This window comes from Perca fluviatilis, chromosome 7 (genome assembly GCF_010015445.1).
Source record: "Perca fluviatilis chromosome 7, GENO_Pfluv_1.0, whole genome shotgun sequence".
In the NCBI taxonomy this organism is placed as follows: Eukaryota; Metazoa; Chordata; class Actinopteri; order Perciformes; family Percidae; genus Perca; species Perca fluviatilis.
In genome coordinates, this window is record NC_053118.1 from 16,611,683 (window position 1) to 16,731,527 (window position 119,845).

The 119,845-nt window shown below is 39.7% G+C and overlaps 6 protein-coding genes across 17 annotated transcripts in view; 3 read left to right on the forward strand and 3 right to left on the reverse strand.

Annotated features, from left to right (window-relative positions):
• LOC120562316 (protein MTSS 1-like) overlaps nt 1-710 on the reverse strand; it is a 55,266-nt gene extending 54,556 nt beyond the window's left edge. For all 9 annotated transcript variants that reach the window (XM_039805989.1, XM_039805994.1, XM_039805992.1 and 6 more), the window contains exon 1: nt 194-710. In XM_039805989.1, coding sequence (XP_039661923.1) covers nt 194-265 — 72 coding nt within the window. In that variant the 5' untranslated portion in view covers nt 266-710. The remainder of the gene's footprint in view (nt 1-193) is intronic.
• Nucleotides 711-2,184: 1,474 nt separating this feature from the next.
• Nucleotides 2,185-8,435, reverse strand: mal2 (mal, T cell differentiation protein 2). The gene is made up of 4 exons (XM_039807320.1): nt 8,130-8,435; nt 6,791-6,961; nt 4,278-4,445; nt 2,185-3,290 (listed from the first exon to the last, which is right to left on the reverse strand). Exons 1-4 carry the CDS (start codon nt 8,244-8,246, stop codon nt 3,219-3,221), a joined length of 528 nt encoding a protein of 175 aa, XP_039663254.1. The 5' UTR covers nt 8,247-8,435; the 3' UTR covers nt 2,185-3,218.
• A 10,332-nt stretch (nt 8,436-18,767) lies between these two features.
• On the reverse strand, nt 18,768-35,743 carry colec10 (collectin sub-family member 10 (C-type lectin)). 2 transcript variants are annotated; one of them, XM_039806541.1, is made up of 7 exons: nt 35,504-35,743; nt 33,219-33,227; nt 26,085-26,156; nt 24,258-24,311; nt 23,109-23,204; nt 20,013-20,224; nt 18,768-19,757 (listed from the first exon to the last, which is right to left on the reverse strand). In XM_039806541.1, exons 1-7 carry the CDS (start codon nt 35,601-35,603, stop codon nt 19,527-19,529), a joined length of 774 nt encoding a protein of 257 aa, XP_039662475.1. In that variant the 5' UTR covers nt 35,604-35,743; the 3' UTR covers nt 18,768-19,526. The 2 variants fall into 2 exon arrangements, with proteins under 2 accessions (XP_039662475.1, XP_039662474.1); XM_039806540.1 differs by having other exon boundaries at nt 18,771-19,757; nt 33,156-33,227; nt 35,504-35,741.
• On the forward strand, nt 21,194-106,842 carry LOC120562688 (tumor necrosis factor receptor superfamily member 11B-like). 3 transcript variants are annotated; one of them, XM_039806538.1, is made up of 8 exons: nt 21,197-21,309; nt 25,271-25,364; nt 26,100-26,234; nt 95,664-95,891; nt 96,580-96,724; nt 103,202-103,417; nt 105,175-105,399; nt 105,506-106,842. In XM_039806538.1, the coding sequence occupies exons 3-8, from the start codon at nt 26,208-26,210 to the stop codon at nt 105,898-105,900; spliced, it is 1,236 nt and encodes a 411-aa protein (XP_039662472.1). In that variant the 5' UTR covers nt 21,197-21,309; nt 25,271-25,364; nt 26,100-26,207; the 3' UTR covers nt 105,901-106,842. The 3 variants fall into 3 exon arrangements, with proteins under 3 accessions (XP_039662471.1, XP_039662472.1, XP_039662470.1); XM_039806537.1 differs by lacking the exon at nt 25,271-25,364 and having other exon boundaries at nt 21,194-21,309; XM_039806536.1 differs by lacking the exons at nt 21,197-21,309; nt 25,271-25,364; nt 26,100-26,234 and adding an exon at nt 86,697-86,829.
• A 3,111-nt stretch (nt 106,843-109,953) lies between these two features.
• On the forward strand, nt 109,954-112,874 carry LOC120562690 (tumor necrosis factor receptor superfamily member 6B-like). The gene is made up of 5 exons (XM_039806539.1): nt 109,954-109,971; nt 111,027-111,417; nt 111,724-111,903; nt 112,059-112,140; nt 112,246-112,874. The coding sequence occupies exons 1-5, from the start codon at nt 109,954-109,956 to the stop codon at nt 112,469-112,471; spliced, it is 897 nt and encodes a 298-aa protein (XP_039662473.1). The 3' UTR covers nt 112,472-112,874.
• A 1,791-nt stretch (nt 112,875-114,665) lies between these two features.
• LOC120562939 (dentin sialophosphoprotein-like) lies at nt 114,666-117,666 on the forward strand. The gene is made up of 2 exons (XM_039806894.1): nt 114,666-114,871; nt 116,088-117,666. Exons 1-2 carry the CDS (start codon nt 114,805-114,807, stop codon nt 117,518-117,520), a joined length of 1,500 nt encoding a protein of 499 aa, XP_039662828.1. The 5' UTR covers nt 114,666-114,804; the 3' UTR covers nt 117,521-117,666.
• Nucleotides 117,667-119,845: the final 2,179 nt, after the last annotated feature.

A 119,845-nucleotide genomic window follows, 5' to 3' on the forward strand; every position in this document is an offset into this window, starting at 1 on the left:
ATACAATAAGAAGGTCTGGTCAGAAGTCTAACGCTAAGTTTGTCTGGCTAACATCAAATTACCTGTATAGTTGACCTAGCTAATATTGATAACGTTAGACTGATGTTTGGGAAGTTAACTGGCTGGGGAAGGGGAAGACGTTTTTGGACGTCGCTTAACGAAGATGTGTTGCAAGTTCATTTGGCTTAGCTACCTTCATGTCTCCGATAACAGTTTGAAAGAGTCCTCCGAGCGCGCTGCATTCCTTCTCGATAACACCCTCCATTTTCAGGACCAACTCCAGTGGTCAGTCCCGACTCGGTGAGCCGCTTTCAGCTCGCCACCTCCGCTCTCCAGGAAAACCAAAATACTCCAAAAGTATGAACAAAAACGAACAAACCCGTGTGTTAAGATTCTACTGTTCCGTAATCGATGAACAACTTCTATCTCAGTCAAATGTAAAGAAACACAGGTCGGTTCTGCTCTGGTGCACGGTTTACTTCAAATCAAAAGAAGTTGTTGGGACGAAAGAGAAATTTAAATCCCCCCTCTCCCCTCCACGCCGCCCCGTTTATACTCATGGCTGGACCTTGAAGATAATATATTGCAGTTTTCTAGTCGAAACTAGAAATAATCCCAATGTTAGGCTGCTAATGTTACTCCGTATCTTGACAGGTAACGTTAAATGCCGACACTCACTCGTTACTCCTAGCTACTGCTTTCTCAACACTGACTGAGAGAGAGAGAGAGAGAAAAAACGAGACTAGAAATAAGCATCAAAATGCATTTCCGGTGACTTAGTTTACACCAAAATAAAATATCTGATTAATGGTTTTTAAGTCGCCCTGGAGAGAGAAGTAGAATGAAAATGGAATGGAATGGACATTTAAAATTAGCGTTCGGCAAATTAGTAACACAGGTACTCATAGCAAGATGCCTTGAAAGGGCTATACTATTCATAATCACACACTGTGTTTAAGTGTAGCCTACATCATATAAATGCAACATAAATAAAACATTTAAACCTCGAGGTAAAACTTAACATTTTTAACATCGGACGTGTTATTTTTATTTTGAAGGAATACCCGTGATACTTCCGGTATTGTTCTGTTTGACTTGATTCCATAATGATGGGAGATGCAGCAGAGGAGGTCTATGGGTGCAGTCTCTATCACTCTGGGTGCAGTCATAGACTAGTGAGTGAACGCGCGCAGGGGAGGTAAGCGCGTTCATGGTGTTTGTCCATTTGGCAGCACTCAGAGCCATGTCTTTCTCTATCACTCTGGCAGCACTGTACAGCACAAAGCAGCGCCATAACAACGGCTGAATGCGTGGACTACTCTAAATTAGCTGACATTACTTTTGTAAGCATAGAACAAAGTATTTTGACTTGTTTGACTTTATAAGTGTTGATACAAGCACAATATTATAAAGAGCCACCAATTATGTTGACGCCAACGTTTTTGCTATTTATGCATAAACATTGGATACATGTTGAAAGGTTGAGCAGTTGTAGACAACGGGAGACATCTAGTGGCTGAAGTGCAAATTACAACATACAACTATTGCAAGGAGTTTAAATCGATGTGACGTGGTATGAGCGTTAATTACATCCAATTACAGGAGCAAATTAATTAATCAATTAAGTCAACCGTTTCTATAAAGACTGTATCTATAGCGCATAAGGGCATTTAGAAATTATTATTTCATTGTTTCTAGCACTAACCTTACTTTCAAAGGTATAGTCATATGAGCCATACTGATTTTTCAACAGTAAATATATGTGCTGAAACTATATTACAATACACCATGAAATATTTCGTTGTGATAGTGTGTGAAATTAAATGTATTCACAGAATGACCGAGTCATAAAAATATCAGACCATGGTTACTCTCACAGAAAATCAAAGGGACATTGTTCACTTGGTCAAGTCTTTGAATTATGCAACCTGAGGAACTCTGTGGGAAACAATAGGCCTACTGCCAAATATTCTTTATTTAAAAGTATTTTTAAATTAATAACATTTAGTAGCCTAATGCAAAGAAAAGTATACAGCTTATACAACTAATAAATCATGTAGCAACATAGTTATTGATTTGGGTAATTTTATGTTGCATCATCACAGTTAAAATAATCAAACACTAAAAACATACTACTGTATATACTTAAATGATCCATTATTAGATACAAATCAATGTTTGAAATATAGTAGCTGACAAAAGCAGTTTTTTTATTGAAGGTCAGATTAAATGTTAGTTTGTAGTAGCCTAGAACTCACGAGAATGACAATGAAATTGGTCAATAAGTCACAGTGGAGCCACATACGATAACACTCAGAAAGTTTAAACAGTAACAGATATTATCACATGAATAGTTACCAATTTGTGAAAAACAGTTATTTAAATTGACAAAAAGTGCTCACAAGATATTACAAATTTGAAATTTAAATATCAGATAAACTCACATTTTAAATAGTAGCCACATCAAAATGTATTAACAGTCACCTAGAGTGAGTTTACAGCTCAGTGAAAACAATCATGTTGCCTTTTAGGCTTTTTCAAACTAATTGAAATATCACATTATTGTTCTATTGTGCATAACCTATTAGCAGCTTACATAGGCATGTTTTTGTGTTATTATAAATGGGAAATAGTCCCTTCAATATGGATGTGACTCAGGAAATTGGGCAATATGACTAATTCAAACTAATTGCATTATAACACGAATGTTCTGGTGTGCATTAACTATTATCAGCATACATAGACACCATTATGTGATACTATATTGGTATTAAAAACTCAGGAAATGGGGCAATATTGGTATGATTAAAAAAGCGGGCGAAAAAATGAAACCATAACTGTCACAAGCATCACTTACATCTTGCATAATCACCCTGTATAGCCTGGTATCATATTCAACTACTTAAACTGCTATTCTTTAACTGTGTCCTCAAAATACTTTTAACAGCCCAGAACCTACCTGAGCCCAATTCTTTCAATATCTCAGAAGAAGAATTATTGTAGGAATATTATTGTCGAGAAATCTTAACAGATGTTTTGACTGAGGCAGAAATTTTTGTATATTTGTATATTTTTTTCTCCTTTGATGACCGGAGTGTTCCATCAGAAAATAACAAAGTTTGCACTGAACTGAATAGCAGTGCTCTCCATGGATGTTTTAATAATACATGCTAAAGTTATGAAGCAGTTATAAAACTAGTTTGCACTGGTTTTCCCAGTTACATCCTCCACCTCTTGAAGCCCATCACCATACTGCAGCCGTAGCATAGTGTCACCAAAAATGCAAATACCTGGGACAAAAAGACAAAAGGAGAAAAAGCAACAAAACTGGTCAGAAAAACCCAGCCAACTTTACTCACATGTGCTAACTGCAACTTGATTCATTACTTAGCTATAATTATATTATTTTAAATCCATTAAGTTCCAACAAGCTTATCTTAAGACATCTTTCTTATTCTAATCAGCAAAAAACAACATCTATGAAACAAAAGAAAGCAGCTGAATGAAGCATTTCTATAACACTAACTAGAAAAGGTGAAATTTATGCATAAGTGGCTAATATAACTATTCATCAAAAGTATAAACTCAAATATTCTGTTTTAAAATGACCTTTTCTTTGGTATACAATATATACAGAATATGAAAACTCAGCACAGAAATGTAGCCTCTTATATGAGTTTGTCAAGTTATACATTTTGCACATTTTTTTTAATATAAGGCCTCACATCACATAACCAAACATAACCTATAATATTTCTGTCAAAGAGGAGGGCCAGCACTTGCTCTTTTAATCATACTGTTTATGACCTGATATATCTAGCTGATAGCAGGACACCACAGGCATGCATTGAATATTCTGTTTATTTATGGCAACATGGACAGTCTTTCACTTTATCAGAAGGTGCATGCACATTTAAAAAAAAAAAAAACAAGACCAAAACTGACGTTTAGTGAGCAGGGAGGTTACTATGTAAATGCAAATGTGTCAACTGAGGCGTTTCTCGGACAGAACTTATTGAGAGCCTGAACGAGTAATAGGGCTGTTATTACCTTTATGATTATATGAATTAACCTTTCGTAAAACCAACTGTTTTAAAAAAAAATCTTTGTAACGCAATTTCAGCTGCTCCCACACATCAGTAAAAGTCAACCAAGGAGTTTGACATTGGGCTATATTCAATCAGATAGTACTGTGAGTGCATTATGATATGAATTAAAATGTACAAATTATGCATGCACTGTATTACAGACTTTATTTGAAAAGAGATGGCACTCACCGTGGCAGCCACATTAATACTGTATTGCTCATCATCCAGGACTCTGACTGTGACACTATCAGTGCTGTTAGGCAGTGGAATGATTAAGGCTTTAGCTGCTGTAGCTGCTGCCTCCAGCACGAAGGCAGAAAAGTAAAAAAGCAAAGCTATAAAATGGTAAATCACATCCTGGGGGGAAAGAAGAGAGAATGCATTACACATAAACATAAAAAAGTTCAAGTAGTAGCAGTAGATGGGAACAAAGAGTGACCAACATGTGAGTTGTATCCCTACTGGGTAATTATGAGACAATAGCTGCACTGGTCACTACAGCTCCCTGGACTTTGGCATTCACATAACAGACCAGGCTATCTATCGGTCAAAGAATCAAGTTTTTACATAACATAATAGATAAAACAAACATGGCAAATAAAAGAATGAGTGAATAAAAATACAAAAGAGTGAAAAGACTTAAGTTATTTGGAAACCATCAGATTAATAAATAAAGTAGAAAGACAGACACAGAGAGAGAACATGTCAGAGAGTAAAGAAGGTTAATGAGAGTTTGTGTTGTCGACTTTGCGAGCCAGACGGGACTACAGGCGGGCCTTTGTTGCGTTTTGGTGTGAGCTCATCATCCTTGTCACTCATTGTTCGGCCGAAAAAAACAACTTCACACACCTGGGCCCTGTTTCAGGAAGGAGGTTTAACAAACTCTGAGTCTAACCCTGATCTCTGAGTTGATTTACCCTGAGATGGGAAACTCTGAGTTTTCGGTTCCAGAACAGCTGATTTGAGTTGGTTCAATAAACTCAGAGTAGGTTCACTCAGGGTTAAGCGCGTGCACCACCACTATAAAAAGGCAGCATGAATGGAGCACTGATACTACGATTCACCATGGTAACAATCTCAAACAAACTGGTCGGCGGAAATACTCATGCGCACATACAGCGAGTTTGAACATATATTTCGTTAAAAAAGCAAAATGCTGCTGCAAAAGATATATAGTGTATTCATTTCATATTTAATCATAAGTATAATATTACTGGTGAAATGGTATTGAACCTATAATCTATTTCATTTAGGTGCAATCCTGGGGGCGAAAAAGTCCTAGGGCTACTAATCCCATTCTGAGGCTGCAGCACCATCATTAACAGAATTATAACTCATAATCTTTTATTTCAAAGGGCTTACATTATTCACCTGCAATACTGTGGAACTCCTTTTTAATGGCTCTTACTGGTTCATGTCCAGGGAACACTACAAAAACCTTTAAAAACACGTTTCAGAGCGAGTCACATTCTTCTGACGGCTTTGCTAATATGCATCACCATGTAAAGAAAACTGCCGTTTGCTAAAAAAAACGTAATGTGACACAGAATCTGCTGGGATGTAAGAGCATGTCCACGATGGGTGACGTTAGTGATAGGAGGATGGATAAGGTTATGTAGGCTACATAACTGATAGACTGGGAAGAAAAACGATACCGCTCAAAATAGGTAGGCTAGTATCTGGAAATGAAAATGCATCTATAGTCGGGGCCTCAATATCATCTCCCGATGTATTTTTAACTCCCTGCGAAGTAATACAGCCCTTTGCAGTTAAGGCGGCCGCCTAAACAACATGCGCCTGCCCTTAACTACGTTATCGAAACCACACAGCTGACAACCTGCAGGTGGAGGCGGTGGAGACAGGCTCAGACATAAACGTCGCTGTGGATTTGTGTCAGTCTCGCAAGCGGTTTCAGGAAAGTGGCTGCATGTGTCCGACAATGTACAGAACATTAACAAAAGCATAAACTGAGACTCCGTTACCTGCTTGTCGGTCAACGGTTAATGATCGGTTATTTAATTTCATTGTGCTTTCTTTTGGAAGGCTGGCTGCAGCAAATCGCCACTTACTAGCTAATTAATTAGCCTGAGGTAAACAATAGCTATCAGTAAACAGAAGTGACGGGGTGGCTGGCGTCTGGTGTGTGCGCCAGTGTTTGTGTGTGTGCGTGTGTCGGCCCGCCCCGCGGAGCTCCGAGCTGCAGACAGCAGAGTAGTAACCTACCTTCACCAAAATGAAGACTGAAAAACAGAACTATTTTGGTACAAACATTAACTCGCCATGTAGCAGATAGCCACATAGATATAGATAGATATCATTTATTATTTATATATTATTTAAATTTAATAAATAATTGTTAAATGTAGTACAGAGTCTGTAGTCTATCAAACGACGAACGCCGTGCTTGAGCTATATTACTGGTTACACGGCGTTCGGCGTTCGACTGGTCGAGACTGTTTTCCCAAGATGGCGCCTGCCTGTATATGCGAACGGTTTTCTTGTTGTCAAAGCATTCACAGGCTCTTGCACAACAAAAAAGATAAGCAAAATGAAAGGCTTCCAGGCATAAGTGGTGGGGAAGAAACGTGGTGCCCTTTCAGTGTCTCACCAATCTGAGGTATAGGGTTTAATATAAACATTTTAGTGGATGGAAGGACAGAGAGTGACTAACTGACTGATCAGATCATTTATCTACCACTCACCAAGAAATTCCAATCAGTGTTGATGCGGTCAGCCAGGCCGGTGACGAGCAGCGCGAGGTAGGCGGAGGAGATTAAGAAGGTGGTGAGGGAGACAAACATCACCCAGCCCTGCAGCAGAGGCACGGGCACATTGGAGGACGCCACCAGGATCCATACCAGACCACTAAATAACTGGAGATAGACACAAACACTCCTATTGGTCATTATGTTACAGCGGACACATTTGTATAGTTACAGGCTTGCCAACTATTTATGATGCACTAAGAAGACATAAAGTATAATAACTGTACATATGTATGCTAGTAAGGTTTATTGTACTTATGACATCCAACTATGAATCTGTATACCTCACTGAGTGAAAATCATTGGAATACGCTTAATGGAAGTTGTACAGGAATAGCTGTGGTACACCAGTCTGCTGTGACTGAATGAATGTAACTGATAGAAAAATGCTGAATTTTATAATACAATTGAAACTGTATTAAATGTGGATCAGGCACATGTGATTGTTGCATCAATAATTGTGAGATTTTGCATTATCTGCTCATAATATGCTGCTTTTCACAGTTTGGTGAAAGAATCCAAGGCAAAGTAAAATAGGCTATGTTTATGGTAAACTTTGGACAAAGGGGCAAACATGAAGTTAACACAGTTTATTAAAACACTAAAGAAGATTGTGTTATGGAACTTCCCAAGTATTTCTAGGCTACAGTATCTATTGTAGTTAATGACAGGTGTAATATCTTGGCAAAGGCTTTCACATTGTGCATGCTGATAACAGACACAAATTGGCAATTGAATGATAGTTTCCATCTGGAGGCTTATCTGTAGAGGCCTTCACCTGCAAACAGGCCTATAGGTAGGTAGTCAAATAATCATAAGCTTTGAGGTAGCAGATAAAGTTTTATTATTGTGAAAGGAGATGATGGTGATAACCAATTTGGTATTTTGCAGGCCTGCACTGCTCTATAAGAAGCAGGTGTTTTGACCCTCGCGGCCAGTCTTGGCGAAATTTGCCCTTGCTTTGACTGTCGTTAAGCAAAAAAAGAAAAGAAAAAAGAAAACAGCCTCAGGCAATCACAGTGACGACCAGTGTGCTGGCAACATCCAAACACTGAGCAGTCCGCACATTACAGAGGAAAGACCGTGTTAGTAGCCTACAACTTAAAGTCTAACTGGACTTGAACAACGTGCTGTACAAGGCCATCAATTATTAATAAAGAATTAGTGACTATACTATAGGTTCTGCAGACTAGAGTATTGCTACAATAAAACTGAAGTCACTGATACATTGTGAGAATATAACATCCAGTTGAACATCACAGATAAACACACTTACTATTTCTACACAGACAAGGGCTCCAGAGTAAGTTCTCAATACTTCCAGTCCCAAAGGAAGAGAAATGGTTGGCGCTGGGAACGAGGTGGCAGCGGGATTAGCGGCTGGTTCCGTCATCTCTATGTCTCCCTCTCTCTTCTCTCTATCTCCCCCTTGCCTCTGGCTCGCACTCTCTGTCGCCCACGAAAAAGTGTCCGTTGAACAAAGGACTGGAGCAGCGGGGGAAATTCCTCCGGAATCATGTGTCCCCAAAGCAGGTCGGACAGGTGCAGGTGCCACTCCCTGGAAACCAGCGGTGCATTCAAGGACCTCACGGAAGCTCCTACATCCAGATATCCATTTATTATTAAATCTCCTAGCCAAATGTCCGTTTGACAAATTTGACAACCAGAACAGTTTTTGTTGTTTTGTGATGATAACTACAGATGGAGTGGGTTAAATTGAACCCACATAGACCTATTTAAAACACATATGCCTAGATTTTCTAAAATCCGTTGGCGAACAACATATTATTATTATTTAATAATAATAATAATAATAATAATAATACAATTGCAGTGATTTAGCGTTTATGCAGTGGTGGAATCAATACTTAAGTACAAATTCGAGGTATTTGTACTTTATTTGAGTAGGTTACTTCCATTTTATGCAACTTAATACAACTTGCCACTAATTCTCAGAGGCAAAACTGTACTTCTTTATCCACTGCTTTAGTTAGTAGTTACTTTTCAGATGACAATTTTCTTCCTATCCAGTGAAAACCCTCTATCTCTAAATTTGGTGATTTTGATAAAAAAAACAACAACATCCAACTTCATTTATAGGTTTAGAAAACTGTCCTACTTCTTAAGCTAAATAAACTATTTAAAAATTATTTATATTTATATATTTATATAGCTGGAAAATGCATCACCAAAAGCTGAAAACAGGCCTGTCTTTCTGAGCTGAAAATGAAAAGTTTACTTTTTAGAGATACGTGGTTCTCACAGGACAGCGCGCTACAAACATATGAGGATCTTATAGAACATGATGCTGTATATTAAAATACCCAAAATGATATAAAGGAGTTAAAATTAGCACAACCTTAAACATCTAAAATGCAACATGCACAATGCAGCAGTAATATCAATCCAGAAACATCATTTATAATAGTAAAACACTGACAAGAACCATGTTACTGCTAAATAAGTACTACTTTTGATACTTTAAGTAAGTTTTGCTAATAATTCTTACATATAGCCTACTTAACTTAAGTAAGGTTTTGAATGCAGAAGTTTTACTTGTAGTGGAGCATTTTCACAGTGTGGTATTAGAACTTTTACTAAAGGATCTGAATACTTTTCCCACCACTGCTTGTATGTGCAACACTGGCAAGAGAAAGCCAATAAAATGTTGACAAGTCATGAGCTTATAATTTATTTATTAGGTCAAAGTTGATTATAGTACAATAGAGAGGGAGGCTAGAACAAAAACAATACCCAATACCCATAATGAATGACAAATATATTTTCTTCATGTCAATAATGGTTATAACATGCCAATAAATTTAGTTTTGGCAGAATGAATCTGCTGTTTGCCAGATGTTGGTAAGGTAGTATATCATGTATGTTATAAAAGGCTTCAAGGTTTACAATGATTAACAGACTGATCCTCTGATCCTTCTTAATACTATAACTCTGCAATCAGTAGGCTACATTGTAAATACATGTGCTCATCTTGTACTACTGGTAATTCCAGCTGAACTAAAGGCATCAGGTGCTGATGAAGGTCTGAGACCGAAACATTGTATTTTTCTTCTAAATAAATTATTGCTTGCGTAATGGTCAGTGTGCGGGATTTTAACACGGTTAGAAAATAAATAAGGGCTAAGAAACAATGGTGTGTGACACACCGTGTGACACACACCATTGTTTCTTTGCTCCTGTACTGGGAAGGTGAATCAGTAGACTCTACTGGTTAACCTTCCCAGTACAGGAGTAAAGAAGTTTGAAAAGTAAATATTAGCTTAAAGGTTAGAGTATCCGCTGAAGAGAGAGGAGAACTGATTTCCAAACTGACTTAGCCACGTTAACCATCTTTGCATTAAAACATGGGACAAAAACATTCAGTGTTGGAGGGTCATTTTTGGTGATCACGTTTTTTTTTTAAACAAATGGTGATGTTGTTACATTGGTTGGTAAGAGCAGTTTCTTAGCCACAGTTAATGTTTAGCTATGACTTGGGTCATGTGAACCAATGTTGATATAACCTTTTAAAGGGCACTGAGCTTAGTTCACAGTTAGAATCATTACCATCTGTATAAGACCCCTATATCCTATCATGTGAAATAAGTCAATTGTTTATAAGACCAGCATTGTCAGATTGGAAATCTCTTTTAAGGGTGATTTTTGTTTTTAACATCAAGGAAATCACAAGTTTTAAAGGTGCCCTGCCATACACAACCGCTTTTACTTGCATTTTTTGAAATATGTTAGGTCCATATGTGTTTGTGTTATGCTGTGAATGTGAAAATGAACTGCTACCTCCTCTGTCAGCTCTAGCCACTGAAAAGAAATAAGCAGAGAAATCAGGTCAATTACAAAAGCTGGTCAGTCTGACATTATGTTGCCTGAGCTCATTACTATTCATTAGCTTGCCTAGTTGGGTTGGGTAAAGGATTCTGACAGCCAGGCTCTCATTGGCTAGTTGTTAGCCAATCAGATTCAAACAGCTTAGCTTGTTGAATATTAATGAGAACTGGCAAAAATCTTCCTGTAGGCTTTCTATACCACGCTAGAATGGCTTGAAACAAGGTAAACAAGGCATTTTTTCCACAAAAAATGTTCCAGAGTCCATGGTAGAACTTCAGACATTACCACAAAGTAATGAAATATGTGTGGCAGGGCACCTTTAGGAAGCACATAGTTGCCCCCTTTCTCCGTACATAGAAAGACTTTAGCCCGGTGCGTCCATGGAGGCCTCACTCCATAGATATAAAACATATATAATTTTATATCAATGCCTCACTCACTGTGTCATCTATGGAACAGCAGAAAGCCTGATATTAATCTTCTCTTAGACTAAACTGCTGATTCTTAAAGTGGCCATATTATGCTCATTTTAAGGTTCATAATTGTATTTTGAAGTTGTACCAGAATAGGTTTACATGGTTTAATTTTCAAAAAACACCATATTTTTGTTGTACTGCACATTGCTGAAGATCCTCTTTTCACCCTGTGTGTTCAGGTCTCTGTTTTAGCTACAGAGTGAGGCATCGCACTTCTATCCCATCTTTGTTGGGAGGTGAACATGCGCAGTAGCTAGGCAAGGATCACATCAGGTAGCTGTTTGTTTCTACAACATCAGTCAGTACAAGGCAGGATTAGCCGGGAGACTTCTTCTAAACGAGGGCGCACTTCCAACTTTGCGTGGAACGCCTGCAGAACAGGGACATGTAAGTACTGTAGTTATTTTGTAGATTATGGTGAACTAGTGTGTGTTGTAGCAGTGTTTTTTGATTAGATTGTTTCATAACATGGGCACTTTAAGCTACAATGTAGCAAACTACTGACTCTGCAAGATTAAAATAAGGACATTATGAAATATAAAACTAGTCAATCCATTACTCTTTTGTCCATGTTTTTATTGTTTATATTTTAGAAGCAGTGGGAGAAAACAAAACAAAATACAACGCTATGTGTTACCTTTCACTTTGAATGACTAAAAAACAGGAACAAAATATGAATAAGCAATATTGTGAAGATTAAAGAAAACTCATTAAGTGTATTTTTTAATGGATACATTCCCTTAACATTTGTTTTAGTGCTTTTTATTTAATGAAAGAAATCAGAAAAAAAAAACTCGGAAGTAAGAGTTTATTTGGAGGGCTTGTTCGTTTTAAACATAAAAAGTACAATAGAGACAGGACAATGGAACAGTTGTTATCAGGCTGTCAATTATCGAATAGGCTATATTTACGGGAGGAGCAATGATAATCGGATCAAAATGTATTATTTATTTGTCTTTTTGGGGGGTCAGTGGGATACTGTACAATGGGATGGGAGGGCCTGAATGGCATCAACTGACAAACGAATGGCTGCCCACAGGACCTCAATACTCACACGTCCATGGCAATTCAATGCTACAAGAAACGTCATTAAATGCTCTCACTATCCTTGTCAGACAGACCAATCCATGTTTGGACAGATTTGCTGACATAATCCAGCTCTTCTTTTGTTGTTACAATCGCCAGGTCTGCTCCTCTCCTTTTACAGTCTTATCTGCTGTTTTCCCAGGTTTTAGTCAACCCATGAGCCGATAAATAGTAGCTCTTGTCTCCAAATGTTTTCCATCCTTGGAGGCAAGGTTGACCTACAATGGAGACAGATGAGTGTATTTCAGTGAGGTCTATTGGGACCAAAAACTGGTTTTGGAAAGGTTTAAAAAAGGGACCACCTTTCTAAACTTTAACTGCACAGTATTGCTTTTTCCACTGTTTAGAGTCCATTGCAGTTTGGGGCCATGTACAGTAACAATGATGAAAAGTGAAGCCAATACGTACATGCCTTAAAACTGCATTATATCTAATTTCCAGCAAAGGTGGTTGCAAAAAGAAGTCAGCTTGTATAGAAGTCTATGGGGAAATTACCCAACTTGCCATTTGATTTATTACCTCAGTAAACATTTTCCATTTCCAGCTTATGGTCTGGCAAGTCTTCTTTAATACAGCATGATGTTCATTTAGTAAATTATGGTAACATTTATTTTAAAATTGATAATAGAGCAGCGCATGCTTTAGGGCGTGGCTAACACACCAACCTGTCAATCACGATGATGCTTAGCAATGCATATATCCATGGCAATGTGTACATTAAAATAGCCGTGAACTTGTTTTGGGGTGTTGTCCGTTTTTTTCGACTCTCACTGTGTGTTTTCACTTCATCACTGTTAATTGGAACATTTTGGAATGTTTTGCACAAAACACCCGGGTTCAAGAGCAAGAGTAAAAACTCCTTTGTTCCCTGTGCAAAAACTTGCCTTAATTTCCACATGTACAGTAATGTAGATTTTTTTAGAGATTGCTCAATAGTATTGTGTCAAATTGTGTTCGTTATATGAAACATTTTAGTATTTTTTGTCTTTGTATTGTTGTCTTTTGTTCATTTCTATGTTGTTTGTTATATGTGTTTTTTATGTTGCACTCCTGACTGCAGATGAATTTTCCGTTCTGCACTGTGGCTCAACTCTGTTGCTTTTAAATGGATGGGATCTGGGATAATAAAGTGACTGAACTGAACTTGGTTGCCTGAAAATGTCTAGCATCAAGTTTCCCAGTAAGCATGCACAATACCAGGACCTCTCCTAAGTGGAATGCAGCCATCATTAATGCTTTTGAATACACCTTGTGCTTTTCCTATTATGACATGTCTGCCGTGAAAAAGGTCTATTATTTTTACAGTCGTAACTACTATAATATTAATGCTTTGTGTGACAACACAAAGATCAAGTGTCAGTGTGTAGTAAAGACTAATAGCTCAAGTCTCAAACAGTGAGCCTGCACTTGGTTAAAGGATTCCGACACAACTGTGCAGATGAATGTAGTTGTAGTTAGAATTTAACAGTTATACAGATTTGTTTTTCACTTTTGGTGCAAAAAGCCCACTGTTTACAAAACTTTGACTCTGAGTTGCAATTTTGGATACAACATTTTTCGTGTTGTCTGTTTAAAGTTATACAGAGGTATTCAGTACTTCTGTTGAACAAATAAACAGAGAGTACAGCGGGCCCCTGGTTAGCTCACCTGGTAGAGCGGGCGCCCATATATAGAGCAGGTTCGACTCCGACCTGCGGCCCTTTGCTGCAAGTCATTCCCCGTCTCTCTCCCCTTTCAAATCTAAGCTGTCCTATCCAAATAAAGGCCTAAAATGCCCAAAACATAATCTTAAAAAACAAACAAACAGAGAGTACAGGATTATTTAGACCAGTTAGATTCATCAATAGCTAAGAACTTGTATCGCTGACAAGAAAGACCTGCAGAAAATGGAATGGGTCGGCTGATATTATGCTGTATTAGTAGTTAGAATTCTAATCTTTTTATCCCATCCCTTTTATTTAATGTGCACTGGCAAGGACAGGTGTCAAGATCTCCCTCTCATATACGATCACCTTTGGTCACATGATGAATGAGCTGTTATATGGATTTTAATTGGCATGAAAAAGAGTCAGACACTGTCCTGTACACTGTCCTGTGACTCCATGACTGTCCTGGGACAGTCAGACACTGTCTTGTACACTGTTCTGTGACCCAGAGACACTGTCCTGTGACTCCATGACTGTCCCGGGACAATCAGACACTGTCCTGTGACTCCATGACTTTCCTGAGATAGTCAGACACTGTCCTGTACACTGTCGTGTGACTCAGAGACACTGTCCTGTGACTCCATGACTGTCCCAGGACAGTCAGACACTGTCCTGTACACTGTCCTGTGACTCCGAGACACTGTCCTGTGACTCCATGACTGTCCCGGGACAGTCAGACACTGTCCTGTGACTCCGAGACACTGTCCTGTGACTCCATGACTTTCCTGGGACAGTCAGACACCGTCCTGTACACTGTCCTGTGACTCCGAGACACTGTCCTGTGACTCCATGACTGTCCCGGGACAGTCAGACTCTGTCCTGTACACTGTCCTGTGACTCCAAGACACTGTCCTGTGAATTCATGACTGTCCTAGGACAGTCAGACACCTTCCTGTACACTGTCCTGTGACTCCATGACTGTCCCGGGACAGTCAGACACTGTCCTGTACACTGTCCTGTGACTCCGAGACACTGTCCTGTGACTCCATGACTGTCCCGGGACAGTCAGACACTGTCCTGTGCACTGTCCTGTGACTCCGAGACATTGTCCTGTGACTCCATGACTGTCCCGGGACAGTCAGACACTGTCCTGTACACTGTCCTGTACCAGCAGTGTGTATTTTCTTTGCCTCCCCTTTCAAATGCAACATTCAAATTACTAGACAAAAAATTATCTCCTGGGAAAAGGGGATTTTGAGGGGTATAGCTCCATAGAGTCCCATTCATTCTGCACTGGCCTGTGAGCGCCCCCTATATGGAACTCTGGTGGAACTGCAACCAGTTCAGAAGCTGGAAGTAACGAGGGAGTGGAACTTCTTCCTATATTAGAAATTATTTGGTTTGCGGTATATTCTTGGGTTTCTTCTGGACCAGTCCAATCAGCGAACAGATGGAGCGGCTGAGAACGATGACATTGTATGCTAGTTTGAGTTGTAGTTCCGTAATGACGGCGGAGAAAGATGTGAGCGAAGCCATTTGGTCCGTCGTGGCAACGCTGCTGAATATCCAGAAGTTAAAGCCCGAGCAAGAGCAATCTTTGCTGAGTTTTGTTGGTGGCCATGATGCTGTGGTCCTCCTCCTTCACAGGGTTCGGGTAAAGTTAGATTTTCCAGCTTGCTCCGTTAGTGGTGAAGGAGTTGGCAAATGCTAGCAATGCTAACGGTAGGGTTCCACACAGCGAAACACCTCGTGAAATTTCGGCCAGCGAAAGTTTGCCTCGGGGGCGTGGTCGCAAAAACAACACGCAAGACGCAACATTTTTTTAAATGTTCCTGGCTGTCAGAAGACAGGGCGGTAAAAATGCACAGCAGCAAACCATCGGTAAAATGCTCATAAATGCTCTGGTAACCTGGCTATGTAGCCTAGCTGCCTTGCTATGCTTACAATGAAATGCAATGTCCGAACATGCTAGCGGGTGACCTGTTGGCTAGCTGAATCATTTTGAGTGTTTAAACTATCTACAGCGGTCTATTTGGTGGTGTGTTTGCCCTGTTTAAGTTTGTGTGACATATAAACAACAATCCGTGTTGCTACAAGCGTCAATGTTCGCCAACAAAACATGTAATCAAACAAATGCACAAGTAGCCTAGCTAGCTAGCTGCCTGGCTAGGCTACAATGAAATCCAATGTCCGAACATGCTAGCGATTAGCCTGTCGGCTAGCTGAAAAGTTTGAGTGTTTAAACTAACATATACAGTGATCTATTTAGTGGTGTATGTGTCCTAATTAAGTTTGTGTGTCATATAAAACACAATTTGTGTTGATAGAAGTACCAATGTTCGTGTAGAAACATTTTAATCACATCTAAATTTTCATGATACGGCGCTGATAACCTCCACCATAGTCGAACCTCGGGTTGAAGAGGAACAATGCGGATTCCGTCCTAGTCGTGGAACAATGGACCAGCTCTTCACTCTCGCAAGGATCCTGGAGGGAGCCTGGGAGTATGCCCAACCGGTCTACATGTGTTTTGTGGATCTGGAAAAGGCATATGACCGGGTCCCCCGGGAGATACTGTGGGAGGTGCTGCGGGAGTATGGGGTGAGGGGGTCTCTTCTCAGGGCCATCCAATCTCTGTACGACCAAAGTGAGAGCTGTGTCCGGGTTCTCGGCAGTAAGTCGGACTTGTTTCAGGTGAGGGTTGGCCGCCGCCAGGGCTGCGCTCTGTCACCAATCCTGTTTGTAATATTTATGGACAGGATATCAAGGCGTAGTTGAGGTGGGGAGGGGTTGCAGTTCGGTGGGCTGGGGATCTCATCGCTGCTCTTTGCTGATGATGTGGTCCTGATGGCATCATCGACCTTCAGCACTCACTGGATCGGTTCGCAGCCGAGTGTGAAGCGGCTGGGATGAGGATCAGCACCTCTAAATCTGAGGCCATGGTTCTCAGCAGGAAACCGATGGAGTGCCTACTCCAGGTAGGGAATGAGTCCTTACCCCAAGTGAAGGAGTTCAAGTACCTTGGGGTTTTGTTCGCGAGTGATGGGACAATGGAGCGGGAGATTGGTCGGAGAATCGGTGCAGCCGGTGCGGTATTACATTCAATTTATTGCACCGTTGTGACAAAAAGAGAGCTGAGCCAGAAGGCAAAGCTCTCGATATACCGGTCAGTTTTCGTTCCTACCCTCACCTATGGTCATGAAGGCTGGGTCATGACCGAAAGAACGAGATCCAGGGTACAAGCGGCCGAAATGGGTTTCCTCAGGAGGGTGGCTGGCGTCTCCCTTAGAGATAGGGTGAGAAGCTCAGTCATCCGTGAGGAGCTCGGAGTAGAGCTGCTGCTCCTTCGCGTCGAAAGGAGCCAGTTGAGGTGGTTCGGGCATCTGGTAAGGATGCCCCCTGGGCGCTTCCCTAGGGAGGTGTTCCAGGCACGTCCAGCTGGGAGGAGGCCTCGGGGAAGACCCAGGACTAGGTGGAGGGATTATATCTCCAACCTGGCATGGGAACGCCTCGTGATCCCCCAGTCGGAGCTGGTTAATGTGGCTCGGGAAAGGGAAGTTTGGGGTCCCCTGCTGGAGCTGCTCCCCCCGCGACCCGACACCGGATAAGTGGACGAAGATGGATGGATAACCTCCGCCATCCTGGTCAGACTTTTTTGTAACTCCCGCCTCCAAACACAAACACACGGACCTGATTGGTTCTCCAGTTGTCCTCATTTGAACAAAGTTAAACTTTCGTCAACTTTATTTCGCTCCCCTCGGCGATTCGCTCTCATCTCGCTCAATCAGGGTTAATTTCGTTTCCATTCAACCTCAATGAGAGCAAAGCGAAATTTCGCTGTGTGGAAACCTACCGTGACGGCACAGATCCATTTGTCCGACATGACTGAAGTGTGGTGTCGCAATGTCATACAGCCATGGTTGATGCTCCACGCCCCTGACCAGCAGCCGATTGGACGAATGCGTGACGTGGGTGTGGCTACTTGAGAATTTCAACAGAGTGTCATGGCGGCTTGTTGAGAATACGATCTCGTATTTTACAAAAATAGATCACTGAAACGTGTTTCTGAAAACATTTTAAGTGAGAAATAGGCCATGCAGTTGCTGAATCTGTCTTCATTTCAGATCGACAAAGGCTAGCTTGAAAGATTTTTGTCTATTTCTACTGGATAGTCGCATCGCGTTCAACGGATTCATTTGCATAAAGCTGGGCATCGGCCAGCTTCTTGACGCGCAGCATTTTTTCCAATGTAGCGCTGCCTTCCCAGAATGCTTTGCAGGAGCGTTGAAGTCGCTTGACGTCACCCATAGGAATAGAGTGGAGCGCGGCGCGACAGAAGCGTCACACGGCCAGGTGGATCTGCACCGTAAAGCCGATAGTTGTTGTCGGTCTCCCCTGTTGTTGCACATGCACATGACATATGTCACGACCAAACGTTAGCATTAACGTTAGATTTGATTAGATTAGATAAGACCAGGCTAAGAACTGTCTCTTTTACTGGAACAAAATGTGACAATTCACAATATCCCTTGATATCAAACACCACAAATCAGAGCTAATGTTATGTCATTTGAACTAGACATTATCCACACTTCCCCGCTTCCATCACCCATCCATCCTCTCTCCCTCCTCTTCCACGGCAACAAGGTAGCTAAGTGATTAGCGCTGCAGCCTCACACGCCACACTCCAAAGACTTGCAGGTTAAAATTAAAAAAATAGTGTGAGTTTTCTCCAGCTGATCTGGTTTCCTGCCACATTTCAAAGACTTGCAGGTTAAATTTTTTGTGTGGATTTATTAAAAATACATATTCACCCTGAAAACCTGACAGCAAAGGTTTTACATATTTACCTTTTTGGATTGAACTGAAGATGATCTTTTATTTTCACCATAACACAATATTAAGTGATTCTGGACTCTGAAGGCACAGCCTTTCATCTAGCAGGGACATTCTGCCCTCCAAGTTTAGACCTTGGAGTAGTTCAGCTTGTCACAGTGGATATGCATTTCAAGAATGTATTTCACTGAAATCTTTTGCCCAGATACATTTTAATCAATTTTAACTTTGATTCCATGGTAAAATTATTAACATTATTTCCCTGAATAAAACACCAACACTAAAAAACATTCAGGGCACATACAGTATTATTAAGGCTGCAAATTACTTAATTACTTAATAATAGAGAAAGTAGATATCACTTTTAATGCATATTATCAATGGATTTGTGGTGGGGAAAAAAGCTTTGCCTTTTTAAACCAAGACATTGTAGGTTAAGGAAAAGTATAAAGCTGTATATTTTTACACTCCATTTGATAGATTTAGTTTTATTTTTGACTTACTATAAATCAAGGACTCTCTGTCTGTCTGTCTGTTTATTCTTCACAATTGTTGAGAATCTTTCTATCTGCTTCACGCTTGGCTGGTGTGTTGCTGAGGACCCAATGGCAAATTTAGAGCAAATTGGCCAGTTGGTGGCACTATAACAACAAACTTTACCTTTTAGCCTGCAACTTTTGAACCATAGGTCTCAGACCTTTTTTTTGTATTTTTACGTTTTTCCTCCAGGATTCTGTAGGTCCAAACAGATCTAATCGTGTAAGCCACGCCAAATCTAGATTTTCAATTTCCCTCTCCTCCTGCTCCTCCTCTTCTCCTGCTCTTTGGGAACTCGCAGATAAAAAACAAAGTGGCTTCACACTCGACATGACTCCATGTCCCAGTGCTGAGCAGCTCCACACAGCTTGAGTTTGTGGTGGGAGATACTCTGGAATTGACCTCCTCCTCTTGGCTCCAAGCTGCAAAACCCTGCAGAGGACTGGAGTCTGCATAAACATAACCACTTGCTCCAACCTGACAAAAAACAGAGAGAAATATATAATTAGAAAGTTATTTGCACTGGAAAACTAGCTCGTCATTATTAAACCAGGTTTCAGGAGAGCTAGATACTCATCCTCTCTTAAAAAACAGTGGCAAAAGAGGGTGGACTAAAAACTGTGTGTGTGTGTGTGTGTGTGTGTGTGTGTGTGTGTGTGTGTGTGTGTGTGTGTGTGTGTGTGTGTGCGTGCATTATGAACATCTGATGAACATCAGATGGGGACCACTTACTGCGTCCTTGCTTTGAGCCTGCAGTCCCACATAAACTCTTGTCAGTCCTGCCTGACTGACATAGTCTGCCATGAGACGGTTGGTGTTGCTGGTTTTTGGCATGGCCAGGGTGCCTCCTCTCAGCTTGCAGTTTATTAAAGCCTCTCTGAACCTCTTGGGCTCCTTCACCAGCAGGTAGTAACTCTCTTCTGTTTCCTTCAGCCCCAAGATGACTGCACAGGACAGGGTTAAAGTTCTTTAGGGGTTAGGGTATTTACTTGTTTTCCATTATAATCTACTAAAGTTTTCTTTGCAAAGCAATGAGTAAAACAAACTATACAAAATATGTATTAAGTAGCTTAAAAAAGAAAAAAAGAAAGATATTAAAGAAAAGAAATGAAACAAAACAAATCAGAAGCCAGTGGGCCAATGCTATGTGCCATTTTCTGTAGTGGGCCAAACATTGTTAAGGGTGTTCCCAAAGCCTGACACATTAGCGAAATGATCCCCTGCTTATGGCCCTGTAGCTTTAAGAGGGCCCCCCAAGCCACTTGAAATGTCCCTCAAGAAAGCAGGGGAGAAGCCAGATATTGTAAATATTTAGAGCTCAGCCCAAACCAGCCCATAGGGGGGGCATGCTCCATTTATGGCAGCTATATACACTAACATTATTTTCACTACTTTAAGCCATTTGATATAAGTAATGCCTAAAAATCTGTTCATCATTTGGGAGAAACATGAAAGTTGCCAAGGAAAAGAATCATCATGGAGAGCATAAATCCTGTTTTGTATCTAATTGTCCATTAACTGTCTTCATTATTCTGAAACCAGAACACAACAAAGTTTGAGGATTTCCACTCCTGCCACCTAAAGAGAGGCAAACATTGTCTATCTTTAAGTTACATAACATAGGTCGGGTAGGAATCTGGTGTAAGCCAAACAGCATTACTAATATTTTTAGTAGAGTTCACAGAATGTATGGCGATATTTCCCCAGTAATAAAACTTTTGCATCATTGATTTGACCATCAAGTCAGAGAGAAATGCAACAAAGTTGAAGTTATTTTAAAACCCTAAAAGATTTGTGGCTTTTGAGAAAACATTCAGGGTTGGAGCCCCAGAAGCCACCCCCTCGCTCCGCCTCTGCAAGGGTTGCCCCGTTCTCCATGCGTACGCTCACTACGCAAGTTGCGGAAGCCCCCACAAATGACGCAAGGGCCCCGCCTCCCCCTCGTGTGTCATGTTTACAACTTCGATGAGGAAGATGAAGCGGAACTATTCTTCTAGTCACGCAAATAGAAAAAAAACACAGCAATCAGGTAAACTTGTGTTCTCTCTTCTCCAAGTTTGATTTCAGCAAATAACGTACAAGTACCGTTAACGTTAAGGTCAATACGCTAGCTCGCAGTGCGATCTGTCTGTCTGTTGGTCATGCTTGCTTGCAGCCACTTTCAGGGCTGTTCTGTGACTGCCTGACTAAAGCGAGAGTGAAAGAGGCTACAACTATTTACGTTTGATAAACCCCAATCTGCAACGGTGTTATTAAACTTCAGCTCGGAAAACATAGTCGAGACGCGCGTGAACATGCGTTCATATCCGTTCATATATGGGCGTTAATTTGCGTGTGCACGAAATGAACTTGTGCCTCCAGCAGCCACAGCCACCTCTGTGTAGTGGGGACCAGTTGCATTTGAGTGGGATGGCACTGTTCTCATTTGAAAACAAGACTGTCTCATTCAAGGGTTAGTTGTAACTGTGGACTAATGCAAGATGGAAAGCCATGGGTTGATTGGCTATTGATTAAACATTGAATTTAAAATGTTGATTAACATTTTAAATTCAATATAGCTAATAGCTGGACATACTGGTCAATAGGCTATAGATGCACATCTCACTCATAGTAAATAATAACCTTAGTACTCAGCCTTGCCTTAGTATAATTAATATTTTATATTTAAAAAATGTATAAGGAAATCTGGGGAAGGTAGTTTAAATGGGCCTGATGCAGCTAATTAAATGAATAATATTATCTATAATTTACAGGTGTATACGTTTGTCAGGACATGCTAAATTATCAGACAGTACAAGCACAGACTTTGCACAATAGTGTTAGTCATTTGTAATAAATGTATGTGTTCGTTACCACATGATTGCCTTGTGCATCATATCTTTGCTGTGTCATATCCTTTCTACATTCGGACATGTAACACATTAATGCAGGTGAGATTCAGCCCTTTCCAATGAGAACATGCCAGTAAAATATGCATCAAACTCTAACCAGATCAAGCAAAAGGCTGAGAAGGACCATTCACTGGGTTAGGGGGCAATTTACTGTAGTCTATAGATAGTGTAGCTGCAAATATGTCTCACTTTAGTCTTCACAGGCTTATTTGTACAGTATGTGTGCTTAAACTAATATTTACAATACACAAGCAACACATTACAATGATGGGGCCCCAAACCAAGTCCTGCCTAGGGCAACCAAAGGTCTAGGGCCGGTCCTGGTTGTACAGTACCTATGTTCTGTAAGCTTTTGCATCAAGTTCAGACATATTTTTCAGGGCATTAACATGGCTTTATGACTATAAATACTGACAGATATTTACTGTATCTATATGGCAGCTCCACTATGCTTGTCAGCCCAGAAATCACAGAAAAAGAGACAGAACAATGGAAAGAGAAAAGCTGTGTCTCGTTGTCAAAGTTGATCAAATTATATGCCAGGAGTAAGCGCAGGCATGGGAAAACTAAATACTGTAAGCATTTTTTTCAAATGAATGTAATGCAAATAAGGAATTGGTGTTTATACAGTTTTCCAGCCGACGTTAGTTTCAACCTAAGACCAACCAAGACACTGAAACAGATAAACTCATGTTTAGAAATGCATAGCAACAATGTAAGGGAAGGTAATATAAATACTAGGGAATAAGGAACACAACAGAAAAGACTAAATATTAAGTAATACAACATTATTTCTTCTTAGATGCATTTCATAAATTCAATGTTAACTCAATATAGCTTTTCCAATTTCATCTTTAGAGCTGCATGTTATGTTTTCCCCACTTTTTAGAATATTCAGCTGGCGCACCATAGATATATCACACCACTTAGCACTTACCATTCTTCACAAACTTGACAGCCTTCCTCAGCTTGCCTACATTGACATCCAGCTGTCCAACCACCTTCCTGTACCTGCCACAGTCACATGTTGTGCCTGATGGATTTAACAAAAGGGCAGCACATGATTTGAATGTTTACAGGATTTAGCACAGCACAGAATCACCTTCTTGCGTTATTACTATGATAAAAATTTACCACAGTATGTTAGTGTAAGGTTCTCCAGTACAGCACCACTCTTGTTTCTTTGTTGTACGAATTGATGGCCATTTAAGACCCTACAAGTCCTCAGTCACTCTATGCAGACAAGTCCTGCTGCATGGCCAAAGCCTCCTCCACTCTAGCCGTGGGTTAATTGAATTAAGTTAATACCATTGAAGTATTATTAGCAATGCTAGCTAAGTTTTCATAATATGAACACAGGGTAATCAGAACATAGAAGAACAGTGGCATTTTTCTTAAGTCTGTGATCAACTAACATCAGCCAACATTTGGTATCATCCTTGGTGATGCCCTGCCAGGTCTGTACTGCAGCCATCTTCTTTTCATGTTTGCTTTCAGCAAGTGAAACACATAATCAGGTGGACTGAGGTCAGACTATTCCAGTTTTAGACCTTATATAATATAATGTCTAAGATCATTGTCATGCTGCATGGTCATAAAATTGGTGAACTACTGTATCTATAAATCGTGCTACAACACACATTTTAAAGCTGATAGTCAGCACATTAACCTTATTGTCATCATTTGAGTTCAACTCCAGCGTGCTGGAGTAGACAGCCCTTACAATGAAAAACATCACTGTCCTGATAGTCTCTGACAGCTGAGTTGTATTTAATGCTGCTCTACTGTATTTCTGCAGTAGCGAGGATGCCCACATGCCTCCAGAGTCCTTTTATAGGAAGCTTTTTATCTTTTTTATTGCAGTAAGTGACACAAGTATAGTTTGCTCAACTCTATATTTATCAGTTCAAACCCACTTACAAGAATGATTGAAATGTCAGAGAAATACTGACACATTATCTGGTTAGGCTGTTTATTTGTAAATGTAAAATGTCCTCATCATGTTGGTCTGAGAGGAGTACAATGGTAGGTATTGTCACATAGAGGACTTGAAAAAGCAATGTCTACATGCTGTAGACTTACTCACCAGGTTTCCCCTTTAAACCAGAAGGCCCCTCCAAACCTGTGTCACCTTTGTTACCTACAGAGCAATAGAAATCACATGTGAGACAATTCTGACATCTGTGATCCTGGCAATTAACGTTTTCATGTTTAATCGCTTAAAAAATAACTAAACAACACAGTACTATGACTATCTACTAATTCACACTGACAGCCTCTAGTGTTATTATGTGACATTGTGATGTAGTTTCAAAAGATGACCACCAGATGGCTGTATCATACATTCAAACAATTTAAATATGGCTGTACACAGGTATCGATATACTCAGGTCAATATTAACAGTCTATGGGTCAAACTTTGACCAATTGTAACCCAGATTAAATTGTTCCAAATAGACCTACACATGACAACACACATATGTTATTATTTTTTTTAAATATGTTTGTAAATTGTAATGTTGGTTTGTACATGTAATCCAGAACATATTTACTTAAACTTGAGCTTTACTGTGGAAAATGAACTGAGTGTTTGACATATTGGGGAAGTGGGCTGCAGTATAAACATCACAATAGGCTGGTTTTATATGAGGACATATTCTACTTGTACAATCTGATCAGGCTGAGCTGCTTTGTGATGGAATAAACAGTTACAGTTTGAGCACCCTGACAAAAATGTGAACAGTCAACATTTATAACTTCAGACTTATTATCTCGTTGCAAGTTATTAAGATAAAATGCTGCCAGATATGCAGTGCACTGTCATCTCTGGGGACAGTCCTGCTGCAGTTAGATGGTTGGTTTCCCACATGAATTCACTAATTACACATAGTTTTATAGATTTAGGTAGTTGCTGTATCCAAGCCCAAGCAAAAATGTAAGCCATGTAAACACTCTGATAATCTCTTACACCAATTTTGCTAACATGGAAATTAAAACTATTTCTGTGAGTGGGCTGGTAACATGAAATTCAGCAAAATATTAGCTAAATCTTAGTTTGTGATTCTGCCGACATTGCCCTAAAAATGTGTTTTTGTCTAGGTGTTTTATGAGCTACAGGCGCTCATGATCAAGGGAAATCCAAACCTGTGACCTCACTCTTTTGCCTGAGATGCTGATGCATAGCTACTTTCCTGTAAGTGTATTAAACATAATGAATACTGAGAAAAGTGAATGCCTAGAAAGGCAGGGGAACATGACTGCTCATAAAAACAAATATAAAGATAGAAATTGTTTCAGCCACCCTGGGCAAAGCAACTGGATGACATCATGCGGTAGGATTATGCTGTCTTCTATCTTTGGACGCGATCATTTAAAACAAAACCAAAAAATGGGGGAAAATTCCTACTTGTGTGTATTAGCCTTGGGACTAATTAAGTTTGCTGCTTTGTGTAGAAATGTCCGTTCTACTTATTTTAATGTTTTGAGTCTGATTATGGAGCTGCAGGCCAAGCTGAGGAGGAGTTCGGAAAACTATATTTCTTCTTTTAGGCAATTATAAAGTCATTAAAATCCTGCGTAGACCTCACAGCTACATTTTTGCCATTTTTGTAGCCTGTTGTTGACAACTACAGGGAGGTTAAAGAAGTGTCATGGCACTGGAACAAGGACAAATGTATACACTTGACGGTTAAAGAGTCTATCAATCTTTCTCTCATTTTGTAAATATGTTTTTTTCACAGGACACTAAGGATAGGAGGTTTTCCACTCCTGTTTGATTTATTGTGTACAATCTATTTTAGTCAATGCTAATGAATCCATAGTAATGGGTTAACTTTAGAGAAAGATAAAATGATCAAGGTGGAGAGACAGCGTTTACATTAAAAGTGCTTAGAAATAACTTTTTTTGTTATACCTTTGTCTCCAATAGGCCCCATCTTTCCTGTGTGGCCCACATCGCCTTCAAGCCCCATCTCTCCTGACACTCCTGGGGAAGAAGAGAAAGAAACACAGAGGATGAGAGGAGGGGAGAGCGAGGATGAAGAATATATGGAGAAGATTTGAGGTATTTGAGACCAGTAAAGATCATCATCTCAGTTTGAGATTATGACTTTCCAATTGATATACTGTACAGAAAAGGGAAGTATACACAATACGCAATATTTTCCCAAAAAACTCAAAACCTTTTTCTAAAGTAAATATGGTAGATATCACTGCAAAATCACTTTATCATATCTTATAAAGATCCTTTATTCTATCACGCAGACTTTTTTATTCATACAATAAATGGTATGCTTTCATCATTTCTCTTTTGTTTTTGGATTATTTTGTTGTTTTCAAGCCTAATCAATATAATTGCATGCTCCCTGAGATTGTGAGCCCAGAGGGTTTTTACCAACAATCGCTGCATAGTTTGGTTCCTAAATTGATGCTGTTATTGCTATTCTTATTTTGCCAGTAAATAAATTAGAGGGAAAAATGCAGATTTATTTTGGGCACTGACTAAAGTATTTTGTGTTTAGAGGCTGTTTGTGGAGTGAGGATAGTCTGTGAGAAAGTGCACATTGTTGCAGGTTTAGCTGGTTTAGCAAAAGTGGAAGTCCACTTTAAAAATGTGGTAAACAGAGTGCAGTAAATGCATGTGTAGTGTGTAGTTGACAATGATCTACTACACAGAACATGATTTGAGTTTATTGAGTTCTTTTAATTTGTTATTTAAGCATATTGTGATTATCTATTATCTTTGATCTGATTGCTGTCACCACAATGACTAACCGATCACACTCCTTTTCTGTAATCTGAGGCTGCTTTAGTTTGGTGTTAGGAGAGATACTGAGAAAGTGCATGATTTTGAATGTTACAGTGAAAGTGTAGGAGGACAGAGAATATCAGAGTGTGTGTGTGTGTGTGTGTGTGTGTGAGAAAGAGAAACTACAGAGCAGACGGAGGCTTTCTGCCAGCACTTGAATGAGTATTTCCTCAGGAAACTATTCAACTGGAAATTGATGGCGTTTGAAATACTAAGTGACACATTAGAAAGGCCTTCTGCTATAAGAGGGATTGCACACACACACACACACACACAACACACACACACACACACACACACACACACACACACACACACACACACACACACACACACACACACACACACTGCTGTTTCCCACTTTCTCATGTGAGAAGTGTTGGCGGAAGGTGTGAGGTCTTATGAATTGTGTGAGGTCTGGTAGACTCTGTTAAGCTATGGGAAATTTAATTATTTCACTATAATCTGTGGGCAATCTTTGCATACTTTTCAGTGTGCGTGCTTGAGAGAATACTTTTTTTTGTTATATGAAGAAATTTAATCCATTAGTCTTCTTATTGCTTCTGTCTATAAAAGTGGATTAATGTTGTTTTGACAGTGCTTATGCTTGCCAGTTAAACTGTCTTTCTTAACGTCCAGATAACAGTCCTCCCTATCACTGCAGTCGCTCTTTATAATGGCCAACCCCTCCAACTGGTTTAACGTCTGGATTCTCCAGCTGCTGGAGGATAAAGGAGGTGCCACATTTTGCATTCAAATAAAGAGCCTAAGACAACCTTAAGCTAGTTAAAAAACGCTCAACGGACTAGGTGTTTTCAAGGCTTAATATAACAAAAATATGAGCGATCAATCATTCATTATACATTGTTTGACAAACAGTGAGCAAACATGAATACTGTTTTTTTGCTTTTCAGAGCTTAATGGACTGAGGAAAGAGAGCTAGGTCAGATTTAATAAAGGCCTTACCTACAATTCATTGGCAGCTTTCTTAACAGGTTCAAGAATTAAGAACCTTAATTCTACTGTCTGTTCCACTCAAATTCTTGTCTAAACATTACCAGCAGTTTAACAGTAATTTAAGCAGAATTATCAAATGTATCTTCTAGTCACAAGTCGAACAGAGCTGAATGATCTGCTAAGAAGGAGAGCTGAGTTCATAATGCACAGAGTGAGGCAAAATTACTATTTTAACTGCTGTAAACCAAGCAAATTGCTTGCTCTGAAACTAAAACAAAGCGAATCCAGAGCTACTATCAACAGCATCCGCACAGACTGAGGTATCTCAACTAAACTTAAGGATATCAGCGCCACTTTTCAATCCTTCTACTCAAAGTTGTATGAGGCCTCCTGCGTCTCAGATCCGACACAGTGCCGGGAGTTCCTAAAAGAGCTAAACCTGCCTCTTCTTGACCCAGAGGAGGCAGAAGAAGCTAGTCCACCCCGACCGATCAGGTTTTATACCCAAGTGTCATGCTGCAGACAATGTACGCATATTATTTCATTTAATAGAAGAAGCCAAAAAACTTCCAACAACGGCAGCAGTTTTATCAGTGGACGCGGAAAAGGCTTTCGACCACCTAGAGTGGAACTATTTGTGGCAAGTAATGGAGAGGCTTGGTTTGGGGGCCAAATTCATTGAAATGGTATGTACTTTATATGTGAATCCCACGGCCATAGTCTCAAGCAATGGATTGCACTCGCAGCCATTTCCCATCGAGTGGGGCTCACAACAGGGGTGCCCGCTCTCCCCCATGCTGTTTGCAATCTCTCTTGAACCGTTAGCCCAGGCCATAAGGCAAAAATAAAATATCTTATGTTTCTAATATTCCAAAAATTCTTAAGATCTTTAATGAATTTGGCTCAATCTCCAGCTATAAAATTAACTGGAATAAATCTAATCTTCTTTTATTGAATAACAGGCATGTGGCTTCAGCCATTAGTGTTACAATACCAACCCAAAGCAAAATTACATATTTGGGCATCACCCTACACGCATCCCTACAGCGAGTTGTCCAGGACAACTATGAAACTATATTAAGTAGTATTCAAAGGGATCTGACTAATTTGTCTGCGCTGCCGGCATTACTACGGTTCAGGATTGCTGTTGTTAAAATGAACATAGTTCCTCGTGTGAATTTCTTAAGTACAATGATCCCATTACCCCCACCAATACATTTCTGGAAGAAGCTTGATACCTTAATTTGGCAGTATATTTGGAATAATAAACAACCTAGGTTAAAATACTCTACCCTGCAACGTACCACAAACACGGGAGGCCTGGCCCTCCCCAACCTTAAAGTATATCACAGAGCCTTTCAGCTACGGGCCCTCAGAGTGTGGATGGACCCCTCATCTACAGTTCCATGGAGAGAAATAGAGCAAAACCTTACTGGAAGTCTAAGACTGCAAGACTTTGCTTTTGCAGGTGTGTCCAAAAAAGTGTATGCTAGCCGATGGCCCTATTATCACCAACACATTGACCAACTTTAAACAAAGCAATTTTCGCTACACCAATTAGTGGCATTTGAACACCCCAATTTGGCACAACATACACTTAATGTCTGGTAGAAGACCCTTTGTTTGTAACCAGTGGAGCGACAGAGATATTTATACTTTAGACCAGCTATTCAATGATGAAGGTATGTTAAGTTTTGAAGACCTCAGAGCTAGCTTTGAGGTCCCTAGGACATCCTTCTTCCTTTATCTTGGCTTAAGATCAGCCCTAAAATGTTATGGAGTGCCATGGGGGAACAGTCTTGAGACGCACCCAATCGTTAAATGGCTTCTTGATTCTCCTGTGAGAGGATTAGTGTCCGGGATTTATGCTAAACTGATGCAAGTATCTGTAGGAGAACTCCCAATAGTAAAGAAATGGGAGCGAGAGTTGAGCTCGGAGGGTAACGTAATTAATTGGGAGACAATTTGGGACAACATTTCCCACTGTTCCAAGAACTCAAATCACCAGCAGATCCACTTCAGCATATGCCATAGGACATATTGGACTCCTCAGAGGAGATACGTCTCTAAAGTCATTCCTACTCCCTATTGCATGTTCTGTCAACCTGAACAAACTGGAACTTTCCTGCACATGGTCTGGGAGTGTGAACAGGTGCATGAGGTTTGGAATAAAATCAATAATATCTGATGTGATAGGATGTCGAATTCCTACTGACCTGATTGTTTTGTTATTTAATGATGACTCTAAATTACACCTACTTGGGAGACGGAAGAAAATTTGGCTAGCTGGATCAACCGCGACCAAGAAAATGATAGCTCAGCGCTGGCTCCCCCCCCCCCTACTCGCTTTGTATAAAACAGTGGTTGGCGTACTTCCTGGACATAGTTATGCTCGAGCTCTCTACAGCAAGGATTAACAAAGCCAAGTCATCGACTATAGACCTATGGAGAAACACAGCAGCACAAGTATCAGTCCTAATGACCTCAACATCACAAGAATTAGAGGAGAGAGACTAGGCAAGGTGTGATTTCTGTTTTATTTTTTTGTTTATTTTTTTTGTTTTTCTTTCCTCGAGACCGTGGGGGGAGGGTTGTTGTTCTTGTTCAATTGTGTTTGTCTGTTCTGTATGTTTTAAAATATAAAAACAATAAAAATAATTATCAAATGTAGATATCAAGCACCGCGATTGGTTGACAATAATAAACTTAAACACATAGTTTGTGTTGCTCCAAGCTTCACAGTCATGTATTCCCTTTTAACATTCCAAAATTAAGCAACTGCTTCCTGTAAAACGGCCTAATTTAGGATAGGGAATAGATGCGTCATCTGTTGAGCTGTTGACATACTGCAGTTACAAAGTCATAGGAACCTGCGTTCATTCCTACAGTAAGCATACACACAGAAAACCCATAATGATTGGGTTTGCTATACTGTTGCAAAATATCTACAAAGTTGAAAAGGGTTCACATATAATATATATATATATATATATATATATATATATATATATATATATATATATATATATATATATATATATATATATATATATATATATATATATATACTTTCTTTCACTTTACACTTTTTTTTGGAAAAGACTCAAGCAGCCCTGGCATGTGTCTCTCACAGTCTGATGACACAAGTGTGTGTCTGTTGTTGTTGAGTGTGTGCATGTATGTGTGTGTGTGAGGTTAGTAAATAAAACAAACATCTGCGGAGAGCGAGAGGGTAGCCAGGAACCAGTGCTTTTATACGGTGTGCGTGCATGTGTATATACAACTATGTGTTTGTATATGTACATCCTTGTGTCGTTATGCTTGCGTGTCTTGTGTGTGTATATAGTGCGTTGTATGTATGCCTGTGTGTGTGTGTGTGTGTGTGTGTAGACATCTGTGTATATCATATGGTTGGTTGGTTGGCCAGCTAGTCGACCAGCCCAGTTGGAACACATATGGCGAAGCGGGACGCCACTGCTTTCCTCAGCAGCAATTAACACGTCTGCTTCCTCCACAGACACACAGCAGTGCAGGTCTGTCTGTTTGTCTGTCAGTCACAGAGCAAAACAGGCCTCTGTATCTACTGCACAGCAAAGGAAAGCAAGCTGTCTAGAGCAGGAAAAAGCAAAAGCTGCTGCCAGGGCAAAGTCACGCAGGCTTTCTGGAAGCCCACAGTACAGACACTAAGTTGTGATTGTTTGTCCAGGTTACGGCAGCAATGTAAATGACATTTTTGAAGTCGGTGAAGTCAGACTTTATGCTTTTGTGCAAACATAAGAGAGAAGTGAGGCCTTCTCGACCATTACTTTTGCTGTTTTTATTTCCACTTACGATTGTCTTTAGCCCTCGTTACACATGTTGCATGCTAATGAAGACAGAAGTGTAGGAGCGTTTCAGTAATACATCTCTCAAGGGCTCTCAAGTGGTTAGACCAGGGCTATTTTTGTTCTCTGTGGCAAAGTAGACAATAAAGTCTACTTTGCCTTCAGTAAGGCCTTTTCCACAGAGGACAAATTTCACATGTCACACTAGGAAAAGCACATATAAAAAAAATTAACGACGACCGAATACCATTTAGCTACTACATCACACTGTCATCGTGGCTTTATGGGAGTTATTAATCTCATGCATAACACCCGTGCTTTCCCTACTATGAAATGTCAAAATGTCTGCTGTGTAAAAGGCCTATTTGATACACTTACAAATATCTAACCTGTTACTGATTTGTCCCTTTTTAAAGAATAAAAACTCACAGTGAGATTATTTCACCACAATTCAAGACAAGATAATAGTGTGACAACCATTGTTCTGTGTTCCGAACTTTGCAAAGTTTAGAACATTGCCAGACCTATCTCCACAGTGCTGTGAATTAATGTCTGGCTACTCCAGCGTTTAGCTTGCTAGCTCGAAGTTTTGAGAACGGCATTACAGAGAGCTGAAGCATAAATTCACGCGCCGGACGTCAGGCAATTATCCTGGAAATGTACTTCCGTTGATCCAGATTAGTGTGCCATTGACAAAACAGACCTGGAGTCACTGTCATTATTTTAATATTTGACCACTGCATCATCTGCAACCGCAGTCTGATAACAAACCAAATGTTATTTTATTTGGACTACATAATGCTGGCCTTAAAGGGGAACTCCACCAATTTTACAGATCAATGTTGTTTTACAGGTCTTGGGGAATACTACTACATATGTGGAAAATGAAATTTTGCAAAGCTTTTTGTGGCTCCTTTGGGAGTGATGTCACTTGAGTAAGCATCAGTTGGGGCTAAAGAATAAAAGTTTGAAAATAAAAATAAATCTGGGGATGTGTTAGAAATGAATGGATTCTCCAGACCTCTGTAGCCCGCTCCTCATCTCTGCTACATTAGCCGCTACTAGCATATCACACTTAAATATCTGACCGACCTGTCTGTGGTTGAGATGCATTATGGGTAATGTAGGCGTCAGGTTTTGACGAGGAAGAACAATGAAAAAGGAAAGACTTTATTTTTGGTTCTGCTGCATTGATTTTATTTACTTTTTTAACTGTCCATTGTGAGACAGTGTTAAAAGACTGCAATGCTAAATCAGTGGAGTACTCTTTTATTAGGGCAGTGTCTTGCTTTGTTTTTGTCCCCATTCCTACTTCACAGTAGCCATTTATGACAACATAAACAGCCTTTTCCTCACCATAAGCAGTATAGATAATACATAGATGAATGCTCGATACCTGGAAGTCCTGGTGGTCCATTTTTTCCCAGTTTTCCCTGATCTCCCTCCTCTCCAATCTCACCTTGGTCTCCTGGATTAAAAGGAAAGACAGTAAAGAGGAGGAGTGGAAAAGGAGGAGTGTGAAAGTAAAATACATAATGAGAGCATATTTCCCCATTATGTTTAATGAACAGTTCTGTTCAGAGGAAGGGGCCTTTCAGAGGCAGTGTACACAGCTAGATGGCTTTTCCCAGCATGGCAGGGATTAAATCTGCATATTCCCACTCACTGCTGGCATTGATGGAATATTAAAGCCATCATAGGATGACGATAAATTATCAAAACTAACAGTTGGCCAAGAACTACTACAGCACAGCACTCGGCTGTGAGTGTATGAGATTCAGTGCAGGCCCAGTTGTGGGATTGGGTGTCCTACTGTAAGGTTAATTTTGAATCAACTTTGGATTTTTATAAAAAAAAATTGACTCTTAATATTATTTTTTAATCTATCTTCATCCAAGCCAATATCATTTTCAAAAGCAATTAATAATTTTTTGTATTAGTAACACCACATAGTTTTGTTGAAAGCACAACTGAGCTGTAGGAGAAATATCTCTGCACTGCTCAAAGAGCTCTTGGCAAGAAATCTTGAGAGGTTTCTGAGTGTCTATTAGTGCCAACAGCACTTTATATCTTGTTATGTGCAGGGCTTTGAAATGAAGGATTGTAACAAAACCCCTCTATGAGACTGGAAGAGTACTTAGGAAAATTGATTATTCAATTCTGCAGACTGTGAGGACATTATCATGTAACCTAAATCATTGCAATTTCAAATGGTTCTGCCTGCATACAAATAGTTTCCTTTTGTGGATTACTAAAATAAAACTATAAACAGTTCCTAACATGCTACACGCTTGTGTAATTAAGGTGACGAATCACAGAGAGTTTTGTGAGAAGAAGCAAATTCAAAGTTTGTCACGTAACTTTTCTTAGTGTTTTGACATTCTTAAAAATAATAATGACGGTAAATCTATTTAAAAATGCTCAAAGTACCAGTAAATGAAATAAAACTACGTTGGAAAGTCAAAATAAATAAGGACAATGGTGTGGACATTTTCTTCGGGCTATGAAACCGAAAAGTACACGTCCGACACCAACTCAAATATGCAGGCGTGTGAATACACACACTCAGAGACTGACTCTGGTCAGCAGAATCTGGGATGCGTCTTGTACAAATAATCAGTTCAGTTTAGTGGCAGCTGTCTAAATACATACTGTCACAATGGGACTTTCTTACTGGTACAGCAATTCAGTAGCCTGGGAAAACCCTGACGAGCTTCCGGCAAATTTGAGATTTGTCTGCAAGTCAGTCTGGCCAAGAGCCCATTCAAGCCCAATTTCCAATTTTTCCAAATTGAGGCACCGATCACAACTGTTGAGGCGGGCTTTACACGATGACGATAGCGCAGCGACGGCAAGCAGCTTTTTGTTTACATTCAACATGACGGCCACCGAAGTGCAGCAATCCGTTGATGCCGCTGTCGCTGCTACGTCACCCGGATCGTTGGTCTGATTGGTTGAAGGACTATCCAATTGCGCCCAGGGGCATTTGAGCGGCGTCCGTTGGTGACGCCCCTTTTGGAAATGGGCTGTGAATGAACCTTGCCCAGACCCACTCTCAGTTACAACTGAGAAGGGTCAGGTGTCAACCAGGCTAGCAATTCAGTGGAAAGCTCACTTCTTGGTGAGTGTATATGACTGCTAAAGTAAAATCTATCTTACTTACTTTAAAACCAGAAATAAAAGCAATGTTTTTTAATAGCATGAATGGAGCAAAAAAACTGGTGCTTAGCTTGAGTGTGTGTATTTTATTAGGTCTGTCTGTCTGAATCAGCAGGGGAACAAGCTACTGGATGTCGTAAAATGGAAAGCACACACGGGGAGGCATTCCCTCCAAAAGGCCATGGGGTAGCAGACTGCTAGCTAATAAACTACAGGACATTACATGCTTGCTACCTTTATCATCAGCTCTCTGAACCCTAAAGCACATTAGGGGTGTTTCCTCAGAATTTTCCATTTGACACTTATGGGTATTGACATTTACATTGTTAAGAGATGTAGTTAACACTCCTATACATTTACTATGAAGCCATAAACTTGAATTGTCTTATCTCTAACAGTTTGAACAAAGAAACAAGAGTTAAGATTGCGAGCACAATTTATTTGTTGAATTCCTGCGTTACACAGATTTGTGCATTTAAAAGAATTTTCGACTCAAATGTTTAAATACTGTGCAGTCAGGTTTAAACATCAAGAGACACACACACACACAGGCAAACTCCTAGCACATTCTGGGATATGCCTTACCTTTAGCTCCAGGTAGGAGGGTATTGGTGCAGACTTCAGTAGAGGCAGAGATGTCGTTGAACACGACTGAAAAAACACACAGCACCAACAGTCCCGTCATCTCCCAATCATCACTGACCACTGAAGAAGATCCTGATTTTTAGATTTGGAGGTTGTTACTAGCGCCAAAGTATTGACTGTGCATCTTATGCCAGTTTGCACAAACTGACCGAGGATCAGTGCAGCACTAATGAGCAAGCATGCAGAAAGGGTCAGAACAGAGCTGTTGTTTATAGAACATGCAGACACAATTCTACACACACAAACACACACACACACACACACACACACACACACACACACACACACACACACACACACACACACACACACACACACACACACACACACACACACACACTTGTTTATAGAGTCTTATCAGTTACTTGTCATAATGTCAAACAACACTTAACAGAGTACTGCATTCCTGTACTCTTGCCCCTTGGAATTTAAAACTGTGTTATTATAAGTGCAGTTTATAACATAATTTAGATTGATACAATGTTGGGTGATCAATGAAAGAATAGAAGTAGAGTTAGGGCTAATACAATATACTGTAAGCCAATTCATTAAAGTAAAAATAAGTAAATAATGTCAATTGACACAAATAGATGGTAAAAACTCAACAATTTATGATATTACAGTACATATTTTCAGGATCATGATGAATTAACTGTGACTTGCTGGAAACAAAAAAATAATGTGAATATTTAGGCTAAAAGGATAGTGTGCAGTATGTAATATTAAACATGCCTGAGTCAGAAGCGATTGGGATGTTTTCTCATCAACAACAAGGGAGTAGCACCTCTGGGGCTGCACATTCTTTATTCTGTTCTTCTTTTACTTTTACTTTCACCCTTCTGACCACAAATAATTTAGTGGGAGAGGTTTACGCTTATGCAGGCACGCAAACAGAAACAAACAGATATATATTACATACACACATAGACATGCCCACAAACACATGATATACCAAAAGTGTCCATGCACAAAACCAAAAAGGCATGTTAACATACACACACACACACACACACACACACACACACACACACACACACACACACACACACACACACACACACACACACACACACACACACACATTCTTGCATAATTGCATCCTCTGGTTTGTCACTATGTGATGAAAACATACATGGATTGGAGGGTTTGGAGGCCTCGGAGGGATAAAGAGAAAGGAAGAAACGAGGGTGGTTGGTAGAAAATGAGAGAAGAGACAGAAAGAGATAATAAGAAATAATGAGACATAATGAGAGAAGAAGACACAGTAAGACAAGAGACAGAACAAAGAAATGGCAAGTAATGAAGAGTGTGTGGTCAGAGCCACATGTCTTGGCACAAAGAGCAATTTCCTTATTCAAGAGTTATGCTTCCTGGGATATCTTCAGCTCTCTATCAGTGAGGCAAGTCATCAGGGGCGTTAGTGTGCTCTCTTCTTTGAAGTACAGGGAGGGGCTGATGTTATTGAGACTATTAATTGAAAAAAACGGGGGAAAAAACACTGAGATTCATTAATCAGACATGGGCTGGTTGTTCCCTGAGGGACTGAGTTGGCTAGTCATCACTTTGTAAAGAGTTAAGTGGTTTTTTGACTTTATTGCGGTTGGCCTCTTACACTGTTATTTGTATTTACAGAAAAATACACCCAGTATTGACTGGGCTTGTTCAACACATTTTTCTGCTTACAGTCAAGTTACAACTTATTTCAACTGTTGCAAACGCTGTGCTCTTCAAAGAAAATAATAGAAGCCAGTTACATAGTTGGATAAGTCATATAGTCATTAATCAGATATTTCTGCTGATTATAATGTTTGTTTCGTTTGGGTTATCTGTGAAAAAAACATTTTAAACCCCACACATACACACACAGAAACAGGCTTGAAAATATTTCAGGCCTCACACACTCGATACCGCTGAGTCTGACAAAAGTTTCTTTTGGCTTTTACCACGTTTTGCTCCAAGTCTATATCAATTCTGCAAAGGAATTTGTTGATGTTGAGAGCTGTGTATTTTGGTACAAGAGCCTTTTTATGTTTCTGGCTTTTGTGTCGCTGACATTAACTGGTTAGCTGTTGCGGCTTGTTCAATTACAGTTAAAAGAAACAACCAATGCCAACAGCACGCATTTGCTGTAAAATTAAAGTCTGTGACAAGAATAGTATTTATCGTTTAACTGACATTTAATAACATAAAAAGGGTGTGAAAGGCTGTAGCTGTGATGGACTTGCTGGGCAGGTAGTGTATAGTGGGTTTATCATATCCTTTTCACAAAAAAACCCCTGCCAAACGCAGCTGAAAGCAACGCTTGTGAAAGTGGTGAGAGGGAACCAAAACAGTAAAGTTGTGGGCCAGAAAACCCAAACAATGAGCCGCAATGTCCCGTAGAGCTTAAGAGAACTGCAGTGTTCATCACTACAACTCGTACTTGGAAGGGATGCCTGTAACTGGTTCAGTAGCTATTTATCAGATCGACATCAGTGTTTGAAGGTAAAAATCCCAAATCTGAATCCTGACTGTTACGAAGGGTGTGCCACAGGGATCCATTTTGGGACCTTGAATGAGATTTTCTATGCTGTGTCTAACTGTAAAGTCACCTTTATGCCAATGATACTGTACACTACTGTGAAGATGTTACTGTGTTGATGATTCTGTCTAATCTGCCATTGAGAAATTACAAATTTCCTTTCATGCACTGCAATGTGCCCTTCACAATCTTAATTAGTTTTAATTAGTTCTCAATGAAAATAAAACAGTTCATGCTCTTTGTTTCAGATCCAGAGGTATGGATTATATTGATTTCCCTATCTCCACTTTGACTAGTTTTCATATTGAGAGGGTCACAGAATACAAATATCTTGGCATCTGGCTTAATGGGAAACTCACGTTTAAATATGAAATAAACATGCTTGTTTATAAACTACGACCAAAGCTTGACTTTTTGTACAGAAACAAACAGTTGATGTGTAGAAAGACGATTGATGAAGCAGTTCACCTCTCTGTTGTGGATAACGGGCATGTCATATATTAACATGCTGTTGCCACTCTGAGGCAGCTAGATTTCATTTACCATTCTGCCGTCAGGTTTATCACTGGAGATCTGCTCTGGCACCATGGCCCATACTTAACATGCAGTGATTGGTTGAGGCTCCGGGAACCTTGTGCCAGAACTGATTTAGAAAAACGTTGCTGTTAGTGCAGAAATCTCATGGAATAGTCTGCCATGTCAACTAAACACACAGCACATCTCTATAAGTCTTTGTTACTTCATTTCTGTAATGTCATTTAACTGTTAACAGGGTGTTGCTGTAAAAGAGAATGTGCCTAACAATTCATTTAAAGCTTTAGTGCGTAACTTTTTGATATTAATGAACATCTGATAAATTCAATCCATTGCCAAGTGAGTTGCTGCAAAGGTAATTAAGACTGTCAGCTCTACACAACTCTCTCTGTATTTCTCAGTATGGCTATGTTCAGAAGATTGTGTTGTCCGGTGACTTTTCCGCGCAGAAGCTCGAGTGAAGATGATTACCTCTTCTGAAGAGTCCATCATGTTTTTTTAATCCTCCGTGTCCTCCTTGGCTACAAGCAACTGTGTGGGGGAAGAAGGGGGGGGGGCATCCACATGATACAGCCTTCTGTCATCAAGCACGCGCCGACAGTGTTTTTGGTTTTTGACATTACTTAGAATTCCTCATGGGGGAGACAGAAACTATGCGCTATAGCTTTAAATAAATAAATAAATGAATAGAAATATTAGGAGCTTACATGTATAGTAGTATATTGCAATTTGTGTGTGTGTGTGTGTGTGTGTGTGTGTGTGTGTGTGTGTGTGTGTGTGTGTGTGTGTGTGTGTGTGTGTGTGTGTGTGTGTGTGTGTGTGTGTGTGTGTGTGTGTGTGTGTGTGTGTGTGTATGTGTACACACCATAAGTCATCAATCATCCTTTCAATTCGTTTGGACTTTGTCCTATACACTTTACATTGCAGCATTCCTATTCTGTGTGCAACACACACACACACACACACACACACACACACACACACACACACACACACACACACACACACACACACACACACACACACACACACGGGAACAACCCTGTTACCCTGAAGGCTAATTGTTTACATGTGGTTTAGATTGCATTCTCTAATTAAGAATGTGATTCACACTCCTGGATTGAGGGTTGTCTCCATAGTGGTAACCACACCCCAGAACAGCCGTGTTTTCTCTGCCGCTTAAAACCCATTTACAACACTGGAAGTACCATTCATTGCATAAAGAGCCCACATGTGTGTCTGTGACAAATCAGTCAACAGAAATTAAGTATATAAAATGTTTACCTAACCTCTGATCTGAACCACATTCATTTACTGTAGAGTGAATGTCACAGTTGGCCCAGTTACAGCAGTGGATGTGACTGTATTTACTGGGGAATAGGGCACAGACAAAGAACTTTCTTGGGAAAAGCAGCAAGGCATGCTACACGGTGTGGTGACAGCGAAAGTCACACACTGTGTGATGTGTCACTTTTGTTTGTATGATTTCACTTTTGTGAGGAAGTGAGTCAGATGATTTTACCGGTCACGGAAGGCTTGTATCATGTGGATGCGCCAACAATTTAGTTGTCTTAGAATTTTGTCTACGCACTATACTATAGCTTACCATTTCTGTGTGCTCTGGCGATTTCCTCAGCAGTCATGAACATTTGTGGTCTTGGTAATCAGTAGGGCTGACTCTAAAAAACTTAAAATGAGAAGTTTACTTGATCTAAAACATTTTAAAACACTGATAAGTACATTGTCAGCAAAATACTGGGATAGTGCTGAAAATTAAATCGAGGGTAACTAAAGTTAGATGTCATATTAATGCCTTTTCCACCGTGGTTTTTCTTGATTGTAATTTGCTTCCTAAGAGCAGAGGGCCTGCAAAAAGGTGTTAGTAATATGTGTCTTAGCAGTTAGAAGTTCATCCAGAAGTTGTCTGGCTCAACAGAAGTACATTTCCAGGGTGGCTTTGCCCCTCACCTTCGACTCGCTGTGTGTTGCCGTTCTCAAAATCCCTTCACTACAGGAAACAACAACAAGCCACATGCTGAAAATGGCAGGTTTAGAAGAACATTTGGATCGTGCAACAAGGCCTGCTTGTTTCTTTCTGGCAATGTTTGTAATAAACAAAAAATATGTTTATGGCATTTTCTTTGGGACCGATTGGCAGGGATTGCTATAGACAAAGTACACACAGCAATACACTGGTAAGAGCAAATTACATTTAACCATGTATCCAGCTAATTTAAATAGCTCATGTTACTGTTTTGTGTGAACAGTTAACTTCATTTCATATTTTATTTGACGTTTTGTGGGGTGTAAATGTTCCACCAAAATAAGTTACTTCCCTGAGACTATTTTGCAGAGCTACCATCACTGCGTCCGGATTTCAGCGCCGCCCAAGACAATTGTGATTTGTTTAAAGAAATGCAAACAACCCAGAGCATTTTATTCCCAGAATGTAGTAGTGGAGCCAGACCTTACACACAGCGCTGTGGAGTAAGGTCTGGCAATGTGAGACTATGAAACTTAGATGGAAAAAAATGAAAAGGAAGCTAATGTTAGATTTAGAAAATTGTACGTGCAAAACAGCAGTGTTTACAAGGACAGAATTATCTGTTTAAAAATATTGCCTGATTCCTGCAAAATAGATACCGTTTCATTTGTTAAAGCAACATTTGAGACACTTTTACTTCCAAGTACCTGAATAAATCCTATTTCAAACAGATACACTCAATAAACCTTAATGTATTGATTAAAAGAAGACACAAGGGTAAAAGTCTTCAAAGTTATTTGAATCCCCATATTTAAGACTTGGCCCAGGCTGACGCACTCTACTGTACTAACCAATTGTGGAAAGACCCTCTCAGTGTGGTCAGAACAACACATTCACTTCCAGCCTTCCATCTGAAAACTCTTCTCTTTGTCTTTTCCCATGAAACACTCCTCCCACAGCATGATTTCCCCTTTTTACTCATTGTGATTGCTTTGAAAAACAAATAAAAGAAACCATACTACAACATGAACGTTTGTCACGAAACTCACAGAATATTTGTTGATGCCGAAACTGTCTGGCCCGGGTGTGAACCGTATCACTGGATTTGGGTCACTTAGCAATGCTTGCTGGCTGGTGCATTAAATTAGTGATTATACTGTCATTCTTGATTTTACTGTATTGTTGTACATTTTTGTACTGTTCATAAACTGCTTATGAGGGCCAGTATGGGCCCTGCTGGATCTTGGTCTGGTGTGTCCTAGTTCCTTGCAAACCCTGAGTCTCCTCTAGTAGTTGGTGACATATTAGGCAGTTGGAACCTATCCCAGCACACACTGGGCAAGAGACAGAGTACACCCTGGAGATTGGCAGTCTATTACACAGACAGAAGAAAAGATATAGGAGTTCTCTGACATTCTAGAGATAGAAAACAGCTGGTTATGTCTTTCAAACTAAAAGCACATGTCCTGAAGAACTTCTTGCGTCAAGCAGAAACATCTAAACGTTCCTCAGAGAGCACCAGTGGATCAGTCCACCCTTTAAAGTAGTCTCAGCTGATTAAGTGCACATTGAGCAAAGCAAAGGTGGTCATGTGCTTGTAGTGGATCACTTTACATTTTTGTGCAATCTTCCCCGACCACAATTAAATCTGGGAAGATTTTTTCAGAGACGATCTTCGAACACACACTATTTCCTGAAAAAAAAAAAATCATGATGATGTTGGAATTCTCTACAACTCATTCTCTGACAACTCCATACCACCCACAATGCAACTGAATGGAGATAGTGCTTTTCAGGAATTCAAGAAAGCCTACTAGCAAGAACGCTGTCCATGTAGTACATGCTTACAATACAACATTTTTTCAAGTGTGTGAAAGACAGACACCCTGTTGGTAGATCTGCTGTTCAACATCAAGCCTGAGCAAGAGAATGAGAACCCCCCAATAATCACCATAAATTGATGCAGAAACATTCAACAAGTGTTTGATGCTCAAAATTTTTCAACCCCCCCTATGTCGAACCCAAAGTTACACCCTTGTAGACACACCTGCCGTTTGGAAACAAATGCAGACAATACCAAGGATCTTCTGCTAAAACTCAAACATTTGTCACAGATGTATGAACATACAGTATCTTCAATCTGGAGATGACTTAGAAACTTTGTCCCTACTATATGAAGGTTGTGCATTGTGCAATTAAGAGCACTGCAGACTAGTGTTAATTTCGTCAGACGAGACGAGACTAAATAGGTTCGTCAACGACCTTTTTTTCCATGACTAAGACGAGACAATGACGAGACTGCGCCAATGTCCAAAAACGCTGACTAAGACTAAATTAACATGCATTATTGTTGACGAAAAAAGACGAGACTAAAATGTTTTGCATAAAATAAAAACTAAGATAAAATCTCTCTTCATTTTCGTCTACAATCGTCTCTACTTTTTCATCATGAGATAGAATATTCAGCTGTTACTGAGACCCGGTGCTACGGCGCACGACAGGTTGCCAACGACCGTTATCTACCGGACCGAATAGCCTGGCGCTTCTCTCTGATGCTCCTAAACGGACGTTAGAGTCAACCGAAACATCGCTGCACGGGGCGCTAGTTAACACTACACTTGGCAGCAGGTAATGTTAGCCTACCGTTAGCTAGCAGTTGGATTTAACAGTTAAAATGCTGACAGCTAAACGGTGTAAAGGTTTGTCTCTATTTCCAACACGAGACGTACGACAGTCTGCAGCTGCCGTTGTCTGAAAAACAACACATATGTTGCGTTCACTTGAAATACGCCTCGCCAGTTTCGTGCTGCATTTATTTTATTGTAAAATATCCTTTCCCCATGCAGTGGTTGTTTTTGTCGTTTACTGGTGAAATAAGGAAGAGGCTCAATATTTATATAACTTTATAGCATTTATTTATTTTTATAACTATTTGACTGAAATGGTTATCAGAAATAATTTATTTAAAAAAAGACTAAAATGTTTTGACTAAAACTTGACTAAAATGGCGAGACTTTTAGTTGACTAAAACTTGACTAAGATACCTTGAGTTCTCTTTTGACTAAAACTAGACTAAAATGACGAGACTTTTAGTCGACTAAAACTTGACTAACAAAATTTTTTGGCACAAGACTAAGACTAAGACTAAATTAAAAATAGGTGACAAAATTAACACTACTGCAGACAGACCAGTGTACAAGATCCAACTAGAAACTAGAAACAAGTCAATACAAGTGTGAATATAATACAAGTGTCTAAAACAGATGGTCCTCAGCCAGAAAACGAACATTATAGGTCGATTGTGCAAGCAGGTCATAACGACCCATAATTGCGTTTCTTTTTTAGGCAGTCACCTCTTGTGGCTGTAGTAATTGTTTTGCGAGAGCAAACGAGGTGACAGAGTATAGGAGCGCCAAATTCCGAATAACGAGGTAGGATGGGGTGGCAGATGGGTGAAACAAACACAGGCCTTTTACTCAGGAGACCGGGCTTCATGTCCTGATTGAAACCAAAGTCAACAGTCATTTTTTGAAACTTACAGAGTTTTACGGACCTCATTCTGTAACGCAATGACGCTCGTTACGTCACATTACGTCCTATATTTAGTAGTTTTACATGACTCTTTTAAAGCCAAACCCTGATGATTTACTAACCCTTAATACTTTTGTTGCCTAAACCTAAACCTCTGTTTCACAATGTTAATTACATGTTTAAAACTGCGCTTGTTGCATGTTAAATAGAACAGTCACAAGATTAAAATGTCCATTGCGGTCACGTGTTATGGTCACATGTTTTAAACGGCTACTGTGCGGCAGTAAATAGAACGGTCATGTTTGTGGTTTATGAAGTCATTGAAAATCTACCGTTTTCTGTCATTAAGGTATGAGGATGTGTTGTTCTGAAATTGTGCGCCATTATCTCCATATTTAAATATGGATTGTTTTTCACTTTTCACACTTTTTTTTCTAGCAGAGCCATCCAGGAACAGAAAAATCAATTAGGTGAAAAGACGTAATTTGTTTTAATGACTTTATTTGCCAATTTCATCTTTACCTAACAGAATCTGTATACATCCCATCTCATGGTAGTCTAGCTATAGTTGACCTGCAGATAGAGTTCTCAAAGATCGAGTTCTTAATTCTGGACTTGTTTAAATAAGTGGGGAAACAAAGAAAATGCCAGAATAAGCTGCATTCAAGTCTTCTCATTGATGATTATGCAATTTTAAGACCATAAAACCTGATATCAAAAACAAATGTAACTGTTGATTCAGCTAAGATATACAGGTAACAACTTATACTGTATGACCACAAATGTCTAAAATTTCACTTTGACACTCTTAAAAACAGGTTTTTGACCAGCAGTATGTTGGTCCAGGCTTTCATATTACATATACCGTATCAAAACAGACAAGTCGTGTCCTCTGAAATTTTGAGTAATGATATCTTAAAAAGCAAGTAGCCTATGTGGTACCTGTCTGAAAGCTGACATGCACATTTCTCCTTTTCATGAAAAGATGTTTATTTAACAAAATCAGCCATTTATTTGACATTGAAACAGTATGATGGAAAGTAATCTTGTGGTTGGGGTGATGGATGGGTATTTACATCTGCCTTAAACTCTGCTGACTTTGGTTCAATATCCAGCTCTTCCAGGAAGTATATTACTGAAAGAAGTTGCCATCTTCAGGCTAAGTTTGGTCTTATTTAACCATGACCAAAGGCTTTCCCCAACCTAAAAGTTTTGTTTCTAAACCTCAATTTATGCTGTATTGCTTTAACCTAATCCTAACCTTAACTAAAGTTGTTTTTTACCAGTTGCCATTATTTCACCTGTTTGTCATCTACATAATGTGAAAATGAAGTGACATATTCAATGCAATAGATACATAATGTCCAAAGCTCATAATCTGAGTTTCAGTTTGTGCTCATGCCATGAATTCTAATGGGACTGTGTTTAACAGACCCACATCAGTATATCAAATGTCAGTTTTGTTGTCATAGTAGTAAAATGTTAACCAGCTATTCAAATGAAGGGAGAATGAAAAAAGGCAGAAGCTGTTTGCTCTTAAAAATAAAGCATTTACACTTCATTATAGTAACCCCTAAAACTGCTGTCCAGATTATTTTTCCCATTTTTAAAAAAAATATCATTTATTCCAACAACTTGTGTAGTCGTTTAAAAGAAAAAACAAAACAACAGGCTTTGTTTGCTTAGCAAAATGTTTATATTCATGTTGCTGTCTGCATTTCTCTTCAGTATTGTACTCCATGGCACTTGGTCAAACCACGTTTCTGGACACAGTTTTACCCTCTGGACAAAACATTTACACACATTTAAAAACATGTACACACTTTAAATTATAAACAGCAGCAGCATCAGCACTACACTCGTGCCTTGTCATGTCACGTCTACAGAAAATTATATTTATTTTTGTTGCAAAGTCATTGCATATTTATTATTTCTTTACCAAACACTATAAAGTATGAATTCCAGAGGTACAAGCAGTAGTTTTGTCACTTCTACTATGTTGCCTGGAGGCTTTTGACCCTTTGTAATGTGTGGATGCATTGAACTTATACTTCTAAGTGCCAAAAACAGTAAAAGTTAAATATACGCCTCTGTTTTTGTGCGTGTGAATGTGTAAGTGTCTTGCTAAAATCACTGTAGCATGGCGTACTGATGTGAGCCCTGATGTGCTGTAATTTGCATCGTTTGAGCCGCAGCTTCCTGGAGAAAGTCCCCGGGGAAGTTTGATCAGCTTCCCTGAAACCTATAAATTGATGCTAAGTAATTTTCTTTTCAGAGTTAAATCAGTTTTTAGAAGGGAGTAGGCATCTTCTACTCTGCATGTAGGATTTTTCTTTTGAAGATGAGGGGTTATAATGAGACCGATTAAATAATGCACATTCATGGTAGATAGAAAGACTGGAAGCCAGGCAGACAGATAAATATAAGACAGACATTCACAGGAGAAGATAAACACACTCACTGTAGAAGTGAGACAGAATGTGCAGTACCATCATTATCACCTTTGGGCTTTTAGACCTGGAAAGACCACTGAAATCACTGGCTTTGTTTTCACCGGCCTTACTACAACTAATTTAAAACAGCTATTTGGTGAATGTTTTAATAATTACTCTCATTTAACATCTTGTGTGCTGCGCTTTTGTTGAGAAAAGCCAGCTAGTCTACAAAGCTAGGAATAGCTGTATATTGCAAACTATTCCATCATTTTTTTAAGCAAATTTTATTTTGAAGGCACAGTGAAGACACTGCCAACATAAGACCCTATTCCAGTAAAAAATCAAATATATCAGATCATTTTCTTCTCCTTGACAACAAACAATGTGGCAATGCTGTCTAATACTATCCACACACAGACACCACTACATTTATCCTTTTAGAGAAATGTAGACATCTTTTAATCAAATTCTGATCTCACTGAGATTTCAGGATTCAGTATTTAAGACACTATTTGGAGTGATCGATTGTGCAAACGCCTTTATCTCACTCTCGATGAAACATTGGATTAGATAGGGAGCTGTAAGCTGCAAATTGTCGTGTGCAAGTAGCTGGCAATATTAAATAATATGAGTCAGATGGGTGTTGAGAAAACCACCTCTAGAGTCCTAACCATTTCTCACGACTCCACCTTACAGCTCTGGATGTTTATAGTATACCTCATCCAGACCTGTGGTTGCACTTAAATATTAAAAATCCTTCCTGTTCTCCATGATTGACTTAAGCTTAAATTCCTCCTATGTGTGTGTCTGAACTACACCTAAAAGTTTGGAAATAACCTCTGCATTAGAACAAGTAATAACTGGGGCATTAACTAAAGTTGAACACACATCCTAATAGCTAAATTGTTTCCTCCACTCATTTATCAATACTTCAGTGGTACAATACAGACCAAACTAAAGCAATTAGATTCATGTTTTTTTTTCTCATTGCAAGCATGTCTACAAATACATGTGAGTGTATTTATCATGTGTTTATTGAAGTGGCTCACCTTATCGCACAATAACAAAAGAACTACCCTGATTTATTTGAGTTTTTTTTTTAGGTTAGTGCCAAAATCATACTGTATAAGTGGTGCATATGAATAGCTTCTGCATTGTAACCTGCAATATTAGCTTTTCATTTTAATTATACTTTTTAACTGTTATAATTGGGTAAAAATGGTAGCCTGATGTGGAAAAGTAAAAATGTAAGTATTTACAGGTCTAAATGTTTTTTCCTCTGTATGCATGACTGTGGACATGGTCTCCCTTTTAGGATATTGCTAACTACTGGTGTTTACTTAACATTTTGTACTCTATGCACACCAGACAAAGCAGGCTGCCAGAGACACAGACAGATTTGGTGCTAATCACCTTGTCAATTGTTGGATAAGCTGATTAAAAGAACAAACTGTGTCTTTCTTCCCTGTCAGGTTGTCTTGTGTGAGCATGTACTGATCATCTTTGGGGCCAGTTATTATAGCAAAACATAATATAATGTCTACATTTTAATAAAAAAATATTTAACGAAGGCAAGATCTTTTTGCAATATTAGTTTTTGGTCTCTAAGACTAATTATCAAACACATGGGATATTTAGTGACTGTAATGGTTGGCTTTTGGCAGTTAGTCATTTTGGTGATTTTAACAGTCCGTTAAACACAGCCCACGCACAGTTTGATGGAATAAACAGAAAATGAAGATGCTGGAAAACCTTGAATGGTACTTTCATGTCACTGTGGACAAGTTAGTCTTTTGGAGAATTCCCCTCGCTCCCTTGAACACATTGTGAAAGTGGCTTGGTTGCAGTTAAAAAGCTTCCCGGTCTTCTACATTAGTGTCTTGGCAGCATGGCCTGTTTGTCTCACACTGAGTCTTTGGAGGGTGACTGACTGACTGATTTCAACATCAATGTCGGACGCACATTCAGAGACACACACACAAGCACATATGTGTATTCACATTCTAACTGCAAAGGTTACCTCAGTTTACCTTTGTGTGTGTGTCTCATCTGTAAATAGCACCGGCTGAAGAGGAATTGAGATTTAAGTAAAAGTAGTAATGCCACCCTGTAAAAATCAATCAAAAGCACTCTAAGAGCACCGACACTGTGTGATTCCTATGGAGGAACAATCACTTTCCTCTGTCCAGGTCACACTGGGAACTGGTACAGTAGTCAAGTGCCCAATATCAATATCAAGGGGATATTTTGTTTTGTAATGTTAATTACCTGTGATTGTGTGTTAAGGCAATAAAGTTTAAAAAAGGACTCTAAAATCCTGCCTTCATAATCTTACTTTAGTAGTACAGCAAAATGTACAGTATCAAAAGTTAAAGTGCTCATTAGGAAGCAAAATGGCCCCTGTATTATTTATACATCACTTTGAAAGCAGCATATTAATATTGTAGACAATTTAACTATTTTATATAATATATAATCTATAACAATTCATCATATTTTATGTCATCTGTTTTCTAGGCCTATATGTAAAATATGAATCAGAAAAGTAATTGGTAACTATAGCTGTCAAATAAATGTAGTGGCAAAAAAGTACAAACTAATAGAAAATGGAATTACTAAAGTATAACTATATAATAACATTACATTTTCCACCCCTGGTGAATAGGTGTGGACAATGTGAGAAACAATCTATAATATTTTTTGAAGATATGGCAGTGGATTTCTTTTTTACTTTTACTAAATAGTATGATATTTCTCAACTTAAAACGACACAAAATGATGTAAAATGCACCTGCTGTGTGTCTAAATGACATCAAGTGGTGGCACCAGAGAAAGGCATCCTCTCCCATGTAAAGCAACTATAGTAATAACAAAAATCCAGGGTGTGAAAAGTCACACAGACAGCATTTTTTTCTCCTTTAAAAAAAGACTTTAAAATTACAAGATACACATACACCTCTGGATGTTCACTGACTTATGCTGCTCTGTGATTTCTCAGAAAAGTCCTTGGACTCATACAGAGATCTTTATTTTTATGGCTTTTTCCTCACTGCATAAATCACTGACACAGAAAATTTAATTTGTGGTGGATGACTTATGGAATGACAACAGAAGGCTGGAGCGACTTTTGAAAGCTGAGGTTGGAGCCACTAGTGTTGCTTTAGGCACGGCTAATCCTGCAAGTGTGTGTGTGTGTGTGTGTGTGTGTGTGTGTGTGTGTGTGTGTGTGTGTGTGTGTGTGTGTGTGTGTGTGTGTGTGTGTGTGTGTGTGTGTGTGTGTGTGTGTGTGTGTGTGTGTGTGTGTGTGTGTGCGTGAGAGAGAGAGAGAGAGAGAGAGTGTGTTTACAACATGGATTTGATATTCTCTGTCTGAATTCAGAGTTACAACAGCAGCCATAATCGTTTATTTCATGTATGCACTATGCAGCACACATTTGTTCACCTTACTGCTCTGTAATTAACACAAACAATGTTTACCTTTGCATTGACCGCTTCAGCTTGCTGTATGAAGAAAATGAACTACAGTGTATCTGCACTGGCAGGGCAAGCAGCAGACTATTACAGTTTGTACCATGATGTGTGGGCTGAGATCATGATGTGTGGGTTCAAACTGTGATGTGCGGTTTGAAGGGCTGCTTGAAATATGGGTACACGGCGGTGACAGTTTGCGAAAAATACCTACTCTGCCCTTTGCTCTCACATTCACCCTATAAATCCTACCAAAGGGCAAATTGTTAAACTGAGACAAGAGGAAGGGTGGAGAGATGAATGATTGATGGTGTGTAGCTGATTGATTTCAATTGGGAATTGTAAAAATAAATTGATGCAGTTACTAAGAGGCACAGTATACTGGTCGTGTTACCAACCTAACTGGTTCCGAGAGTGTAGGGACCAGAATGCAAAATATCTAATGCAACAAAATAAAGAAAGACTGCTTTAATAGAAAAAATGGCTTGCAGGGAGTGTAATTCTGTGTGTATGTGTGTGTATGCATGCATGCATTTATTCATAATCAGCATTTATCAAATATCAATAACATATGGATAATGACAAGATCAACAATAAGCGTATGTGTGTATGTGAATGACTGATGTCCATCAAGTTGGACATATGGACAAGTCTATACACGATGGACTCGTTTTGAGTGGTCATAAACTTTCTAAAAGAGGGGATTTGGTAGTCACCAGTACATTTCTCTACAAGAAAGTGGATTTGTCTAAAACTCACCTGTCAGAAAGGAACCACTTATTGTGTTTTCTTTTGGTTGTGGATTACCCGTGTGTTGTTTGAGGCTAAGTGAATTCTGTTCTGCTCTGTGTCCGCTTTTATAACAGAGAGCTGTTGCATACACACTCTTTTTTAAAGATGAGAGAACACTGATCTTCTTTTACTTGTAGTCCCCTTTTGCAGTTGTTCCAAATAGAATATTTTTCTCTGCTTAATTTATCTTCATCTTCATGGTTTTCCTTATTTTCTGGATGTGGTGGGGAAATGTTCTCTTGACTGCAGAGAGAAGAAATGGCATAAATCAGCATTAAGTTGTGTCTGAAAATAAATCCAGCCTCATACAAAGACACTAATACATGTGAACAAGCACAAAAAGTATAAACTCTCTTTGACTTAAAGGGATCTTACAAGGGTACCCCCCCCCCCCACAAACCACCCATTTTCCCAAATAAATTGTTCTATACTGGATATTTATTCACATTTATGATATCTAACATCTACAAATGTTTCCAAAAATGATTTAAATGACTGTTAAAACATATCTTGCTTTAGAGGAGAGTACATTTTAAGAATATGAGCATCCACTAACTCATGTTTTTCCCCTGTCTTTTTCCTCCTCTGCTTCCATGTCTCGATTCCCACTATAGCCTGTATGACCCATAACTCTCCTATAATTTAATGAAAATGTAAGGATTATATGAAGCAGGCACAACTAACAGCTGTAGTTTGATACTGAAATGGTGCCATGGAAAATGTAAGTGTGTACATATACATCTCTCTTCAACTCTGACATGGGTTCAGTGCTAACTCAAGAAGTTCCACTCTACTTTGAATAAATGTTTACTTTTTAGTTGAAGTGTTTCTCATTTAATCATGACCAAAACCTTCCCCAACCTCAAGGAAAATGTTTTAATTTTGCTAACCTTTTCATATGACATGCAGGTAGACAAAAGCAGGCTTCTCATTTCTAGGCAGTGACTGTGAATGTGCTGCCTGAAATGACAACTGTCTGGAATTGTTCATCAGTTGTAGCTAGCAAGCTGATTTAGCTAATTTGCTTGCTAGCTACAGCTAAGCTGAGTTTATAAAAAAAAAAACTTTGCTCCTTTTCCAACAACGCGCTTAAAACGTGAATCTTGTTGTTGGGTCTTAAATATGCAGTTGGTGGCTATATTCTTAATATCGTGCTAGATTTATAGAAAGCTTTATCCTACAGCTAGCGTTAAAAAAGACAAAATCCTCACCAGAAGACATGTAAGCTAATAGAAAATCAAGAAACTGCATTGTTCTTGCATTGCATTGCAGAGCTAATTAGACCTAGTAATTTAAGTTACGATAAGAAAAAAAACAAAGATCTGACTTATTGGCCTTGGAAGTTATGATATTGATATATTATAGAATTATTACTGTAGGTAGTATGCTAGTTAGCCTTAGTTAACGAATGCGTGTTACACTCTAAGACAAACACATTTTTTAATCCTTTCCTTACACTTTTTCTTTTGTGTTTTTAGAAAGGCTTAATGTCACTACAATAATGGCTTTCTATTACATATGGCACTACAGACTGTCTCTGCTGGCCAAGGTGCCACCACGAGCTCCCTTCATCAGTGGCTCAGCTGAGGGTGTCGTCTTTAGTTCCTTCTTCCTGGCTCAGGGTCATGATTGTGAATCAACTTTTCTCCAGAGATTTAATGGGCTTGGTAGGTCATCACAGACAGCTCGGTAATTATCGTGATGTGCTCATCTCATCTGTTCTTTAAGTTGCTGTCTTCTTTCCATCATCCCGCTGGCTCAGATTTCAGATTCCTCCTCCTGGACTAACTTGTGCTCATCTTTGCCTTCAATGTTGTCAAAATGTGAGACCGCAAAACTGTGAGCCCCAGCTCTTTCCAGAGCCCGCAGCTCCCACCCACGGGCACCTAAAGCCACCAGAAATAAATTGACATGCACAGTGAGACACCTTTCTGTCTATTTGTGCATATTTTAGCCTCTGCGTGTTTCCCATTACACCTAAACAGAGGCGACGTCTTTGAGCACATTTTGCTTAATTCTCACTCTTTCTCTCTTCATCTTTGTCCTTCTTCTCCCTCCACCCAAATGGTGATGACAGCAAGTCACTTACAGATGAAAGTTTGCGTATATTCTCTTTCCCCAGGGCATATGGTGGAACATATGATATGGCAAATAGCAGGAAGGGAGGGGTAAGGCAGGAAAAACGAAAAGGGAATTGGGATGGATGATTGATTTTATGGAACATTGGAGCTGTCATATAAATGTTCATTCATGCTGCCGACTCCGGGTTTGGGATTATACTGCTGTCTATTAGGACCCTGGACAATTTTGCACCCTTGGAATACTTGCTGTTGCTCCTAAAATAATCATTACAAACGTCAAACAGCATATTCCAGGTCACCAGCTTACCTTATTTTTCTGGGCACTATTTTAAGTGGAAATAAAGGCTTGGGCAGGAGAATCTCTCTTGAACGAGTGTTTCTTAATGACTTTATGAAAACTATAAATAAGTCAGCAGAGGATGAAAATTGTTTTAGTTTTGAAGAGTTTTCATATCCTCAAATGGATGTCATTTTTTACACATAGGCGTGTGCTGTTTGACGGAGAAACATCTTGAGGTACTTCTCACCACAACATGTGGTTATGCAATTTTTGTATATAAATCTTTGTCACATATTGTGCTGAAAGTTCTCACCCCCTGAAGAAAATCGGTCCAGTTTGAAAAGCTGAGCCAAGACTGATTTTGGCTGTGTCTTTAAAAATGATCCACATGATTGATCTTTGTTGAGCTTAAATTTACATTATATCTTTTTTACTGTTTCACGGTGGGCTTCTCTTTGTACAGAAGATCTGTTGAAATTATGATGAATATTAGAGTCAAATTATCACTAACTCCTCATTTAATAACAGCTGTTTTCTTTTCACACTCCTTTCTCGACCTCTCTACAGTCATTTATACCAGCAAATATAGGCCTATAGTAATCATTCACCCCATCTTACATTTTTAAAGCCCCTGAAAACTTGATGATGATGAATGATTTCTCTATAATATTAAATATTTGTTGGCAAGCTTTTTATTGCATGGTGTAAATTGTCTTAACTGTGCATATGACAGTAAACCCTTTTAAATCTCTTGAATCTAAATCAAAGGTAAGGTTTAAAAAACACCCTTAAGTATTATTTAAAGTTTGACACAAAAATGTAGCTAATCTGCTTCATGTGGGTGTGATTTGTAGAGCTGCAAAGATTAAACGACTAATCGATTAGTTGTCAGCTATTAAATTAATTGCCTAAAACAATTTTGATAATCTATTAATTGGTTTGAGTTTATATATATATGTATGTATGTGTATGTATATATATATATATATATATATATATATATATATATATATATATATATGTGTGTGTGTGTTCAACACAGTTTGAATCAAATGGTGTTCAACTCTGATAGGTGCATGGAAGTATGTGACAAAAAAATTGTTCAACTGTGTCTACTTTAAACCAATGAGAAGAGCACAGACAAAAACACAAATACAGCATTCTCTCATGTGAAATTGTCAAAACTGATCTAACTGTGGCAGAGCAGTATTTGTTCATTTGGACCTCATTCATAGTAAGAAGCTGATTGAGAAAATATGTTTTCCGGGCCTTTATTTTAACACACATTTCACATATTTAATCTTACAACTGTATTATTTCAGTCATCCATTTCCCAGTAGAATTATTTCTCATCTTAATTTGTTTAGACTCTGACTGGGACCCACTGACATCATCATTGTTCAGACCATTTGCATTGACATAAGACCGTTTAGCTTTTCTGGAAGTGGACATTTCAGAGCCACAGGAGCTACAATAACTTTCTTCCATTCATTCTTTCTTTTTCTATCTTAATACTATCTCCCTACTTTCTTCCTGTAGCACTTATTTTTTTATTTCTCCTGCCAGTCGGTCTCTACTTCTCTTCTTGTCTGATGGGCTAAATCTGTCACTGTCCTGTTAGAGAAAATAAACACAGCGCCAAAGTAAAACCAGGAGGACAGAGAGCGACTGTGTCCTCGTCTCACTGGTTCTGATGAGAGGAGCAGACAGGGTGCTGGCAACACTACAGTGAGGTTCTCTGGGAGAAAGGGACCATTAGGAAGAAAACATTACGTCGTCAAAGCAGACTGGAGAGGTCACTCAGGATGCACCCGGGATGCTCGGGGACAAACACAACCTTGCTCCAGTGAAAAGAAAAAACAGGAGGGTCTGAAAGATGAACCCAGGGAACCAGTGATAGAAGTTATGCATCTGAGAAAAGCTTTAAGTCAAACTTTGAACTCAAAATTTTAGTAGGGAAATATAAACTTTAACGATACAACAGCATTTTTTCCTAAGCCTTACTTGTCAACTTCCATGGTAGCCTACTGACTGCAGCATGTCATAGCCATCTTTAGTCCACAAACTTTGATATAACATGTTTTCCCCTCTTTTTCAACAAGCCCACATAGCGTTGGTTATGTACCATTTAAGCTTCTGTCCCTTTGCAACATTTAACATTTGGGAAAACCCATCATGCTGTTAAGGTTTGTATTCCACCTAGAAAGTGGAAGCTAAAAAGCTAGGCTAACTAAATAGCCTAGCTTTCTAGCATTAGATCTGATTCCCACTAGACGTAACATCTTGTTTACCGGTATGTTATTAGCAGCTCTTACACAGTTGGTGCTGTTTGTCCTGCATTGTAGAATGTATGGTTAGCTGTCTCTCTTGCATGGGTCCAGTTCTGGTAATGGCAAATGACCAGACTGTAAAAGCTCACAGCAACGGGTAGTCCTAAAAGTATCACAAAAAGTGCGGCGTAGCGAGCGGAGTGCGTGCGGAGTAGCGTGCGGAGTAGCTTCCGGGCAACATAGGGAGTGCTCAAATCACAGATGTGACTAAGCCCTAGCTAACAATATCTGCCCCCAAATGGCTGGTTAACTGTGGGGCACATTCACTTCAGTTTGATTAATCTCTTTCTCTTGCTCTCTGCTCCTAAAGCCCTCTGTGATTATCATCTTACTGTAATATATTTCACTCTAGTTCTGCTTCAATTAATCACATTCTGTCCTTCTGTCTCTCTGTCGTCTGTATGCATGATAGTATTTGTTCAACGTTTAGAGAAATAGGCCTATAGTAATCATTCACCCCATCTTACATTTTAAAGCCCCTGAAAACTTGATGATGATGAATGATTTCTCTATAATATTAAATATTTGTTGGCAAGCTTTTTATTGCATAGTGTAAATTGTCTTAACTGTGCATATGACCGTAAACCCTTTTTAAATCTCTTGAATCTAAATCAAAGGGGTTTAAAGGAATAAGCGAAGTTGCAGCTCTGCAACAAAAATAAATCTTTGCCTGTTTCCAGTATTCAGGGAATAACATTTTTTTCAACAAAACTTCTTCAAATGTAAATGATATGGTTCACTGACCACTTTCATGTGTTGAATTACATAGGATTAATGAACTCTGGCCACACTACAGACACAAATAAAGCCCTGCAGTGCAACTACTGAACCTGGTTTTGGTCATCATTAGTGGCAGGATCAAAGCCCACCCTCGCACAGATGCATGGTCTTCATTTAGAACAAGGATCATCGCTTTGTGGCAGAAATCGTTGTGGTCCCAAAACATTATGTTTGACTGGGGTTTAAGGGTTTCTGCCAGTCTTAGCCCGTTAATCTAGGTGGCCACAGTAGCTTGGAACCTGTTGATATTAAGTCATGGTCGCGTGTCTGGAGGCTGAGCAGATTGCCACTTGTCGGTGGGTGTGAGTCATGAAATTGACCAGTGGTGGATGATGTTCTGGGGCAGAAATGATCCATGGCATGACAGGAGTAGGGACATCTAGCAGGTGCAATAACAAGCTCTGGTGAATCACACAGTTCACATATTGTTATAGTGCGACATCCAGCCGAGAGCATGATGCGAGAAAGGATCCATTTTTTGAGGGTGGAGAATATTTTGCATTGATGAGAAAACGAGTCACAAGTGTGCAAATGTTACCGTTGACCACACGCACACACACTTCCACACGCGTGGCCATAACAGTGACCCATTCATCAGTCTGCGGAATCTGGAAACTCCCCTGTCACAGCCAAACACACATACAGTATATGCTAAAACACTGTGAGAAACACATAAACAGTTGGACTGCTGAATCCGTCTGTCACATTTCATTTACTTAAAGAAATTTGCAACTTCAGTAAATCTGTTGGATTTTTCTTGTCTGACATGCAAAGCTTCATTTAATATTATGAGTCTGTTTTCACGCCATCTAAATCACTGAGGCCTGGCATGGCTTTGGCTAATTGTCATGTTGTGTATTTTTGCCTGAATTTGATTTATTCATGGGTGTGGTAGGGTTTTGCACTTTGCAAAAACTTTTTAAGGGAAAGTTTAGTGCTATTTAAAAAGGCCTAATTCATGAACCAGAGTAAGGAGGTGTAAATCATCCATCAGTAAAGGACTAAAAATATATTGTTTTTGTTTTTAATCATAAATTACTCCTGAAATTCAGTGCTCAGAAGGGTTTTCTTGAATACGCCTCAGGAAATGTTCATTTGTATTAGTGGGCGTCCCTCCCAAATTGCTAAAAACTTTAGTTTAGTCCAATGTTGAGAGTTTAATGTTGGCCTTTAAAAGTGCTGCTGCACTTTCAGTGTTGGGAAGTTGGAATGAAAACAGGAGTGGCAGTGAGAACCTCCAGCCTCTGTGCATATTTCTATTTAGCCCTTAATAAGAAATAGTTTTTTGACTTACCATCTGTCCGTTCTGCTATACGAATAACATACATCAAACACAACATAATAATAGAATAAACCTAAATGATAATGAATATATTGTATTTACAGGATTGGCTCATTTACCGTGTTTCCAGCTGTTTAGTTTCACAAAACCACAGATGTAAGAGTGAAATAAGTAATTTTCATCATCATACATGATAATTTTATCATTATCATCATCATTGGAAATCAAGCTCTCAAATATAATTTGTTTCCCCTAGTTTCTATATTTCATTACATTCTCAGAACAATTTACAGCGCTCGATAGAGACAAGTGCCACTTATCTACTCATGAGGCTTTTCTTGTCCAATACACACACCTTTATATGATTTTATAGCAATGCATTTACATAAGGCTAGTCCTAGTATAGTATAAACTTATTTCTTCCAAATTTCCCATAACTGTCTTGAGAAAAACAACTTTGCTGCTCTTTCAATTGACCCAATGAAACTGGACCGGTAGTATGATTAGAGCTTTGACTTCAGACGTCTAATTTGGCGGCTCCTTGATGTGATGACAAAATAAAGACAGTAAGAGGAGAGTAGAGAAGAGGAGAGGAGAAGAGAAGAGAGGAGGACTTAAAGTGAAGAGGAGGAAATTGGAACATTGTGTGACCACAGAAAGGCCAAAGACGGTTTTAATATGCCCCACTAAAAAGAAGGGGAAAGCCAGAAAAACAAAAGGGGGTTTCGGCAGCGCCTCTTTCGCAAGCGAGCTGGCCAGCTGCTCAGGCAGGGTGCAGGGTGAGTGGGGTGTGTCACACATGGAGGCTGCAGGAATGTGATTTCCCGCTCACTTTCTGCTTTCCGCCTCTCAAACTTTCTCTCTCGAATTCCTTGGATCTGTCTCTCGTCTTATCCTATCCTGAGAGCTTCTTTTATGGAATTAAAAGAATGACTATCGCAATCACCCAAAACAGGTAGATCCAATTAGCAGGAGTCTAAGGAGCCTACAGCATCAGTATATTAAGGCTTAAGGTTCCAAAAATCTTTAGCTGTAAGAAGGTGGTGGCAATAACTGCCTAATTTGCCCAATTTGTCACACAGCTACTCAGGACAACTTACTACTGCGACATTTTAGAAAGAACAGACATGACTATGACAAGTTAATCACCATGACGGATCACAAAGCCACATCAACCGTTGAAACTTCCGAGAATACACACAGAGACTGGGTAAATTAAGAAAATATTTCTGTCTTTCTTTAGCTATTTCAATCATATTACACCGCCTCAGGGGAAAAGAGTTAATTACTAAAACAGAAACTTGGAAAAAAATTACCCAGTGGCAGGAATCGGGGACATCTAAACCACATTTTAGGAGGGACAGAGATCTACTGCAAAGCAGACACACACTCACAGAAGCGTACATTCATGCATAGAAACACACACGGAGATCATAACATTTGCAGGACACGCACATGGCGTTCGCATAACATCAACTCTGTTTAAACCTGTATTAAATACACGTGCACAATCTGCATATACAAGCACTGGCATCGCATGTTCCAGGTTGTGTGTCCTACATTTACCAGAAAGTGTATTAACAATAAGAACTCTAACAAGATGATTATATGATTATTACTGTCTTGGCCAGACAGAGAGAGAGAGAGAGTTTAAATTGATGCAAGGGCAGTGGCGGTCAGAAGGAAAATGACATGAAAGACTCAGGGAGGAGTTCGGGCCGACCTTCAAGGGCTTTTACATTTTTCTTTAAATTTCAAGGATTTTCGGATCTTTAAAAACAGGAAAGACGGGCCTGGCCGAAAACGAGACACACACATGCGCGCACGTACACTATTTACTGGTAATGTCCCGACAATAAAACCAGGGGAATAATTTAATACTGTGTGTTTTTGGTGACCATAGTTCAAATACAGCTCACAACCCTTTAGCACACACAATAAACACCTTTATCTTTCTTCATGTTTTCTGTAGAGCTGTCTACCAAAACAGAAAATCTGTTAAAATTGGATACGTTGTTTGCGTCATACTGTAGGTGTGAAGTGAAGTTCTTGACATAACTTTCCTTAGGGGAACAACCTCACACACCATTGCTCAATTCTTACACTCCTTTACCTCTTTCCAACTTTTGCTCTCGGAGCAATCTTAGAAATTCAGATCAAAGGCAGTTTTGTCATTGTTTTAATTTCACTGAATCCTGCCGCAGAACACAAGGTTCGATAGATGATTTAAGAACATCATTGACCATTTGAACCAACATCCACACGCAGACCCAGTTTCCAGATGTCAATTGATAAACTATGGACCTGATTTGGCCAATCCACTCACACCGGACCACAATACTCAGCCATCTGAATGGGAGCATGATATAGTGGCCTTCTCCCCAAACCTCACCACTGCTTTGAACCTCTAGAAGGTTTAGAGAGAGACTTAGGAGCTCAGCTCATAATATGGTTACTGGTTAGCCACCAGCAACCACACTCAGCTCTCTGATGTTGCCTTCAGAGGCCCAATGCAGCTGGCTGATGGTCGAGGCTTGGCTGAGCAAAGCTCTTTGTAGTGTGGCAGGTTGCAAAAAAGCAGGGAATATCCCTTCACTGGATTCCTGCCCCCCTGAAGCTTTTTTCTTATTAAGAAATAGAAACAATTGCAACTTTAGACGAAGGAACTGTGACTTATTAAGTTGCACTGTTGTCTCAGAACAAGAGCGTTCTGCAATGTTAACTGCTCATTTAAGGTCTGTTTTGTTGGAGTGGGTGATGGTTGACGTGATTAATCCAAACATCTATGCTTTCACTGTCAGTGGAAATGAGTTCCGTTCGACTCAGCCACCACAGTAATGGTTGGGTTGCTAGAGAGAACCACACATAATAAATCACAGATAAGCCTATATTTTCCTCATGTTCGTGTGGGTTTCCTTCAACAGTCCAGAGGAAGCTGGATTTAACACTCTAAATTGCCCATAGGTGTTAATGTATTTCTCTGTTAATGTAGTGTCAGACTGGGGACCTGTCCAGGGTGTTTTCCTGCCTTTTCCCCAAAACCTCCTGGGAATGCTCCAGCCCCTTCTCTGACACTCAACAGTTAGTCCAAAATGGACAGATCAAATTGATCTAGTAGAGGCAAGCCCAGTGTTAGACACGGCCAGACCCGGCTGTGCCCACTCATTTGAATTCCTTGCCCGCTGTCTGCTGGTCCCATGTTAAAATGTTATAAGTCCCTGTTATTTGGGTCGAGATTTGAATAAAGTTGATAGGTTGAGAGTGTCTATAGAAACGCAAAAAAGCTGTCTAGACTGCAATTTCACCAATCGTTAACCGTAGCCTACTAGAAAACTTAATAGTCGTAGCCAACAACAAAAATGGACTGCAGAAAATGGTTAAACAAACATAAGCCATCCTCCTCAACTGGCACACAAGCGTCATCGCTCCAATCCGTACCAATCCGATCTGGGAAATACAACAGGAACAGGGATAGGATCCCATCACGGTGTGAAAATGCTCAGCCACAGAGAAACCTATGATTCACACAATAAAAATGTGGTGTCTCAGTCTAGTCATACACCAAGGATATCCTGCCTGGTTTGGTTTATTGACAGAATAGATAGGACACTTTCACATCAGTGGGTTTATGTCAGTGAATCATGCCACTTGGTTAGCTTGAGCTTTCACACCACGAAGAAACTATGCCTACTACAACACACATATTGTAGGCTGTTCTAAGCTGTATTACTATGATAATTTTGGTTTCAGTAAGAAGACTTACCACTCCCTCTCACTTCATAACTTTCATTAAATATTTCATTGGTGACTTGGGTCATCTTGGCTAGATATAAATACACTTATTGGAGACTTCGCATGCTCATGCCTCATCATGGGCTACAGAGAAGTGAGAGTTGTCCCACGTAGGTGAAAGCAAACTGAATTTCAGTTTTGGTGTCATCCCACCATCATATAATGTAATGGAGAGTGATATAAAACTCATCATTCTGCATCACCTTGTGAACTGTACCCAAGAACATGCTTGCTAACTTTCACACTGAGGCTTTTGCAAAGTTAGTTAACCAGGAGCACATCCTGTTAATTGACAACCAAGCCTTTTGAAAAAGAGACGCTTTCAATAAAACACACAAAAGTAGAAACTTGGTAGTGACTTGGAGTGACCATTTACCAGCAGCACCAATTAATTGGCACCTGTGGTGAGTGAGCCCATAATGATAGAGCCCATAGCGATAGCTGTATTAAAATGTCTGAATCAAATGTGCTGTATTATCATTTGCACTGCTATGTCTGTTTTAAATAGTTTCAAGCATACAGATCTGATCATGTGTGCATGTTGTTGCCATATGTGGGCCTGTGGGTGTGTCTCACTACATATGTTAGGTGAAACACTCAGTCTTGCGATAATTGTTTTCTTTGGTACTGATTTTACTTAGTTGATGATTGTTTGGTTATCTGCTCCAATAAACCTAATGTGACTTGTGCTGAATCTGTGTATATGCTATACTGTACATGAAATATATTCAGGACCTTTAAGGTTGTTTTTGCTTTGATGGAAATTTTGTAGCCTTTTTTGTAATCACAGGTTTTTGATATTGTTTGGGTATGTCACAACTGACACAAGCAAAGCTGTGTCGAGAGAATGTCTTACATACATTAGACATCATCATTACTATGGGTCTAATACTGCAATATTCATTATGTGAAGGGCTTGCCCAGGGTTGTTTGATATACATTTGTATTGATTTGGTATTTTATCAGGCCAAAACGGTAGATTTAAATCCAGCTCTGTGTAATCTTTGTGTGGGCAGTGTGTTTAGATGAACGGTGTTTGGCTTCCCTCCATGGTGTGCAGAGCTTGGAGCAACTGAGATCTGCTCAAACACGTCGTTTTGCATCATCGGGCAGATCTCAGATAACCTCCGTGACGTGTTTCGCACCACCTGGCGGATCTTGGCACACCTCTGCTGCCCTGCTCAGCTGGGTGCTCTGTACGCTGCAGCCATGGAGGGAAGCCACATACCCTTATGTGTCCACACTGCCATGACACGGAGCTAGATTTATCAGCGAAATATCTCCTTTTGTCTACAGTCTGACTAAATTTGCAGCTGAAAATAGTTTACATTCCCTGTATTAAAAAAAAATATTATGCATAAGTCTTACATACCAAGCACAATGATACCATAGAATCATATATGTGCTTACTTGATGTATGTTGTAAAGAAGAAATATATGGTACAGTTGTCTCAAATCTAAACTAATCCTCAGATGAAAGGCTGCTTCATAATAATGCTGCATCCTTTCTGCTTTAGGATTCAGGCAGTAGTGCTGTGAGTCAAGCTTTCCTGGGCCAGAGGTGAGCTGTAGAGGGATAATGTCTGACACACATCATTAACACACCTTGTTAACAAAATTAGGAAAATGCACATGTCCTGCATTGACTCAATAAAGAATAGGATTGTGTTAGGGAAAGGGGGCTTTGTAGGTGTTTGCTGGCTGGGCTTGACCTGGCAATTGTCAGAGGATCAGTCGAAGGTGTGTGAAGTATTGTACTGTAGCTCTGCCAAAGCAGGTTATTGCATGAGACTTTGGGCGTGATGACTCCCGGTTTGGCGATGTAGGTGTGAGACGCAGAGCAGTGGGACTCCTGATTAGCTCTCTTAATTACCCAAATAACTGATGACTTTCCACCAAGATTTTATCGAAGTGTAGGAGTTGGAGTTCCTGCTCTTTTGAGGGGACAAAATGAGTAAGCAGCAGAGACAAGCGAGCGCACAATCTAATGTTAGCATAGCTAGCAAGTTAGCTTCTATGGTCGCGGCAGCTAACGCTACTACTGTTGCTGACGAATCTGAAGATGCCCATTCTGGAGACTCTCTCTCAATGCCTCAACTGATTGCAGAACTAGCTAAACAATGTACTGGTCTTAAGGAAGACATGGCCAGACTAATCCAAGAATCGATGAAGCCCCTGCAAGCCTCAGTGGATGGACGGCGTGATACAGTCAACTCCTTTCAAGGCCGTCTTACCTCAACAGAAACCTCGGCAGGCGACAACTTCGAATGGCTGTTAGCAGCTGAAGCCACCATCAAATCGCTCCAGGCCCTGAACAAGTCTCTGTCCGACTGCTTTGAAAATCTGTAAAATAGGTCTCGCAGAGCTAATCTGCGCATCCTGAGCCAAGATCCCACTACGTTTGTATCCAGGCTGCTGAAAGATGCCATGGGAGCGGACGTGTTTGAAAATCCTCCAGAACTTGACCGAGCGCACCGCGCACTAGATCCAAAGCCCGCAGAGGGACTTGGACCAGTGGTGTGATCACACACTGCTCAAGCACATTTTGTACACTGAATCATTTAGCTAAACATACTATTTCTCAGCTTTGAAATGCTTCACGATTCAAGGCTTGGTCAAGGGCAGTTTGACACTGATTCTTTAAGGCCGTTTTATGCTTCTGCGTCGAATCGACGGCGTACCCCTGCAGACCCCTCTGCGTCTATGCTGGACCCTGTGCTGTAGCCTGACATGCACCTTTAACCATACGTCGCAGCGACGCACGTCACTCAGCCGTGGCTGGGTAGCTTTGCATTTCCCCCGATTCATTTCCTGATTCTCCTACTCCATAAACAACATGAAATCAAGGAGAGGGTTAACTTTTCCAGCAAAATATTTCCCACCGTGGTCAGAAAGCACAGGGGAGACACTTTGTTTCTCTCACTATGACGCTAGAGACGGTACTCGCTCTGAAGCTAATCGCCGTCACACTCACTTCTCGCTCGTTCTATCACCCACTCCCCACACACGCACATATGCCGGCTTGACGCACACACCAGCGCACAAGTATAAACATCAGGCCACTTACGTAGGCTAGCTCTGTGTGGAGCTTCTGCAGAACCATAAAACAGGCTTTAGGGAGGCGAGACCCTTGTTAATTTAGCTTTCCCACCCAGATTTTCAAACCTTGTAATGACTTACATCTTTTAGTGTTATAGTCACCACCCTGTTAGCTACGCCAAACACTGTTTTACATCTGTTGCATCTGTCCACCATGATCTTGCAAAGCCCAACCTCAGTTTACTGAACATACTGAGAAAAACACAAGACTTTTAAAATTGTCAGCAGCCAATGAGTTGACTGTGAACAATCCTGCCCTAGGAAACAACACTAGTTATTTTCCTTTTGGGGTACAAACTAATGCTTTGTGGTGTAGTTTTATTGGTTTGTAGTACTGTATAACATAAACAGCAGTCATTATGTGATCCAGGCCACACAGCTCTGCCAGCTTTTACAGTAGCAAGTAATCACCTACAAAAGCTAACACTACCACTGTTATTGTAAGTTACGAGCTATCATGCCAGCTAGTGCCAACACTGTGCTTTATGGACCCATGCTGCTGAACTGCCTATTAGTATGCTGAGGCATTTTACTTAAGCATTGTTTTAAGTGCCATCAGCAACATCAAGCTACTATTTTTCTTTGAATGATAATAATAATAATGTGCTATGATTGTCTATTTTAAAAATGCCTGTCTTGCTAAAGTATTTTCTGTCAGGTATGTCTTTCTTGGGAAAAAAAAGGAAAAGAGTTGAGCAACAAAAATGTGGCTGAAAAAACAGAGAGGAGCGCAAGTAGAGACATTACAGACATTCTGTCAAAGTGGTTTCTGGGAATAATAGTCCAGAAAGACTTGTCTTTGAGGCTGTTTCAGAGACTGTACAGTATATAAAGATATTAATATAGGCTACAGTCTATGGGCTGTACTTAGACACAACTGTAGGCTACTTTGAGCTAAATGCTAACGTCAGCATGCTAACATGCTCACAATGAGATGCTAATATGCTGATGGAGATGTTATTCGTTTTTTCAGGTAGTCCTATTTGGTCATAAACCAAAGTATGGACAAAGTGAAATGTTGACCTGATCATGGTGTCAGATGTAATAACTGTAGGATCACCACAGTTCATTGTACCAAATCTCATGGCTGTACCAAATTTCATGGCAATCCATCCAATATTTGTTGAGATATTTTAGTCTGGACCAAAGACAGACAGACTCACAGTAACATGGCTAAAAACATACCACAGCAAAGACGAGATTTCAACAAAATAAAATAAAAAGGTATTATGATCAAAGATGTTGTCCTATTTATACTGTAATCATCCCTATACAGACAGTGTTTCCAATATATTATCATTTTAGAATTGGGTCATTTTCCATGCTGGCCAAATAAACATGCTGCTTTGCTACCAGAAAAGATTTAGTAGCTGCTTACTGTGGTTATTCCCTTTTTAATTCTAGCATGTGTGATGCATTGCAGCTAATAAAGGTGATTACAACCTCTGCCAACTATTACAGCAGCAGACCTCACTGTTTATTCACCCCTGACACATAAGTGATCTCCACCACTTACAGTACCACCCATTGCTGAGCATTACCAGCAGAGGCCCTGGCTGGCCCACACACCAATTCATGACCAGTCTGATCTCCTGGCTGGCCCACACTGCCTTCCCAGCACCGAGCCACTGTGTGATTCCACTGGGGAATATTCCATTTATGTTTCCCATTCCCTTTGAATGGGGAAATAAATAGTTTCCGACCATGCAAGGATCGCTAAACCCTTTTTAGAGACATCACCAGAGCGTTGCTGATTATGGCCTCTAAGGCAGCATTTACAAAGAAACAAAAAATCAGATTTTTAACTGTTTACAGAACAGACAAGTTATGTGACAGGCTGCCTCCATATAATGAATCTTGATGGAAGCACACACTTCCTTGTTTCCTCATCAGTACTGTTTTAACGTCACTTCTGGGGAACAAGGGGTAAAAAAACTAAATAGTTTGATTATAAATCCACCCATAAACTCTAAGCTCATACAGTAAATTGATGACAAATGTTATTATGAATTTCTATAACTAGCTCATATTACACTTACACATAATGCTATGTGTTTTTCCAGCGTCATTCGTGTTATGTGTGTGGTTCAGGGAGATGACAGGATAGATGGTAAAATAATAACATTACAAAGATTTACAGCAATAGGAATGCTTTGAATAACCTCAAATTGTCCCTAGACTCCATAAATGACGTGTCGACCTAATAGAGTACGCTAAGAAAAGATGTTGCAACCAGAGGGGCAAATTAAGGGAAATACACCAAATAGCTGCCTGAAATTCAAGGCCTTCATATTAACGTGGGGAGATAAAAGAACAACTGTTTGACTGGTGTGACTCTTATGCCTTCTTTTGTTGTAATTAAAAACATAAAATCTGGATAAGCTCAAGTGTCTGCGACCAAAATGTTTGTCGGTGGAACAGTTCACGTTTTTGATTTAGCCTCAGTCTTTTGACATACAATAGTTTTGTTTATTACTTGTTGTTTTAGACATTTTGATTTTTCCTTAGTTTATTCTAGTTTCTTGTCATGTGTGCTGTTTGCTGTGATATTTTCATCAAACACCCCTGTAGTATTAGTTGAGCCTTAGGTTTTACTTGACTGTAGCCTAAACTTGATAATGCTTTAAATACCACAACACCCTGTCTGTGTTGGTTTATCACAGTGTGACAAGTAAATTTATGTGTTTGGTTGTTTAAAATTGAGATTAAATATTTATTGAAATGCAAGATACAGTGCAGTAAGAGTTATTCAGTTCAAACATGTGTTTCAGATTATTTCTAGCAATAAGCCTGTGACAAATAATCTGAAACACGTGTGCTAAAATAAATAAATTGATGAAAGTAGCCTGTCTGGATGTCTGGAAACACTGAAAATGTTACATTGACTGAATAATACATCACAGCTATTACAGCTGTCTCATTACACCCTGTGCCAGTTCAAAATACAACTTAGCATACATGTTATGTGCATCTTAAATAATGATTAAAGGTTTCGTACATTAATGGTGTCAGAAGCTGAAGCACAGTTTCTCTTAGATTGACACAAAATTAAATACACCATCCATTTTAGCTTCATTTTCAGTTTCCAACAGTCAGATCGACAGGGTGAAGGTGTACATATAATACTGTACTGTACCTACACTGCCGCCACCCGCTGGCTTTTTGTTGATACAAACAATGGGAGTTGCCCCAAAGTCATATATTTTCAAAGGCTGCTCATAGGCTTTAAACATAATTTTATTTTTTATAATGATGTCTGCAGTTTCATTACAGACGGGCATCATCGTGGATTTAACAATGCTTTTTATTTGTATTGTTTATGTGCCCGATGTACACTTCATAAAGACAGCTGGAGTGGAGTGGTTCTTGCATTGGTCTCACTTCTTGACCTGGACATTGCATCATACTTACGTGGTAGAAACAGTCAACCTGTTTGTGTCTGTGTCCCATGTCATATATTCATAAAGGTTGGTGTGAGTCGCCTCTTTGTTCTTCCTGCCAAAATATAGACTTGAAAACAAACAGGTGGAGTTCACATCTGCTGTCAATTAAACCGATTAGCAACAAAGTAATTAGAGCAAAAAACAGTTATCAGACAAACCTCTCACAAAATTACAATCGAGAGACAATGCGTGCCCTCTCTTTTCCTCTCTTTCACACATGCACACACAGTGGTGATACTATTCCTGGCGAGCAGCTGTTTTGGCGATGATTCCCATCCCACCTCTTTTTTTCTAAGAGGTCATTTGTCTTGTGTGTGTGTGTGTGTGTGTGTGTGTGTGTGCGTTTCCTGCACACATGCTTTGAGGTCCTCCTCTTCTTTAGAACAGAACAATACGGTATTCCCTCTTTCTCTTAATGACGCTTCCAAGAAAGTCGAGCAGCCCGAGAGTTTGGCCGCAGCGTGACCGTCAGCAGACCACTGCTGTGGTCAGAGAGGGAGACCTTGCTGAAAAGAAAACCTGGATGGGGCGCAGCCTAACAAAATTCTCCTCCTGACAACCTTTGTTAAACAAATATGGCACGGTGTGGTGAAGGCCCAAAGGAACACATTCATTGATATTTATGTATTCCTCAATCTTTTTTTCCTTATTTGTCATCCCTGAGTTGAGATCTATGTATCAGATTGAATGTTCTTGTATTTCTTGTCCTCAAATTCCTTTGCTGTCTCTCTTTATTCCTCTTTCCCTCCCTCATTATTGTGGCATTTTTCCATCAGCGCACCTATCAATTTCTCTCTTTCCTGTAGGATTCAACGGTTTCCTCTGTGCCGTTTCCAGTCAGTCAGACCCCAGCTCAGACAAATATAGTTTTCAACGGCCTTTTACTGGTAATGAACCCATCAGTGGATTTAGCTCACACTCGATGCTGGCTGGCAAATTAACATGTAAAAAAAAAAGAAAGAATGAAAGCATGTGTCTGTCTATCTGTCTGGCTGGCTGTAATTTCAGTACAATCTAGTAGTGTACTGCATTCACATTGCAATGGGTCATCGTAAAATTAGCCTGAGCTTAAGTGTGTCTCATCAGAAAAGCAAACAAGTATAATTGGTTGTAAATGAGAGAGAGAGGTTGACTGGAAGTCCTGAGCTGGCCTCTGGGCCTCCTAAATTTATATATATTGGTTACAAATAGCCAAATGAAATCTGGATGGGGACCATCATTTAAGGATTAGTTTTACAACCTGGGTTTTATTTTCCTACCGGTTGTGATAATGTTTTACCCACCAACTTAATTGCGGAAATTTGGGGATGGTGACGACATTGCTAGAAGAGTGTCCAACAAGGCAAGTAGCACAAGCAGTCAGAAAATCAAACGCGCTGTTAACACCCCCCATTGCTGTTTGTTTTAGAGAGAAGAGAAAACAAAGTCAAGTTATGACCACAAACTGTCAATTGTAAATGTTCATTAGATTTTGCAGAGGAACCTCCTGGTTCAAATTGAACCCGCTACCATAGTTGTCTGATTGATCGTCCTGGCACAGGAAGTGGTGGAGAACCCCAGGGAGCTTGACTCGTCTCCCACTGTGTCGCCACCCTCGACTGGCTGGTGGGTCTGATGTCCTCTGGTTTGCCGCCAAACCATGTACTGAGCTCTGCGTTGCTTTCAGTTAATTTAGGTTAATTTAGGTTTATGCAGACAAAACCTAGACCAAAACACTTCTGGGATGAGGGTTATAACTTTCTTGCTACATACATCTCCAGTACACTAACTTTGCTTGCATTCGTGTTCCTTCAATAATATAGACCAGTGTTTCTGAAATGGGGATACATGCCCCCTAGGGGTACTTTGGAGGACTGCAGGGGGTACATGAGATTTTTAACAAAATGTTTTTCAGTTACAAGACTGTTGTACCAGACCATTGTACCTCTTTATTTAGACTTTATTTTCTACCAAAATGTGACGTTTTGTCACCTTCTTGGACCCATTCTTGCCCTCCTTCCTTCTACTGTCTTTTTTTTTTCCAAGTTTGTCGCTGTTTTTGAAGTTTGTCACTTTTTTTTGAAGATTACTTGTTTTGACCTATTCTTGCCCTACTTCCTTCCTTTTTTCTACTGTATTTATTCTTCAAAGTTTCAAAGTCGCTTCTTTCAAAGGTTTTTTTCTGCTTTTTTGTCACTTTTGTATCCCTAGTGTTGCCTTACTCCCAGAGCCCATCCACGGAGAGCCTGTTCACTCACTATTAAGCCCCCTTGTACCGAATTTGGTTGTAGTTCCACCAGAGTTCCACTGGGGGTGATCAGTGCAAAATTAATCAAGTACGTCTTGCTGCAGCCTTTGGGACATCAAGCCCCGCCCACATCCAAGTCAGCCATTTATTTTGCTTAAGTCACTCCCCATACACTCGAACGGACCAGGACAGCCTGGTAGCATTTTTTACTATGAAGGAAATTATTTGGATAAATGCCATGTTTTCATTTTGAATCTTTCAATTTTATTTGGAAAATGTTATATCCATAAATGTAAGTGGTCTGAAAGAAAACCGAATATTCACTAGGACTGACAAATAAGAAAGCCATATGGACTCTGAACATTTACAATGCCTTATAACATCTTTAATGTACATTTCATGCACCCCTTTTTCATGTATGTATGTATACATTTAATGTTTTCAATGTGTTTATGAATCTATACTTGAATAATAAAGATTTTTGAAGAAAAAAAAGACAACCTGGTAGCGAAGCTGATATAGCCTCTTGTTTCAAATTAGATGATAGAAACTGATGATGTAGGCTAAACATAAATGACATTTAAATGGTTTCTCAGTCTGGTTCAATAGAATTCACAATCATGCGAGATGTTCCTCGGATATTCGGCTTCACTCAATGACCTGCAGAGTAACACACCTAATCTAAGTATTTCAAAAGGTCGATACGTGTATAAAGTTGCATTTTAACGGGGCAGTGCAAGTTGCTGCTGTGGTTTAGCTGAAGCTAACGCTGATTGAGCTTTCATGTTACAATAAAAGGTGTTGACCGTTGACTTAGCTAGCATGTAAACAGTTCATTTACATGTCTACGAGCATGTTAGCAAACCACATCAAGAGACAAATACTGAGGAATATTGATAGAAAGCAGGGGAAACTAGTACTTTCTTACTTTTTAGCATTGGCTAATTAGCAACCTGCCTGCCATTAGATGTTAGCTTCCGAGCTAGTTAGCAGCTAGCCCCAGAAGCTTATGAAAACAAGGCTTTCACCAGAGCAGTCTTACATTATTTCCGAACCACTCTTTTCGTTTCAAAATCGGAAATCAAATGAACAAAAAAGTACACAGGCACAATTACAGTAACTACATGAAAACTTCACTGTTGTTGCATGAAATGTTTGTGTTTAGCCTACGTCATCAGTTTCTATCATCCAATGTGAAACAAGAGGATTTGCTACCAGACGGTCTTGGTCCGTTCGAGCGTATGGGGAGTGACGTAAGCAAAAACAAAATGGCTGACTTGGATTCCCGCAGGCTGCAGCGAGATGCTCCTCAAATGAATGGGACTCTATGGAGCTAGATGGCTACATTTGTCTCTTTCGCCTGATTGTCATTGAGAAATCTCAGATTTGATTGTAGTTTTAGCATTCTGCTGATTGGTCAGTGAAGGACTGATTACGACCAGAGATCCTGCTTGACAGCAAAGTCGCTCATATGGAACCAGAGTGGAACTGCAACCAGTCAGAAGTATCCCGAGAGTGGAAGTTCTCCCCTTATTAGAATTTCTATGCTTACTCCCTTCCTTCTTTCTATTGTGTTTTTTTCGAAGTTTTTGTTGCATTTTTGAAGTTTGTCTCTTTTTTTGAAGTTTTTGTTACTCTTTTTTGACCTATTCTTGCCTTACTTCCTTCTATCTACCTTTTTGAGATTAACCTTTTTCCAAGGTTTTGTCGTTTAAAAAAAAAAGTTTTGTCGCCTTTTTTCATTAGCATTTAAATGTTTTTCAGGTACAAGGCTGTTGTTTAGTAAATCTATTGCTGACATCGCTGTATTGTTCCTCTTTAAATAGACTTTTTTTCTACCAAAAATTACTCTCGCTTGTCAGGGGGTACCTGGCTTAAAAAAACTGATCAAAGGGTGTAAAATATTGAAAAAAGCTTGAGAACGATTGATATAGACTCTATATCTGTATTATTTGTCAAAATAATGATAAATCATTTTGATTAATGTAAAAGTTGCTAATTGTCACAATGTCAGCCAATTCCTGGTCTCACATTTTCCTTAAGCTTTTATCTCCTGCCATGTACTAACTGTCCTGTCGTTTCACCCCTCCCACCTGCCGTTCCCCGTCACCCATCCTCCCCCGCCCATCTGCACACCTGTTCCCACTTCCCCATCAGCCCTGTAGCGTATTTACCGGCCCACTTCCATTCATTCCCTGCCAGATTGTTTATTGTGCTTCCGCCTCATGTCCACTCCTTGACTGTTGCTTGTTTTCAACCTCAAGTGAACTTTACCAGCCTTTAAACATTCTTTAGTTTCACAAAAAAAAGTGTTTCTTTGTTAGTGAAAGCTGTAGACTTGACATTTTGATGACATGTCAGGATTAACATTTAATAAATCATGTGGATTTAATATCTTAGGGCAGATGCTTTTTTTCTTTAGGTTTAACATATTTATTTTTGTTTACAGGAGATAAATACAGTCTTTGATTTTGACCTACATGTTACTTTATTAAGAGTCAGCTGATTCCTATGAGGTTAATATACTTGAAAGTCATAACATGTTCCACAGTTTCTTTTATTAGGTGTGTGACTCACTGAATGTACTGTTATGCTTCTGTTGCAATATCTGACCCCTCATTGTTCCATTAAATGTGTCATGTTGTTAGCTCAGAAAAGTCTGACTGCATTGTCAAGAGAATTTTACCACTTTAATGTATAATAACCACACATTTGGAATAAAACTGCAGTTGGAATTATTTACCTTCATGTGTTTAATCAAGCAAAATCAACAAAATCTTTTAAAACATATTGTTGTTTTGGTTGCTTTTCTTTGTGGCTTCTGGCAGATGAAAACCGAAAAACAATTAAACTAAGTATAGGTACTGCTTAACTATCTCCACCGCACCACCCTGCTTCCTTTCATGATCATAATCCCAGTAATTATAGCAATATTAAGCCTCCGATTACTTTGAGCATGGCGCAATATCATTATGCTGTAATGTTTATTTAGGGATTGTAAAGGGATGTTGAGGAATGCAGAAATATGGGCTTTCTTCATTCAGTGACCCAGACCTGCGTGTCAATTTTTTGTTTGGCAAGAGGTGAAGAGGGCAAGACAACAAAAATGAGGCTAAAAAATGTGGACCAAAAGTTTAAACATCTGTATGAATAGTTACAAACAAAATGTTGCCTGTTCTACACACACACTATTACCTTCACACATTTACCTTCTCTGGTAGCTGTCTGTATCACATCTTACCCACAGACTGCATGCACAGCACACGCGCCCACCCACACACTGCGACACACACTTGCATGCAGACAGGCAGGCCATTGCTCAGTGCTGGGAAAGCCTAGTGCCAAAGCATGCCAGTGGCATCCTGGTGAGAGAGCAGGAAAACATGCTGCTGTTTCAGAGGCTGCTGGCCTGTTTGTCATCTTTTCCAAGGTAACCAGAGACTACAGGAGATTAACCCAGTGGAAAATACTCACAGAGATAATGATGGAAAAAGACAACAAAGCGAAAATGTACGACTCAAGTGGAAACCCCGTTGACAAGTCTTGATTATGTCATTTTTGAATACTTAACAATACATTTAAAATAATGAGGTGATAGGTGAGGAAACGAAAGCACAGTAAACATAGCTATGGTTTACATAATTGGACATGAAAATTAATAGGCATTATTGATGTTTTAAGCTAGTTTTGTTGAATATGTCATTGCATGATAGATTTCCCTGCCTGCCCAGAACAATTGCAGCTGGACTGTGATTGTCTCACCTGTCATTCTTTCTTAGAGACCTATTGCAAAAAACCCAAACAAACAAGCAAAAGAATCTAGGGATTTCTTGAAGCCTGTTACATTTGGGGTTTGGCTCAAGGCTTTGGCCTAACTGAGGCCTCAGAGCCTTGGAACAGCTGCCAGAAGATCTCAGTTTAGCTGGCTGTGCATCTGCTACTTTTATTTATAGCTTTTTATTTGATAACCATTTTATTTGGTTTAGTGCATTTTTTAACAACACTAGTCAGCATGGCTCTAGGAATAGCAGTGTCGGTCGGTGGGTTGGTTGACTGAAATATCTCAACTATTGCATGGATTGCCATGAAATTTGGTACACACAATCATGTCCCCCTCAGGATGAAATGTAATAACTTTGGACTTTTCATTTAGCGCCACAATCAGGTAAAAAGGCCAATTTCTCCAATACTTTAGTGTATGACCAAATACCTGCAAAAATAATAACATTCTCATCAGCCTCAGCAGTACATCCTGTTTAGTGGTAATCAGCAAATATAGCATGCTAAATTGTGAAACTAAAATGTTGAACATGGTAAACGTTAAACCTGTTAAAACATCCGCATGTCTAGTGGCATCTAGCGGAAACTAAAACATCTCCTGTGTGCCAAGCGTGTAGTAGAACTACAGTGGCAAACACAAATGGCCCTATCTAAAGCCAGTGTTTGGTTTGTCCATTCTAGGCTACTGTAGGTGCAACATTGGTCCCTTAAAAGTAGAATGTTACTGCTTTAACTTGTTCAGCAGCTTGTAACATCGTTACTTTGTCGCTTACTACTTTACATATAAGTAGTAAAATTACTTACAGTTTATTATAGCACAAAGAGCTCCAAAAATCCTGCACATGCGGAGTCATTTTTCTGCCTTGGGGAATAGCTGGTTTGACTTTGGGGGGTGAATCAAATATTCCTTAATGAAACAGAAATATTCCAAAATGATGTGTTAGATTAGAGGCCTGCCAAAAATTGACTTCCTCTTTCTTGATGTGTTTTATTTATACCCTGGTTATTTTATGGAGGTGTAACTGAGGTCGCCAGGGGTGAGGCCTTGTAGTGTACACTGTAAGTACTGTAGTTGCACAGTAAGGCCATCTTTACTTTGGGTCCGCGCCACTGTAGATTGTGGCCAGTGAGTAAGACCTTCTTTGCCACACGCTCGTTTCGGACAGTAAACATTAGGCACAAACACACACATTCAGCACTCCTCTCATGAAACGAATTAGACAAACATGGAAGCCGGTGGCTGCCTCTTGTCTGTTGACTTTCCCCGACCGTCACTTTTCCCTTGCTGGCGGTAAAATAATTAAAGCTGAAAGTACGTCCTTGTAATTTAACTGTTAGCTTATTTGAGATGCATTTTACGGTATCTGGCAGTTTCTCTGCAAATTGTCTGTAAAATACTTCATTCTTAAAAATGAATACACTGTAATCCTTTATCTTCTGAGACCCGCAATGCTACAGTGCACCTGACTTTATGGACCTCATAAATATCACTGCTTTTAACTTGAATCTAAAGTCCTATTGGTGCATATAGTTCACAGTCTAGCTCACAGCAAAGTTTATAATGGCCAGAAGATTCAATATCACATTTCCCATTCATGTGTTCTTTCAGCAACATCAACTTCAATCTACATTAAACGTACAATATGTAACTTTCTGCCGCTAGGGGTCTCTCAACCAAAACAATGGATGGTAAAACTGGACTTTTGATGACGTTGGGAAGTTGCGTGGAATTATGGGAGTTTTTAGTGTTAAACACCTTCGCTGCCAGTTAGAATGCATCAGTTCATGGACGAGTTTACCCATTCAAGTTTATTCACGTTACGTTTATTCATGTTATTCTAATAAAATAGCTGCAGTTTCCCCAACATAATTACGTTTTTCTTGATTAGATTTTTATTTGTAGCTGACCAGTTAGCTAGTGAGCCAGCAAGCTAACCGTAGCCAGCAGCTAAAACACAAAATATTTCACATATCAATGTCACCTTTTGGATGGTTTCAACACCGGGGCGGACAGGGTTTATTGTAACGCTAGCTAGCTAGCTACTAAACGAGGCTGAGAGACAGGTGTGGGTGGGGATTGTCGGGGGAATCTCCGCCATAGCGAGGACGTTCGATGCCGGTTGTGCAGCAGCAGAACATCTCCCAGCTGCCCGGAATTATCTCCCCTTCACTTTTCAGTAATCTTAACTTTTCGTTTTGGTGCTTAACCCACCTTTTGTCGGGTTAATTTAGCTAACCGTAAAGACAGTTAAACGCGAAGGGGGGAGAAATTCGGCAGGGAGGAGATTTTCGGCACATACACCGGTAGCGCTACGGAGATGTAGCTAACGCTATGGATGGCCGCTGTTGTGAGTCGGCGCTGGGTCTGATATGGTCGGTTTCCCGACGTTTAATTAAACTGCCGTTAGTGTCATAAGCACCAGGCACTGGAGATAAGTTCTGGCCGGGGGGTTGCTGTAATGAAAGTAGCTGGCTGATAGCTGACTGGGGGCTAACGATAGCTAGCTAGCTAGCTAGCTATATGTCCCGGGGCTGTTGTCAGCTGTCATTCCGACTGAGTCTCTCTGCGCCGGGGACGTAAGGTAGACAGACCGGGGTGTGCTAGCTGGCTAAATTAGCATTAATCGTCTATCTATACAGCTAACGTTAAAGTTACTAGTGAAGTTATTCGTGGGTTAGCCCAGTCCTGTTAACTGTGGTCGAAACAGTCATACTAAAAATAACTTTATTAGCGTGTTGAACGATGTTAATAATAATAATAATAATAAATTGAATTTATATAGCGCTTTTCATGGACTCAAAGTCACTTTAAATAATGTTTAATGTTGTAACCTAATAATGTTAGCTACCCACAAAGCATTAGCATCAACATTAGCTACTTGCCAACCAGCACATTGTAGTAACGTTAAGATGGTATCAATATTGAACTTTCAAAATAAATAAGTTCAAGTTCATTTATTTATATAGCACATTTAAACAACCGCTAGACAGACCAAAGTGCTTTACAGAGCAAGCATGTAAAAACATAAAACCAGCAAGACAAAGCAAAAACACGGAATAAAAACAGCAAAGCTAAGAGCAACCTTAAAACACTGACTCAAGTATACAAAAGAAGGACCACCCTAAAGAGGAAATCAATACGCTAATGAGAATAAATAGGTTTTTACCAACGACTTGAAGATAGCAAGGTTGGGGGCTGTTCTAATCTCTAAAAGCAGTGAGATCCACAGACGAGGCCCTGCCACTCCAAAAGCGCGCTCCCCTCTCTGCTTTAGTCTGACACGAGGGACTACCAGCAGAGCCTGGTCGTGTGATTTTTAGGCTTCTGGGCAGGGTGTACGGATGAATAAATTCGGATAGGTAGAGGGGAGCTAATCTAGCTAAGCTAGATTTGAAGACAAAGAGAAGAATTTTAAAATCTATTCTCTGTCGAACGGGCAGCCAGTGCAGAGATTTGAGAATGGGGGAGATATGGTCAAATAAGGTCTCTGTTGTATTACTGTGATAAAAAGTGGGATGTAATTAATCACAAAATGATGCTGTATGGCAAAAAAGCAGTATTACAGGTTACAAGTATTTTTTTTCTGTGACATTGTATGATTTACAATTACTCCTGAACGTATCATCTTGGTGCCAGTGTTCTGACGGAAGTTAGAGTAACTAGACAGTGAAAGGTTATATGACGCCACTGACGGGCGACTTTAGGAAACGTGCCGTGTCTGAAAATAAAATAACAGATTTCTCTGGGTTTGACATTTGGTGGAAACATTAGGGATGGTGTAAGAACACAACTCATAAAAATATATAACATAGGTATGGTCGTTTTTAGACATTTTAAAGCAGAAATGTTACATATTGTACCTTTAATTACGCAATCTCTTTCTGTCTGTGTATCGGTCTTTTGCCTGATAAGGCGTGTTTCTGAAACAAACTGTTGGAACTCAAATTGTTTAATATATTGCACTGCCAGGAAGCCCTCATTAGCTTGTCAACCAGTGGTAGGAATGTCAAATATATCTTTTGTTGTACATTACAGTCAGGCAGTGCATGCCAGGGAATGTCAAGGTCAACTGGAAACAGGAGAGACACCGAACTGAAGACCATTCATTTAAATATATGGTACGGGTGCTGCATTTAGTGGGAAGCCACTGCTAAAGAGTAGGCGTGTTTTTAACATGAAAATAACAGTAAACAGTTATAGTTGCCTCCTTGTTTTTTTCTCTATTGTGTGGGAGTTTTCCTGGTAGAAGTTATATGAGTGTGTTGAATGATAAAAATAGTCACTATGTTTCTGGTCACAAAGACACATATATATATATATATATAGTTCTTACGTTGTAATTTGTAAATCAAGCGATGCTTATTCAACATCAACATTAGTATTGGTTATTTATCTTTACATTCAAGGTAATGTTGCCAATGAAGATTTGGCCTTTACATTGGTTTTAGAGGCTCACATTATAACTCCCATATTAAATGTGTATGTCCTGCTTTCCAGTTTATTTTCGGTTTGTTAAACTCGCAAGGTGATGATGAATACATAAATACTGCTTGTTATTATTTAAGGGGCAAAGACCTAGAGTATACAGCCACGCTTGCCGCTCTGTGAGGCTGCACTACACACCTTTAAGCTAAATGCTAATGTCAGCATGCTAACGCTGACAATGTTAACATGCTAATGTAGGTCACTAACATTTGTTAAACACAGCTGAGGCTGAGGTTAGAATACTAATTGTTTTGAACAAGTCAACATTTTGACGCAATGATGGTGCAAGGTAAAAGAAATTAAGGGGCAAAGGGACACATGTCTCTAGCAAATATTATCGCAATCCAACCAAAAGTTGTGGAGATATTTTAGTCTGGACCAAAGGGGTTGCCTGATATCAGACAGAACTGTCAACTCGTTACACTCTGTTTCATTCTTCAGTCCAACATTGCCTCCACTCTAACCAATTTTCGTAGAGGGGACATCGATTTTCGTATCCATGCCAACATACTGGTTTTGCCAGGGTTCACAAGCTATGATGTCTGGCATTATTGAGACCGCTTGACAAAGGCGTTAGTCCTGCCCTTGGCGCTAATTTGCTAATCATTAGTCCCCCACGTCGCTCATTGGATTGAATGCTTTTTTTAACCGAGATCCAATGTTTCATGTCACGATGCAACCAAAGGGGTGGACCGACTGGCTAAAAACGGTCCAAAGGAATGCTTATTTTAAGCCCCAAAGACTTGGTGTCCTGCCTGCTAATTAAACAAAATATAGATAAACATGAACAAAATATATAATAGATATATTATGTCATAGAAAAGCCTACACACAGAACCCTAGACCTTTCTCTACCTTCATCTACAGGTACATGTTAGTCCTGACCCATATGGCCCTTTAAAAGACAGTCCCAAAAAATAGAAATGCCACATCATGTCCATGGAGGGATGAAAGTATGAAGGATTTTTTAAAACTTAAAACTAGTCAGTAAACTCACCTGATGTTCGGTTGATATAAAAACCTACATGATCCTCACAATGATCTGAAAATGAAACTTCTCTATCAGACAGGCAGGCACACATCTCCCGAGAATGAGCCTTGTTGCATGCGTCACTCTCAACACCATGCAGTTCATAAGCCCAGAAGAGTTTCCCCTAAATCCTTTTCAGAAACCTCACCAGAGAAAACAAGGTGACCACATCAGCTGCCGTGGAAGTCCAGGGATCCCTCTCTGTTATTTCTTCTCTCAGGGTCACTTGTGACTCACTGCTTTGACTGGCAAAACGTCCAGCACTGGGCACAAGGTCTGCTAAAAACCTTTTGACATGCCTGTCTCTCAGTTCCTGTCTGCTGCTGCTTCCCTTTCACTCTCTTAACACTCTCTTAATACGTATCTCATGGGCCTTCATCAGATACACATTTTCTCTACCTATCTTTGCCACACATTGATAATTGCAGTATACTGTTGAGGCTTTTTCATCAGTTAGTAAAATAAAGACTTGTCCACTGTGATTTCCATCTGAGGGGCCCAGGCAATGAGAGATATAAAATATCCTGAAACAAAAGCTCTGAGGTGGACCGCAGCAAGGCAGAGAGGAGAATATGAGAAGGTCAAGAACCTTAGGAAGGCAACATGCTTCTTCTCTGTCTGTAAAACAACACAGATTAAAGTGGTGTGGCCTGGGTTTCCTGAAAACCTTTTACACTAAGGTCACCTTAGCCCTCTGACTTACTACAGAACTAAACTGACCTTAATAAAAAAACGCACAAAGTGTAGTCGGATGACGTCTGTTGCCATCAAAACCTTCTTCCACCTTCTGACAGGCAACCACAACTTTCCCTTGTTAGCTTAGTATAATTGAAGAATTACTTTATTACATGACTATGTGTTTGTCTAGAGTTACAGATGAAATAATTACAGTCTTTTTGAATCATTTGTTGGGGCATTTTATGCACTTATAGTGCCAGTAGAGAGGAAACAGGAAATGATTCAAACCGGGGACATTGCATCGGCGTCTAGGCTACATAGGGTGCCTCAAATAGTTTTGTCTGCACCCGTTCAAAATGTGCCTGTTCGGAACGGACCGATTGCTTGGCCTCCGGTATTGCTGTTTGCAGCTTTCTCAACAACTGCTCCACAAACAACTTTACACTCGACACTGCACTTCTTTGGGTCCTGAGACATACACCTGCAATGACATAGTTGCGTCCCCTAGCAATGCGAGGTATACGCGTCATTTCCTAACAGCTGGCTATTTCTATTAAAGATTTCTTGGAATAAAAGCGTTCATTCCCAAAGATACATTGCTGATGCTTGAAATGTCTGACTTTGCGACAACCTCACATTTCTGGTCTCTCTTTCTTCGTCTGTTCTTGAATGAACTGTAGCGAGCGACATAGAGCGAGCTGTACCTAGCATGCCGTTTGGCAGTGTAACAGTTAATAGGGGTCCCATCTAAAGACACTTCACAGTGTGTACATAACACACGACTAATAAATATGTCCTGATCTCAAGAGCTCACACTCAACACTGCGCTTCCTTGGGTTCTCAACAATACACCGGCCAAGTGTGAAGTTGATCAGACAAACGGTTGTCGAGAAAATCAAAGGACAGGCGGACAGACAGGCAGGCAGGCAGAAATATATAAATTTCTTTAGTTGATGTGTTGACAATGTTTAAAATACAAATGTAATGCCATTGGGAAGTAGAAAATTAGAATCATAATCACGTGATTAACCCCATTCATAACGGTAACGGACTCTGTGGGATGCTCCACTCACACATTCAGTCATCAAGAAGTGCTATGTGTCGCATAGCCAGACCTCTGTCTTAACAAGACTTTGGAAGTTGATGAATGGCTAACATCATTGTGTTAGGGGCAACTGAATACTAGCCAAGTCAATTTTAATGATATTGCCCAAAACCATAAATGTTTTCACTTGGAGTGCTCTGAAATACAGTATGTGTAATATACGACACCCTCTATCCTTAAACTCTTTATATGGATATGGAAAAACTCCACACAAAAGAAATGTTTACCACCACAACATCAGAGAGAGGATTCCGCTTCCAGGGTGGACAGACAAACAATACCTTTAATCAAACGATAGAAAAAGAAGCATTGCCCCTGATTACTGTAAGAAAAAATGAGCTGTGAATTGAAGTTTCTATTAGCTACAAATATGCTTCCTCAAGCATATTACATTTTTTATTTATTTTAGCTTAATTTACCTTAACTGAACAGCTTCGGAGTCATTGGAATGGTTATATGACTTTTTTCGAGTTGAATGGAGGCCGTCTTGCTCCCCCCTAGCACCTGTGAGCGGAAAACCACCCTTGCAATTTTCGGCTGTCGAGCTGCCAGCCTCAGCGTCAGGAAGTATCGCGTGATATCAGGTCTCGCGATGTAACGAATTGCTTCACGGCACTGCACACATACGCCCATTCAGCGACAGGCTAACAAGGTAGCAATGGAGTTTTCACACTATCGTCATGGCTGAGCCGGCAAAAAAGAAGCAGAAAGCTAGGAAAGCATTGTCGGAGGAACAGAGAAAGAGGAAACGGCAGACTGACTGAGCGAGTTTTTACACAGTGTTGCCAAATATCTATTCCGAAGCTGTAGGTGGGCTCTATAGAGAAACCTGCGAGCAAAAAGCAAACAGCGAAGAAATGGCCAAAACTACATAGCGCCCCTTTAAACAGTACAGGAATGTGAAATGGAAGAAGAAATCTTGAACACGTTCACTAGCAGTAACAGTAACCATTTACTGGCCTGTAAATATTACTACCACAGGCATGTCAGCTATGTACAGTTCAATGAAGAGCCTACAGAAAATCATGGTCTTTGCAACATCAAATCTTGGAGATACATGCTGGTTGGAAAACGTTTACTTTTGAGTTACCATAATAAAATCGCCCTAATGAGGTGCTCTGAACAATTTTTAGTAACTGATATAATTTCTACTGTAAATTCGAGGATCTTTCTAAGGATATTTGGATCTTCTTCTTCTTCTACCTCTTCTTCTTCTTCTTCTTCTTCTTCTTCTTCTTCTTCTATCTCATTTGCCAAAAAAAATGCTTTATTTGCATGCATGGATAAAAGCCTTTGATGCTCGCTGTGTCTATTACCTTTCACTGTCTCAGGTTGCTATTAACCCAACAATAGTTATCAGTTCCCTTTTTCCATTCATTCGTTTATGAGATCTGTTATGGAAATGAGTGTGACTCCAATGGTCTCACACACACACACACACACACACACACACACACACACACACACACAAACACACAAACAAAACCACACACACACACACACACACACACACACACAAACAATCGTGGCTACCATGCAACCAGATAATACTATACACTAATAAACACAGAAGTTACCATGGATCTGAACAGTGATTGGCTATGGTAGTGAGAGATCTGCTATCTGCCTGTAGTATGCAAACATGATGGCAGAAGCACCACAAAGAACTTATCTCAACATCTTTGCAGTTGAAATTAAATAATTATTTATCACATATGTACACTCACCTTTAGAGCCATGTGACCAGTTTCAGATAGCCGTTATTGTTCCCATAGGGGTAATTTTAATGTGCATTGTTCATGCCTCAGGAACATAAATACAAACATATACTGTACTGAACACACATGCTATGGCTAACACTTACACTTACGTTTTGACTGGATATTAAAAATAAATCAAAATGTAGTGTTATTGTTGACAGGCCAAAACCAACCACAGATTTACGGACAAATGGTGAGTCAATCAGCAAGTATAGCATTATTTTTATTTAGGTGTGTGTGTGTGTGTGTGTGTGTGTGTGTGTGTGTAGTAGTATATGGTTCACCTCGTAAACCCACGTTTTTCCTGCTTATAGGCTACAGACTTACAGTAACCGCTAACTAACATGTCAGGAGAGCTCGTCGTGTTGTTAACGTGGGTGTGTTTGAGAGGGTAGACGTCCAGCTTCAGCTCCACCATTGTTGTGGTGTATCCTGACCTCGGCGCTAAGACATGTTTTTTTATTTGTGCCTGTGTGTGTGTGTGTGTGTGTGTGTGTGTGTGTGTGTGTGTGTGTGTGTGTGTGTGTGTGTTAAGTCATTCTGTGGTGAGCTGTGACCTCACCACTAAGACTTGCCTCACACGCCTCGTAGACTTGTAGGTGGGTGAGTGTGTATTTTCTCTGATTACGTTGAGACTTTGTGTTTCTACGTCAGCAGGCTGTGACATTTTGTCATGCCTCTACATGGGAAAAGGATAAATGGAAAAGCAGATTTGTTTTAGGACCTTTGACATCGGAGGTCTTATATCAGCATCATACTGTATGTTATAGTAAGAGCACAGTGTGGGAGTGCCCTTTTTGGGTTTACTACGTAAGTTGTCCAGTACCCATTATGCATTTTGACCTCAATGTGGTAGTTTTCTCTTTGGTTGAAACCTTGTATTGTACGACTGTAGAGTTACTCCTTTAATGTTTTTTGGAACACTTTATTTAACATATTAAACAGACGACTGGAGAAAAAGAAGACCAACATTTGAACAAGTCTCAAAACCGAAATGTCACTGGTAAATGTTACTGGATTGGCCCATTGATATACATCTATTGGACTTCAGAATGTGTGTGTGTGTGTGTGTGTGTGTGTGTGTGTGTGTGTGTGTGTGTGTGTGTGTGTGTGTGTGTGTGTGTGTTTTTTTTTTTTTTTCCTCGAAAATGGAAAATGTTCTTTTGATTGAATTGTTTTTACCCAGAGTTCACATAATTTAGTTGTGAAGATTGATATCTGAGAAATTGATTTCACTGGACAAAGTGAAAAATGACAGAAATTCTTGACCTAGGAGGAAAATAAGTAACTTATTAGCTTTTTCAGGAACTTTCCACTGCATCTAATGGTCATCAGCAGGTGGAATTTGCACAGTTGTCATCAGGTAACATAAGCATTATTTATAAAAGGTGTTTGTATTATACAGTAGTCCTATATATTTGGGAGATATTGTAAAGGTATTAAGTGAACCTTGAATTAATTTATTTTTTCAAATTACAAGAACCTTTATTTTCTTTATTTGCTGAAAGCTTATATTGTAAAAAAAAAAAAAAGAAAAAAAAAAAGAATCCCCTTTAGATCTGAAGAACAACTACAGTATCTCACAAAAGTGAGTACACCCCTCACATTTTAGTAAATATTTCACTATATCTTTTAATGGGACAACACTGAAGAAATGACACTTTGCTACAATGTAAAGTATTAAGTGTACAGCTTGTATAACAGTGTAAATGTGCAGTCCCCTCAAAATAACTCAACACACAGCTATTAATGTCTAAACCGCTGGCAACAAAGGTCAGTACACCCCTATGTTAAATTCCCATAGAGGCAGGCATATTTTTATTTTTAAAGGCCTGTTATTTCATGGATCCAGAATATTGTGCATCCTGATAAAGTTCCCTTGGCCTTTGGAATTAAAATAGCCCCACATCATCACATACCCTTCACCATACCTAGATTGGCATGGGGTAGATTCCATAAAATCATCTCTCTATCATCTCTTTATCAGGATGCATAGTATCCAGGATACTATGCATCCTGATAAAGTTCCCTTGGTCTTTGGAATTAAAATAGCCCCACATCATCACGTACCCTTCACCATAACTAGATATTGGCATGGTTTTATGTCAGTTAGCCTAATAGCTAGTTTGATTTGCATTGAGAGATGATTTTATGGAAAGTACCCCATGCCAATCTCTAGGTATGGTGAAGGGCATGTGATGATGTGGGGCTATTCCAAAGGCCAAGGGAACTTTATCAGGTGTCACTGCAAAATAGCCTTGGGAAGGAACTCCTGAGAGGAGCGTTGTGGATATAGACTATATTCTGAGTAAAATGGCACAATACTTTCAATTATGCCATTAGAGTGTCTTGAGTGCACACAAATGTCCACAATAAGATTCATTATGTGTTCGATATCAGAGGCTCCAATCAAAGTGATTTTCACTCAACAAGTCCACTGTACAATACGGCCGTGGCCTAAAGGTGAGAGACGTTGCTGGTTTAATCAGACAGGATAAGGGCCAGCTTCCAGGTGTGAATGTGTATAACTGTGTAAGTGTGATCAGGGTGTTCCTGCAAAAAAAATAGTTGGCTCTCAGTGAAACTTCTGAATAAATAAAGGGTAAGAAAAATAGCCAGTTGTTGGACATGTAATTATAAAACATTCAGTAAATGTCTTTGCGAGATATTGTAAAAATGATCTGGAGTCTACACTTTGTGGAAAATGCGCTAACCTATTTGCAGCACAGTCTAAATAAGACTAAATAAACTGAAGTAACATAAGCTGTGATTGTTCACAGTTTTAACAAAGACAGTATTTTGATTGGATTCTTCTGGCTCAAGTTTCTTAAACAGTTCTTCTCAGCACAGTGTTGTCCAGCCTCACTGAGACAACCTTTCCAAGTTCCACCAGCGGATGTTCAAATAAGCATAACCCTGTCTTACTAAATGATGTTGGCTGGTCCAAATAAATAGCTGTCAATCATTATATGTACATGCTGTTAAACCAGAACTCAAAACATTTATCCTGGAAAATGTTTCTTTCTTCACAATGATTAAAGCTCTTTTTTTTTTTTTTACTTTGACACATTGGGCATGTTACAGACTGGTTGTCAAACACAAAAAAACACTTCTTCACACTGTAGAATTTTCATTAGGCATATGGAAATAGTTGCTTTGGAGTTTTACCTCATTGCTGTATTATTTTACCAGTAGTCAGGAAAATACCATGCACATAGGCTATTGGCTTTCCTTCTCTCTAAAGGATCACATCCCTACTAAAGAAAGACATTCATATTTTGCACTGAAGTCATACTTGTCATCGTGTTTTATTCCCATTCCTGGAACTATGTGTCATTCCTTGCTCCAGTACAATGTTCCTCTACAATTTGTCATATTTATTAGCATTTCTTTTAGGGAATATTTGTATTTCTTTAAAAGGTGGACCCTTTCTGTTTCTAAATTCACACTGAATCCACATAATCAGATGATCATTGGCTGCTGCTTTTTAACCTCGCTTTGTTTCCTTTGTTGTGGCCTACACCATTCATTTCTTTGCGTAATCGCAACCAGTGAGGATGCAACAGTTTATTTTTAGGACTGAGGGACACAAAGACAGACAGAGAGAGGGCTGTGCTGCACTGGATAATGAGGTGGGTGGGCACATGCTCTCCCCCTCTCTCTCTCTCTCTCTCTCTCTCTCTCTCTCTCTCTCTCTCTCTCTCTCTCTCTCTCTCTCTCTCTCTCTCTGTAGCTACTGTATAAGTACAGATCTGTGATGGAGACCCCATCACACCGCAGTTCACTTTTACGCAGTGGAGATGAGCGCTCGGATAGCGAAATCCAACCCGGCCATGAAACTGATAGTGGTGAGTAAACAAGAGTTTCTGCAGCTCTTGTCCTTGGTCCGCTGAACCGATCTGATCCACTGAAGCGCAGGGACGCTTCTTACTGAAGGAATGATATTTTTGTTTTGCGAGACGTGGGTTATTATTGCGCTACACGCGGTTTCAGATACATGCGAATCAGTTGGGTATGAGCACTCGCCGATAGTGCCATTATATAATACCAAAAAAAGGGACTTCTTCGCTACTCCCGTCTCATGTTCCCTCTGTACAGAATGCTTCCGTGCAGGTAGTGTGATGATGTTTAATTTATCGGGGCCAATAATTAGTCACTTCACTTAGTTTTTGTTTTGCATTTTGGTGGCAATTGATCATGATCGGTCTTGTTTACAGCATGCTGCCATGTAAGAGTTATTATAGTTTTCCTTATAGCCTAGAGTACCTGTTTTACTTGTAGACATATTCAAAATTAAATGCTCATTATGTAGAACATCATCTACTATATTAGGCTCAAATACTTGTACAGTATAGTATATTTGCATGACATTTGCATTGGATAAAGGGATTTCTGTCTATGGGAGTAGAAGGAAAATACACATAAACCCAGTTTGTTAAGGCTGACATATTTATGATGTACAGGGTGTAGTCAAAGTAACACCTGCATAATGCAGTCTCATAGCATCTCTGTAATAAAAGCATGTACAGGTAACTAATATTCAGTTTGGTTGAGACTGATAGATGTCTATTTTACTTTTTTGTGACTTCTGAGGCTCTATTTTGTGTTGTTAGTTGATTATATTTGATTGTAAGCTCACATTGCAGAAAGTATCAAAAGTAGGCTATTACAGTATATGTCTCTTAGAAGTAGAGATCTTTTTAAGATGAATAAAAGTAAATTATTTCATTTTTGAAAATAGAATTGAACTATGTTTATACTGGAGGCTATTTGCTTTTGATGATAAATGGAGCTTATGTTATGGAGCTAATGTGAATACTTAAAACCCACATAATGGACCTACAAACAAGTTCCACGATTTCCATCAATGACTGAAAGTTTAATTTAGGTCACATTTCATTGCTTTTCTATGGCACGTTTGAAATGAATGAAACTTAACAAACTCGAGACGCAACGTGTTGCCAGCAGATGGTGTTTACTGTGAGTTTGATGTTGTACTCATTTGTTCTAACTAACGCTCCTCAGGGTTAGGAACTGTTATTTCCTTTGGTGTGTGTTTTGCATGCTGTGCTGTGTTGGGGCCTTTGCAGGTTTTGCATAATGTAAAGATGTTTATCTGGGCAGAAACAGATCCTACACTGTTGCTACAAAACACTGGACCCACTATCTGTCCTCATGATCTGCCTGTGTGTTTGTCTGTGTGTGAGAAAGACAGAGAGATCCTGTTGTGTATGGTCAGTCGCTAATTTTGTTTGTAAGATGTGGCGCTTCTTTGTGTGTAAAGTAGGTGTACAAGGCAGTGAAATACAAATGAATGTGTGCACGTGCCACCATTTAATGTGATATCATCCACGCAGAGTATTTCCTCTACCGCAGCGCAGGCTGCACTCCACAATTGACCTAAAATAGGCAAATATTTTGTTCTGACGTAGTGTTCTTGTGTTTATCCATCATTCAGTTAGTCATTTGCCCAGCCATACAAGCATCTGTTTAGCCAACTAATGAGTCAGACGGCCAACCACTCAGTCCTGTCTCCACTACCACCATCCAGCCAATAAGTCAATCTGCACCCCTCTGAGTCTGCTGTATCTTTCTGAATGTTAGTCCACTTGTCAAACAGCCAAACAGCCTGCCACTCACTCTGTCTGTAAGCAATTCTATGTTAAAGGGACACTGCGATTTTGTGTCCAAAACATTGTTTTGGCTTAGAGGTCCGGCAGTAAATGCACCTCCTGCACCTGTGTGCTCATCCTGTTCCCCTGCATGCTTCTGACTCATGGTTGTGTTCTGTCTGCGGCAAACACGCTTTTTGTTTGGGTCCTTGCCCGGGATGATGTCAGTGGAACAGACGTGGAAATTTACGTTGTCTTTTTTTGTGTGTGTAGACACACGTTCCAAAATGTGGTGAGTTGAGGTGAGCACAGTAATTCTACTGAAGAGAGACCTGTCTGTCTGGTAAGCGGCTAGTCAATCAGCCAGCCAATCAGACAGCTCCATCCTAGTAATCCAGACACTAACCCCATTATCTCCCTCTATAATCTGTGCTCTCTTTATCTTTACACCTCCTCTTCTTCACCCTCTGTTGTGGCCGTTGGCTTTAGCTGTACCAACTTCCCTAAACCTAGCTGCAGGCTCACACGTTTAGGACAGGAGCAGGCAGACATGAGAAGCTACAGAGAGGTCACTTGGCCAAACTCAACTTTTTTTTCTAGATAAACACTGGAGAAACGGTGAGGAAATGAGCGTGACAGGGGGAGGGAGACATACAGAGGGTGTGGAAAGGTACAGGATTAACATGTTTTAAACAAACGTTTATTCAGAAAGCAACGATTACCTCTGGAAGTTGCTTCCGCACACCTAACTTCCCCTTTTCCACCAACAGTAGTACTGATAGCAGAAGTGTGTGTGTGTGTGTGTGTGTGTGTGTGTGTGTGTGTGTGTGTGTGTGTGTGTGTGTGTGTGTGTGTGTGTGTGTGTGTGTGTGTGTGTGTGTAGGACTGAGTGATTATCAGACACAAAGAGCAGAAAGAGATATTGTTTAATCTTACAACTGACATAACTCATGTTAAAAACAGCATTTGTGTAGTGAAGTTTGTCTGACACTACATATGTTAGAACATGGAGGAGAGAGTTTGATTTAGTAAGTAAAAGTATTATGAGCAAATGTACTTGGTATTAAAAGTGTACTCGTTATGCAGCAAAATGACTGATATATTATTAAATATGTAATTATTAGCTTGTTAATACTGATACAATAATGTGTATAGCATTTCATTTTTGTAGCTAGATGAGTTTTTTTATAGAGTAGTAGGAGGTTTAGTCGAGTTTCTAAAAGATCAGAACTTTTTTTTTTTTTTAACTCTTCACCATTTCCCAAAGCCCAAACTGACGTATTCACCAACAAAACCTGCAAGTATCACATCTGAGAAGCTGGAACCAATTCATTCTTTGCTCAAATTAATACTTGATTAATGAATTATCAAAACAGATGCTGAATATTTTTCTATTTGTTAATTGATTCATTGACTTATTGTTTCTGCTCTAATCATTATGACATACATTAATTTATTCTGCTTGGTTAACAGTACAACAGCAGACTGGTTCAAGTAATTTATCATATAGTACTAAATTATTTGTTATGTTAAACGTGCTAATTTTTATCACAAGAATTTCTAAATTAGAAGCATTTTTATTTGAGGTGATGGGATGAGTATATGATGTGAACATTGCATGCAGTATTTGAATTTAATCAAAGATTATGAATAACTGTGATGGTAGCTTTTCATTGATACAGCATGGTAGCATGTCTCTCTCCGTCTCTGTATGAGTGAAAAAAAGACAGATTCCGTATTCACAGGATTCAAAACACACACACACACACACACACACACACTTCCAAGAGCTGGAATCCCCCCTCAGACCACCTGCGTTCTACAGTTAACTGAAGCCATGTGCCTGCTGGATAAGCTGGTGTAGTGTGGTTTGGTCCCTTTGCGCCATGGCTCTTCTCCTCATGCCATGATTTAAAACTGACCTCGGGCTACCCAAACTCTGATTCTCCTCTTTCTTAGCATTTCAGTGTGCTCCACATTCATTGTAACTCTAAGCCTGAACCCTGGCCGCTGGAAATTATTTAAATACTGCGGCTAATTTGTTCTGGAAGCATTTTAATATTTCCACTAACAACACAAGGGAGGGCACGTTTACTGTTTCAAAATGTAATCGTGATTCACTGAATTTGGTTACGTTGTCTGCTTACAGATCCTATTATTTTTTGCCCGATTTCCTGGACCTTTTTATTTTTTTTTTCACCTTTTGTATCCTATCAAAACAAATCAAAATGTATCTCCCAATCCCCACCAATCTGTTAATTTTATTGTACATAATCAAGCTGCTTGACTTGCTCTGTTTATTTTTTACTGTATCTTCAGTGCAATGCTTCTGATGAAGAGCATTTTAGCTGGTCTCGGTGTTTACCCATGTGTGTAAAATCAGTAAGACCATTGCCCACCTATTATCTGTAGATGGGGCTCTCTTTATAAGCCCATATGGAAAGCATGTGTTATTATTTAAAGGCTATTTCTGTCAGGTGTCTGAACTCTGTAGTTATGCCGCTACAGCCCATCTGTCATGCAGCGCTTAAAGTGCAGTTCAGCCTGTTTCACCAAAGCACTTTTTCATCATAACACTTGTCTACGGATATCCTTTTGACAGCAGAGAGGTCATAGAAAAAACAAACCCTCATAAGTCTTATAAACCTTGTCTAGCCAAAGGACTGGCATTATTTCAGGAAAGATGTCATTGAATGTCAGAGATATTACATGTGTGATAGATAAACACACTGTGAATAACTGTAACTTTGCTCATCATCTCACCACCAATGACATCTGACTGGATTTTTCACTGTGTCTCTCATGTGTTGCCTGTTGTGAGAAACGCGGCCCATCTCCTTGATCCAGGATGACCTTGTGTATCACCGCACTGTACAGACTGGAATACACTTGTTGTTTGTTTCATTCAAGAGGATAACATCTGTTAAAAAGCACATGTTCTCTGTTAAAGACTTGGTAAAGATCGTCTTTGCTCTCTATAAACACAAGGTTTTCTTTCAACTCACTTCAAATGGGATTTACTGGCATGGATTACATAAGAAAACCGAATCAGATGAAGCCAGTTTATATAGTGTTTTTCATTTTAACCATTATTTAACCAGAGGAAGGCGACTTAGTGAGCCTGCTTTTCTAACAAGTAGCTTCACATTCAGTTCTCATCACTTACAATCATTTGCTGCCCTGCCTTGCTCAAGAGCATCATGCATAGGGAAGTTAGAACATTATCATTACCTTCATACCTTCGTCCATCCTTTCCCCTCAGCTGGCTGTGCTCCAAGTAGGATATGCCTCTAGCTGAGCTGAGCTCTGATGATGCAAACCGTATAATTATGGCTGTCAGTGGCCCCTAGCTGCTGTGTAATTTGGGTTTCCAGCAGTCGTGCGAGATGTCGTCAGATGGCAGCTTCTACGGCGACAAGAAGGGTGAAAAGTTCAATATCTCTTTAAGCTGCTGATAGACAGATTCACGCACACCACAAGACATTTTTACCAATAAGTTAATTCTCAAAAAGTTGACAGTTTTTCTTTTCCTCAGTAGCAGAAAGCTACTGTACTGGCTGGTTTGGAAAAGTGTGGTTTTGCCTTAAGTGTGTCATATGACTGGAAAAAATTATAAGTTTGACTTAAGACATTGAACAGTTTTTTCATCTTAAACATGTTCTATGTATGACAGATAGTCTTAGTTCTAAGATGTGGCTGGAATTGATTTGAGTATAAAATGCTTTGCACTCCTGCACAGGTTTAAACTGGACAAAAAAGAGTGAATAACAGGTAGCTCACAGTGTGTGAGGGTGATTTTTAACTGTTTCAAAGACATTTTTAGATCTGATCATGAAGATGTGATATCATAAAGCAACATATCTGAGCATGCATGTGCTGTCATTTTATTTCACCAACATTACCTTAAATTGCTTTGCACTGACTCTATATTGTAGCTGGAGTCTAGCCAAACTACTGTGCTGTATGAAAGATATGAAAAACAATATGAACCTGACCACTTCCACATGTGCTCCGGCTTGTCATCTCTCATAACTGCAGATTGACTGAAGATTCCAGTCCTGCCGGTAATCTCATCCTGACTCGAACCCAAGATTAAAGTTAAAGCGACAAGTGTAACCGTACCCAGATCAGCAAAAACCCAGGTGACCCTCTGTCAGTCCCTTGGTACACTCCACCCTCCTGATGTTTCCAAATTGATTGGATGTGGTCTCACGGCTTAATAGTGTGTATATACACTTCTTAATTTGAAGAGCAAGACTATGATTATGGGGTTGATTCCCGCTGAGGCCACCCATGCTACAAACAAACAGATGCAGCCATGGTACTGCTCAGCGAGTCGCTTTGGATGAAAGCCTTCCACCAAATGTTGTGCTCAGAGGTCGATAGGTTTTGCCGGGAAAACCACTGCGCTCGCCAGGCTGTTTGAAGCTTGGGTTTCTATTATGGTGTGTAAAACCCATTCATTTATTTTTACTATCTTATTCAATGACCTCCGTTGCAAAAGGAAAACAGAAATAGAAGGACCTACACATTTTTTTCTTTTCTGCGTCGTGCATCATTTCAGGTTGATAACTCCTTAAAGGAACACGCCGACTTATTGGGAATTTAGCTTATTCACCGTAACCCCCAGAGTTAGACAAGACGATACATACCCTTCTCATCTCAGTGCGTGCTGTAACGCTGTCTGACGTCTCCAGCGGCATCAGCCCGTCACAGAACAGGCAGGTGAATGGTTCCAGTAATCCTACTGCTCCGAATAAGTGACAAAATAACGCCAACATGTTGTCATTTACATGTTGTGATTTGTAGAGTCACAGCGTGTACAAAAAACAACGTAACATGAGACACAGCCATCTTCTAACCGTAAACAAACCGGGGACTATATTCTCAGGTGGAAGAATATAGTACTTGGGCGGAGTGAAATGCTCGCAGCAAGCCTGTCTGAGAATATAGTTCCCGGTTTGTTTACAGATAGAAGATGGCTGTGTCTCATGTTACGTTGTTTTTTGTACACGCTGTGACTCTACAAATCACAACATCTAAATAGGAACATGTTGGCGTTATTTTGTCACTTTTGTCACAATTCGGAGCAGTAGGCTAGTTTAACCAGTTACCTGCAGGATCTGTGCTGTGCTAAGCTAATGCTGGAGCCATCAGACAGCGTTACAGCACGCACGGAGATGAGAAGGGTATGTATCGACTTGTCTTACTCTGGGGGTTACGGTGAATAAGCTAAATTCACAATTTAAATTTAAATCCTTTAAATATGAGTTCAAAACAGAAATATATGTACAATGTTAAACATTTTGAAGGAGAACACAGATGTGGGGGAGACACAGCTCTACGTGAACACATGTAGATGTCTGATGAAAAGATTTCTGTAACCAAATATTTTGTAATATAATAGTGAATGGGAGACGCACATGTGCACACACATACACTGTTCTGGTTTTTGTTTTGTTTCACACACACATACACATAGTACATTGTGATTTGCGGTTGCAAGTCTTAAGGTAAATGGGATAAGTACAAATACACACACACACACACACACACACACACACACACACACACACAGGAAGGAGATCAATGGTATGTAGCGGGTAAACTATAGAACAGAGTGGGTGAGTGTTTTGTATTCTGGTGGTGAATGGGGAAAGCCCAGTAACCTCCAGCAGTTCCCTTTATGAACAGCAGCCAGGAGAGGAGACCACAGAGCACTGAGCAAGACAATAATTGGACATGAACACGCGCGCACACACACACACACACACACACACACACACACACACACACACACACACACACACACACACACACACACGCAGCAACACACACATTCCTCCATGTGTGTACTTTTGCACGTACATGCAGGAATGTATTGTACTTGTTTGTTGTATGAATTCATTCCTTTTTGAAGATGCTCATACAAACATGGTGGACAGCAGAAAACCACATACAAGCATACACACATACAATGCAAGGACGGCCCATTGTTAGTTTGTCCAAGCAGTGAGGATGTATCTCGGCCAATGGGAAAGTCCACAGGGCCAATGGCTGATGGACTTCAGGGCAGAAGGAGCCAGATGTGTGACATCTGGTCTGCATGTGGCCTCGACCAGATGCGTGGCTGCATGTCAAGCATGCTGCTCACCAACTGATATCTTGGATTTTAGGCCAAAACTTTTCAGTTCCTGCTCAAGCGATGATACATGGGTTTGTTTTTGAGGCAATAGCTACATATGTCCGTCTCAGAGGCCTCGCTAACAGCCACCCACTTTACAGTGTGTCCATATGGATGGGTTGCTTTTAGCGGCGGAAAAGATATATGGGTGTGGTGCGCTCATGCTCCAGGGCGGTATTAAACTGCTGTAGATCAGTGTTGAATCACGTCAGATTCTTTCGAGCTATAAAGCAGCCTATCTTACAGAGCTGCTGACAGGAGTAGGAGACTGCTGGTGAGGTCAGAGAACACAGGGCTGCACAATTATCGTCTATAATCCTGTGTCATACACTTTATTTAATATGTGCAGAACACTGGAATTACTGAAACATCTAAATTCATTTAATACCTTTGGAAAACTGTTAGCATAACAAAAAAACAATGGCAAAAGTGGAGTAAGATAAATATGATCCTTTATCAAACTAATAGTCAGGATAAAATCATGCTCACAGCATTCAGCATCATGATTTGAGGCAACACAAAGGGACGATATTGCCTGCTGCAAACAAGCTAAGATTAAAAATGTACAGTTGTTGTTTAAAACGTTGGCCCTGTGCAGTAATCCATATCCATGAAACTGCTGCTGAATTTTCTGAACTCCCTGAACGGCTCTCTATAAAGCAGAGGAAATCACTTTAGGACTGCGTGTCCACCAGGAGCTTCAACTTTACAGCTCTGACCTTATTTTCAACTCCTTGTTACTGGAAGCTTTGGGTTGGCAAGTGCTCCAAAAATATAAAAATATTTGAACCTTTGGCCAAAGAGGAGCTGTGCACGAGATGGGTTTCATTAGAGATTTTGTCACTGCAGTTGACTCAGTCCTAAACCCACTTTCTTTCTCTTGCAGCTCTTCACAGCTTCTCTTTCCTGGGCCTTCCAGCAGCAGGCCGTACCGCCAAAGTACCAGTACCGCGATCCCGTGACATCTGACCTCCTGCTGTGCGACCAGTGCCCTCCTGGCACAGCAGTGAAGCGACACTGCACCGCTGCCGCACCCACAGAGTGCCAGGCCTGTCCTGAGAGGCATTTTGCTGAGAACTGGCACTGGGGGGATACGTGCCAATACTGCACCTCGGTATGTACAAGGCCAAAAGGTTTACCAAAGGTTCTCTTTGGTTTAATACCTGGGCTGCATTTGGTTTTCTGCAGGCATGTTTCTCTTCTTTCTGCATTAAGTGTGTGGCTGACAGTAGTTTTCATGAGAAACACCAGTGTCTGTCGTATCTCCTTTGTGTGTCTTTTCACACTTATGTAAATCATAAAAATCTGAGCTCATATCTTGGTCAATATCCCTTTAATGTTTTTATCTTCTCCTCTGTGGTTGTCCTTGTGCCTTTTCCTTAGATGCACGGCAATATGATTTATTTACATTTTGGAAAAGCATATGTATTTTTTTTAAACTAGTGTTTCCACTTTAGTTGTTACTGAAAATGAAAGTTTGAATATGCTCATTGTGGTAGAGTTATCTTCCCCCGCAGTTTAGATGCTTTTCCTCTTTGCCACTCTCAATAAATTATGGAATATATTTCGTTAACATGTCCTCCTTGAGGTGTTTTTATTTTATGTTCTAGTATGCCATTTCTATAATTTTTCAAGATAATGTATGTTAATGACAGCTTGTGAACCAGCAGCATAAGAATAAATAAATTAGTAAGCTCTCTGTCTATATGTGTGCATGTAAATCAGCTTTTACTGTATGCTATTGTGTGCACGCAGCTGCATTGTTTCAATGGGTGTGTAACCGTGGTTTGTTGTGTTTTTAGGTTTGCAAAGAGAGACAGCTTGTGAAGCAGCAGTGCAACAGCACTCACGACCAGCTGTGTGAGTGCGCTCCAGGTTTCCACCTAGTGGTGGAGTTCTGCATCACACACAGTACCTGTCCACCTGGCTATGGAGTGACAGCTTTAGGTAAGACTGAGATCAACATTATGATTATCATTGTTGTTGTTATGTAATTGTACTGGCAAACTGCCTTTGTTTTATAGAAGATATTTGATAAAGAAGATGATCAGTTATTTTGTGGGTTTTCTGTCTTTCCGGTAAAGCATGTAAATTAGATTTAAATTGGAGATTTCTGAATTAAGGGTAGGCATCCATACTAAAACCAGAGAGAATTAGGAATTCAGTCAGCACACAGCCTGGGAGGAAGCACTGGCTAAGTTCAGTGAATTAAAGTCCTATTGCCTCAATGTTCACTTAAACCTACTGTAAGAAAAGTGTGTGTGTGTGTGTGTGTGTGTGTGTGTGTGTGTGTGTGTGTGTGTGTGTTTATGGGATATATGTGCATGTGTGTTTGTTACTATGTGTGCACATTGTTATACAGTGCTGTACATATGTGTTTTCAGTATTACTGTATACTTTATCTTTGATTTAATCTTCTCATCTCTTTCACTGTTTCACTTCATGTCAAAAAGACTTCAGTTCCAGATATGCTTTACTGACAGCGAGCATTATGCTGCTAAAGTAGAGACACACATCAGTTACAGATCAGAGTTTTCACATTAAGATGTCCTCTCCCTTGTATCACTGAAAGCTCCTCTCCCTCTCTTCGTCTTCCTCTAATTCTGTGAATCAGATCTGTTCCAGATGCAGACGTCTCTTTTCACAGAACCATTTTTTAAAAACTGACTGACTCGTTCTTAGAACCACTTTCTCTCTCTCTCTCTCTCTCTCTCTCTCTCTCTCTCTCTCTCTCTCTCTCTCTCTCTCTCTCTCTCTCTCTCCTCTCTCTCTCTCTCACTCACTCTCTCTCGCTCTCTCTCGTTTGAACCTGCATAGATTTTTAATAGTTTAACATAGAGAAGAAAAGAAATATGTCATGGCCAGTCTGTGTGTGTGTGTGTGTGTGTGTGTGTGTGTGTGTGTGTGTGTGTGTGTGTGTGTGTGTGTGTGTGTGTGTGTGTGTGTGTGTGTGGTAATCATAAAACACACATTTATGCATGCCTTTCTTGCACTTCCACACCTGGCCTGTTCTGAGTTGAGGCAGTGGGGCCTGAAACTTCAGATTGTTTTACAGTTACAGTCAGAGGTGTCAAAAGTATTCACATTCATTACTCAAGTAGAAGAATAGATACTAGGGTTTGAAAAGACTTCTGTAGAAGTTGAAGTATCAACTCAAACTTTTTACTCAAGTAAAAGTGTAAAAGTACTGGTTTCAAAACTACTTAAAGTATAAAAGTAAAAGTAATGTAAGGGGGAAAAAGGACAAAAGCTTAGCCCTTAGGCCATAATGACTATAATAATGTTATATTAAAATCATACGTGCAAACTCAGAAGGGCTGAAAAAGGTGACACGTCTCTTCTGTGTTTTTCAGACAATACATTTAGACATTACAATCCTCTCTAGTGAAATACAGACACACTTTAGCTGTCAGCATTTTAACCGTGTTTAATCCAGCTGCTAGCTAACGGTAGGCTAACGTTACCTGCTGTCGAGTGTAGTGTTAACTAGCATCCCGTGCGACGATGTTTCAGTTCCCTCTAATGTCCGTTTTCGGAGCATCAGAGAGAAGCGCAGGCATTTAAGTGGCACCTAATAAGGCACCAAAAATCCGCGTTGCTATTCGGCCCGTTAGATAACGGTCGTTACGGCACCGGTGCCGTATTAGCACCGGGTCTGTGCAGGTGCAATGGATCATGTACAAACCAATAGGGTGTCGGAATGGTATGTTTATACTTCTCATCCAACCACAATCACATTCGCTCTATCCGGATGGCGCGATGAAATAGGAGTAACTAGGCAATTTTTTAAATGTAAGGAGTAGAAAGTACAGATAATTAAGTAAAAATGTAAGGAGTAGAAGTAAAAAGTCTGCTGTAAAATAATTACTCCAGTAAAGTATAGATACCCAAAATTTCTATTTAAGTAAGGCAACGAAGTATTTGTACTTTGTTACTTGACACCTCTGGTTACAGTTTAAGTGTTGCAGCAGTACTGATAATTGTCATTTCTTAATTCTGTCTTTTACCATTACATTTTAGCAAGCGCTTCAACTCTTTCTAGAAAGAGTTCTAATCACCCTTATCCAAACAATTGTCTCAACACAGCTCTTGTATATATTTATGATAATTTGATATTTATTAGTAATCAGACACTGAGTTGGGAACAATGGCTTATCACTTGAATTGAAATGATCATTAATGAAAGACATTATGATGGTCGGACTGATGGAGAAGACCATTTACTGAGAGGTAAATATCTGTTTAATGGCCTTTGGAAATACGGTGCTGAATATTTCTAAAGGAAACAGTGCTTTTGGAAATTAAAAAGTCATCCTGATGTTGTCGTCGTGTGGAAAAGGTTCACTTTATTTTTTCCATGAACTCCATTATTTTCCAAATACAGCATTTTGTCATTGTTAAACAGCATCACTTAATTCCATTGAACTACAACTTCTGTCACTGGAATCAGCATGTGATGACTATCCATTTTATTCCATGCTGTCATAGATCCTCACACCAAGAGAGCATATCTGCTGACATCATTTAGGAGATTATATTTAACATATTTCATCAGACGAAGTACCCAAATGATTTTATCCTTTGATTCCAAGGCATACTTCCTCATAACGCTGTATGTACAAAAATGAATCCGTCGGTTTAATTTTGATTGAATCAGGTTGTGTTTAAGTTAAGGGGTTCTATCTAATTGAGGGAAGCTGACCAATTTATATTTGTTTTTATGGGAGCGTTAAATAATCTTAAATTACATATTAGTCATATGAGTGCCATTCACATTTTCGCATTCTCTTCCTGGTTCCTCTTGAACACAATACAACTTGATTATATTGTGGGTTCTACCTGTATAATACTAAGTTGTTGTTCTGCAACAGTGTCAACCTTAAACAAATCAATCCTAAATGATGAATGTTTTGGGAATGCATACCTCATCTTTTTTTTTTTTTTATGATACATTTTTTATTTTTCTTATATTTTTAAACACACAACATACAAAACAAACAAATCCAATCGAACAGGAACCAAAACCCTCACCCACCCTCTGCGGTCTCGAGGAAAACAAAACAAACCAATATACAAGAAAACAAAAATCACACCTTGCCTAGTCGCTCTCTTTTAATTCTTGTGGTGTTGAGGTCACCAGGACCGATACCTGGGCTGCTGCGTTTCTCCATAGGTCTGCAAACCTCATCTTCAAGTCAAGTTCCTCTGGCTGGGTTGGCTCAGTGGGTAGAGCAGGCACACATACACTTGGAGGTATATGCCTTGATGCAGAGATCCAGGGTTCAAATCTGACCTGTGTCTTCCCCCTCTCTCTCCCCTTTCTCACCTAGCTGTGTTAAAAAAAAAAAAAGTCTAGTTCCTGTCTGCATGATTTTAATATAATAGGTGTTTGGTTATGATCTGACATATCTGTCAGTTAAGGAATGGCAAATGGATGAGTGTTAGCTCTTATGAAACTAGCAATAAAGAATGACATGGCATTCCCTGGCAAAGTGCTTTGTCACTTATTCCTCTTTATACATGAGTATGCATGTTTTACAGCATAATTAAAGACACAATAAATAAAATAAAATGGTATAACCTTTCCCCTGCATTCCTAAAGCTGCGCTTCCTCTTTGAACTCACTGCAGCTTGTCTGGCACAAACTCAAATATATTGACCATAACTATTTCTTTGTTTGGGCTAACTTAGTCATTGTGCGAAAATCTCATGGATTAACTCTTGCAACAATGGAAAATCATTTTCCAGTTTTTTTTTGTTTTAATCTTAGACTGCTGCTTTACTGACAACCTAACAAAGTCCCTCCAGTACTCAAATCTATGCACATGTACTGTATATGACATGATTTTCACTCTCGGAAGAATGAGAGAAATTTTATTAAACAGACTAGAATGGCATACATGAGACAAAGACTGTAAACTGATCGCAAATGTTTGGGTAATGTTTTGTCATTTGATGCATGTAAATTGGGAATCACTGGTTGTCTGCTTTCAACATCAGTTATTGTTCATCAGTTATATGTTCCCTTTAGCACAGAGTCCAATCCTTTTCCTCACAATACAGCACCAGAATGCAGTCTTGGCTTATTATTAAGCCAGATGCAGCCAAGGATGTCATTATCATGGTGATATCTGACCCAATATTCCTGTCAGATTCTCTCCTTGGTGCGTCAGTAGTGATTGTGGGCAACTTAAAGAGAGGTTGATGCTGAATTTCAACATTCCAGTGAACAGAGCCTGACATTTCTACTGGAACCGCAGTCCAAACTGGCACTGCACTTCTCATGACTTCATCTTAGACCTGAGAGGCTGCATAGATGAAACAACATTTTCCATGGATTCTGGTTATTGTCTGACCCCTGTAGTTCTGACAATGCTCTAAAGATGAGACAACATTTTCCGTGAATTCCTCATGGATCCAACATGGGATCTACAATCGTACCTGAAAGCCTAATGACGCTCTGCAGACATGAGACAGCATTTCAGGGGATTCCCCTCCCTGAATCTGAAGGACTTATTATGCAATGCGTTGAGTTGTGGTTTGGACCTTTAAACCACAGGAAGCTAGAAAACCGATGGTTCAGTCTCCCAACAATGCATACCCTTTGTGACTCCATTCCTTTCCCCTTCATCTCCTGATTTGTCTGTTTCTAGTTGTGATTCTTTCTCGCTCTCTGAACACAAGATTTGAAATATTTCTAGCTGGTTTATTACGGTGTTTTGGAACTATTGGTATCAACTGGGAAAGACAGTGGAACATAGAAGAAGAAATAACCAACAATACAAGTGATGTTTAGCTTTATATTAGGGCTGCAACAATTGTTTTCATTTTCAATTAATCTGCCAGTTATTGTTTTGATTGATCGATTATATCTATAAAATGTAGTCAAAAAGGATCGAGATGATACAATAAATTTGTTTTTGACCAAGAAATTAAAAAATCTAAAGATTGGTTATTTAACCAGGTAGGTCCTGAGATTTGAAACCTGTTTTCTAGAGAGACCTGTCCAAGACGACAGCATACAAAAGTAGCTGACAAAACAAAGTCAAACTAAAAAGATATAATAATATTAAAATAAGGTTAAAAGTAGGCTAAGAACTAGTGCTGAGTCATTTACCATAAGTTTACTCTACCATGACAAGCCAGAAAATTAGCAGTTCCTCACAGTTGAGGGTTTGAAACTAAGGGATTGTTTTTGATCTTGGGATTTCCAACCAAATTAGGTCATTAATAAATCCCTTATTATGTAGACAGCAGAGCTAGCAACTCTGCTTTAGATGACGTCTGAAACTATATCTCAAGATGGGTGCAGCTGATTCTGCATCGACAGGAAATTCTGAGAAAAAAAGGTAAATGCCAGCATATGAAACCATACTACAGTTACATTCTCATGCACTGTACATGCTTTGTCATCAGTGGTGTAGGAAACATTCACACTTTGCTGTATGCATATCAGCTTGCTGTTTCATGTTTTGAATGCCAAATGGTGAAACTGTGACACGATAGGAGGAAACTAATCAAAGGTCATATCTGATATAAGCACTGCTCGTCCTCTTCCTACACACTTTCACATCTACGCTTTAGAGATAAAAATAAAAAGAGGATGTAATACGGCACTAGTTCCCCTACATAGACATCGTCATATGGTCAGGCGTGCTGAAAGCCATGTACCAGAAGTTCCTATGGTTATAATATGTTGAAATATAGTAAAGGTCATGTAAATGGGTAAGTGAAAATGTGATTAATTGCTAGGTGAAGAATTTTTTTTTACATTATTACAATAAACAGCATTTTTACACCATGAGGGCAACATTCTAAGTGATGAAATAGTTTAAATGAATTCTTATTTTATTTTTTCAGATGTTATTAGTCAATAATGTTGTTACATCATCTGTTAAAAATACTCTACATGCATTATGAAGTCATAGTAAAATATGTTTTAAAATGCTCAGATTATCTACGTTTTTCTCATCAAAAGCTCATGTTCTTAACTGCTTTTTTGACAGATGTTTAAACATTTACATTTATGTCAGTCAATCTGATAAATCAGCTGACAAATCACTTTTTGTGGTTACGGATTTCCATATCGAAAACGAGATATAGAAACTGTACTGACTGAGTAAGCCGAATGTGAGTCATTTCCAGAATCATAGTAATCTGTCGTCCTGATGCGTCATCACATGTCGTTGTGGTCATAGTTCTTGGAGCCACATCATCTTGATGTCTTTGATCAGCTATGGTTCTGTATATGCGGCAGGTCCCGTTCACACACTAAAAAAAGGCTGAGATGTTACATATGAAACTTTTGAGATGGGAAAAAGCTGTACCGCTGGGTAAAATATGACACACAAACTTGAACTGTATAATCACAATCATGTTTTCATTCATAAAATTAACACATGAACCTGTGTGTATCTCCTCCAGGTACACCGGTCAGTGACACAGTGTGTGAACGTTGTCCCGCTGGTCATTTCTCCAGCGGCGACTCCACCACTGAGCCATGTCAGCCCCTCAGAAACTGCTCCGATTTGGGCTTGAAGACACTGAGATGGGGCACGTCCACCTCAGACAGCCTCTGCGGCACTCAGGACAAGACGGCAATGCTGGATTGTGCTCAGCCTCACACTTTGTGCCACACTGGTGAGACATACACTCTGCAGTATAGGGTTTAATCACTAATAGGAATTGAATGGGAGGCTTTAGGACTAATGCGGCGTGGAATCAGGGTAGAGATTGTTTGTACAGTGTTTACACTGCACACACACACACACACACACACACACACACTCACGCACATGTGATAATGTTTTTGAGCAAACCTCAATTGTCAACAACTTCAAATCAGCCAGAGCTGAATTATTTCAGACATGTGGTCATTTTCATTCCTGAAGGCAGGGGATTTCCTCGGTCAGGTTCGTTGTCCAGATTCCATTCTTTTCCAAATTTCTTGCGTGTCTGAAAACCATCACAAGAGAGAAAAGCCAAAGCGAAGGGTTGAATGGGATGTTTATGCCACTACTGTCATAATGGCCCATGATGGATCAATTACTCCGTTAACTTGTCACATCCTCAAACTACAATAACAAAGGAAAATGAGTCAATCACAGAGATACACAATATGAGCTGGTTAAGTCTTTGTTACTCAGACTTTAACTATGACAGATGCTGACAATTAATTTGAGAAGAGAAACCTAAAAAATGACACTGAATTCCCAAGCCTGAGAAACCACAGTTACTGAGGAACACACACACACACACACGCACGCACGCACGCACGCACGCTTACAGATGTACAGACCCTGGCACACTCGTGGCATACTGTATAACACACTTAGAAGGAAACACACAGAGCTGTTGTCCCTCAGGGAGGGTGATGCTCTCTTCAAACATTCATTAACAAATTGTCTTCCTGCGGGCTACACAACCACAGGTTGTCTGCAGCAGATCCTGGAACAGTTTAGCAGTTTTTTAACTAAAAAAATGGGAAAACTGAATGCAGTTGGAATTCTAAAAGTTGCTACGTGATTTGGAGAAACCACCATGATGTCAATGTCAATTATAGAGCAAGCCACACTTAAATTATCCAGACATCAGAGAAACAAGCCTAATATCCTTTTCAAATTAAACTCAACCATACAACACTGACATCGGTTTTGGTTAACATTTCTTTAATTCACTGGTGTCCCTTGTGTTCTGCAAGGCAATCAGAAAACATTTTCACACATACATGAATACAGTAATGCTTCATAATTGTGTGAAAGTAGCAATTTCATTTTCACAGTTTTACATAATTTTCAGTTTTGACTGTTTTGCGTAATATGAAAACCCTGTTCTTTGCAAAATGCAGGTGCCTTATAAGGAAGATGCAGGAGGCCGTGGCTTGCAGAAATGAAAGGCTTTAATGATGAAATAGAGTAGGTGTTTGTGTAGTGCAGTGTGACTCAGCAGCAAGCGCAGCTCACCTCTGTTCAGTTCAACATGCAGCTCTGGTTGCTTGGTTGCAGAGCAACACCGATGTGCTCAGTTTGTCAGACTGATGTCAATGGTGGTTAATGTGTTGACAACAGAAAGAGAGCACATCCTTGTTCCTGCTGTGGACAAATTACAAGACAACAGTCTGAACACACACACAGGGATAAACAAATCCAGACAAATAATAGGCCAACGGGACTCTGCGGAGACCAAACCATGTGATCCGAATCTATTCTGAACATCACCTGTGTACCATGAATGAAACCTCTGTGAAGAATACATTTTGATTGACTTGGTCTTCAGTCTGACTGTATAATGCGCCCACTGCTATGAAGCCATGAAGCTTTGTATTGTATGTTGTGATAATGTCAATAAAAATGTTTTAAGCCCACTCTCCCTGTCCGTCTTGCTCTAATGTATCCCAGACGTGACCTTGTGTGAGGAGGCAGTCTTCCAGTCTCTTTCCTCCCTGCGACTGTCCTCGGTGCCCCTGGAGCAGCTGTTAGAGAGTCTCCCCGGGCGTAGTGTGGATCGTAAGAGCCTGGAGAGACTGAAAAAGGCCTGCTCTCCCCAGCAGCAGGTCCTCCAGCTGCTGCGACTGTGGAGGGAGCAGAACAAAGACCAGGACAAGATGTACAGCATCATACAAGGTAAAAAAAATTAATGTCAGAATGTCTTCTTCCACGCTTTCTGTTTTAGTCAGTTCTTATTCAAGTCCTGGATTTGTGTATTAATGGTTGCACCCTGTCCCTTCAGGTGTGAACCACTGTGAGAGGAAAGTCTCTCGCTGCAACGGCCTAAAAAACCTGACCCTAGGTGATCTCCTGAAGGTAACTAACAGCCTGCCGGGGGTCAGAGTTCAGCAGGAGGATGTCCGGGCCGTGGTCTCTACTTGCCTGCCCAGGCAGTACATCCTGCAGCTTCTTCACCTCTGGAAGACTGCAAACTATGACCTGGATCTAGCCAAAGGCCTGTCTCACAGTCTGAGGGTGCTACGCAGCCAGGGGGCGCCACGCCATCTGCTGAAAGTCTTGAAGAAGATCAGCCGCATCATAGGAACCACCTCAGCGCACAAGATATATGAGAAGATGTTTGTCAGCGTGCTTCACGATGAGTCCTGTTTTAAGGCTCATAAGCCATTAAATGAATAGGGATTTGGGAGGTTCAAATAGGAACATATGGTATCTATAGCATAAACAGACACTAATGCATTGTCAGATAAAGAACACACAAACACATAAAGACACACCCTTAGTGGAGAAATGTATCTGAAAGAGTAACAGACATTTAAGATATCACCAAATGACATCAAGCTATGCATAAAGTGCCTAACTGTAACACAGGGGCATGATGGGAGGGTAGATTTGTCGCTGTTTCTCTGATTTTCCAGCCAAACCCTCTGCCAAAATAAGGCTGTTTTGATTATATGAGGTAACAGGGGATGCTAATAATTCCACCCTCAGTCTACAGTATGTGTCTGCAGTGATTAATCTAATAAGCCTCAAAAGAAAGAAAGAAAAACTATCACACATCTCTGTACTCCAGGCAGGCTGAAAAAGAAAAAAAGGTTTCCTGGGAACTTTATGACCGGAGTCTGTGAAAAATGAAAAACTATTTAAGATGTAAATAGCACACTATTTTATGAAAGATAGGCAGGCAGATGTTGCGTTTTTTATTATTATGCTTTCTCGCTGATTAAGAGGAAGGATTTGGTTTCATAATGAAATACATGTATTTCCTACAGTTTCCCTTTGTTTGTTGGTTTGTTCTGGACTGCTGGCAAGTAAAGCGCATCTGAATTATTGTTAAATTGTCAGCTATATGAATGTACAAAGGAGTGCAATTGTTTTCTATTTAAAAAAATAATTCTACTTTCTGAATATGTAAAGGCTTGTTTTTTTTATTACTATCAGAAATACTGGATTCCAAATGCTGCAAGTTTGTGAAGTGATATTTGTTTTATATTTTGTTTTATCACTTTTATATTATTAAATGTACGATCTTTTTGTATATATGCTTGACTGGTCCTCTTTAAGCTCGAATAACTTGTGAACACTAAGTCAATTTATCTGATTAAAATCAGTTTGTAAAAATGTATTGTTTCTTCATAAATAAGCAACTGGATTTGACCTATGACGCTGACAGGTGCATCCGAGGAGTGGCCTGGGATGGCCCTTGGATACTGATTGGCCACCCAAAGTGCCACCCCATTGGCTATCTGCCCGATAAGATGCAGGACTTCAGTTGGAACCAACTGTTTGACAAGTAGACCGGACTTTTGTTTATAGGGGCGTTTTAGATTTCAGTGCACCGGAGTAGCGCCTAGCCTGCCAAAAACCCAGACCAAGAATGAAATTTTGGTTTGATTTGAATTGGAGCGGAGCGCTCACCCTCATCTTGTCTAACTGTCACTTCTGAAAGATGTGAGTACACTTGATACGTATTTTGTTTTCTTTTGCATAGCCTACTATTGGAATTTGCATAGCCTACAATTTCTATACATATTTAATGTATGGAAGCTTTATATTACAGTTGTATGGTGACCTGTCTATTTAATTTTAAATTAAACATTTAAACACAGCAATGTAAGAAACTCTAAGAATATATAATGTTAGTAATTAAAGTAGAGATGGTCCGATACCACTTTTTTGCTTCCCGATACCGATTCCGATACCTGAACTTGCGTATCGGCCGATACCGAGTACCGATCCGATACCAGTGAGTCATATATTTCATATTGTTTTAACAGCTGTATACTACTATCTCTGTATGGATGTGATATGATTTCTTTCTTTGTTGTCGGTCTGGCTCAGGTTAAACTCTTTGTGAAACATGAACAAACGCAAACAAGGAATGCCCCAGAACTTTCTTTTATAGTTATAATGAAAAAGAACATAAATAAACTACTTTAACGTAGATTTTCTTTAGGGCTTCATTACGTGGTATCGGATCGGTGCATAAACTCCAGTACTTCCCGATACCGATACCAGCGTTTTAGGCAGTATCGGAGCCGATACCGATACTGGTATCGGTATCGGAACATCTCTAAATTAAAGTAGATGTGACTTGTTTAGATAGATATGCTAAATTAATGCTCCTCCAGCCACTTTACTTTAAATAATATGTCAATGTGTCTCTCATTCACACAAAAAAAACATATGAATCCCACCAGGGTCCAAGTGTTTATGTTTAGGTTAAAGCCATGTTTAAGTAAAGGTTTAAGAATGTTCCATCCACATTGCTCATGTCCAGTATAATTTTTTCTATGGGTGAGGAAATAAAGAGCTCAAAAGCCAATTTAATGTCATGGATATGGATGGAAGTGCTGGCAAACGTTGTAGGCATAATTTACTCTGAATCCTCCTCAGGAAACTTCACATCTTGGACCATCATTGTCTTCTGGCTCTGAAACATCTTCTTCCGCAGCACACATTTTCCCACGAGAGTGTCAGCCTGCAGCCTGGGGCATTTGGATGGGGATTTGACATGGCTTTGACTCGCCACACATGCTACACTCATCAGCAATTGCTGTACATCTACTACCAAACTGATGAAGTTAGGTTTCGTTTCTTAGAAAAAGAGGTTTTATAGAAACCTAATGTGAGGTAGCAGTATTGAAACATTTCAAACTCAACCCAGCTCTACCCATTATAGTGTTTCCAAAGTAAGCATTGTTGAGCGCGGAAGTTTATCTTAACCTATAGGCCTTTTTATAACATATCCAGGTCCACTTAGTAATGTAGCTTTCCATTATACCACATCTTACTCCAAAAGCTATAAGTAGACCTTTGAATAATGAGCACGGACACTATTGTATCCTGGTTTTGCATACAAGATCATTATAAGAAAGTCACAAAATTGAACATAAAAGGGAGATTAAGTGCGCTTTTATTCAACTAAAATTGACCCACATGTCTGAAGTGCATTATGTTCTTGTATTCTCTGGAAATAGGAGATGAGCTTGTAGATACTTGTTTGACTCATTACAGTATTTTAATACCATTCGTCTCATTTTGCCTAATCTGCACATTGTCGCATTGTACTCATATTTAGTGACTCATTGATTTACTGAAACAGATTACAAAGGGAAAAGGTGACTTGCTGTCATGTCGACATATTTGAAGCTGTTTCAGCAAGTGGAAACCAAATTTAAAATATATTTTAGGTTTAATTCCAATATCACCTGATGAGGTTCTATGGGAATTTTTAGAATGAGGTCTTTTTCAAGTTGCATTTCCCTAAAACTTTGATTTAATGGTTTCAAAACCTCTGAGTCATGAGCTCTAATGCATTAAAGACTCATTGTTGATTTCTTTAGATTAATATACATGTCATGTAGCTTAATCACTGTACAAACCAACAAAACTAAAAAGTTTAAGTTGTAGAAAGCTTTTCATTTATAAAAGCTCATTGTAGGCATGGGGAAATAACTGTAGACATATGCATTTAGTGAGATGACAGAGGTACATTTTACTTTTTTATTTACTTTACCTCAAATAATTCCAAGATCATGACTCAGCATTTGTGGAAATGTCTTTTCTTATCTGATATCTGAGAATTCAACCATTGATTTTAAATGGTATGACACTGCATTGACATTGGTCTTGAAAGACAACACACAAAGGGAAATGATACAAAATGATCACAGACCTTACACCATGGTGATGATTTTTATTTTTTGTTTTATTTATCTATTTATTTGTCCTTTTACTTGGCAGTACTTACAGTAGTAGAGTTGGAGAGAAATATCAGGAGTGAGAACAAGGGGAAGATGTGTGTTGTAATTAGATGCGACACCCAGGCCATAAGGGCATTTGGATATCAAATTCGATGCAGTCTGAATAAATTCCAGTAAATGAGAAGCTGGTTATATGGAGTGGAAATACCATTTTCTTCTTACAAACCAGAGAGATCCAGAAACAGCCTGCATTGGATGTAGCAAAACAGTTTGATGTTGCTCTGTAGGTCAATCACGAACAAAAAAAAACTCATTTAATACTTCCTAAAGCTTTTTATCACCTTCGTTTAGGTGTGCAAAATTCAACTTAACTCTACACGTGGAAGTTGTTTGACCTTTTAAATAGTGATTTTTTAACACATTATCATTTTTGCATAACCACAAACACCCACATAGGTACAGTTCCTTTTCAACACTACACTATAAAAATGACACTGGTGCTACTGTCTTTTACAGAAGTGGCGACATGCACATCATCAGCATGGTGAGTAATTCTATATAACAATAATCTGTGCAAGTTTAAGATGATACAATCAGACAAAAATGAGAGTGTCAAAAGACAGAGACAGATGTGATGATAAGTGATGCCTTATATTATGTTTAATGAAAATAATATAGAAATGACTCAAATTATCATCACATATAGAGGGTTTAAACATTTTTTAAGTTTTTATGTAAATTCTTAAGTGATCAAACTGTAAATTGACATAGGATAAATACCTTACAATCAGAAAATAGGTGGAGAATCTATATGAGTGAATTCAGAAATGTTTGTGGATTTTTATTTGATTGGAAATGGCTTTTTTAAGGGTAATGGATACATTGTATCACTCTAATCATGGACTTGTAGCAGACCAGCTTACAACTAATGCAAGCACTGTCTATGTGCTTTTAACATAGAGGCATGCCAAGTCAATATCACTCTGAGGAGTTACAGGCAGATTTAATCTTATCTCTGGGGTCTAGAGTATGACCTGAAGGACACTGACAAATGTTGTATGTTGCAGGTAAATTACAGTGATCAAGATCTAGGTAACTTCGAATAAAATATAATATTGCAGACACTTTATCATTTTCAATTACCTCATTCCTACCTCATTCCTTGTTTGCATTTCTTTGATGCGATTCACCCACAAAGGAGTTTGAAAACACTAACTGAAAAGGTAGTAACAGTATCATGAACAATCCAAATATGACCCAAATATGTATCAGAGTACAAAAGATGAGGATGATGACCAAATGTGTTACATGAATACCATGACCTCTTATTTTCTTTCCAGTATCAATACAATATCACTGTGATATTCATGTTTGGTTTTTTTGTATCATTTTGTTGTAATATTTGTAGTGTGTATTCTTCTGGGGGAAAAAAAGAATGGCAGTAGTTGTACAGCTGGTGTAGTGCTGCATCTATCAAAAAAGCTGTAGTAAAGGCACTAGTTGTAGCAGGCCTAGTAATAAAAGACAGCAGTAACCGTTACATTAAAACACAGAAGCCGCAGCACCAGTACCTAACAGTAATCTTAGTCCTCTTCTCAGCTTCTTTTACCGGTGCTGGTCCTGTTCTCTGCTGTCCTCCGCGGTGTCTCGGCGGTGGAATCCGCTCCCACCTTTGAGCACCAAGACCCGATCACCCGGGAAATCCTCATCTGTGACAGGTGTCCACCCGGCACGCACATGGCCGCGTACTGCACCGCCACCACGCCCACCATGTGCGCGCCGTGCAGAAACCAGCACTACACCGAGTTGTGGAACTACCTGCCCAAGTGTCTGTACTGCCACAACTTCTGCACTGAGAACGAGGAGGTGGAGACAGAGTGCAGCGCGACCAGTAACAGGGTCTGTCGGTGCAAACAGGGCTTCTTCATGACCGCTGGCTTCTGCATGAGACACTCAGAGTGCGGGCCCGGACATGGTGTTCAAACCAAGGGTACTTTTTTTTGTTTTACTTCGTCATCGATTCGCTTTTATCACATGCTGAAATCTATTTTCTAACCTGATATATGTCTTGGGTCATTTTCGCAGTGCATCTGCATCATGAGGGAGCATCAGTTAATAAAACATGAATGTTATTGTCTACATTTGTAAATGTTTAGAATTGAGATAAGGTTAAAGTAGAAATCCACGAAGTGCGTGGAAACGCTGCTGAAATACGCGCGATCACTTGGGCTCTACGGAGCCACAACCGTATTTTAAAACATTATAATGACCCCAAATGCATTGGTGTTTTCGTCAGGTACGTCACAGATGAACACTGTTTGTGAGAAGTGTTCCGAGGGCTACTTCTCCACCTCATCTTCTGCGCTGGAGTCGTGCGTAAAACACCAGGAATGCGTAGGCGGACAGATTGCGCTTCTTCCCGGCTCAATTAACCACGACAAGATGTGCGGCTCCTGCGAGGATCTTGCAAATGGAGGTTTGTACTATACTGTCATATGTACAGTAACCACCCAGCACTCAATAACAACATTCATGACACAACGTGAAGTCCTCAACGTAATTTCGCACGATACGACAATGATAACAAAAAGCTTGAATTAAAACTCACGCGGTACAACTTTTCTTTCTCAGGTGAGACACTCAGGACATTCCTCTCAGGATTCTTCAGTATGCATAGGATGCGTGTGCCGAAAATGAAGATTTTTGTTGCCAGGTGAGCCTACACTCACTCTGTAAATCGTCTTTTAACCTTTTTTCGACTATTCCCTTTACCTCTTAATTCACTTAATGCTAATAAACGATCATCCCCCTCCAACAGGTACGTTCATACGTCAGAAGAGGCTCTCCCCAATCACAGAGGACCTCTCATGGATCAAATCCGAGCGTGGCTGGCCCAGGCTCCAGAGGAGGAGCTGAAGAAACTGCCACAGATGCTGAAGGCGTCACAGCTCTGCTCCATGCAAGAAAAACTAGAGACGATAGTCAGTGACATAAAGCAGCATAGCCCAAACTGTAGCTTACAATTCTTCGATGTTCAGATGTAGACTGTCGGTGGTACATACAGTATAGGATAACTTATACCTCTTTCCCATTTTTTGGCATTTCACCCCATTTGAAAACAAGTATTTGAACATATTTTTATTTGCATGTCAATTGAGAGTGCATGCATTGTTGATCTAGTGATGTTTTTTTTTAGATGTTTGTGTATCTTAAACCCAGGCCATGCTATTTACTTCATATTTATAAGAAGGAAAACGTGAGTATTCAAATTTGGGAGAATTATGTAAATATCTTCAACATCATTGCGGCATTACTCAAGTGTGACAAGTAGTAGATAGAAACTTATGTTTGAACGTGAGCTATAACTGAAATAAATGTTCTGTAATATTGTGTGATATCAAATTGTGTCACGTGAAGCAGCTAAATAAAGTTTACCGGTATGCATAAGCCTGTCTGTAATTTAACCAAATCACCACAAGATGTCGCTCTATTCTGTCTTTACCTCTCTGTCATTGTCGACTAAAAACATAGACTGCATTTTTTTTTAACTCTGCAAGCATTAGAATTATGTAAATAAACAGTAATACATTTCTTCTTTTTAACCAGATACATACATATATTAAATACATTAAAATACATAAAAGCAAAAGAAAGGAAAAACAAAAAAGTAACACAAAACATGCCAGCGGTAAGCAAATAACAAATAGAAAATTATGAGGTTCCTTATGAATTTTAGAATGAGCTCTTTTTCATGTAACATTTCTTTAACTAAAACTTTTTTAATTTACCATTTCAAAACCGCAGAGACATGAGCTCTACTACATTAGATTTGCATTGTTAATTTCTTTAGATAAATATAAATACCATGTAGCTAACTTACTATACAATTAAACAATTACAAGTTGTACAAGCTTTTCATTTATAAAAGCTTAATGTAGGCACGAGAAGTAATGACAGAGGTTTACTTTTTTATTTAGGCTTTACCTCTAATTCCAAGATGCACCTGCATATTAGGCCTACAGCAAACCTACAGCAAAGACTTTTTATCAGGCATGTCCTAAGTCCGGCCTGGGGGCCAATAACGGCCCGTGGCCAGATTTCATAAGGCCGCAGCCTCGGTTTGTGAAGGACAAGAGCAAGAGTCATATGTTGTAAGCTTAAATGTTAACACACTTTGTATTACTCATAATAAGGAATGTTTAAAATGAACATGAGGTTAAGATATTTACTTAAGTTTAAGGTATTCCATACAGTATGTTCAGTTATCTGACTACAGATGTGAAGGTTTATTTATTTTTTGTTAGGTTTATGCCTGAGTGGCGTTAATTTGGTTACATTGTCATTTAAAAAATAAATAAAGATAATTGTGACAATGTAAGTGAAAATAGTTAAAGATCAGTGCATTTGTACATACAAATGCATACAATAACTTTTATTGTAAAAACAAAAAAGTCAGAATGGGACCATTGGCCCCCGGGAATCTTCACATTATCAAATCTGGCACTCTTTTAAAAAAGTTTGGACACCCCTGCTTTTTATGAATCATCTGCATGCTTTCAGTTCAAATTGGAATATTGTAATGGATAACAATCCCTTCAAAATGTAAAACCTTACTTTCCTTCTTAATTCAAAATGGACTCAATTATTTTTACAGTGTAAAACTCCTTAAAATGCACAGAATAACATCACAGTTAACTCTTTGATTTGATTTAAAATGAGACATACATGTGGTTTTAGGGATACCAACACACAAACGTTACACCACCACCACCATGACCATAGGTTTGGTTCTAAAAGAGTAATAGGCTACAGTACAGATATAACATGAACAAGGATACTCATTCAGTGTTCACTTTTTTATTACTGCCCATGGATAATTACAATTGGAGCACCTGCAAAAGGGTTAGGGTTTAACCCTGATTTTTCCTGTTTATTCAACTATTACCATTTGCAGCAGTCCAATTTGATTTGGCGTGATCATTTTAAAATGATTTACGCCCCTGTGAGTAGGCTACTGTTGAAACTGGTTTTATAAGGTTTACAGTGCCTAAGTAAGAATGTAAGAAGAAATACAACTAAATAAATGAAACATACAAGCATAAATATGGGGTCTTGTCTTGCTCAATCACACGCACGCGCGTGCGTCAATTAATGTCATGGAAACAGAATGATGACCCAACCGAGGGTACATAAGGTCTGCAAAACATTCTGATTTCTCACTTTGCTCTTGGTCTTGGACTTCTTGCAAAGCTAACTTGTGGAAAGCGAACTCTTTGAGTTTTAAACCGCTTGAGACAAACTACTGGAAAACGGATCTTGTTGAAAAAACAAATCTACTGAATCACTCAACTGTTGTGGGAAACCGGAGAGCTTGAACATGGCCCTCTGTCGTCTACCTGAGGAGCACCTGCTGATGGGAGTCGCCCAGTTGGACATCCGTGGAGGTAGCTAGCTAGCTACACAACTTTTAGATTTTTTATTTTATTGTATTTATGTCTGATTATTTCATTTAGGCTATCCCTTGTAAAAGCCTACTGTTATTATCTGAATCAATGCAATTTCTAAAATTTAGCTAGCTAAATGTGAACAGTTAGCTAAAGGCCTGTTGGAAAAACACAGATTCGGTGAAAACAGTCATTTACTCGACCATTTCTCTGTGTAAAATGATTATTTGCTGGACAGAATGTGATAAATATCCCGGGACATGTGTGGAATACATTAACAGCTAGTGTGGGTATTTGAAAAATATTGCTATTTTGGTTTGAGGGCATCAAATCTTCCAAAAGTTAGCTAGCTAGTTACAACGAAATTATTGAAAAAATATGGCGACCAGGCCAAATTTCATAAAATGCCCAAAAAATGTTTTAGTTGTACACCATGGAAACGATGGAACTATTGGAGCGAACGTTGGTACGTCAAGACGCACAGGTGTAATCAAACCAAGGCACGTTATGTGTGGATGGAACCCAGTTCGTTTGTTTTGGTTGATGACGTGTGAAACATACGTTAGTCCTACTTTCAAAATGTAGCTATCATATTAAGTGAACTTATATTTTCAGATAGATTAATGTTGTTAAGATTGATCACGTTTTTTGCCCAGCTATAGTTGCATTCTCCACCGGGATCGTTTGTGTAAGTTATTCTCCGTGCGTAAAATCACGTATCGAGCTGCTCCTCGATACGTTGTTGTTCATGTACACCTTATGATCAATGGCGATTACTATTTAAGTATTGTTATTATTAAAATGACTGTTGTTGCTGTTTTTATGTTATGTGTTCTCTGTTCAGCAACTCTAAAGAATACACCAGAAAACACGTTTAACATGTTTAGTTTCCAAACCATTTTTAACAGCTACAGTATGAGTTAAACACTTCAACCTCATATCTTAAAATACTTGTAATATCAAATAAAAATGTTTCCAAGGTCAACACATTAACAGTTAGGTTATCTGTAAGTCTCACATGAATGCCGCTTAAATTGATTGTCATGTCTGTGTGTATATCTTAAAAAAAACTGAGGCAAAACTGCACAATATTTTATATTACTGTTAAAATGGTAGTCTCTTGTTTGTATACAGTATAGTTAATGTTATGAGCAATTCTTTTAATATAATATACTGTATATAATAATATAATTTGATGATTTTATTTCCTCCTCAGGTGGTGTAAACCCCTTCATTGAGCGTCCTGCAGAACATGGCCTCCCTGAAGATGAAGGTGAGTATGAGGAAGGTGAGTATGAGATTGTTGTTGTAGATGAAGTTGAGCTCTTTCTCCCCCTCTCCTCGGGCGAAGAAGATGACAATCAACTGGTGGACACCGAACAGGATGAGGATGAAGACACAGGTGATGAGAACGACTGGTCTGACAGTGTCAGCGAAGATTCCGGGTATGACTCCCTGTCTGAAGATGAAGAGGATGAAGAGGTCGTTGAAGAGGATGTTGAAGAGGATGTTGAAGAGGATGTTGAAGAGGATGTTGAAGAGGATGTTAAAGACGATGTTGAAAAGGATGTTAAAGACGATGACGATGGCAACATCCGAACTTGCTCCCCTCTCATCCAGCAGTTCCTACCTCCAAGCTTTTGGCAGGGATGGGAACAAGTGTCTATCCCTGTTCCCTCTGGCGCTTTTCTCTGGCCCCGCACTTTTGATGTTCAGCATCAGGAGATTCCTGCGCAGCAAGTGGAACGTACTGAAGACGGTCTACCCTCAGCCTCTCAAAGGTCAGAAGAGTCTGCTCCTTCAACCTCAGGCCTCGGCTCCTCCACGAAGAGGAGCAGGGAAGAGAGCGACACGGTGCAGGTAAGTATGAAGAGGCAGAAGTGGAATTGTGAGGACCGCCATGACGAGTCAGCGCCCTCGAATTCAGGCCTCGGCTCCTCCACGAAGAGGAGCAGGGAAGAGAGCGACACAGGGGAGGTAAGTATGAAGAGGCAGAAGTGGAATTGTGAGGACAGCCATGACGAGTCAGCGCCCTCGACTTCAGGCTTCGGCTCCTCCACGAAGAGGAGCAGGGAAGAGAGCAACACAGAGGAGATAAGTATGAAGAGGCAGAAGTGGAATTGTGAGGATAGCCATGACGAGTCAGCGCCCTCGACTTCAGGCCTCGGCTCCTCCAGGAGCAGGGAAGACTACTGGTACTCAGCACCCTCAACTTCAGGCCTCGGTTCCTCCAGGAGCAGGGAAGACTACTGGTACTCAGCACCCTCAACTTCAGGCCTCGGTTCCTCCAGGAGCAGGGAAGACTACTGGTACTCAGCACCCTCAACTTCAGGGCTCGGCTCCTCCAGGAGCAGGGAAGACAGCTATTGGCACTCAGCACCCTCGACTTCAGGCCTCGGCTCCTCCAGGAGAAGGGAAGACTACTGGTACTCAGCACCCTCAACTTCAGGCCTCGGCTCCTCCAGGAGAAGGGAAGACTACTGGTACTCAGCACCCTCGACTTCAGGCCTCGGCTCCTCCAGGAGCAGGGAAGACAGCTACAGGGAGTCAGCACCCTCGACTTCAGGCCTCGGCTCCTCCCAATTCAGGAAATACAGGATAAGCCCTTTTGATTACCTGAGAGGAACTGAAGACAGCGACTCTGATTAGGACAGAGTTTGGGACTGTTTGCTGCAGGATTGGAAAACCTTTGCGTCTGGCAGGGCAGATAAATCCTCAGCTAGCATTTGCGTCTGGCAATGCTAACACAGCCTATGGTAGCGTCTTGCACCAGGGCCATTTGTACATATCTGGATGTGGGATTCACACACACACACAAACACACACACACACACACACAAACACACACACACACACACACACACACACACACCCACACACACACACACACACACACACACACACGGCAGCAAGCTACCATGCAAGTCACTGGCCCGACCATTGGGAGCAATACAGGGTTCAGTGTCTTACCCAAGAGTACTTGTTCTTTCATTTTTAAACTAAGCTGTAGATGCCTATACAGGAGGTAAGTTAACAATTACAGCATTAACTATGCAAGAAATAATAATTACTAACATTAAGAAAAGTCCCCAGCTAATTATCTTCTTTTCATATTCTATTAGACTCAACATTCAGGATTTCCTTGACGACATAGAAGACGTGTTTACTCCGGACCAGATGAGAAGGATGGATGACCACAGGACCAGCAGGAGAGCGGCGGCTGCCTTTCTTTCAGTCGGCTAAGTAAGTACACCTCTCACTAAGATTACCAAAGTACCAGTAGTGACGTAAAGTGGTGATCACTTTACACACGTGGATTACATTTATTACAGCAACCTTCTTGAATATAAGATAAATAGAAAGATGGACTTTGTTAATCCCAAATTGGGAAATTACTCTGTTACAAGCAGCAAGTAACAAGTTACCAAGGACATACGTACTCACTCACACACAAACGAAAAATTCAAGAAATATACTAGAAATAATAAATAACATAAAAAATAAGATAAAATAAAACAAGATAGAAAAGATTTAAAAATGACAGAACAGCTACTGAAAAATATACTTAGAAGAATGAAAAAGAATGTACATGTATATACAAGTGTAGTATAAAATGTACAACCTACATACATAAATAGATCACAAAATAAAATATGTATAATATTAGATATTAAATATGAAGTGACCAGTGTGCACGTAGCATAATAGTGTAATATTGTAATGTGTGAGGTAATGAGATAGTTATCTCACACACAGCTGTGAATTGTTGTACAGTATTATTGAATGAGGCAGTAATGATTTCTTGTAGCGGTACGTGCGACATCGAAGCTGTCGAAGCCTCTCTTTGAGAAGGTTATTATTATATGTTGACATATTATATATATTGTTATTCCATTGTTTAAATTATCATTCCATCATTTTAGACCAACAATAGAGCTACCAACAATGCAAAGGTTGTACAGGTGTGTCCAACATTATTCACTTGTTTTTCTGTTTCACAGGACAGGACTCCGCTGTGTTTTTGGCAAACCCCGGGCAGCTGAGAGTAGACGTCTACCAACCAATCATCCCAGGCAGACCACTGACCCACTCTCAGTACTCTACCTGCTTCCAGGCACCAAGCCCTGTCTGAAGACCCAGTGAGGACTGTTCCACCCCGACCCCCGCCAACACCACCTTCACCTGCCAAGAGGATGAGGACCGCCCCAGTCCGACCAGCACAGAGGACGTTGTTACCGTCTGCTTCTTCTTCTTCTGTGCTGGTGGGTCCGGGATGCTCCTCACACACACAGGAAGCTGTCACCACAGACACTTGAGACTGAATGAAAAAAATTCTAAAAGTAATTAGTTCGTACAATATGTAAACTGTTTATCTCTGAATAGTGCAATGCAATACTGTAAGTGTAAGACAAACCTTTTAAATATTTCTTATTATGTATACACAATATCATATACTTCCATGTATCATTCCGAAATCTGACAATGTATGACTCTGAAATATAATATTGTGAAAATTATGATTTAGTGTGTTCTGGTTTTCATTTGACTCAAAGGCATTAATGTTACAAGCATAACCTTTAACTGTCTTATTACCATAGTTAAATATTATTATTTTGAATAATTTGGTAATATTAAATAAGTATTACAATACTCATAATATTACATGCTGATATGATTAAATAGGTAAAGCTAGATACAATATAAACTAAAGAGTCTTTGACAAATGTACAGTTTATTAAAGTACAAACAAAATATATATTTAATATCAGACATAATCCCAATGTCTTAAAATTATGTAAATCAAGACTCTAAAGATTTCTACAATTAGGCTAAATCATTTCTCCAGATGGTAGGCTGTTTATATCACACATAAAGTCCCATAAAAACCCATTTCCACCATATGGGAAGTTTTGTGCTGCACTGATTCAGTGTCTGGTGGAGTTCTTTAAACATTCTCAAGATAGAAACTGAAGT

What these genes read in the sequence shown, in the direction of transcription:
- mal2 (XM_039807320.1), bottom strand. Translation starts at nt 8,246, where the DNA reads ATGACGGAACCAGCCGCTAATCCCGCTGCCACCTCGTTCCCAGCGCCA. An exon ending in CCCTTGTCTGTGTAGAAATA is followed by an intron (nt 6,962 to 8,129) that starts GTAAGTGTGTTT and finishes GTCTATCTCCAG; the next exon opens with TTATTTAGTGGTCTGGTATG. An exon ending in GTATTAATGTGGCTGCCACG is followed by an intron (nt 3,291 to 4,277) that starts GTGAGTGCCATC and finishes TTTTTGTCCCAG; the next exon opens with GTATTTGCATTTTTGGTGAC.
- LOC120562690 (XM_039806539.1), top strand. An exon ending in CGAGGATCTTGCAAATGGAG is followed by an intron (nt 111,904 to 112,058) that starts GTTTGTACTATA and finishes TTTCTTTCTCAG; the next exon opens with GTGAGACACTCAGGACATTC. An exon ending in ATGAAGATTTTTGTTGCCAG is followed by an intron (nt 112,141 to 112,245) that starts GTGAGCCTACAC and finishes CCCCTCCAACAG; the next exon opens with GTACGTTCATACGTCAGAAG.
- LOC120562688 (XM_039806536.1), top strand. Translation starts at nt 86,782, where the DNA reads ATGAGCGCTCGGATAGCGAAATCCAACCCGGCCATGAAACTGATAGTG. An exon ending in CTATGGAGTGACAGCTTTAG is followed by an intron (nt 96,725 to 103,201) that starts GTAAGACTGAGA and finishes TATCTCCTCCAG; the next exon opens with GTACACCGGTCAGTGACACA. An exon ending in GATGTACAGCATCATACAAG is followed by an intron (nt 105,400 to 105,505) that starts GTAAAAAAAATT and finishes CTGTCCCTTCAG; the next exon opens with GTGTGAACCACTGTGAGAGG.
- LOC120562939 (XM_039806894.1), top strand. Translation starts at nt 114,805, where the DNA reads ATGGCCCTCTGTCGTCTACCTGAGGAGCACCTGCTGATGGGAGTCGCC. An exon ending in CCAGTTGGACATCCGTGGAG is followed by an intron (nt 114,872 to 116,087) that starts GTAGCTAGCTAG and finishes TTTCCTCCTCAG; the next exon opens with GTGGTGTAAACCCCTTCATT.
- colec10 (XM_039806540.1), bottom strand. Translation starts at nt 35,603, where the DNA reads ATGACGGGACTGTTGGTGCTGTGTGTTTTTTCAGTCGTGTTCAACGAC. An exon ending in TGGTTTAAAGGGGAAACCTG is followed by an intron (nt 23,205 to 24,257) that starts GTGAGTAAGTCT and finishes TAAATCCATCAG; the next exon opens with GCACAACATGTGACTGTGGC. An exon ending in AGGCTCAAAGCAAGGACGCA is followed by an intron (nt 19,758 to 20,012) that starts GTAAGTGGTCCC and finishes GTTTTTTGTCAG; the next exon opens with GTTGGAGCAAGTGGTTATGT.